At 37.6% G+C, this 101,186-nt stretch overlaps 1 protein-coding gene across 4 annotated transcripts; it reads right to left on the bottom strand.

Moving 5' to 3' along the window:
• Positions 1-15,036: 15,036 nt before the first annotated feature.
• LOC149794183 (heat shock 70 kDa protein 12A-like) lies at positions 15,037-64,377 on the bottom strand. Of its 4 annotated transcripts, none has more exons than XM_089968285.1 (6): positions 64,264-64,377; positions 26,518-26,543; positions 25,841-26,134; positions 20,379-20,600; positions 19,912-20,062; positions 15,037-18,569 (listed from the first exon to the last, which is right to left on the bottom strand). In XM_089968285.1, the coding sequence occupies exons 2-6, from the start codon at positions 26,518-26,520 to the stop codon at positions 17,485-17,487; spliced, it is 1,755 nt and encodes a 584-aa protein (XP_089824411.1). In that variant the 5' UTR covers positions 26,521-26,543; positions 64,264-64,377; the 3' UTR covers positions 15,037-17,484. The 4 variants fall into 4 exon arrangements, with proteins under 4 accessions (XP_089824411.1, XP_089824413.1, XP_089824412.1 ...); XM_089968287.1 differs by lacking the exon at positions 64,264-64,377 and adding an exon at positions 60,098-60,218; XM_089968286.1 differs by lacking the exon at positions 64,264-64,377 and adding an exon at positions 49,607-49,983 and having other exon boundaries at positions 26,518-32,664.
• Positions 64,378-101,186: the final 36,809 nt, after the last annotated feature.

The following is a 101,186-nucleotide window of genomic DNA, read 5'->3' as shown; positions in this document are numbered from 1 at the left end:
TATTATCGCAAAAATATATGTACATGTACAAAAACAAAATTACATGATTATACTATAAAATTACATACATACTCCAATTTATCTTCGTTGATGGAATGATATCAGATACTGAGTTAACAGAAATGATTCAGATTTACAACGAGGCAATGACTTTGTCAGAAACTACGTCCTATTTCGAAAATAATAATAAAAATGTCAACGTCAAAAGAATCACTACAACTGATTGTCGTTAATACAACTCCGTCAAAAAACATGATGACATCAGCAAGCTCAACCAATCCTGAATTTAGCGTCAACTTTCCAACTGCGATCCCAGCTAAAGAAATCGCACTAGCACAATTACGAGTACATCACAGCTGACGAAATATAACATCAAAATCACTTGGTGGGTTACAGACAAATAATTCTCAGGTATTTTCGTATACAAAAAAAAGATGCAACTCCCGATTGACAAGTTGTTTGTATTCCCACCAGCAGTTATCAGAGTCAATAAATCTACGATGAATTCCAGGGCAGAATTAAATATATTATAAGAAAAAAAATCCAAAATGGCTATCACTGTGCATTTACCAACATTATCAGCCGGGATATAAATAAATTTGTTAGATTATGCCGTGCATATATATTCTTCATCGATCCGAAGTGTATTAGGATAGCCAGAAATACCACCTGCTTATCAAGGACCACCAAAACCACAGCGCGATGAATTCTTCACAGATATAAAATATTTTTGAAGCTTCCAGAATATCGAGAAAAATATCCATGGAGAACTAGTTATCGTTTTACGGCTTCTGATGGTGAATTACGTCCTGAAATAATGGGATAATTATATACCCATGATGATAAAATGAATCCGATCGTGGATGAAAAATCTATCGAATCGTTTACCGACCCCGTTAATTCCGAGTTTAGACAATCAATCAACAAACTACGAAATTTGCTTTCCAGCGTTATACAGCACTACAATGATGATATAAAATAACTGATCATTGAAACGATACATCTAAATCAGGTTATATCAAACCTTAATTATATCAATAAAGCTATCATTTTGAATATGATTCGCCTCAGTAATGAATTCGTTGATCATTATACAAAAGCCCGTACAACAACCCTTAAACAGTTGTTTCTCAGTTATTATAAAATAAACAAAACAGAATTACCTTTATTTAAATTACCAACATTTAACGCCGACGAGCTAAAAAAAAAAGCCATTCAACGATCTCATAGATGAATACTCCCCACAAATTATCGCGTCATGGAAAAAAACAGCCCCTTCTCCAAATATTCTCAAGTATAACAATGATGTATATGGTGGAGGTCGTCATATTTCATCGGGTGTTGTTAATATAACATCAAAGATCGCAGTTAATCTTGTATGTGATATCATTGACGGCAGTTATCAAGTTGATCTTGAAAATTCCAGTCAAGCTCAACAGGGATATATTTTATATACATTTACACCTCAAGTGCGTCCTGGAGTTTTAATTGTAAGTGAACATATTTCAAATTTACTTTTGCAACAAGAAGTTTTGAATATAAATCTGTATGTAAGATAATTAAGATCTTTACGTAGAGTCGAAGTTGGCGTTTTACAAATAATTATTCCTGAATTAATCAAGGGGCATTATATAATGTATCAACACGCGAGAGTTTTTGTAAAAAACAACAACGAGATACTCAAAAGTGCCGACAGAACAGTATTAGCACTATCCGCCCTTGACAAAATCAAGGCAGAACAATTTAGTTTTAATATAATTATTGATGAATAAGGCGATGAAGAATTTTTATTAACGCAGGGACAGTTAAATGAACTGCAGCGAGATGATATTATTACTATTATATGTGATAGAGATCAGATTCTAAATTATGCCCAATCTTGCATTGAATTTGATCAGCCAAAATAATTCTGATTCTGATAAAATTAAATAATATAATCTGAATAAATATCACAATCTGAATATCAGATTTGCTGGGGTAATCAAAATAATGAAAATCAGGCTGAGAACAGAAAAAATAAGAAATTTAATGATAATAATAATAATAATAATAATAATAATAATAATAATAATAATAATAATAATGATAATAATAATAATGATAATAATAATAATAATAATAATAATAATTTCACCATTGATTTTGTCAAGGAACAAATAAATATCTTATGAAACAATTTATTTCTTTACGGATTCTTGTGAATATTTCATAATTTGCTAAATAATATTCAAAATAATTATAATCAGTCAGATTTCATAATTAACTGGGAAAAATAGTCCTAGACATAATTAAAATCAGTGAGATTTGATAATTTAATGGGGTAAATGTTACTCAAAATAATAATTGTAGGACTGATTTCATAATTTGTTGGGGTAAATGCTACTCGAAATGACGAAAATCCTACTGAAAACAGAAAATTACACAATAATAATAATTACTAAGAATATTTCTGAATAAAAATAAATATTGAATCAATGAAAATAAATCTGAATAAGAATAAATATTATTATCAGAATAAATATTGAATGTGTTATTATTTGGTTTTAGCACTTTTGCAATAAATATGACTTTGTGGTTGTTTTCATTTTCAGAATCCGTTACCCCACACAAAGCTGAAATCCTCGCTTTTGCCATAACTTTAACTTCACAATCCCCTTTAGTGTAGTTTTCACTACTTACACTTTCACAATTCCCTTTAGTGACGTTTCGACTACTTTCACTTTCACGATCACTTGTGACTTTCTCATTGTTTTCATTTTCACTTTACAATGAATCGTTTCACGACCAGACATAATCTTTCTCAACTGTCTTACGCGTGGATTCACAATCTTTTTTGTTTTGTATTCGTGAGATAATTCTGATCTAATTTCTTCAATCGCGCCTGCGAGCGATACGAATTTTTCAACTACTCTATCTTTGACTGTCGCCAAGGATTGAAACATAGATTGTTGACACAGCTTAATGAATCGATATTCTGCTGTAATGTATATCTATCTTCTAATTTTCGTTGTCGTTAAGATTCAGAATCACAAATAATTTTGTCAGGATTGAGTTCATCAGATATTTTTATACCGTCATGTTGTAATTTTTCAATTACAGAAATAATGGCATTAATATTTTCAAAATTCATTATATAATAAATATATATTTAAAATAAAAAATATCTACAATAAAATAAATATCTGCACAACACATCTACCATGAGAAATCCTAGATTGCCAAGAGACATTCTAGCAAGTAAAGAGGGCGATATATTTAGAATCTTAGATCTAAGAACGACACACGCCGAGTAAGTTTCCATTGTCCTCAAAATGGAACAGAGTGTGAGAAAATCACGTATTATACGCGTGCCATGCATAAATTAATATTGATCGGTGCATATCCTTTTGCCACTTTTTTCCCGGACCCGATTACAAATTGGGGCTTTGTGAACCCATAGATTACCAAATGATATTCTAGGAAGTCCGGAGGGAGATATATATAAAATCTTAGCTCAAATCTTAGCTCAAAGGACCGCACAGTATTTATATCAAGCTATGTACAACATTAAATACAATTGCCGTTCTAAGGAAGCATATTTCAGCATTATATATAATCTTAATTAAGGACGGTACAATGCATACAAGGGGTCTTCTCTACATTATATATTAATGAAAAGTTGCGATTATCACCCACCATCGACAAGTTTGTCAATCATGGGATTACAACGCCAGACCTCGAGTATGAGATTCCAAAATTCTAGCACTGCACCACTGCTGATATATGTTTCAGAAATTATTATGAAGTTACCTATACTGGATTGCTACAGATCATTATACTGAGTAAATCATAATTGTTTTAAACTGCAGTGTGGATTATTTTCGATTTCCAATATACACCGTATAAAATAATCTCACATATATTTATGTCGAGTTAAGATGCATGTTAGTACACAGCTCATACCGAGAGATCTAAAATAACTCAGCTGTACTGTACACAGAAACGGGGCGGGTGGTGTACAGTTAATAATAATGTGAACTATTACAAAGTTACGTTACTCCACTAACAGCTACTTGCACACAGACATTTAAGTTACTGAATGACGCTGAAGCCATTGCGCAGTAACAAGCGGGGTAACTACTTAATTACTCTATCAAAAAGAGCTTTGCTTGACAGACTTATATCCTTTCCGGAGATTTTGCATCTAACACAAACCGGAGACACTGAAACTTTTGTCTTCATATTTCTTTGAAAACGCCGATCTGGTAATATTATCTGCGACATATTGTACAGAACGTAATGAAGTATCAAAATATTTTTTCAATTGCATTCATTGATTGACATTATTTCTTCACCAGTCTCTACATTCACAGATTTAACAACCCTAGAAATTAACAGTGTTTACCAGTACCACCAAATTTGCTATTTTGACTTTGTGTAACTGCTCGTAAATAGCCCAAGGAATAATCGAGTTTCCTGCCGTTAATATGATCAGTCACAATTCCATTTTTGATAAATCCGTGAAAATACTCGTACATGTATTTACAACAAAGATGTTTTATTCCCCCGGTACTGAATATGAGATACCCAGTATTAATGATATAACTGACTGTTTTTTTAATCGACAGTGTCTGATGATACCATCACAAGATGCTTCATAATATTTGATAATTTCATTCTGTTCCATTTTAATATTATTTGTCTAAATAATTATTTTGAAAATCTGGCAAGATAGTCTTCAGCGCTATTTATGACCTTGTCATTACCGGAGTTATATTTTATATCATAATATCGTTTTAGCTCTCTGTACTTTTTTACCGCCATATTGCACACATAACTGCGTTTATCCTCTAACCCCAAAACCACACTTCAAACACGGTTTTGGTCCTAGACTCACTCTACGTTCGCTTTGTATGTGAAGTCCACAGAATTCATTTACGCAAGCTTTGTTACAAGGAACTGAAGAACCTTTCGTTAGCCACGTATAGTTATTCTGCTTGAATCATTATGTATATAAGTATACTTCAATTTAAATATATATTTGTCTTAATTATAATATAGAGGAGTTTGAGAGATTATATATAATTGAACCTTCTAAAGCTGTATTCGATCTTGACAGAAGAACCCCTGACTTGCCGAAGCGAGCTCTGGTTGATGCGACGGAAACTCTGATTTTCGCGGTGATGGTGCATCTCATGTGTGGTCAATATTCAGTATTATACGTGACACCGAAAGTGCTGTCGATGCTACAATGAATGACCAACGAGCAGCGACGATTATTAATTGTCTCGACAATCAAAGATATTTTGTAGAGTAAAGTTTACAGCGGAGCTAGACGATCATTGGATTATTCGTGACAAACGTGATCCTGTCCGTCTTCACACTGGAAATATTACGTTAAAAATAAATTTCAAACCAGGAATGTTGACTGGTATTGACAAACCGTATTATGAACAAGCGTATCCTGTGACTGCAGTTATTTATGCAATATATCCGCTGAATAATAAACTTAGCGTTGATGATCTCAAAACTATGAAATCTTTGACGCTGAATTGTGTTGCTGAACGAGTTACACAATATTTCACAAACGTGATACGTTGAAACGTTTTAATGGATCTAAGACGTAAAGCAATAAATGAGTGGTCACAAATAATGAAAGATACCGGATCGCCCATAAAAGACGTCGCTGAACTGGGAAAGAAATTACAATTCCCAATAACACTAAAAACAATAACGGGTAGGTTTTTTTGCGAATCGAAATATAAATGGAAAGGAGCTCCGATGAACATTATTGATCATTATGCGCATGTGTGGACATCGGCGGTGACAATATTTGTCCCGAGATCGAACTGTTAAGTTCCATAACGGTGATATGTTCGATTTTATCGAAAATATAAGTAAAAGCTATGATGTGCATGTGTGGCTGTTTAAAAGTTCCGATGATGGAAACTATGATCAATTTGTACGACCTAATGAATATATTTATCGTACAGAATCTCCACGATGAAATGAAAAATATTGCTCAGAGATATTCATCGCTGGAAAAGACCCATGAAGATATTGAACAATTACTGAATAATTGTGTTAACCGTTCCGTCAGTTGCTGCTCATTTTGCTCAGAAGGAAAATTCATGATAACCATCATGACTGGAATTTCTTGAGGAAATACAACGCAGTTAAGGGGAATAAGGACACGGTGGATTTATAGGCTGCTGCATTTGTATGCGAAAATATGAACGAGTTTTTCGAATGGAATACTGCACGACCTTGGGAGTGCAGTATATCCATCCGACTAAACGAGTTCATATTTTCCCATACAAATGAAATAACCTTTTCATTATATGCTAAACAAATTTATTCTACCTAATGCTTAATTATATTCACAAAATACACTACACGAAACAAAGTAACTGAATGTATGCCGCATTAAAAACTAAATACACAAGCGCATATGCATCATTACACAACAACAACATTATTACTACGCACATACCTCCGCCAAGATAAATTTAAACTTGGTCGCGGGCTCGACATAACTGTCGAAAGAAAATGGAGTGTCTAGTTAAAATTGAAATTTGGAGTCTCATTATAAATAAATGTGGATTGCAACAACTTTCCCATTTGATCTCGAACGAATAGATTTTGGTATTTTTTTCCTTTCGATTCTATGAAATTTCGTGATTATGGACTGGATTTATATGTGACAATTCAACATGAAATACATGGGTTTGAAGAACCGAGAGAGAAGCGTGTTGACATCTGCAAATGTGTTTCTGTTTCTGTCATTGAATGTTTAAAATCATAATGTAGGAAAAATATGAAGTCTTTCAATTTCAATTATCAAAACGACGCTATGGAATTTAATGCTTTTTTCATTTAGAGTGCAGCAGGAGGATGTAATTGCCCTTATCATCGAAATTACAGTACAATTTCGAAATGTGTAATCAAGAATGAGAACCTATGACATGGCTCATGTAATTCGGATTTGTTTGTTTACAACAGAAAGTATTATTTTTATGCAGGTGAATGCATCATGTGTATGTGCACGGGTGTTCGGTATCGGGTAATATTGAACAATTCTGACAATGTAAAGTTAACGGAGAAAAAAATGAGCATGTAATAATGTGAAATACCAGATACGATTAACATATTCCAAAGATTATTATCTGTGATGAAATATGTACAGTGTCGCTGAAGACATTAAAAATATTTTTGATCGGTTGTTGACAAAGAATACTGCAGTGACAATGTGTGCTAATCATGGTCAACCGCCACCTTTTGTTGGATTGTCTCCACTTGAATGGCTAAAAAAGTTCGTAGATTATTATAAGGAAATAACTGATGATCATAGAGCGCTTGATCCAGAATTAAGAAATCTTAAGAAATTAATCAGACTACAACCAAATAAAATTCAGTGTGAAAGAATGCGTTAGATGATTTCAGAAACACATATGATTAATATTTTTGATAGTTGCAAGTACAAAGATAGGCCGTGATACACTTCATCAACAATTCTTTCTGTTACATCAAGAAAATGTTTCAAATCTATCTGTACCATTGTGTAATCGCCCAGCAGATACTCGACTGCAAAACATCGACGTTGAAATTCCAGATTTCGGTAGTAAACAAATTCTTGTATTAAATGATATTGTTTTAGTTCTGTAAGTGTTGTTGAGAGCGCGTTAACGATGAGCAAAACTACATGGAAGTCCATATATACTATAATGATTCATTTGTCACAAGGATCAACTATTTCGGATACAAATATTGGGATTGTTGATGATCGTATCGAATGATCAAATTTAGTTTATTTCGCAGTGTCTCCAGTCGGAAGAATATCTCAGATGCGAAGGGTTATCGTAGACGTCACAGAAAATAATAATCAAACTGCTAGCAATGGCGACGATGTAATAAGAAAAATATAGCTAGTTATAAACAATGTGACAAAAAAGCGCGACTTTGATCTCGACCCTGAATTTATCATGACATTGAAACAACAACATAATAATGATTGTGCGAGCCGCAACACAGTAATGTTGTGGTATTATTCAAATAATAATCCAAGACTGTTTACCGTAGATAGACTTAATAGTAGTCTTGGTCACACATGCGAAAATGTAATGCTGATCTGTCTTGAATGGAATCGACGTCGAGGAGCCAGTTCACAAAAGTGAAGACGGTGGTAATTGTGTGTCTTCGGGAATTATTTGCAACTTTTCACGTACAAATCCACCTTGAGGAGCAATTGAATTTATTCTATATAGTGCAGGTCTACCCGTGGATCTTACCACGCTGCAAATTGTATGTGTGGTCACACTCCAAATAGGATCAGTAGCCCTTTTTTTCCACCTTCAAGTTCACCAGGTTCATATAAATATCTTACAGTCACATTACCTAGTGTTGGTTGTTTTGAGAAGGAATCATGTCATTGTATTGTTATATGTTTCTGTGATTGCATTGGGAAGTTTCATAGAAATTGCACGAGTAATAGCATTATTTAATGCGGCTATTACACTTGGTAGTTTTGCAACCCATTCACGAGATCTCTTGTCTTTCTGAATTATTTCTTTCGCAGACTGGTATCCAAATAACCCACCAGCAAATGTTCAGTTAAATCGTTCAACAATTGCCTGAAATTGCGGTATGTCCTCGTCTCATTTAGACGTTATGGTTTTTCATCAGAGATGATACTGCACCAAGAAATTCCTTGCCAGAATCAACATATAGCAACTGTGGCCATCGCAGAACGCCACGTTGATAAATTCGTTCAAATGAGACGCAACTGCAGTTGCTGCTTTGGTTGATAGTGGTTCTGCTTGTTTATATATACTTACAACTTCAACGACAGTTAACGCCTATTTTTATGTGCGTGATTGATGTCCACGTGTTTTAATAGTATCGTGTGGTTGTGAAGTGTCGAATTTTAAATTGCAGTGAACTTTGAAGTTGAATGCATTTAGCATTAAAATTCTATCGCATTTATGCCAGAAAAAGTCTTTGTCAAGGGTCACTTCGACATTTCTTCGTTCATCTCCCCCATGTCAGTGTAAAATTCAAAGGAGCAGCATTCCACCTCAGTGGAATTGTCCGGGGTATCTTAACAGGGTCCTTTCAAAGTAAACATTTGAACTACCAACCCTAACCGCTTGGTAGGAAAATTTGTCCATTTATAATTTTATCAAAGAGAAATTGTCACGCACGGTCGTTCACAGATTATGAGCTGTCAAAACCTGATGTAAGGAATTATTTCTTTGGGAAAAATTAGGGACCGCTGCCTACGATTCGGCAGAATAAATTATGGCATACACTTTAGAGCGATCAAACTTTAAAGTGACGACCTTAGTCTGAAAATTTCCTGGAAGGAGGAAGTATAGTCGGTTCCGGGGAGGCATAAAGAGATTAGTGCTTTCCTCTTTAAACAAGGAAGGGACCAGGTGGCCATCTTGTAAAATGAAAGACAGGTTTAGTGCATGGACGCACAAGTTCTGAAAGAGAACAGCAATAAGGAACAGCTTGCTGAGAGAGAGACGAGACAGTCTGGAGAAAGAAGTCAGAGGAAAAGAAGGACGAAGACAGAATAAAAGGACCAGGAAGTCCATCAAGGGGAAAAGCAAAGGGCTTAGGAAGGATCAAATAGGATACGTTGATATGCGGTGAAGAGAGGAAGGTGATGCAAATCAATCGTGAACATTGCGCTCTTGTCACCTTTCGTGATGATGATGATGAAATATATCCGAATTGGACACACCTGGTAAATTATATTGACATAATCTAACTTGAATTTGAATTGCCGTTATTAATTTGTTCTGATTAAGTTTGTTATTTTCTTGTCAAAGGGGCCCATATTGTTTATTTCTCAGCCAAATCAAATTAACCACCCACTTACTAAGAGGGCGACATTACAGTGGTAAAAACAAAATATCTGCTAGATGAAGCTCATTTAGAGCGCTGACATCAAAATGTGTATACTGAATATGTTTAGGTGGTGGAGAATAAATTTGCCATATTAGCTGTCGTGTTAACCAGTTTGCAGCAACAGAACGTGTAACATGTGCTGTAGCAGCACGTTTGCTAATCGCTGCTCTACCCCTCTAATATCCTCCTGGTTTATAATAAATCGATTCAATAATAATAATAATAATAATAATAATAATAATAATAATAATAATCCATTGATTAATCATCACCGGCCCCCAATACTAGTTTACCTTTCATCGCGGATTTTACTAGGAAGCTAGCAAGGTTTTCTCTGAGAGACTTTTTTATAATGAAATTTAACGAGTGAATTAACATGACATCTGCAATATGTCTTTGTTGTAAATCCTTATTTTTATACGCTACATCATGAACATGGTAAACTTGTTCAACATCATTTACTGGAAACTCTCCAGGTCTTGGTTGATCTCGTTCGTCAAGTCTAATAACAGGTCGGGTTCCAGGAATACAATAATTATATCCAGGAATATATTTTTCTCCTGGGTATTTAGCCCATGGAGCTCCTGATAATTTTCCCAGTGAAGCAGTGATATCACCACCTGTTTTCCTTGACTTGTCAAGGGAGATAAATTTGTATTTGTCTGTACCACATTTCACACAATTACCTGTAAGTGCACGCTTTTTAATTTTTGTTATTATTGTTGTTAATCTACTTGTGGGAGTGGGTGCTCTGCATCGAACACAATATAAATGCATATTATTTATTATATTTGCACAACATAGATGTCATTGATTTTTCAGCGACGCGGAAACAAGAGCCAGCCAAACATCATCCAGCGCTACCAAATTATATCAAATCAATTATCACAGGTCCATCTGGGTCTGGTAAGACGCAACTATTGTTTAATTTGATAATGAGATGGCTCAGATGGGATAAATTGTATTTAGTGGCACCATCCGTAGATAATCAGCAATGCTACGGTGTGCTTAAAGATTTTAATGAAAACGCAAAGTTGTTGGACGATGATGGTAATGATATTATTTATTTTATCACCGATATTGATGAAGCCCCATCCGTAGATGACCTGGAAGGATTTATTAATAATCTCGTAGTATACGATGATGTGATGCTGGACAAACAATCAAATCCAGCTCGGATATTTTCTCGAGGCAGACACAAAAACACCGATGGTATATATGTTACTCAGCGATATACACAAATACATAAAGTGCTCAGAGATAACTGCAATATTTTAGCTGTGTTTAATGGAGTCGATAAACATGCTCCGAAAACTTTTCACCAGACTTGGTGTTCAGGCGATATGGATATGATTAAGTTCAAAAACTTCTTTTTACGTGCTCAAGCTACCCAACACGGATTTATCACAATAAATTTACATCATCATCGGTCGCGATAACGTGTAGCTCTTGATAAATGTTTTGGTTAAGAAATGGCAGCAGGGAGGACGCGACCACAATGAGTGTCCGACGGGTAAACAAACACATACACAAATTTGAAAACACAAGCGACAAAGATAAAGTATCAAAATGAGCTAACCCAATTAGAGAAAATCTCGGTCGGTTACTGTCTTCTGTTTGACGTTTTTGACCTTGTATTTTCATTTTTCGTAGGAAGCTTTATTTTAGCAAATGTACCCTTCTAAAAATGGTATGTTCACCCTCCCTGCTGCTGCCTGCATACCTGCAACTTGTCCGGAAATGTTCAATTTATTCAAAGCCCCAAATTCACTAGTTTGAAAAATCTGCCCCTAGATAGTGTAGCCCTTGTCTCTCTACCTGTGTGAATGTGTGTACGTTGTATAAAAAAAGTCCGTTTCAGAACGCTAACTAATAATGTAATCGTTTATTATTTAGTATGGCATGAAAAATGAGATAACACACAACAGAGGATTGCAAATTAACACTCTAGATAGTTGGTCTGCCCAGCAAATGCTAGCGCAAAGGCCTTATTTTACCACACTACCTTAGAACAAAAAGAATGCGTCATTCGTTATGAGCAATTTCATTACCTGCACATATTTTCTTACCGTGTTCGCTTCGAATCTACTTCCGTGGCTCTTCACAAAGTGATAATAATTGGACGTGCATTTCTGCGCTTAACCATTAGACGCTTTTCTAAAAAAAATAATTACACCCGAACAATTGTACGATTGGTGAAAATTGTGTCAGTCTTATTGCAATGTACGTTAGAGAATGTGTGGTTGTCCTATTTTGTGAAAACTTTACCTCGACGTTTTCAAAAAAAAAAGAAGAAAAGAATCATTTTAGTCGACTCAAGTGATATTTTACCGAAACGATAATTTTCCAATGAATGTGATTTTCTAATAAGTATGATAGAAACTTCTTAAGGAAAATATTCCATAACGAAATGCAAGTGTCTTCATATTTTTAAAAGTAAGAATAACATATTCTCCCACCCCCCGTCGTAACGACAATGCTACGTTTCACAAACACACACATACACACACACAATGTTTCTTATAAAATGACTTATATTGAAATCCTAATGTTGTATGTTCCCGTTTTATGATGCTTCTCTCTCTCTCTCTCTCTCTCTCTCAAAACACTCGTTTCCTCGTTTCCAGAATGGAGTACCGTCACTCACACTTAATCCAGTAACAAGTGTGTGTGTTTTATGTTGACAGCCCCAACTTAAAAATCCTTGCCCATTCCTATTTAACCAATAAACTCATAGACTTTCTCATGTTAACTTTCCCCTTGTTGCTGTAGAGGCTCTTCCATGTTAAATTTCCTCTTGTCGCTCAAGTGCATCTCCCATATTAAAATCCCCTTTACACTCAAATGTATTTCCCATATTAAATTCCCCTTTACACTCAAGTGTATCTCCTATATTAAAATCCCCTTTACACTCAAGTGTATTTCCCATGTTAAATTGCCCTTGACGAAGGTATCTTGTATAAACATGTAGCACTTTTAGTTCATAATATATCCAGTGACCCATCAATATTATCTATGTATACAACCGGCTTTTGCTTCTTAAGCATTTTTCTGTAAGTCTTTACAAAAATTAATATTGTTATAGTAGTTGGAGCCATTACAAATTAAAAATGTGTCAGGATTCATTCAAATGATCTGAGATTTTATTTTAGTATCTAACATTCAACTTCAAAAACATGTCCAACGACCAAAAAATGAGCAGCAATCACTAGAGATTATATAGGCGAACATTTTGCCCTTTCCCCCTTCACATAACGTAGAATAGCTAACGTACAACCGAATTAACTAAGGCACAGAGTTACATAGGAACAATGTCTTACCAAAACTTTAGTATTTTCGAAGTTTTTATTACCTTTGTAACAAAGGAAAAAGAGGGCCAGGACAAAGATCCATAGCTCTGTCCTTGTTTGTTATAGAAAGGCTTGAAATTCATGTATGTAAATGCTGATAAAGCCGACAACGTTTTGGTTCCCTATGTGTTCCCTATGTGATAGCGATAGAAATAAGAACACATTATTGCTATATCTCATTAAGGAAAATACTACAATGGCAATACTCGCGTTGCTTTGTCTAAACTTTGCTAAAGACGATATCTCTACTGTTAAATTAAGTTTGCTGCCACTTTGTCCTACATAATGCCACTATGCCCTACATAATGCCATTATGTCCTACATGATGCCAGTATGTCCTACATAATGCCACTTTGTCCTACATAATTCCACCATGTCCTACATAATGCCAGTATATCCTACATAATGCCGCTATGTCCTACATACTGCCACTATGTCCTACATAATGCCACTGTGTCCTACATGATGGAACTATGTCTTACATAATGCCAGTATATCCTACATAATGCCAGTATATCCAACATAATGCCAGTATATCCTACATAATGCCAATATGTCCTACATGATACCAGTATGTCCTACATAATGCCACTATGTCCTACATAATGCCAGTATATCCTACAAAATGCCACTATGTCCTACATACTGCCACTATGTCCTACATAATGCCACTATGTCCTACATGATGGAACTATGTCTTACATAATGCCAGGATATCCTACATAATGCCACTATGTCCTACATGATGCCACTATGTCATACATACTGCCACAATAGCCTACATGATGCCAATATGTCCTACATGTCACTATGTCCTACATGTCACTATGTCCTACATAATGCAAATATGTCCTACATAATGTCAATATGTCCTACATAATTGTCCTTGTAATTATTACAAGTCTTGAGAACAAGATACATATTTTTAATGTAGACCCATACTACTTTATTGATTGTTCAAACTGTCTTAGACATACGTATGGGCATCTGTGCGTTTACGCAGACAAAATTGCTTATGTTGATAGATAGTTCGTGAAATTATTTGTCAGAGATTACTAAATGTCTTCCTGTTGAACATTCATGTCTAGATAGAAAATCACCTTTTCGAATTTGACATAGGTGTCAGAAAGCTGTGCACTATAGGTATTTTCGGTTAATGCAGGCTTCATGAACTTTAAAATAACCGCCTGAATACATATGCAGAAAAAGCGCAAAGAACAGGATGACAGTGAATGTTCGTCCCATATACCATCAACAATCGAAATTGCTGGATAGATACAATAGCAAAGCCGCGCTAGATTCTTTTTTAGTAACAAAGATCATCATGACTTTTCAGAGTTTACGACAGTGGCTAAATTAAACAAAACTGCTTCCAATTGCATTTTTTTTGTACACTGCAAACAGCGAAATGAAAAGTATTTTAATCCTACACTCTACTAATACATATAGTAAATACAATTTATTTGAAACGTCGTTTCATGCATAGATTAAAGAAGGAGTACAAATGTCTAAAACACTAATCCTTTATCCGTTTTACATGATGTCGAAGAAAACATTATGATAATGCAATTGCTTAAAATTTAGCCTTTTCGATGGCTGTCATTAATGTAAATACAGCACTGTGAGAATTGTTGTAAATCATGCCCTTGCAACTTCTGGAGGATCTAGGTTACATTGACCATGCCTTCATATGCAGGTGTTGGTCATTTTTTCGGAATATACAATTTTCATTCCTTTTTATTGTAACAAGATAACCGGGTGGGATATTTCGGATTAACAACAGAACACGTAATGACGACACATATATATGATTTAATGTGGCGATTTATATGAATAGTGGATTATGAAGATGTGTGCGTATTTATAATCCAAATATTGGATCTATTTAACATAAAAAACGCACAGTTTCAAAGATGGAAAAAATATACAAATAAATTTATTTCAGTAACCCTAAAATACAGGATAAATGATTTCACAAATGATTCAATAATGGAAAGATGAATATAGTTCACTCAAATAGTAAACAATGTAAGTGTTTACACATAGTAAAACAATGTATTCGCTCAGGTAGCGAAATTATGTCACTAAACAAGAACGGATATACAATCTATCCTTCCAGTCCTGAATAATACCTTGGGTCTTACTAACCCAAAATTAGCATACAGCTAAAAATACATGTGTGGAGATGCACTCCGTCACCCGTGCACCATATCCGCTCCACAGCTCCTCCGAATCAATTTCACAACCAATATAGACTCCGGACCCTCGGAATATTATGATCACTTGAAACATTAGACCCTCCGGACACTTGAAATATTAGACCCTCCGGACCCCCTGGTCCTTTGACGGCTCTACAGCTGGGTCACCTTAGTCCCTCTGGACACTCCGGACGCTAGACATTAGACGCTCCGGCACCTTAAACGCTCCGGACACACGGACGTTTCTACCCTCTGACAACACCGGACACCCCGGATATTCCTACCATCAAAACCTCACACTCAGCTGAAAATATACCCGATACAGTGTACTACACTTGATATAGACATAACGTAAGGACGTTATACATGGTAAGTTAAAAAGATTATATTATAATGGCAATTACAAAACAGACGTTCAATAGTAAACCTAACCCTGCTTGATAAGACAATAGTAAACAATTCTTTTAAAAAATGTAGCTTTACATTACCAATATAAATCCTGCACTACGTCGCAACAAGAATGAAAAATGCACGCGTTATGGTATGTAAAGAAAACTATAACAAACATGCAAAGGCAAATATGGTAATACACTAGTTATCACTTAAAACCCAAAACATTACCTACCCCTACAGCTGGAGTTGTGCGAATCCTTTTAGCAGGCCGCTTGCTGACAAAACCATTAGTATTGTAAAGGTCCTTTACATGTAGTAACATATTTATACCTTTAGAATTTTCGTTATTCTTTATCAAAGGCACCTTGCACGTGTGGCACAGGACGAATCGTACTCACGATTTCGAAATACATAGACCATATTATAATCACCCTCCGGTATCGTTGTACAGAGAAAAGAAACGAAACCCGAGTACATGTATTTAATTAACAACATTTTTTTGTACACTGCAAACAGCGAAATGAAAAGTATTTTAATCCTACACTCTACTAATACATATAGTAAATACAATTTATTTGAAACGTCGTTTCATGCATAGATTAAAGAAGGAGTACAAATGTCTAAAACACTAATCCTTTATCTGTTTTACATGATGTCGAAGAAAACATATTATGATAATGCAATTGCTTAAAATTTAGCCTTTTCGATGGCTGTCATTAATGTAAATACAGCACTGTGAGAATTGTTGTAAATCATGCCCTTGCAACTTCTGGAGGATCTAGGTTACATTGACCATGCCTTCATATGCAGGTGTTGGTCATTTTTTCGGAATATACAATTTTCATTCCTTTTTATAAATATGATATCCATGTCTTCGTACGTGTTATTGCAGACGGCATAATCAAAGTTTTCGTAATACAAAGTCAAACACACTTTTGCCAAATCAAGTAGATTTCCAAAAGGCCATCCTCTGCGTATTTCTATACTTTACAATGAAGTACTGAACATTTTATAGATACAGTTTAAATTTCTCTTATAATGCCAAGCAACACAAAATTTTCCCTTTATTTTTTCTTAGCTAACGTCTGCTAAGAAAGATTTTTACAAAAATGTACACGATGAAAAATGTGTCACTCATAGTGTTTTGTACAAATAATTCAAATAAGAATTAACCATTCAAATGTACAAAAATAAATATTTTTAACACAGTTGTCTTTCTGAAATATGGCAAACGTTTAAAGTCCTATATATAATGCGGATACATTTTCTCAATACTATTTATACATACAGTTCATATACTTACACACATTTTCGTTATTCAATATATAGTTAATTGCAGTATTTCATGTATCGGGGAAATAACTTTACACAAAGTGAATTGCGTGTTAAAAGGAACTCTGTTCAAAGTCACTAAAATCAAAGGATAAATGAGACAACACACACACACACACACACACACGCATATATACAGTCTTTAGCACTTCTATTTGAAACTAATGATACAATGTCTGTCCACAATTTTTTTTTTTTTTTTTTTGGGGGGGGTACATGTGATAAAAATAACAGCTCTCACGTTTGGCATCAACTTCTAACTGCCTCTTCATTAATAATTACACTACAGAAGAATAGGATTAATACAGCAGCCTAACTTAATCTAGACAATTCAAAGAGCAAGTTGTTTCTCGTCCTGTACTCTTCTCAAGCGCTTTTACGTGTATTTCCGTGTCACCAAACGATAGGCTGATAATAAATGCTCTGTCCTCAAAAAGTACGTTGGTATCAACATCTACTCTCATCTCTCCTACTTTAAAACATCCTGCATCGGTTACATATTTCGGGTTTTCCTTCAGGGTAGCATATAACTGCACCGTAAAGCTAGTTGCTTTGGAGTCTGGAGAATGATATCCACTCTGGAAACTTTCATCACATTGTAGTGACTGTCCTATTTCAACATGCTTAGTAAACAGATTGTCACATTTTACATTCCCATCATCATCGACGATTTTGTATTTCTCATCGTGCTCGCCTTCGATAAAATCCATTCTAGATGACACACCGTAGGAATATTTGGCAATACGTTCTGATATGGCACTAGTATCGTGGCCGAACACAACGGCTCCTTTCAAGACAACCATCCCAGCCTCATGCGGAACAACGATCTTTTTCTTTATAAATTCCTTCTGAATTGCATGATGAAGTATCTTTGACTCGGAGAACCCGCCAACCAACAGAATATGTGAGACGTCCCTCAATGCAGGCTTGGAGAACAACATCTTCACATGATCAACAATGCTTCGAGTTGCTTCTTCAAAAAAACTTCTCATCATTCTTGCGTCGACTTTTAATTTGTCCCTTGAAAGAGTGATTTGTTCTGAACGTGTTTTTTGTTTTATGGCTGCTTGAAGATCTTCACCCGTTTCCTCTTCAAATATTTCCTTCAAGGCCAAAGGAAATCTGATAACAACTTTTGAATGATCCGCCCCTGAATCATTTGAATCTGTTAATGGATCAATCTTTCTTTTCTTTATTTCAAACTCTCTATTAATGTCGAGGTAATCCTCCATGTGCTTGTTAACAAATTTTTGAAATACAGGATTACCCACGATGCTAATGAGGAACTGCCGGTATGCTTCGTCAACCTTTGTCCCACCCCATGCGCCTCCGCTCGCTTTATGAATTTCCTTCAGTCCTCCTCCTTCGATAACCTGGTGAACAGTGATATCCACAGTCCCACCTGTAAATCCAACATAAAAGTATGGCAAAACCAGTTCTATGTAGATAGGTTGCTAAGTATGTAAGTAGGTACAATGTATAAAAGAAACGAATGAAAGTAAAAAGATTGAAACAATTATAAAAAGCAAAATCAAGACCAGTGAATAGAAACTTAGAAAGGAAAAAAGTACTGGTCAGTAAGTGATGGACTTATGCATGGCTTACAAACACACACACACACACACACACACATTCATTCATACATACATACATAGATACATACATACATACATACATACAGTGATTGACTGATAGGGTTAAATTCTCTTTTGGACTTAACAATACGGTTGTATCATCTGATCATGTGGAACAAATTCCAAATCAAAATGTGGATTAAATAAAATTATAATATTCAAACAACAATATATCACAGTGCCTGTAGTTTAGATATTCAGTTCAGTTTCTAATAAATGAATAATTTAAAACAGTAAATCAGATAATGTTGTCAAGCACTAAAGTATATGAATATTTCATACGTTAAATGCTTAGCATAATACAATGACAATGATCGCCATAAAGTTATGTATCTACTTTTTACATCTGAACATATACGACGCTACTGGAGAAACTTAATAAAAGATGTGTCATTTCATACGAATCTAGGTCTTACAATATGCAACAGAACGAAAGTGAAACCAACAATTTAATAAAAAGTCAACAAAAAAATGTATTTCCCTAAAACAATCTTAAAAATTAAAAAGACTGAAGGTATTATGAACTAAATTCCAAATAATCTTAAATGTCCTATTACAATATCCAAGAATATAGAATGTTCCGAATGAACTCCAATAGTCTTGAATATCCTGATGTACCAGTAGGTTTGAATGTACTGTTAAGACAATTGTCCTGATACATCAATTATACGATCCAGAATGACGTTTTGAACGAATTCACAAGAAATCCAATTAATGATTTAAGGAAGAAATTCTTCTCGAATGTTTTTCTGATTGCAGTAATACAAATGTAAATACAATAGATTCACAAAGACTGGTCTAAAACAGGAATGCTTAACTACTCTCTATTTATTCAGATCCCCACTTGACTTACGGCGCAATAAACTTTTACGGAATTCCTATGGAAAATGTCACTAACTCGCAAATACGGCTAGACCTGGAACTCAAATTATAATAAGTATCTTGTTTATCACTTGCAGAAATGGCCAAATTTGGCAGAAACGTCACCCACGACCCTCAATCACGGACAAAAGTCAAGCACACTATATAATTAAATGTACATAACACTTTCATAAAGAGAGTATACATTAAAAATCTTAACAAAAGAACTGAAATATAATAAATCCTTACCTCCAGCATCAATGACCATGTATGTTGATCCAGCTTTCATCTTAGATATATCTATTCCCCCTATCATTCTATTCATCGGCAAATGACGACAAAACAAGGAAGCCGTCTCCGGTTCGAGAGCGAGCTTCAATCTTTCAGTGCTCAATCCAGCCTGCAGGTTAAACAAAATCAGATCACATGTACAGTCGGTCATCTTGTTTGACTTTCAATTTTTATTCTTGATGCACACTTACAATTTGGCTCTTGCGTATTGATATTAAAATGTGGAGATGTTCTTGTTTTTACTTTAAATGCATAAAATACGATCGAGAATAGATAATGGCGATCTGATTTTTCCTTATGAGCCTAAATTTAACTTGTGTTTTTATTAGTGCTTCCTAGAAGCAATTGTATCGTCAAATACATCATAAGCTTTGTCACGATAAATGGAGTTGTGAACATGCCCCAACAACAGAAAGATAGCATACCTCCACCGCTGCCTCTCTCATGAATTGTTTTGCGGAATCATTCCATATGGCGGGAACTGTCAATATCCACATGATGTCCTCAGGCTGCACTATTCCCGCAACACGAGTGGCACACTCTTTCAACAAGTCGTCCTTCAGGTACTTGATTACCATAGAAAAAACGGTCTTTGCAGAAAGTTCTTTTCCTGTTGCATCTTCTATAGTCAGTCCACGCTCCAGACCCTAAGATTGATAAAATGTGTATTTAACACAAACACAAAGACATACATACATACATACATACATACATACATACATACATACAACATACATAGATACACACACACACGCATGCATGCATACAGACATACATACATATTGGTTAATTCAACATCATGTATAGAAAGAATAGGATAATAACTTAAATTGAATATAATTATTTTTCAAACCAGTAATCACATAAAACAGTATCATACAAATATTTATGGCTCTTCAAATTAGAAACCTTTGTGTAAAACGATCACAAATAATGTCTCTAAAGCAGTTACTGTTTGCATGTTTATAAAATTATATTTCTTCACTGTTATATACTTACAGCAACCCATTTCGCCACAAAATTCTACTAAATTCGCCACGGTGCAAATGCCGTTATCAGAAAATATGTCGGTATGGCAAAGATATGTGTACGCGAATAGTTCACTAGGTACAAGAGACCGATAATGCATTGATGGTAGTCTTTGAGTAATATTTATAAATAAGTAAACAGTTAAGTAAACTTTCAATGAATAAATTAGATCCTGATTTTTTCATAAAGACGATATATCATCATATTGTCTACAAATCACATTTTAACATGCATGTAGGTAGGTAGGTAAACAAGCAGAAACAAAACAAAAGTTTAATCTGTATATCCCTATCAAATACATATGAGGGGAGGGCAAGGGCAATTGAAAATCTTGGCATCTTATTACAAACGGCTGGAAATGATTAATATAATAATTTATCCAAACAAAATATGATTAAAAAATTGTAACTTCTCATTTATTTTATTTTTGGCAATGAATTATGGGAATGAATAGCTTTGGCTTCAATAATGCGCTATCGTTATCATTAAATACACATCACCGCGCGCTTGTAAAGAGTTCTACTTAATCGGGACTATTCTTAGCACCGAATGAACACTGGATACATAGTTCATAGTATTACATAATATTAAAGTAAAGAGCATTATGCATGAAATGATCAACAACAGACTAAAGAATGGCTTGTAAAACATTTCGTTGCCCTCCTAATATATTTCATGTTGAGTTTTGGGTGACAGCTTGGAATAACGGGCCACTTTGGAATCTTGAGTTGTTCCGCTCTTTCAGCGCACGAATCGGCATGAAGAACGTTAACTGGGGGAGTTTCAATATACTTCGCAGTGATTAATATATTGTGATTGGACTGCAAATACATATGTTACTCGAAAATGTATAAATACCGTACTAAGTATCCATGATTAAAAACCTGAAAAACGCTTACATTTTCTGTACCAATTCGAAGGCGACGATGTCAAACTTGAAATACGTGGTAATAGGACTTATTAAATTGAATTAGGTGCAAGTGTATTTTTTATATCGAATGTGTAGCTTTCTTAAAACAAACAGGGGCGCAGAGTGGCCGAGAAGTCTAAAGCGCTCACCGTTATGGATCACTGCCATCTCACCTTTGTCTGCGTGAGTTCGAGTCTCAGACTCGGCTAACGTTGGTACGTGAGAAAGCCTGCCAGTAGATTCTCGTGGGTCGGTGGTTCTCCCCGGGGTTTTCCAGGGTTCTTCCTCCACCAACTATACTGGCCGCCATGTATAGCCTATCTTGTGCTGAAAATGGCGATAAACCCTACAACAACTTTATTATAAAACATAGGTTACAAAGCAATTTAAACCTCTATAGAATGTACATGGAAGTTTTGTTTTAATTAAACTCTGAGCAAATAATTCTCTGGTTGTTGTTGTTGGGTTTAACGCCATTTTTCAGCACACGATAGGCTATACATGGCGGCCAGTATTAATGGTGGAGGAAGAACCCGGGAAACCCCGGAAAGAACCACCGACCCATGAGAAGCTACTGGCAAGCTTTCTCGCATACTAACATTGGCTGAATCCGTGACTCGAACCGGCGCAGACAGAGGTGAGATGGTATTGATCCGTAACAGAGAGCGCTTTAGACCACTCGGCCACTCGGAGCCCCACAATTCGTTGTACCAACTCTACTAAAATGTTTCCGGATTAACTACTTACGCTCATGTAGTTTACAAAGAAACCAGGTTATATGCCATTAATCCAAGCATATATAATCAGCATGGATCATTCAGTTTTGATCAAAGTTGGTTGGAATGTTTGTTACGATATGATGTGCCAGAATTGTGTTTCGAGTGAATCCCTATCAGCGGAGTGGTTTCTATAGCAACCATGTGGAACCTTGCAAATGATAACTATATCCCATCTCGTACTGTTATTGTTATTAGTATACCACTTGAAATGCGTCCACATGACACTTATCCCCTTGCTAATATGTTTTTGAATTGCAAATATAAAAGAAAAACAAGACCATGACTTAAGTATAAGTTTGTAGCAAAACGATAAAAATCAAACTTGACCTAAAGTTTAAGAATTTAAACCTCATACCAATTTTGTTTCAATCCTTAAAGAACTTCTACCTCAAAAACGGAAACTGAAACTTTACCCACGTATTCTTAACGTAAGGTATCTAACAAATGTAAATATATCAATCCATGGAGTCTTTACTATGTCAAAACACAGACCATAAATCAATAAAATTTGCAAGAAAACAGGAAAGCTTCAAATTCGCCAAGCTATTCATGATAAAAACCTTCATTCCAAGTATATTTGCAGTCCGTGAAGACCATGAAACAAAAGCGAAAGGAACAGAGCTAAGTCATACAATGACCATAACCCCGCAGTGTTTTGTTCGAAAACTTTGCAAAGTAAACTTGACCAAGGTATTCTGAATATAAAGCCAGGCGCCAAGCCTTGAATTCATTTCGTGCATTCAAAAGGTACTAAGCCTAAACGAACTGTATGGGACGTAATATGACTGGACGGAGAACGACGATATATTCTCCTATTAGATATGGCGGACACATAACGAAATGTCTTATCACATTGAACCAAATGTGCTAGGTAGCGTTCTATCATGAACACCTTTCATAATCATGCATAAGACACAAATGTACTATCTATATGTAGTTCAACTGAAGTAAACATATACAGTTAATCAACAATTCAAATACCACCAATATTCAACCAAATAACTGGAAAGTGTCCTATTATCAGTGTTTAGCAATTCAAGGTACATGACGTTTTAGACAACTGTTTGTCAGGTGAGCCATATCAGACCCATTTTGGGTTCATCTTTTCTATTTCTTTCAAATAAAGACAGAACTAACTTGTATCATATTAATTTTAAATTTGTATGAAACAAATAAAGATATAATGTCTATTCTATCCATAATATTGTTGATTAAGCTCTACAAACTTGTTCATTAAAACGTTTTTCTTCAAAACTTCCGTTTTCTCAAGTTTTCCCAAATTAAATTGCAATGTGAGCAAAAGGTTTAGCAAGATTTTGAATTAGAGGATTTTAATTACCCCCAAAGTGAATGTTATTTTTGTGTTGTTTTTTTATTTTTTATATATTTTTTTATATGTAGCCTTATATATCACAATAAATTCATAAATAAATTTAAAAGAAATAAAATAAATAGTTATGTCTATTTACATCTCGTTGTATTTTCACATCCTTATACATTAAGACTGTTTAAAAACATAAACTTATCCTCCCTTAAGACAACCGTCATAAGTTATGAAAGATACACTGCTCATGGCAATTAGTTGCCGACTATTGCTTAAGATTTCTTTCCCTACAATATTTGTCATTACCAATTATAAATACACAGGAAATTTAATTCTTTTTTAAGGTCATTGGAAGTAGAACCCACCTTCTGACTATGCTACCCTCCGTTAGATTATATGTTAATAACACAAATGCTGATGTTTTAAAACAAAACTAGTTGTAAGATATTTTCATAGCGTGTTGGTAAATATACAAATGTTAAATAATGTGGAGATTTACAAATATAATATTTTGTTCCAGTGAAGTTTTAATGTGTACTAAAGCCAAGCAGTTTAACAGATATTTTCATGCTTTCTATTTTATGCCAGGGTATCGTAAATAATGTATGCGATATCTCAGTTTAAAAGAAGATCTTGTAGAATTTTGGACCATCTCAGCGTTACACCCGACAGTTATTTCTCACAGTATATTATATTTCTTATGCTATCATTCTATCCTAATGATATGTTGAACCAAAAGACTATATATTCCGATTGGTTTTTCATCATAAATTGCATGCTTTATGTTTGAGTAAACATATAAATAGACCTATGTATGTATGTATGTTAAACGGCACGTAAGGACAATAATGGTTATACGGTGCTGAATAAACGTTAAGTTCTAAAAATGTAACCTTAAAGAATTGCAACAAACTTTTTAAACATCTGTATAAAATGAAACTAGAGCAGAATATGTAGGTATTACCATCACGGTCATTATGCATGATATGATCATCAGCCAATAGACTGAAGGGCAAAAAATGCAAGTTCAGTTTTCGATGTGGTCGAACCTGGAATATGTACCAACCGACCCGCTAAGCTGATATCATTTTTTTTTCTTGCCACCATTACTTTGTACACGTGAGTGGTGAGCTGATATGTAGTGTGTGACGAAACGCCATCTTTGTATAGCATCCATTTGCCATATGAAACGAAATTATATTCGACCAGAAAACTGTCATTTTCATGTGCCTAAAGATTGCTGATCGAAATAGCTTTATTAAATTCACCTTATGCCGCTAAGATGAAAAAATAATAATAGTAGTACTAGTAGCAGCAATAATAATACAAATGGAAACATACCTAATGGCCTAGTGAAAAAAAGCAAAAGCGAAAATGAATAGCATCAGCTGGAGAGACAGGGAAAACCATTTTATTAAAGAAAAAAAGCGTTGCTTACAGGTTTGTGGGGACAATATAATAACAGTCCGTTGTCGATAATTGAGGTTATTAACCCGCTTATTGAAAGCACAGTTTAGCCAGTTGTGGAGATAATGATGTGAGATGATAGTACACGAATGGATCCGGCTGTTTTAAATTGTGGGCTTTTATTACGCAAGATGTTCTTAAGCATCAAAATTGCAAGTTACGATTGAATACAGGCTTTTAAATTGTAAAAGACCTTTCTACAAGTAATTCATACAAAGTGTGTTCAGCAAGCAATAATACACGTAAATATAACGATAAAGGCTTTGTTAAGTTCAAACGTGCGCCCTCAGACTCTTCCCTCATGTCATGGCAAACATTTGAATTGGACAAATCATTTTTGTGTAGATGAAATTTGCAAACAAGTATTTAATAACTTACAATTTTGTCCATGAGAAGCATTTTAAACCTCCGGAAATAAAACCACTTCTTGTGCTCCCCAGTTTCAGCAAGTTCAGCGTACCTGTCCTCAGCCTCATAACCAAAAGCTTTGAATGTATTTCCGTCTGGCTCTATTAGAACCGTTGTGGGGGCTTTCTCTGACACGAGCCGTCCACCCGACCAGACTTTTGCAGATATTTGTGTTGGGTCCTTTTTGAATTGATGCTCAAAGCTGTATGCCCATCCAGAGTAAGTCGTTCCAAAGTCTATTGCTGCGACCAACATTGGGGAACCCTTTAGCAATATAAAGCAGTTCTTATGAAATCTAAACTTTTTATAGTATAAGTAAATGTATAAATGAACGTATTCTATTCTTTCAACCGAACTGCCAATTTACATACCCACACTCCTATATACGTTATTACCTGCGTACGTACGTACAAATAAAAATGCATATACACATATGTATGCACATAATCTTTTTTAATCTAACTGAAAAATGCAACAACTTATAAAGATTATATGCTTTGAATTGAACCATTTAAGTAAAGATTCATTTTCATAAAGTATGGATTGCCTTGAAACAGAAAACTTTATTGAATCATATTCATGTAGTTAAATTGCAAATGATGATTGGCAACAAAAGACGAAAACAATAGATGTAAGAGGTTACTTACCATTTTATGAATTTCGTTAAAAACTCCTGTAACAGATTAATGAGATTAACAAAATCAGCCATAAGTATTTGTGTGGAATACAGAATTACCAAACTAAGGATCATAATCTGAAGCCAGACACGAGACTTTGACGACTTTCTGCCCACAACAAATTTTGACCCATCGGATTATAGTTTCGTATTCTGCAAAAAGCATATGATTGTTGTTTTTTTCTTTCGCATCCTTCTTTTGACTATTATATTTCAATTCATTTGTCAACTGCTGAAAACTACAGCTGTAATGTAATTTTGGTTTGTCATCTTTGATGACAAGATGATTTTAATTTCCTGTCATCAGGTGCGTTCTAGCTCGAAAATTCATCCCACACAGTATTCTCACGCGGGCAAAATGTGTCTCACGTGAATAGGAATATGCTATAAAGCGCAGCTAAACAATAAAGTAGACTCCATGTCCATTAAACTCTTGACCAGATACGAGTCCCTCGAACGGATGCACGCTTTAATGGCAAAACAGAATTTCCGGGAATGTTTACTAACTGCTGAGGGCTGAAACTATATCTGATATTGCTTAGAAATAACAAGATATTCAAATTAGCATGTGGCAGCCATATTGGACTAAGATCGACGCCATTTTCAGCTTGGACCATCTAGGCAAAATTAGATCTGTTGTGAGAAACCCCCGTGTAAGAGTAGATATGTTCTCTAAATGCAAATCTAAACTATTTTCAGAGTTGATATCACCACAGGACAATGCTGTGTCACTATCGAATTTTCTCACAATGAAAATTTCAATATCTCACCATGTAATATATAACAGTAAGGCATTTCCACATTTCCATAATTTTTATCTGAATATTATGAAAGACACACATATAAACCCTATTAAATGAGAGACAGCCAGGCGCATGGCGATTGCTTAGAACCGTTTAGAAAAGTATACAAGGGCTAGAGTTACTTTCTTGTGTCTACCTAACTGAAAGCGAGTGTGGCATTCTCAAATACGGCATATACAAGTAGAATGAAACACAAGTTGTACACATCTGAGATATTATGAACACCTTGCTCTCTGCTTAGTTACCCTAGGTTAATATGATATCTGGGGCAGATCATCATGACTTGGCTATTGAGTTGGTCCCGTGATTGCTAATCACTATGCCTACTTCTAGTTATCTTGTCGGACATTTTAGTGTGCATCCATGCTCCTCTGCAAATAATGTCTGTAAGTTATAAAAATACAACTTACACAAGGGTGTATGCTTGGACATCGACTTGTCTGAATATCTCTATATGCGATATAACGAAACAGAAAATTATTTTTTATTGTAGCTCTGCATCTGTTAATTATGAAAAGTGATATTGGAATTGCTATGAAAAGATTTTACCTGTTTCTATAGTGACCATGAGAATAAATTTAACCTCTGCAACTCACTCACTAGTTCAATAGTTTCACGATTAAATAATGACGTCACGTTGAGATATGATCAACTATTTTTCTTAGTTTGACACAGAAGTATCTTTAAACTTTTATTAAACTTTCTGCTTTACTAAGAAGTAAAATATTCATCTCACCTACTACCGCACAAACGAAATATAAAATATAAAAAGATCGACATATCGCAGTTGGTGCAACTACCTGCACTACTAGCATACAAGATTTAATTATATTCATAACCTTGAGTTATCAGTGCAAGGTGATCTCCTAAAGTTTTAGAACCTCAGTGAGTGGTTTTCTACAACAGGGGTAATGATACATTACTCATCTTGTCTGCATTGTTAGTATTGCAAATAATCAATAAGTAAGAGATTAGGAGTTTAGCAGATTCTAATGACATTATATGTCTAGTGTCATGAGCACATATACAACTAACTCAATATCAAAAAAGACCTGTCTGAATACTACAAGAATGATCTTTAGCCACAGTTGGATGGTACTGATGTGTTAATACATACATCAAAGTAGCCTGCATATGCAGTTTTAATTTAGCAGTTAACTTCTTTGTTCATCATATAAGACAGTCAACAAATAAAAAACGTTGAAACGAAAATTTAATCCCAGTTTAATTCAATATAATTTCAGCTTTTTATGTAAATGCAACAGACAAAGTAAGGTATTCTGTCAGATCTGCTAGTTGAGCATCTCAGTCCTACAGCAATCTACATATATCGTGCATAAACTGGTCTTGCAGAAAGTCGTCTAGGGCAAGAGTCTCCCTCTCTCTCTCTCTCTCTCTCTCTGTAGCAATAAGAGCAGCACCTGCTCATTTCGGTTAGGAGATAATATATTAACTTAATAACGATTCAAACACTTAGATCATGCTTTGATAACTATTACACTACTAGACATTTCTATGGAAACAGTACAAAACTTTTGCACACAATTCTCTTTAAACAAAAGCAAACAGCGTCGTGCAGGGTTAGTCCATGCGATGTTTTGAAAAAATATTTTATTCTACTTCAGAAAATTTTGTGCGTTAATGCTGTCTTTTTTCGTCTTTTCTTCCGATAATGTATGGGTATCTCTCTCTCTCTCTCTCTCTCTCTCTCTCTCTCGTTGATGCACGTTCTGCATTTATAGTATACGCAATGGGTGTAGAAAACATCAAGAGGGAAAACAGATTTTCTAATACAACGTCACATGACTTTCAGATTAGTAGAATGATCCAGATACCATCACACCAGGAAGGCTGCATCATCCCTGCTTGGTTTCGGGTTCCCCTTATCAAAAACAAAGAATTCGAAAAAACACACGCACGCACAGATACCGAAAAAATAAGCGACGCAAACATTTAAAATACTTCCTACCTCTTTTATGCAGATATGCACATATGCAAAGTGTACCTTTCTAAATATGTGTGTGTGACTGTGTGTGTGTGTGTGTGTGTGTGTGTTTGTGTGTGTGTTTGATTTGGATTTTTAACGTGGCTTTTACACTTTTTCAGTCATATCGCTAGGATGTTTTCAGTATGACAGTTTTTATTGATATCTAGCACTAGGACATCATCTCGCCGACATGTAGCATCATTTCCCACCCAGTCACATTATCCTGACACCAGGCTGACCCATCCTAACACTAAGCTCTTAATGTTGAGCGCCAAGCGAGACATCAGTCTTCGGTTGGAAGTGAATGATAAACAGAAATTTCATTGATTCAGTAATCGCGCATTCACAGACGTAAAAGATTGATAGAAAAAATGGAATACGTTACTTGTAACCGTGTGTTTGTGTTTATGTGTTCATTGGTTGTCCTCCTTGTTTAAATATCTTTGTAATTATTTGTCTTTTATGAAAAAACACGTAGGTCCCTAATGATCTCAAACTATTTCTACACCTCTCCACCAAACGTTTACAGTGTCTAATACATTTCATTTGGTATGTACCTTTGATATGCCACGAGATGAACAACTGCTTCATTTAAACGAAACGATTCTTGTCAAGTTTCCTTTCAATGAAAACTTTATACTACGAGAGTTATATTGAAGATGCATACCTTGCAAATATTTTGTGTATACCCCATACATATACATACGTATGTGTTTCTAACGAAGTTAAGGCTGACTACAAGAATCTGCGCATAGTCGGAAGAAGTGAACTCTTGCCATCTTTGCCCAGTGTTTCCACTAAAAAATGTAGTTCTGAGGCTTTTGCAGCTATCGACAGTTCTCTTTGGAAATTGATACGTTGCTCTTTATTCTTTCTTGAGCTCTGTTTTCATCCATAGTAATTAAATAAAAGATACACTTGTGATTTAAATATAAAGTTGGTTAAATGGAGAAAGGAGAGCACCACAACATTGCATGAGAAACTTCTCGAACAGAGTACGCTAATCCATCCAACAGCCGGAGAGTATATTGAAACAATTGGGTAATATAGACTAAGCGATATGGTGAACCAACGCGATGTAATAAAAACATTAAAAAAATTATTTACAGTTGGTCTTTGTTATTATTTTGCTTTACATACCATTGCTACATATAATAAGATTATTTTTATCTTCTATGTCTCTCCTTCGTACGGTTTGTCTGTCTATTTAACCATCATGCGTCCAGATACATTGTCGCCTGCCACAAAATGACTATCCGGAGCGAGCTTCTTGAACGCATTTCTGCCCGTAGCTTGCGACGATGGGTTACAAATAGCATGCTGCTTGAGCTGCCAATAAAGCCATATGCATGTGTATATGTGTGTGTGTGAGTGTATTCTTTTTCTGTAGATTATATTTAAAATTTCTTTAAATAAAGCGAGGGTGTGTGGATAACCATAACATTATGTATGGATGGCCTAATATTATTTTTTATTGTACATCACTCTGGTTTATTGTTGTCTTTGTTGATCGATTATGCTGTCAATTCTACCATTACAGATTCAGAAGACAGTCAAAAAGTGATCTGTATCAAAAGCATATTTATCTTGACTTTAATAAATGTATAGTGAACACGTGAAAAAACCGGAGTCGAAGGAAATCTAATGGCCGCTATCAGACAATATCTTATCACGGATTGAGTGTGAAGATAAATTGGACAGAAGACTATGTACCCGGGGCTAAATTTTGTGACATATCAATAACAAAACACTCAAATGTTCAACTTATATGATGGCTAGAACGCAAAGAATGAAACACAAGCGAAAATAAATTTGAACTGATTCAGATTTCATGATTTCCTTTGATCGTCTGTTTTTTTCAACGAATACCGTCTTTATTCAAAATTTCAAATAAGTATGCTAAAATACTTCAGGTGAATAGCTACGTAGATGTGCCAAGGAGTTTATAAAGTAAATTTTCTTGAAGAAATATCACCGTGTCATTGTGCAGAGAAAATGTGAAGGGTTAATATTTGTAATCGTTCCGGGTGAGTGGGGTACCACAATATGTCAATGCAATGTGATTATAATCCTATTTCGTGTTCTGTAAAGTTAGACAGATTCGGGATATTTAAATAAAGAACAATTTGCATTTGCATAAATACTTGTTTAGATAGTGGATTTACACAGAATATCGATTTGGTAAAAGTGAATTTCTGTTTCATGTTAGATGCAAGGACACCAATGACAGTGATCAAAGTTCTGAAATCAACGAATTGATAAAGTAATTGCTATGACATGAAACAAAAGTTGTCTGCAGTGTCTAGTGTCAAGGGACGTTCTATACCACCAGTTACAAGATGTAAATATTTTCCAAGTAGACATATACCAGTAAACTTCAATTATGGACATATTTACCAGTAGTTGGTGTAACAGTGACACTGACAGTGATGATGATACATTAGAAAATAAAACTGTAAAACCATAGCGAAAGGGTTTCACTATGTATTCACAAATTGTTGGACAATGTTTTCCATTATTGTAACTATCTCAATGTCACTGTCGATATATTTATGACGTCACAGCAGTGCACTGTTCATGTAACAGTATCGTGTATGAGTGGTGTTGTCACGTACACTTAGAAGTAGCTACTTTGGTGGTGTATTACATATATTGGTTAAACATTATAAAATGCATGGACATGAACTACTTTCATGTACAGGTAAACCACGTGCATGGAAACAATAAAAGAAAAGATGGATAAATCCATGGAATATATACGATGTGTCCTTCCCTAGTTACAAAGAGAAAAAGCAAGTATTAGGCTTTGATCTAAAACTATGATCAGATTTTGCCAGAGAAGATCTATAGATAGACATGCCATAAATGTGGAACATTTTACCTTAGTTCCAAGTATTCAATAGAAAATCAAAGGAAAGATATTCTCCACAGCTAAGTGTTAAGAACATTTAATAAAATAACGCAGTAGTAACGTGACAATCAATACTATTTCTATGACAAATTTCCTTTGACAACTTTGCGGTCCAAGTCAGATACATGGGTGTCTCATGAATATCAGTTCAACAGTTATATTAGCAAAATAACTTGGTAAAATGTAAACAATGCACCTGTCCAGAAATTGATAAATTACAATATCTACATATATGTAGGGCTTTTAAAACATTTGTACAAATGTCATTTATGTAATGTATCAAAATGTTCCAAACTGTATCCCCACATAACATACCTGATGCTGTTTCAGATGGATTCAATTCTAAGAAACACTTAAAATATGCCTGTTTTAAAATTGAAGATCGTCTAATTTTGGACTTAAATCATCAACATTCTGCTTGGATAGTAGTTAAGTGGGGCACTATACGTACAATGGAAATTAGCATTACGGAGACCCCTGGGTGAATATACGTACAATGGAAATTTAACATGGCGAAAAATCGTGGGTTAATATACGTACAAGGGGAATTAACATGGGAAAAAATTGTGGGCCGATATACGTACAAGGGGAATTTAACATGGGAATAGAGTTTGGGGGTTGTTTAGGGATAAAGGGGAATTGAATATGGGATTTTTTTTTTTAATTTTTTTTAAAAAAGGGGTAGGCAATGGAAAGGCTATCTCTTTTCGAGAAATATGGCTGGCCCTGAAAAGGGCCTTTGGGTTTTTTCTTCTTCTTCTTCTTCTTTTAACTTCTTAACTTTTTCCACCATCCTCTTATTTTGTCCATCATTCCTTTCTTCTTTTTCTTTTCTGCTTCTGGTATCCAGTCCGGGTGACCCATGGCTCGGAACTTGGCCTGTATTTTCATCCAGTTGTTATTCAGTTGGTCGAATTCTAATTTCTTCTTCTTATTCTGTTCTTCCTTTCTTTCTTTAGTCCACCTTTCCTTTATGTTTTCTACTTCTTGGGTCATCACTTGTTTCATTATTTCTTCTCCTTTCTTCAACCTGTTCAGTCCCCTCTTCATATATGACAACTCCGTCCAATACACTATATCTTCTAGGAAGCACCGGACTTGGATGACATAATCCAGTGGTTCCTTCAAACTCCCCACTCTTACATAAGGTGGGTCAATAAATCCTCTTGATTTGTTGACTTCATCTTCTATCATTCCTTCTATTATATGTCTGGCGGCCTTTATACGTTCGACTTGACTGGTTACCAAGTGTTCCTTATCTTCATACTCCCATTCCTTTTGTATCCTTTCTATAGCATATTCTGCATCTATTATCCAGAAATAGATATGCCTCAATTGATTAAATAAATCAGTCACTTGTCTAGATTATTCTTTGTAGAATGGTTGGAACGACGAATACTGTGGGTTCTTATACGAAAAGCGCGGACGTGAAGGAAAACATCCCCTACTTTTTCATTTCATATAATAAAACCCAAACTATACTTTCCACATACACTAAGAAACAATTAACAAAATCCATAATCTACTATCCACACAATCTTACGTGAGCGCTTACAAAACCCTAACTATACTCTCCACATACGCTAAGAAACAATAAACAAAATCCATAATCTACTATCCACACAATCGTACGTGAGCGCTTACAAAACCCTAACTATACTCTCCACATACGCTAAGAAACAATAAACAAAATCCATAATCTACTATCCACACAATCGTACGTGAGCGCTTACAGAACCCTAACTATACTCTTCACCTACGCTAAGAAACAATAAAGAAACCCATAATCTACTATTCACACAAACATACCTTAGCTCTTACAAGCACCAACACACAAACACATACCCTCACACTATCTTAAAAAAGAGTTAGTGTTTATATTCACACTACTCTACCTACACATTGGCAAATCGATGGTTATTTCTTTTCTAGAGTATTGGGTAGCCCTGAAAAGGGCTGTTTTTTTGTTTGGAACTTCATGGACACCTGGTTAATGGTGGCACCTTCCAGGCCTGGCGCCGCATACACATCTTATCCCCCAGTTACTTTTTACCCTTTTGGGGGAGAGAGCAGAGGCAGGATATGTCGCTTCAGAATCCCAATTTTCGCTCTCTGGGATTCTGAAATTTCTTCTTCTTCTCTCCTTTTCCTCCTCCTCCTCTTCTTTGTATCTTCTCTCCTCCTCTTTGTATCTTCTTTCCTCTTCTTCTTCTTTATATCTTCTCTCCTCCTCTTCTTTTTTTCTTCTTTCCTCCTCCTCTCTTATCCTTCCCTCCTCCACAATGGCTTCCGCGGCCAGTTCATTTAATATGCGCCTGGCATATTCCAGATGCACATGAAGTTTCAACAGTTTCTTCAGTCTCGTGTTCATTTTTGGTGTTGATCAATCAACAAGGGTAGCTGGACTGCCGAACGAGTTTCAATTTATAGTGAAAGCGCGGACGTGAAGGAAAACATCCCCTAAAAACATAAAATTGATCTTACCTACATCATGACCAAAAAACAACAACGCGCGGACCTAAAAGAAACACTCACTCACTTTTTATGCTACCCATCACTATTTTAAAATTTTTTATAAATCACTTCAATAGACTATCCACATACGCAAAGCAATCCAATCTAACCCCAAATTTACACCTCAAACACCAAAAAAAGACATCATTTTAATCTACTATCCATACCAACTTACTTAACCACTTACAAACACAAACACACAAACACATACCCTCACATTTTTTTAAAAAAGAGTTAGTGTTTATTTTCACACTACTCTACCTACACACATTGGCAAATCGATTGTTATTTCTTTTCTAGAGTATTGGGTAGCCCTGAAAAGGGCTGGGTTTTTTTTGTTTGCTATGGGATTCTTTTTAGTTTCTAAGAATGCGATGTCCTCTGAGGATAGACTTTCTGGCGATAGGTCTGCTTCTTCGGAAAGAGAAGAAGAACTCTTTGGTGTCGATACGACAATCGACAAAGCCTCTGTCAGCTTCAGGTTGCTGCTGCTGCTCTTGTTGTTGTTGCTGCTGTCTCTGAAGTCTGTACTTCTCTGTCCATTCTTCTTTTTCCCTGTTCATTTCTTCTCTGAAGAGCTCTTCTATCAGGTCTTCAGTGATTTTTAACATTCTCACATTCTCTATTTCTTCTGGCTTCGGTATCAGACTGTGTCTGACCCTATGCAAATTCACGTAGGCTTCGTTGAGCTTAGCTAGTTTGGAGCACATCTTCGTAGGAGGATGAGTCGACAATGGATGGTTAGACTGGAAACAACCCGGGTCTTAAAGTCAAAGCGCGGACGTGAAGGAAAACATCCCCCACACGGTTTTTGAGTCGCAACGTTTAGTGAGTGTCATGAGAGGGATAGTAAGAAATGAAAGAGCATCAATCCAACATTCTTATAGCTAAACAAAAGACAAAGGCATTTTTTTCAAAACACAACATTTTTTTATTCAAAAATCACTTAACACTAAACAACAACTCTAACATTTTTAACAATAATCCAACAATATAACATCAAACAATTTTTTCAAAACACAACATTTTTTATTCAAAAATCACTTAACACTAAACAACAACAACTCTAACATTTTTTAACAATAATTCAACACTAAAAGTTTCTCCACTAGGTAAAGAGGGATAACAGTCTTCCCTGGTTTCTAGTAATCTAGGATGACTTCTCTCAAACTGTTGATTTCTATGGTATTATCGAATTCTGCATACAGGATGACGTTCACCGTTTCATTAGGGTCTCGGTCTTTAAACTGAATTTCCACACGAATCTGGCCGGATTTTATAGGGTGGAAATGTCCCTCGTCGCTGCCTTGGTCTGGAGTGAAATCGAAAGCCCACAAAGCGTAGCCTCCTGCATAATCCTCGTACGTAATACCGTGACTGGTATTGGTTCCTAACTGTCCGGTGGCTTCGTACAGGGACAAGTACGATCTCAAGTAATTCTTCTTGGTAAAGTCAGGTTCGAAAGGTCGGGTACACAAGGTCTTGCCATCGCGACTGACTTCGATTTTGGACACGCCAAAGTGTTGAAAGTAGAAAGGATTTTTTTCGGCAGCTCCGTTGAAGGCTGTATTCTCGACGATACCAACGATCAAACGTTTGGGTAACTGTCCTTGGAACAGATGATCTTCGATCATGGATCGCTGTCCCTTGGGAATGGTGAAGGTTTTCACTTCCACGCGTCGTATGGGATACTTGGCAGTCGTTCTGCTCAACGTCTGACTGATGTCGTTTCCCACTTTAGGTAACACTTCCACACGGCGTACGTAGAGTCTGGCTTCTAGGATTTTGGTTTTGTAACCGTCACTATCAGCCATCAAATGGAAAGCGGCACTGCTACGATTCAGTCTCAGGCGGACATCCACCCCGTTCAGCAAATACTTTTCTTGCAACCACATGTCCAAATGCAAACGATCCATCAGTTCTAAACTTGTGTCGACTCCCGTGATTCTCTTTCTTCGTTCTACAAATCCATCATTGTTGTCTTTCTTTTCATCAGTTTCCAAAATTTCAAATTTGGTAGGTTCGTCAGCTTCCCATACCACACAGGCATTGAGATGAGTCTTCTTGGCATCTATTCCGTACGTCAAGAGATTTTCCAGGTAGGCACGATAAGGGTAAGTATCCATGCTGCTACTGACCAGTTTGTTATTCAAGTACAAGTCCACTCCACTGAACAAGGAATGTATGAAATTGTTGACGGGAGCTACTGCTTCATCGTCTATAGCACCTCCAGTCTTATCTAGAATTTTGACTTTCAGGTACAAGTAACTGCTATTCAGATCGATGTAATCTTCGGGCTGTCCTTTGATTTCAAACTCGATGGGAGCGGAATCGGTCAGTGTGGAGACGGGGTGAAATTACACCCACTGGGATTCTTGCATCGTCATCATCGTGGGGGGCATGGCAAACAGGTCCAGTTCCGTCTTGGAACAAGCGCAAGATTCTCGGTGCATCATTTTTTTGTCTCTTTTCTCAATAATCGAAAACGTCTAAGTCTCGAACGGTTCTTCTTTTCTTGGCCTTTCTCGCTTGAAGTCTGGTGAAAGGGTGTTTTCTTCGTCGTCTCTTTCTGCCTTGTCCTTGCAGAATGCCTGACTCGGTAGCGTGCACGGCATTTATAGGTGTTTCTTGTTGGTCTAAAATGTCTTTGCCCGTTTGCAGCAAGACATTTTTGCCTGCCCTCATGAAGGCTTCTTTAGGGTTTTGTTTGTCGATGATGACATTTTGGAGAAATTCTTTGCCTTGCGTCAGTGCCGCATCTTTCAAGGCGTGCAATCCGCGTGTCACCATCGGTTTCAACACCGGGGCCACCGAACGAAAGGCCGATTTTAACATATCTCCTAAGCCGTGTCCTCGCTGTCGAGCAACCCCTCGGTACACTGGATACATGACTTAAGAGTCGTGAGAGAACCGTTTTCGAAAATGGAGTTTCACCGTGACTTTTCCTTTGGTGAATGGAATATTTTGTCCCAAATCTCCCTTTATAGCAATGTTGACCGTGTCCAAATACGACTTGCTGACCGGCAAATAGTGAGGATGGACAAATTCGCGGTGGACGTGGTAAGTGTTTCCACCTTCCTCGTCAGCGTTCGTGGCAGAATCTACTTTGAAAGGAATGACACGCAGTAACGGTACGGAGGTGTGTCCCACCACGTTGTACTCCACCACATCGGAATACACGAACATCAAATTCAGTCCTTGGTTCAGTTCTACCGGGGCACGAAATAACTTGCTAAAAGACTCGTTGTCGTAAACGATGGGTAATTCGTTTTTCTTGATCATGGTCTTTCTCATGTCCATGTCTCCGCCCAACATGTCAAACAATTCAGGACAAAATAAAATGGACAGGATTTTACTTCGTTCAAATTTCATCAAGAAGCGACGAGCTGGTTTGTGGTACTCCAGGGTGACATTTTTGTTGACATGCTCCAAAGCTTTCAGAAACACGACATTAAACCTGGAGGTTATGGTGCTGACCAAATGTTGACCACTAAAATAATAGCCTGGGGAAATGAACAAGTGATAGGTGGTGTACTTTTGTGTACGGGTTTTCTTGTCATATTTGACATTGCTATCCATCCACTGTTGCATTTGCTCGTCATGAACTTCCACATCAAAAAAAATTTTGATTGGGAAGGACATTGAGGACTTGGGTCGGGTGAATCATTTCTACTAAAGCCACTTCCCAATGGGCTTCGTGATCTAACTGGATGGCCTGAGGTAATTTGGCCGTGTAACAGCACAACGTGTTGTTGGGAAACACCTCCATGGAACTGTCACTGGGTAAAGTTAAGTAAAATTGGTTTTGGTGACTCATAATTCCAGAGTTCTGTGGCTGTCCGAGGGGATATTACTGGACGTCAGAGGCGTGTCTCCGTCTAAAATGGGGTTCTGGTTGTGATTGAAGTGGTGACTGGCACTGGCACTGGACACAAGGTTCCCGGGGTTCCCGTTCGAGGTGAATTTCAGGGAGGGATTAGGAAGCAGGTAACCGATGCAACTGCTCAATAAAATGGTCCACAATTGTTTGTCTCCTTGTTGCAAACTCAAATTGGCGATGGCTGCCCCGATGACACAATACACCACGAAGATTTGGCAGAAAAAGACGATTTGCGTTTTAGGCACACGTTCTCCACACCACACCCACAAGGGTTGTTTTTGTAAATCTTGCACAGAAGAACTAGGTGAAGGAGGAGTGGTCGACGTAGCTGCGTCTGCTGTGTGAAAGGGCATGATGGTCACTTCTTTTTATAGTCGATGACTTGCGAAGCGTCGATCCAAGAATCAAAACTGGGTGGATATCCTTTCCAACGTACTTTGACTTCTTTGACACGTCGTTTGCCCACTTTACGGGTTCTGCGTTCGAGAAAGCTTTCGATGTCGTACACGTCGTCTTCTTTTTTGGTGACACGTTGTAACTCGGGCAAATAAAACGTTCCTTTGAGCACTTCTCCGTTCATGTCTTCCAATTTATAGACGGCAGGATGACGGCCATGCACTCGTCCAGTGACGCGAAACAATTCGGTAGTCCAGTTAGGTAAGTAACCTTTGTCAAAAGTGCGTTTGGTTTTGCCAATGCGCACCCAATCTCCTACGGCCAACTCTCCACTTTTCTTGGGGACAGCCCTCGTCGGGGACGTACCAAACAGACGCTCAAACACCAACACTTCGTTGTCGGGAGTCACTTCTTGCGGGGTACGTCCGATGCTTCGATGGTAAGATTGGTTGTACGCTTGCACCAGGTGCGGTAAGATGTCGATGTACTTCAGAGTGTGGTGATGCGTAAAATATTTCCACATGCGTTCTTTCAAAGTGCGTTGAAAACGTTCCACGATGCTGGCTTTGGTTTCGGGATTCTCGGTGGTAAAAAAATGAATGTCACGTTTCTTTAATTCTTTTGGAACGCTTGGTTCAGAAATTCGGTGCCTTTGTCCGTTTGCCATCGGAGAGGGTGACGACCGCTTTGTTTCAACACCCGTTGCAGGGCTCGCACTAACTCGCTGCTCGATTTGGAAGTCAAGGGTACGACCCAAGCAAATTTGGAAAAGACGTCGATGACACAAAACAAATATTTGTAGCCACGATTGTAGCTGGCCAAATGAGAGACATCGGCTAAATCGGCTTGCCTTTGATAATCGATGCCTTCCACTCGGGTGCGACTTCTGGCAAACTTGCGTCGAATGGGTTTGTGTAAAGTGTAGGTAGCTTGTTCTTGTAACCATCGTTGCACTTGAGGTAAACGGAGACTTTTCAGTCGCGTTTTGGCAGCACGATACAATTTTTGAACTCCTGCGTAACCTGCAGGATGGGAGGGATCGTAGTAAATGCTGGCTAAGACTTTTTCCATTTTTTTGTGTTGGTTGGTGTGTTAATAAGGCACCCACTCTTGGAGGATGCTACTCTTTTTCTCTTGGGGTATTTTCTTGGATTGCAATGCTTTGCGTGTGCGACCGGCAATAGGTGTTGAAGAGGAGGAGGATGTCTGAGCGGGGGATATCGGTTCTTGTTTCACTTCTGTCTTCACTTCTGTCTTCACTTTCTTTTTCTCTTGTGATGAAGAAGGGGTGGCCATCATCTTTTTAATCCATCCAATTCTGGAGGTAGGTGGTGTTGTTAACTTGCGTACTTTTTCTGGTGGAGTTTGAAACCCTTCTTCTTCTTCTTCTTTTCCTTTTTCTGTCTTGGTCACTGGTACTGGTACTGGTACTGGTGATGGTGCTGGACTTTTCATCAAGGTCTTAAAATCTTTCAGAGTGGGTAGAGCTGTTTCGTCTAAAGCTTTCTGGTGAAAGAGTTGCAGTCGTTGCAAGAGTTGACCGTACTTTTGCGATTTTTCTGTTTCGGACAAATCTTGGCGATCCATCAAGGACTGCAATTCGTGTTGTAACTGGGACATCTCGCTCAAATGGGGATTGGGAGGTAAATGCGGGGTGCGTTGTTCTTGCCACCGATGGTATTCCATCCATCGTTTGTAAGGCACTAAAGCTAGTTTTCGTCCTTCCATGGGGTTGTCAGGGGTCGATTCTGAGATCTTGGGACTTCCAAGGGCCTTTTTATCTTGCCGCCCACCAGTCCTCCCAAAATGGTTCTCAAGACTCCTTTCAGTATGGGGCCTAACAAGAGAGGCAAAATACCTCCACGTTGGACCAACATCTTCTCTTTATGACGAATGGGAATTTTCTTTTGAACCATTTGGCGAAGAACGTGACGACGTTTGCCTAAGCATTGTTTCTGGTGTTTGGACAAAGGGATCGTGCCTTTCAAAACGTTCAAACAACATTCGCACACGGTATCGATGACCTCTTCGGAGGCTGTTTGAATGAGTTTTTTTCGTAGGGGTGGAGAAGCTTTGGACAGGACAGATAACATGTCCCCATGTTTGGCTAAACGTGGTGGCAGTCCTTTCCTTTTCTTTCCTTGGGGTTTTCTGGAGGGTGACATCTTTGAGTCTTCAGGAGCACCAAAAAAACACTGATACCCTACTCGGTCACAGGCCTTTTTTATACTGGAACGCGTCGCCACTGATTGTCTTTACGTCGTATCAGTTTGAGGACAGGCATGACACGTCGTGCAGGGGTACGCAACGGACTAAATCGAGCCAGTTCTTGCTTGGACAAATCCAGTAAACTTTGTAACATGCCCGATCTTTCATGGACTTTGATTTTGGGAGAAGGTACTTTGTGAGCAGCAGCCACTGCCACTAAATTGGAGGGTCCTGCCACTGGGGAAGTTCTTTTTGGGGTCATCAACGGAGAAGTTCTTGGTGTGATCAACGTCTCCAAGTACTCTTCAGTTCCTGGTGTCATCAACGGAGAAGTGGACAAACGTGACGATGCCGGAGACGCAGTCACTGCCGTGGCAGATCGTGGTTTGCGAGTGTAAGGTTGCGTCCTGGCCGAAGTGCCTCTCTTGCGACTAGTTTTCTTCTGTGGACTTTTCTTTTTCTGGGGACTTTTTCTCTGTTCCTTTTTCTGGGGGCTTCTTTTCTTTTTCCGGGGTGGTGGTGTCTGGTCAGAGGAGGGTCCTGCCACTGGAGAAGTTCTCCTTGGGGACCTGGTCTTTTTCTTTCTCTGGGCTTCGTTGGACTTTTGTCTTGGGGATAACTTTGGGGGCATTAGGATCCCATCTTAAGAGAGAGCGAATGATGACCCCTCCTAGAGTACCGCTCCCTCCAGGTTTCAAAATGATTTGTTTTTTGGTTTGAGTGTCGATGCGGGGATCGGCCAGTTGGACCAAAGCGACTTTGTTTCGATCGAAAAAGCGTTTGGTTTGATGAGGAATCTGAATGATTCCTTGGAGTAGTTGACGTACCGTCACCGTGAACCATCGTAAGACTTCTTTGAGACTAGCTTCTAAGACACGAGCTCGTGTTTGTGGATTTTTTTCTCGACTGATGCCATACAAGGCACGAATCAATTTGACGGGAAGATGTGACTGAAGGGACGTCATGTTCACACTGTGTGTGAGACAGACGAAAAGGGTCTGAGGTTTTTATAGATTTTTTTATGGGGAGTGAAATGAAGTCGAGGACGGAGACGTGTACAGGACAGGCCCTCCGTCTTGGCACCAGTGGTGAAACAAGTGGGTACGAAATCGCAAATCCTCGGGAGTCGTAGGTTTCAAATGGACGAGTAAATAGGCGTGTGGCGTTTGAGTGGCATCGTCGTACGCCTGAGTCAACCAAGGCGTTCCTAACTGTTTGGCTAAGACTTGCACTTGCGATTTATCTCGAGGGCTTTTAAACAAGACCACGTAATGCGCATTGAGACTGATGGTGCGATGGGCTTTACTTTGTTGAAACAAATTTTGGGTGATGTAAACGACACTGGCATTACGGTGATGCCCTTTGCGCGTAAACCACAGTTTAATTTCTTCTTCGTCTTCTCCTAACATGTCGTCGAAAATGACCAAATGGGCTTGACGGGAGTCAGAGACGATGCCGTCGTCTTCTTTAGGAATGCCTTCCACAAACACGATGGAATCTCCTTGACTTTCTCGCAAGAGGCTGTACGCCGATTGCCACTCTTTGTAACACCACACGATCCGTTGAGGTGGTCGATCGATCAAATGATGTTTATGTTCGATCAAACGTTTGACGAATTCGGTTTTGCCTGAACCGCTAGGTCCAGCAATGAGCATGTTAAAGGGATGGCGAAGATACAAAGCCTCCCAACTGGCACGATCTAAGTGTTCGTCGATGACTTTGACAGTAGAGGAAGAGGGAGCAGAGACAGCAGAGGTAGCCATGGTGTGAGAAATGTCACTTGTGACACGAAAACAAACAAGACAAGAGTTTATATACTTTTTCAGAACACGTTTATTGAATGTTTCAAACATGAATACGAAAGACAAAAATACATAAAAGCCAAAGGCTTAAGTACAAGAATAAAAGGCACATGATAACCATGAACGTGGAATAAACACAAGTGTCTGTACAACATGTTTTGGGTAAAGTTCTAACCAGTTCTATAGTAGGGGGTAAGGTCACACAAGTGTCCTCCCGATAGGGTTTTTCAGGCCTGTCCACGACAGTCCCGTCCTGGGTGACGGGTTCTTCTGGCACCGTCACTAACACGGGTTGAAAAGTAACTTTTTTCCTTGAATAACTCTCGTGCATACTGGGCCACCTCTTGAATGAACAATGAACTATCGATCTTGCCTAGGGTTCCTTTTTATATACAGACCAATACCGACGTGACCGTACGGTAAGGTGAAGTGATTGGGAAGTCGCACTCGCTTCTGGTATACAATTTGATAGACTTTTTCCAAGGGTCGACTGACGATGTGGTGAGTGGGTAAACGTACAATCTTGTTCGGTTGATAGGTGGTCACTTTAAAGTTTCCATCCTCTCCCGATTGCAAGGCTTCTTTCAATACCCCAAAGTTGACCACTTGACTGGTACGATGATTCAGAGTCAGTCCTTTCACATTGCACGTCGTGTGCACTTCTCCTTGTTTGTCCCGGTATTCGTAGCCGTAATTTTTGGGACCACCACTGACGAAACTTAGAATCTTGTCGTCGGGATGCTCGTCTGTCCAGGCTCCTACACGGTCTCCTTCGATGTCAGGGTGCTGTTCAATCGGGTGATGGATGTAAATGCAACTGTCCGTGTCAAAGTACAGGACGCGTTCTTCTAACAGTTCTAAAGCTTCGTACAATTTTAAGCGAGCATGAGCTGTCACGTAAGCCGCAATGATGACATTTCCAAAAGGGTCGTCTTGTACAAAGTCCAGATCTTCTACGTAATTTACCAAGATCAAATCCTCTCGAACGACGTCCACGTGTTTCATGTATTTGGTTTTGTCGTGAATCATCTGGAAGTAGCGGGAAGGTTCTGTCAAATACTCCGTCTTGGGTAAACACGGGCGTTGTGCCATTTTACCCCACAAGCAATTTAACATCACTTTGGCAAACGATCGCCTGCCTTCGTTTTTTTCGATGTGGTCTAGAGAGATGCCTTCTTGTGCGTAGTATTTCTCTTTGAATTGTATTTGGTCTTCGGGAGTGTGACACCAGGAAGGATAGCCGCTGGCTTCTTGTTTCAGTTTCAAAAAGGCATCCACGTAGTCGGCGAAAATGCCTTTCTGAGTAGGGTCACCCTTGTGGTACTGTTGTGTCTTGGGAAAGTGGCAAATTTCGTACACTTCTAACAGTTGGTATCCCATGTCCAGAGCTTTGAACAATTCCACGCTGACCCAGGTTCCCGTCAAGGCACGTTCTTCCTGGCTGTGATGGCAAGGTTGGTCCTGGTTGCACGTTTCGGCACAAGTACGGCACAAGGGAAACATCAGTTTGCCTTGACAATGGTGAGGTAAGACGGGATGGTATAGGTTCGTGGGAGGCAAAACTTTACACTTGATCAAGCCTTCGTATTGTCGAATGTTTTTCAGGTCGATGTGTTCCGTCAACAATTGCGGGTGCCCTACAGGAAAGCGACAATATTTGCACACGTAGGGATACAGCGAACACACGTCCAAGTATTTGATTTCTTCTCCTTTCTCTTCGTCGGCTTGGTACAGCAAACAGGTGGCATTGGTCCTTCCTCCGTACAAACTATCCCTCGGGTTCAGCGGGTCCATGAACTGGTAACTTTCCACGAGGCGTTTAAACTCGGGATCGGTTTTCAAACGGTGATCGTACTCGTGTTCCCACATTTCCACCACTTGGTATCCTTGCTGTTCTAACTTTAGGCGTCGCTGACAAGTGTCCTGGTACAAGTCTTCCATGGTTCGTTGCAAAAACTGATTTTTAGTGTCACGGTCAGGGTAACAGACGGGACATCCGTGAAATAAGCAACCGTTAAACTCGTACACGATCTTGGGGTTTTCTAAGTCCCAGCCATCGACCGAATACGTTCCGATGGTCTTTTCGCCTCCTCCGTTGCGGGCATGCTGAATCCACTTGTCTTCCTTGTCGCACAAGTAATGTAACCAACGTAGGGCTTTGACCGAGTATTGACGTTTGACATAGTGGGTCGTTTGAGGACTGATGACAGCCACGGTGTTTTCAGGCATGAATCGTTGGCGGTACACTAAGGAACACGCTTTGGCAATGGTGCAAGCTTCTTTCAAAGGATCGACCCCTCCGTGTTCCATGAACAGTTCTCGAAATTTTCCACAGCAACGTCGTAAAATGTCCACGTCGGAACGACAATACTTTAACATTTCTTCCTGAAAGTCGAAGGGGTCAGAGGCATGAGCCTGGTACCAAGCGTAGAAAGCTTCTCGTTGTTCGGTACGCATGTTGTCGGGGTCGTAATAGTGAGCCTCAGGCAAATGGGGTAGAACGGCGTGTTGATTGGCTTCCGTATTGAAAAAGTGTGGAAAGTACCCTTTAGCCATTTCTGTCATTCCAAACGTTTTAGGCATTCGACTCAAAGGCATGGCCAAGTAACTCATCGAATCTTTAAACTGCACTTGTCCCACTTGCATGAAAATGATTTTGGCTCCGTTCAAAATCACTTTAGGACGTTCGGTGCCATGTTCCGTATAGTACCTCAAAAGAAACTGTCCATCGTATCCGGAGAAATTGTCAGCCATCACCGTGGCATGACGATGACAATCTCAGTAACGTTCGATGTCCTCTTGGTTCCACGTCTTGTCGATGGGGTCTAAGACCCATCGGGTAAAATCGGCTAACGTGTTTGGTCCCCGAAAGATTTTTTCACGCCCTCCGGGAATCTTGCTGCAGTGAGGGCAATGACTGAAGATAGGTTCTTGAATGCACTTCTCGCACGCTCGATGAGCCACGCAGAAATTAGGGATGTGAATGCCAGTCTCTTGCATGCATTCGAAATCGAAAAAGATGAAATTGCCTTTCTTCTTGTGACCGTCCTCTTTCTCTGGTGGGGGTTGGTATTTTTGCACGTAACATTCGTGTTCCAAGTCCACGATGTGGTGACAAATGTGACATTTTTTCTTTCCTCGACATACGTGTGCCTTGGCATTGTTGGTAAGTATGCCTTGTCCACACGTAGGGCACAATCTCAGGAGTTGCCAAGCACATTTCTTCTGTGAACCTTGTGTTTTCAAATGTTGCTGGTAACAGGCAGGGCTGACAAACGTGCGCAGACAAGTTGAACAAGGCACTGGTTCTTCGCTCAGACAGAGTGGAGAGGCCAAACATCCTGGGCATTTCAATCCACAATGCTTGTATTGCTCTCGATTGTTATAAAAATAATCACATTTCTCACAATAATAACTGTATCCCAGGAATCCGGTGATACTGGTAATGGTATCGAAATGGTCATCGTGATAATAAAGGTGAATGTATTTTCCGTCCTTAAAATCCTGGCCTCGAAACAACAGAGACCCGCGCATTTCTTGAGGGTACACTTTCAAGGTGTAGCGTGGAGCTAGGGCATCTTGCAATTTTTGCATCTCAGGAATGCCACAGGGTGTGTCTTTGGACAGGCCAGCTTGTTGCAACAGGAGTTCTGCTTCGTTTCGTTGTTTGGCTCGATCGGATCGTTGAATAGTGTTCCAGGTTCTTTTCCATTCTGTCGTGTCGTTCTTGTTGGCATAGGTTCGTCCCACCACGATGGCACGGGCTAAACACATCTGGTCATGAGGATTGTGAATTTGGACAAGACTACGCTTAATGCTGCGAAGCTCGTTCACCAATAACATCTTTTTGCGTCCTGTCCCTTGAGGAAGAGAGACGTGAGCCATTTTCAGTGTGGCTTTACCATCGGTGATGTCAAACTGGTCATTAGATTGTTGTACGTGTTGAATATTGTCCATGACTTTGGAAAGGGTTAGTTCTGCAGGTCTGCTAAACTCGATCCAAACAGGGGATTTCAAACCGTCGTGATCTATGGATAGTGTCAAGCGATCGTCTTCTTTGGGTTGACATTGTCGCTTGAGTGCGGTGAGCAAAGAATCCCACATCTCGGTGATAAACCCTTCTGCTTTCTCCAATGGTACGTCGGCCTTGAAATCTTTAAACTTCACCGTGTAGGTGTAAGCCGTGGTTCTAAATTTTCTAGAGGAGCGCTTTTCCGTCTCTCGAATGGAATAGTACTTTTCAGGGTTGACTAAGGGTGGTGAACTTGGTTTAGAGGGTTCGGATTCTGGTTCACTCATGTCCTATTCAAAATCACTGGCATGAATTTGTGCCAAGATTTCAGCCCTGGAACGAGGCGATAGATCACGTTTCTGCCTCTTACTTTCTTCTTCTTTTTCTTTCTTCTCGAATGAATGGGATCGTTTCATCTTGAGTGCAAAACGTCAAATGACTCAAGTTTAAACACCATAGACTAATTTATAGTCTTGGCAAACCAGCGTATATAAAAAGGGTGTGTCTTGTCCTTTCACTATTCATTTCACTCTCAAACCGAGGAGAACGATGGAAGAGACTACCCAGATGGAACGTTTCGTCAGAGCTTTGCGAGGGGTCATTAGAAAATTCTCTTCAGACCAGCCGACGGACTACTCTCCTTCCTTTCGAGATAAGAGTCAGGATACTTGCTATATCTGTCAGAAGAAAGGGCATTGGTCTTCAGAGTGTCCAGACCGTCAAAAAAGAAAAAAAAAACAGGGGCTAAAAAAGACAAAAGTCAAGATACCTGTTATTATTGTAAAGAAAAAGGACATTGGTCTCCAGATTGCCCAAAAAAGAAACAAGAGGAGTCAGAAGAAAAGAAGGATTCTTCAGAAGAAGAGAGGGATTCTTCGGAAGAAGAGAGGGATTCTTCGAAAGAAGAGAGGGATTCTTCAGAGGAAGAAAGAAGACAATTCTATTTAAAAGAAGCAAAGAAACAGGAGAAGAAAAGAAGAAGGGAAGAAAATGAGGAAAAAACGGTGAAGAAATTCAAAAAACAGAGAGACTAAACAAGGAGGAAGAAGAAGTCAATGAACTTTTAATTAAAGTGTTGTGTTGTGAATTGGATTGTAAAAAATGGATAAAAGAATACATGAATGATATAAGGTAAGTGTCTTTGAGTTTTGATTTTAAAATAAGAAGCTACACTCACGCACTCATACACAGACACGTACTATAAGGGTAAAATGGGTGGGGGTTATTTTTGAGTTATTGGCAAATTGAAATTGTATTTCTTTTCGAGAAATGTGGGTGGCCCTGAAAAGGGCCTTTTTATTTTGGTGTAGGGGTGAGTTTAACCAATCAACTTTAACTGCCTTAAGCCTTTGCCACGGCCAAGGCCTACTTCTGATGATTGGGTTGAAATCACTAATGGTGGTACGACAGGCTTAGTCACAGGGTTGGCGTGTTTAGCTCGGGAAAGTCGTATTCTCTTCGGTCGTGATAAAGAAGTCTGATACATTTGTTTCAGACTTCTTAACTCCGCTAAAATGTCCAACAGTACCGTAGCCGTTTGATTTTCACCCTCTTGTTTCTTTGCTGCTACTTCTTCTTGCTGTTGTTGCTGTTGTTTTTTTCTTACCTCTTCTTGTTGCTGTTGCTGTTGCTGTAGGAGAAAAGCTTGTTCCGCTTCCTTTTGTCGTTGCATAAATTTCTCCAATTCTTCTTTCTGTCTCTGTCTAAAATTCTCCACTTGCGGTAATGAAGAAGGTAACGAAGGTACCGGAACAAATTCTTGCGAGGTAAGAAAATCCACAAAATCCCAATGTACCTCTTCTGAAAGTAAGTCCGGGTTCCCTTGGGCAGTCTCCCCTGCTGGTGCACCCCAATGGATCGTTTTCTGAGTTTCCGTCATGTTGAATCACTGTCGCATAGATTGACTGCACACAAGCGCTAACGAATCTATATAGACCACGTGACGTCACAGACTGCTCTCTTCGGATTGGATGCGAGCTGACTGAATTTTGTAACGCGTGTTCGGATTGGTGAATGAATTCAATCCGTTTCAATCCTTCCTGTACCTATAAATAAGCGCAGTTCACTGCATTGATTCACTTGTTCTCGTCGCTTCAAGATGTGGACCGATGTGCAATCTTCTACGCTTGTGTCTTCCATGATGTTCCGGACGGACATGCTCATGTATGTCCGATCCAAGTGGACCGTTGTCCACAGGACAAACACCAGCCTGTGGATACGTAGGATCTACGTTGAAAGACAAGGATGCCTGAAAAGAGTGCTGATTTACGGACCAACAGTGAGACGTAGCCTAAGGACAAGAAGAAGACCAATGCGGTACCATTTATGTTAATGAATGAATGATCCCTAAACAACCCCCAAACTCTATTCCCATGTTAAATTCCCCTTGTACGTATATCGGCCCACAATTTTTTCCCATGTTAATTCCCCTTGTACGTATATTAACCCACGATTTTTCGCCATGTTAAATTTCCATTGTACGTATATTCACCCAGGGGTCTCCGTAATGCTAATTTCCATTGTACGTATAGTGCCCCACTTAACTACTTTGGATACAATTCCAGTTGTTGATAACAGGCTTGATATTGTGTGATTTTATTATTTGGTCTCCTTTTGGAATCAACGTGGAAGGATTCGCCGTGATTAAATAATAATCAATGAACATGTCGAGAACGCCGAGTCATACCAAAGACTTATAAAAATGGTGCTAACCACTGCCACGCTGTGCGCTCAACCTTAAGAGGTTAGTGTTAGGACTGGTCGGTCTGATGTCAGGATGATGTGACTGGTTGGGACATCATGCTACATATCTGCTGCTTGATACCCAAGTACTAAACATCACTATAAACTACCAAAATGAGGACATTGTAGCGATATGACTGAATTTTTTAAAAGCTACATTAAAAATCAAAATCACACAAACACACACACACACACACACACAAACACACGCACACACAAACAAACTCAGTTCTTTCTCTTTTGCACTTGGGACAGAACGTGAAAAAGTTCATGGAGGTTTCGATCCAACCGCATGAACAAAAAGGAGTGTCAGCAAGTTGAACACGGTAAAAATCAGCTTTATATTGAAATTACATTGTGTCGTAATCTAGTATAGATAATATCCAGTGTTCGATTAATAATACTAGGCATTTTGCTCGATACAAATTTTGGACATATACGCTTTTTCAAAGCACTGTAAGATATACTACAGTGATTATCCTGTTCGATATTGCGTCACAAAGACACTGTTAAAGGCATAAAAGATGATTTGGTAAAATTTAACCCGAAACTGCAAATGACCATTTTGTGTGAACCTCGAAGGTTCTAATTTGTTTGTTCGGAGACAGGAGTAATTCAAAGATATAGTCTAAAGTTTAAATCATTTTAATGTTGCAGAGTGTTAGTAATTTTTTTCTTTTTCTTCTGGACTGCAGACTTTCCCACCATTTCAAAATAGAGAGATTGCCTGCTAGTATAATTTGGAAGTCTAGTAACTATTCTTGCCGCTTAAAACTGTAGTTTTTCCAAATTTTCTGAATCGATCAATGAGCATCAGTCCCAGACTACTCTGGCATATTTCAAGATAGGCCAGATATAAGTTATATACAGTTTTGATAAAATTTGTCTACTTAGTTTATGTTTTTGTTTTCTAGATTAGATATTTGACATGATGCTGTTTTAAACTAATATCATTGTGACAAGTCCATTTGGTATTTGATAAACGTAATAATCATAGATGGCGATGAGAATCTTCATATTTAAGTTCAGTATTATCAAAAACAAGTTCAGGATTGTTTGTTCCATTTTTGTTCGTGAAAAACACAGCCACTGTCTTTTTTGAATTAAAACTTTAAGAGCCATTTCTTCGACCAGTTATACAATTTTATTAGGTCATGATTCATGACAAGCTCTATTTCAGCCCAATAGGGGGATAAATAATGCAGAGATGAGTCATTAACAAAAAGACGAGCGAGAGAGCTCGTATCATCGACAGTATCGTTTACACAGATTAAAAGCACACCATCATTTATAATCATTTCCCGTGAATACATATCATGCAAAACCATCGCTTGTTTTCTACTACTTAAATAACTTTCAAACCATTTGATCAGATTACATGAAACTCCGTATTACTTCAATTTAAATAATAGCACTCTGTGCCAGACCCGATCGAAAGCATTTGATAGATCACAAAATACAAGAATTTTGGAATTGTTCTAATAAACTGCAAATACTAAGATACATTTCAATAAGTTTAAAAACAGTGGAGTGACTAGGAAGGAATCCTGATTAATACTAATAAAAAAGACGTATTATATGAAAGTAATTATATATGTGTTTAAAAATGTATCTTTCAAAGATTTTTGCGACACGGCTAAGTAGGGAGATTGTTTCACTAGAGCATAAAATTGGGAATTCCTCCGCTATACTTTCTAAGTAATCACGTTTTGTCAAATTCTCCTAATATTTATTTGAAGTAAAGAAATTTCATTAACCTCGAAAGTTCCCGGGTTTGTTTCAAAGTCCCCACAAAGAGTTAATAAGAGTGAAATCATTAAAATGAATGTAATATTCTAGATAAATTGCCAATGCAATAATTGCATTTGATTGCTTATAAAACATGCTTTCAGATGTATTTATGATGTTGACTTTCATGGATTTTCCGCAAAACATCGAACGATTGTTGAATACCCCGATGGAGATTCTACACTGTAATATGGAGTTATCCATTATTATTGGGGATTTTGTGATGTGGTAACTGTTCACCATGACGGTATTCTATGTGTCTTGATCGTACAACTTCAAAGCTACGCTGGCCTGGCTTTTTTGTTTCGTTTCGTGCCAATTCAAACTCAAGTTTTCAAATATAACATTTTGAAACTCAGTGTCAGAGACTAATAATTTCGTCAAGACTGCATCGCATATGGAGTGTGTAATATGAAACAGCTATATAAATCCAATTACTTTGACATAGGCGTGCAACGATATACTAGTAATATACATGTATGTTGCGGTTGGCTGTTTTGGCAAAACATACTTCAGGACGGTTTTCTGTATCCTAAATTATGACGCGTAGCTAATCGTACTGTATTCCTTTTATAATTAGCAAAATAACACTCGTCTTCACAAACTGATGAATGAAATATTTGCCAACCTTTTGCAAAACACCTCTAGCAGACAGTGAAGCTAGCAAAATGTTATTCTAAAACGTACCATCGGTAGCATACGTAGCAATTTGTTAGTGAGTGCATTCAATTCCTTTTAGAGCTCATCCAGACCCACACACAATGAACCTACGACATAATATTCATTGCAGTTAGAAGGCAGACAAACTCTAACCTATTACATTTCCAGACAGATAGATTAGTCCTGGGAAACCGTTGAACCAATCTTTAGGCATTACATTTTTTCCGGTATATTTCAACATAGCGTCATATTGATAAATTTCTACTGACTCCAATTTTCCATTCCCATGTCAAATTAACAGCTGGATACTATAAGCGTTTTAACCTGTTGAACATCGACGCTCGATTGCCGTCTTATACTACTCATGGTATCGTAAATAGAGTAAACGAACAGATTTATTACGAAAATGTTATCAGATAAAAAAAACACTAATGTTTACCAATAATGAAAGAATGAAAGATGTAAGCAAAAATATACGACGTATAGAAAGAAAGACTAACTATTTAAAGATACATTTTGTCACGGAATTGTATAAATCCTTTTATTTATACCACAGTTTTACTATTTGAGTAAAACACATCATTCTTTCGTTGTGTTGTTGTTGTTGTGGGGTTTAACGCCATTTTACAGCACACGATAGGCTATGTATGGCGGCCAGTATTAATGGTGGAGGAAGAACCCGGAAAACCCCGGGAAGAACCACCGACCCACAAGAAGCTAGTGGCAAGCTTTCTCACATATCTACATTAGCCGAATACTAGACTCGAACCCACGCAGACAGACGTGAGATGGCGCTTTAGACCCCTCGACCACTCCAGGCCCTGTCTTTCGTTGTGAAATCACTGTGAATCATTCAACCCTTGTCCTTGTACGATGTAAGGTCATTTATTTGTATTTTCATTAATTAGTTCGCGCGGATTATGTTAATTTATACAATATTTGGATATTATGTACACATGCATTAATCATAATTATTTTCTCATTCAAGTCATTTATCATTAAGCATTGTATTTGTGTCACCATTAGAAGGGTTCTATTGTAAATACGAAATCCACCCGGTTATCTTGTTACACATTTGTACATAATTATCATCCTGCCGTAAGTATGACCAAGTCTTTAAATGTATACAGTTTCTTGAGAATGTATTAGGTTTAATATTCATGTGATGAGTATAATTTAGTGTTATATTCTTATATGGTCATATTGCTTTACACACTCGCAGTGTTACTGCAGTGAAAACAAATCACTCTTGAAAGGCTTACTGCACAACGTACTGAATTACGGTGGCGCTTTACAGTTTGGTATTTTGCATGGGGTTAGAATTTTAAAGAACAAGAATATCCCCTGGTTTCCTCACTGTTTATAATGGCATGTAAAAAAATACCTTGGATATGTTAAGTATAGTTCAAAGAGCCTTTATTTTTTCTTTTTTTTGGTGTATGATCGATAGTTTTAATACAAGTTATAGATTATACAGCTGGGCTTAACATCAGATAATGCCCGCTCAACTTGATCATTTTCACTTCCTGGACTTCAGAGGTAACTTGTAAAAACAAGAGCCGATAACGTTTTATTTCTCTCACATTTTATACATTTGGTAATTCATTCATTGCACTTTCAGACGCTGTATTGTCTAGTCCGGCAAAATTCATTTTCCATGTTTTAATAACTGCCAGCGATAGTGTACGTTGACTAATTCAGTCCGAATTTTTGAGTACAAGGGAGCAGTAGTTTTACATGGCTGTGTGCTTAGATCATGTACAACTTCTCCAAGCACAATATCCAATGAAACATTCAGCCACAACACATCCAAGTAACATATAGGTATACTAACATTTTCTCCATTGTGTATGTTGCAAATGTAAACCAGTTCACCATACATCTGCTACTATTTCCGAAGTTCATAATATCTATAGAGTGCCCCCTAAATACAGAATTAGTCTTTCAAGAGCAACCTATTTGCGTGAAGGAGCGCCGTATCATGTATTGTCATTGCCATAAGCACAACATGGTAATACAGAAATCATGTAAAAATAAACATGTCTTATCATTGTTAATCTATATCCAGATTCACATAATATGCAAAAATTTGCAGTAAGTTTATGCTTTGCTGACACATAACGCATTGTTGTTGGGGTATCGTTTTCGAAGCAGATATGGTTTCCCCCCTCACAAAATCAACAGCCTGACCTCAGTGGGGGAAAAGCCATGCGAGCCACACAAAAAAGCAAAGTAAATTATATTATATATCCAATAATCGTAAAAACAATGTCACTGATCATTATTTTTTTCAACGTTTTACCACTCTTTTCTGTCAGTTTGGGATGGAAAGAAACGAGAGAGCTGGTGTTATTTAACATTATTAAAAACCAGATGATCTTGAGTTACTGTCGTGGTCCACTTGTGGGAGATTACGATTAAGGATCATTAATGTTTAGAAGATGGCTATTATCATGTTCAATAGTTTCCGACACGGGTCTCTCTCTCTCTCTCTCTCTCTCTCTCTCTCTCCTATCTTCTTCTTGGAACATGGTGTGTTTAATTGTTCAGTACTGTTTGGAATAAGCGGTATAGATGATCATCACCATCTAAATGGGCATGGCACATTAAAAGAAAAGCTTGCAATTCGCTAATGAAAGAAAAAGCAGTAAAATGGTGACTTCCTTTCGTAAAATGTTTTATGTCTGTTTGAATTATACGTGTATTTCTATCAAGTGACATGCGATGATGACGACCATCATCCAGACTTTATGCTGTAGTAGCTGTCTGAGCACATGTAGGGATTTTTTAGCATTATTCTCATTCTTACTCATAATTGAGTAATTAGATTGTATCAAACTTTTGCGCTAACTGAACCTCTTCTAATGGGATTTTGATTACAACGCCTCTTGGATATTATGTATATAACAGAAAGAAAAAGTGGAAGAAAACACGTCAAGCCAATGTCGAGAAATTCTCGGCTAGATAAAGTTAGTCGAGCACAACACATGACGAAAGACTTTATATTACGTTTACATCTGAGCTAATACGTCTCCTATTTATACAGTTTTTACACCGACCCATCCCTAAATTTGGAGTATCAACCATTTGCATTTAGCTCTCCATTTTAAGGATTTCATAGATTTAAGTCATCACTTCATTGATTTGGGGAAGTTGGTGTACTCAGCCCGACTAATTAGCCAATTGCTAGGAAAAAGCATCACAAATTGCAGTTATGATGAAATTCTAGGGTGGATGGTTTATTTTATAGTGAGTTGAGGTAAGAGGTATTGAGATAATCTATGCTAAAGGTGGGGTTTTCATATCTGGTACCGAAAAAGCGCCACTTATTTCGCTGATTCCTCTCAAAGACATTCGTTAGGACATCCTTCGTGGGTAGACTCTAATATATATATATATATATGTGTGTGTGTGTGTGTGTGTGTGTGTGTGTGTGTGTGTCTGTGTTATGTGTGTGTCTTTGCTATGTGTGTGTCTGTGTGTCTGTGTGTGTGTCGCAGACTTGGTTGCAGAGTCGTATACTGTGTCGCTGACTGTGTCGCAGAGTCACCGAATGGGTCCGAGTGAGTCGTAGAATCGTCGACTGTGTTGCTGACTGTGTTGCAGAGTCGCCGACTGGGTCGCACATTTGGTCGCAGAGTCGCCGACTGTGTCGATGACTATGTTGCAGAGTCACCGACAGGTTTGTCAGCATGATCGCAGAGTCACCGACTGGGTCTAAATGCTTGGTCGCAGAGTCGCCGAATGGGTCCCAGAGTCAACCATTGTGTCGCTAACTTGGTCGCAGAATCGCCGACTGGGACCCGAATGAGTCGCAGATTTGTCGACTGTGTCGCTGACTTGGTCGCAGTCGCCGGCAGTGTAATTGACTGTGTTCTCGTCAAGGTCGTGGTTGAGCATCGTTACTAGATCAAGATCGACACACAGAGAGACGAACAGTGCGAAATGATGAGACAAAAGATATTATCAGTTAAAATGTGCATTGTCGCAAGATTTCCGCGATTCTTGGACGAGCCTGGTAGCGCCTGTATCCTGGTGCAAGAAAGTCCTTGTCAATACACTTTTTAAATTCACTAGCATCGCCTTTCTCTGTTCGGCGATTTACGACCAAATGTGCTTGCTCCGGTGGGTGTTTGTACTGCTTCACTTGAAAGGGGACGTCTTTACATAATACCGCAGCATAACACACGTCCATTGCAGCAACAGTTGTTACGCATATATATCCTGGCCGAATCACGTGACCCAAACTAAAACGCTAGAAGGCACTACAAAGCCCGCCAATATTTAAACATAAACGCTAATGAAACTAAAATTAACTTATATGAAACGAAAATTACTTCGGGCATCGCCTCTATGACCTCAATATAGAATGTTAAAGAAGAGTAAATGTCAGAACTCTTTAAGAGGGTACGTAATATCCAAATTTTACACGTAAGATATAATATTCTTACGGCATGTGTGATCTTAACGTCTTTATCTAGCCGAGAAAATCTCGAAATCGGCTCTATGAATTTTCTTTCAACTTTTCCTCCTGTTGTAAGCGATACCGGGTTATTTATCGCCGAAGAAGCGTTGAAATTAAATCGTTTTAGAAGAGGTTCAAATAGTAAAAATATTGAAACAATCGATCGACATTGTGCATGTTTGCAAGCCTAGTAAGCATAGGAAACCCCTAATTTCGCTGATTCTTGTCGACATAATTCGTCAGGACGTTCTTCGTCGGTCGCCTCCATTCAACAGAAATAACATTTTAAGGAAGTGTTCATTTCAACGAGGGAACGTAATGTCCCAACTGTATACGTAATATATAATCTTCTTCCGGAAGCAATGTATCTAAACCCGTTATGCAGCCAAACGTTTCTCGGAATCGGATCGACTAATTTTTTTAAACATTTTCATACTGTTGGAACACACACAAATCTAGATACCGCCGACGAAGCGTTGAAAACAAAATCATCTAAGTAGTGGTCAAATTAAAAATGATTGATCCACTAGATCCTCACTGTGCTTTTATCATACCCAGTACCCATAGGGTACCCCTTATTTCCCTGATTTTTACAGACGAAATTCGTCAGAACGGTCTTCGCGGGTCGACCCTATCTCCGGGAGATAAAATGTCAAAAAAGGATCCAAGTCAAAGCTCTTTCAAGAGGATACGTAATGTCTCAACTGTATATGTAAGATATTCATTACAGCATGCAGTGTACCCAAACCCCTTGAACTAGCCCAAAATTTCTCTAAATCGGCTCGACGAAATTAATTAACAATTTTCCTAATGTTGGAACATATACAAATCTAGATACCGCCGAAAAGGCGATGAATCAAGATCCTCTAAATATGTGCCATATTAGAATAAATATTGATGCAATCGATCCTAATTGTACGAGTTTTTCATACCCAGTAACCATAGGGTGTCCCTTCGCGGGTCGATTCTATCCCCTGACATAAATTCTCAAAGATAAGTACATGTCAAAACTCTTTTAAGACGGTACGTAATAGCTATGGTATAATCTCCGTACAACCTGTTCTGTACTGAAACCCCTCTATATAGCAGCGAGTTTCTCCAAATCGGTTCGACGAATTTTCTTCAAACTTCCCTGCTGCTGGAACAGATCCCTAGCTAGATACTTTCCAGGAGGCGTTTAAATAAAAACCCTCTAAGTCTGTGTTGAATTACTACAAATTATATTTTATTATTGCTCAAAACGATCTATATTATGCATGTATTTCATACCCGCTATTCTAAGGATCCGTTTATTTGGATGATTCCTCTACTTGACATCCGTCAGGACTTGCTTCCTAGATCAAACAGAGATGAAATGTCAATGAAGAGTCCATGTCGAAACTCTTTAAGGAGGGGAGGTAATGTCCCAGCATTATACGTAAGATATAATCTTCTTACGGCGTGTGTTCGGTCCGAACCCCTTTATCTAGCCGCGAATTTCTCGAAATCGGTGAGACAAATATTGTTTGAAATTTTTCCTATTGCTAGGACGGGTCCCTCATTAGATACTATTGAAGAAACCTCCAAATCAGTTTTGTGATCCGGAGTACAATTAGTACAAATGATTGATGTATTAACATTTTCGTATTTTTCATACCCGACACCCATAGTCCGACCTTATGCCCTAGGGCTAAAATATCAAAGAAGGGTCCATGTAAAAACCGAATATAGAGGGGACGTAATGGTCCAAATTGAAACGTAAGATATATTCTTACAGCATGTGTAGAGCTCTAAATGCTTTATCTAGCCGCGATTTTCTAGAAATAGGCTGGAAAAAGTTTCTTCTAATGTTTCCTTATGTTTCCTTATGTTAGAAAGGATCTCTATTTTCGTAATGTCCAAGAGACGTTGAAATCAAAATCCGCTAAGTAGGAGTACAATTAGTACAACCTATTGATATAATCTATTAATATTTGCTTATTTTTCATACCCTGTACCCATAGCTCGCCACTTATTTCGCTTATTACTGTCGACAAAGTTCGACTGGTCTTCCTTCGTGGGTAGAATCTATACACTAGAGATGCAATATCAAAGAATGTTCTACGTCAAAACTCTAGAATGGGTGGACGCATTGGTCAAAATGTAAACGTAAGGTATAATCTTCTAACGGCATGTATTATTCACCTAGCCGTTGATATCTCGAAATCCGCTCAAGTAATCTTTATGAAAGTTTTCCTATTACTTGGACGAGTACCTATTTAGATACTGTCCAAGAGACGCTGAAATCAAAATCCTCTAAAGCACGAGTACAAATTATTGAAACGATATATTAACATGTTCGTGTTGTTCATATACGACACTCACTGAGCGCACTTTATATCGCTGTTTCTTCTCGACAAAATTCGTCAGGTCTTCATTCTTTGGTGAACTTTATCCTCAAGAGATAACATATCACACGAACTCCTGTGTCTAGCCACGAAATCTTGAAATCGGCTCGAAGACTTTTCTTCAAACAGTTTATACTGTTAGATCGGGTCTTGATTTAGATATTGTACAAGAGACGTTGAAATCAAAATCCTCTAAATATGTGTACAATTATTAGACTATTGATACAATCAATTAACTTTTGCGTTTTTTTCATACCCGGGTCGTATAGCCTACTCCCACTTATATCGCAGACTCCTCTCGTCGAAATTCGTCAGGACTTCCTTCGTAGATGTGCTCTAGAATATAATATGAGTCCATGTCAAAACTCTAAAGAGGGGGCGTAATGGCCCAAAAGTGTTTATAAGATATAATCTTCTTACGATATGTGTTGTTACCGACCTCCTTCGTCTAGCTGCGAAGTTCTCTAAATGGGCTCGACAAATTTTCTTCAAATTTTTCGTACTGTATGAACGGGTCTCTCACTAGATAATATCAACGAGGCGTTGCAATCAAAATCATCTAAGCAGAAACGCAATTAGTACAAACTATTGATAATATATATTAACAATGGAGGTTGTTTCATACCCAGTAACCATAGGACGCCCTTATTTCCATGTTTCTTCTCGACAAAATTCGTCAGCACTTCCATCATGGATGGACTCTATCACCTATATATAACATATCGAAGAAAGGGCCTGTGTCAAAGCTCTCAAGAATGGAAGCAATAACCCAGCTGAAAACGTCAGATATCATCTTCATACGGTGTGTATTGTATTCGACCTCCTTCATCCACTCGCGAATTTCTCGAAATTGGCTCGAAGAAATTTCTTCCAATTTTTACTACTTTTAGAACGGATCACTAATTAGACGCTGTTCAGGAGCAGCTGAAATCAAAATCCTCCAAGTTGGAATACAATTAGTAAAAATAATAGATACCATGTATTACTATTTGCGTGTTTTTTATAACCGGTACTTACCATTCGCCAATTATTTCGTTCCTATCTCTTGACGAATTCGTCAGGACTCCCTTTGTGGATGGACTTTATCCCATAGAAATCAAATATCAAAGAAAGGTCTATGTCAAAATCTTAAGAGGGGACGTAATGACCCAACAATATATGTAAGATCGCACCTTCTGATGGCAAGCGTTGTACTCGACTATCTAGCCAAAAATTTCTCAAAACCGGCTAGAAAAATTTTCTTAAAACTTTTCCTACTGTTGAAATGGGTCCCCGTTTAAATACCGACCAAGCCACGTTGAAATCAAAATCATCTAAGTTGGAGTACTCTTAGTACAAACTAGTGATACAATCTATTAACATTTGCGAGTATTTCATACACGGGACATATAGGGGGCGCCTTATTGCGCTGTTTCCTCTCAACGAAATACGTCAGGACTTACGTCGTTGGTAGGCGCAATCCCCTAGAAGTAAACATCAAACCTCAGTTAAAATGGTACGTAATGGCCCATATCTAAACGCAAGATATAAATTTACAGCATGTGTACTGCTCGATTTCCTTTATCTAGCCGCTAGTTTCTCGAAATTAGCTCATAGAATTTTCTTCAAACCTTGATTAATGTTAGAACCGGTCCCTAATTATATAATGTCTGAGAGATGTTGAAATAAAAATCCTCTAAGTTGGATAATAATCAGTACAAACAAGTGATGTAATCTATTAACATTTGCGTGGTTTTCAAACCCGCTACCCATATTTGGTCGTTTCCTCTTGACGATATTCGTGAGGACCTCCATCTGGTTAGGTATAATGTCATCTTCTGACGGCATGTGTTGTACTCGATCATTTTTCTCCAATTGCGAATTTCTCGAAATTAGCTAGAAGAAGTTTCTTTACACCTTTCATACAGTAAGAACGGGTCCCTATTTAGATACTGTACAAGAGACGTTGAAATCTAAATCCTTTAAGTCGGAGTACAATCAGTATAAACTAGTGATACAATCTATTAACTTTGGCGTGTTTTCATATCCGGTACCCATAGGGCTCCCCTTATTTCGTTGTTTTCTTTCAACGAAATTCATCAGGACTTCCTTTGTGGGTGGTCTCCATCCCCGAGATATAAAATATCAAAGAAGTGACTATGTCAAAACTCAATGTAAAGGTGACGTGGTGTCCCAAATGTAACGTAAGATATAATCTTATGGCATGTGTTGTACTCGATCTCCATTATCTACTCAAATTTAGCACGACCAATCCTTATCTGTATTTTCCTGCTGTTAGAACAGGTCCCTAGCTAAATGATGTCCAAAAGGCGTTTAAAAAAAGTCCTCTAAGTGGAGGTTCCATTAGTGCAAACTATTGATACAATCTATGAATATTTGAGTGTTCTTCACACCCGGTACCCATCTGATACCTCTTATTTCACTCTTACCACACGACAAAATTCGTCAGGACTTATATCTGTGGATGTGTTCTATCCCCTAGAGATAAAATATTAAAGAAGGGTCCATAACGAAACTCTAAAGAAGGGACGTAATGGTCCAACTGTACAACGGTATATGTTGTACTCGACCTCCTTTCTCTAGCAGCGAATTTCTCGAAATCAGCTCTGCTGTTAGAATGGGGCTATATTTAGATACTCTTTGAGAGGCTATGAAATAAGAATCCTCTAAGAAAGGGGTCAATTAGTACCAACTATTGATGCATTATATTAACAGTTGCGTGTTGTTCATCCCCGGCACCCATCTGGCGTACCTTATTCCCCTGTTTCCTCTCGACGAAATTCGTCATGACTTCTTTCTTGGATAGACTCAATCTTCCTTCAGATAAAATGTCAAAGAAGGGTCTTTGTCAAACTATATAAAGAAAGGACTCAATGGCCCAAATATATACGTAAAATACAATTTCATACGGAATGTGTTATACCCGACCGTCTGTATATGACCGCGACTTTCTCGGAATCAATTCGACGCATTTATTTTTTAATTTTTTTATACTTTTAGCACGGGTGCCTAACCAGCGTTGAAATCAAAATCCTCTAATCAGAGGTTCAATTAGTACAAACTCTTGATTCAGTCTATTAATCTATGCGTGTTTTTCGTACCAGATACCCATCGGACGCCTCTTATATTGCGGTTTGCTATCGACGAAATTTGTCAGGACTTCCTTCGAGAGTTGACTCTATCCCCTAGAGATAAAATATCAAAAAAGTTTCGATGTCAAAACTGTTTAAAGATATAATGTTCTTACGGCACGTATCTTTCTCGACCTCCATCTAACCGTAGATTTCTCGAAATCGCCTCGACGAATTTTCTTAAAAACTTTTTCTACTGTTAGACCGTGTAACTAGTTAGATAATATGCAAGAGACGTTGAAATCAAAATCCTCTTAGCAGGTGTTCAATTAATACAAACTGTCGATACAATCTATTAACATTTGCGTGTTGCTGTTGTTTTTGTTGGTTTTTCAGGTGGAAGGGGGTTAATAACAGGTACCCATAGGACGTCCCTTATTTCGCTGTTTCCTTTCGACGAAATTCGTCAGGACATTTTTCGTGGATAGACCTCTATGCCCTAGAAATAAAATGTCAAAGAAGGATCTATATTATAATCTTACATCATGTGTCGTACGAGACCTTTGCCATCTAGCTGATTTCTCAAAATCGGCTCAACGAAATTCCTCAGGAATTCTTTCGTGACTATACTATCCTCTAGAGATAACATATCAAGAATGGTCCTTCTCAAATCTCTTTAGAGGTGATACTTAACGACCAAACTGTATAAGTAAGATGTAATCTTCTTGCAGCATGTGCTTTACCCGCCCTCCACTCACCTTTATGTAATCCCGATTTCTGCAAATCAGTTACAATTATGCTAAGTTCCCCAGTTCCAAGGACTTCAAGACAATAGTCAAAGTCAGCTGAAGGCTTCTTAAACTCGTAAATACGCCACATAATTCTCCTTTAAGGACATGACGACCACATAAGAGAAATCTCCAATTTCACACTTGTACGTTTTTTTGTGGTTTCCCGTTTACTTGCGTCATTAGTAAGCTTTTCGAACCCAAATACTAATACATAACGCCATGCATCACAAGACACGACCCAAATGCCTAACACAACTAATTAATCCTATATCAAATTACTAAACACGTATTCCTATCAATATCCTAAACCATTCCTAGATATAGTCCCTGATCTGTCTATATTCAGCTTTATATAACACTCGCATTTCTCGTCCGGTTAGGATTACACCAATGCATGCCCTAAAGAGCTTTCATCCGCGTTAACTAAGTCGTAACCAATTACATTCTGAATTAGGAATAAAAAAACACTCTGTGTGAATAAGAAATAAGTCTTCAAATGTATGTGAAAATATTTGAATCTGGAATAAGTAACTGGGTACTTATTCCTTTTTTAATCGGTAACTGGTTACTTATTCCTTATTGAATCGGGAATAAGGAATAAGTAGCCAACTTGATTTCGCTCTTTCATAATAAATGCACTTTCATATATTTATGATGACAATCTTCATAAACAAGTTTACAGGCTCGCAGTCACCTTGTGTGCATGTCGTGACTCTGATAAACACAACACCGCAAATATACTGATAGTGTGTCAGCCATTTATAAATGCTACATACTTATATTAGGGAAATATGTTTGCTATGGAAGAAAAAAAAAACAGGCTTGAACTTGAAATCAGACCCAAGATTGTAAGCTTTTCGATTTTATTTTAACTTGACGTGTCCCACACTACTTATCAAAACGTCCCTATGATATTGTTTATTTGCATAATACGAAATCTGTTTGTCCTGCTGTATGCCCGATACTTAAGATCATGTTATGATATGCAAACCCGTCGTCGTGTGAACCGGTTCTTATTGTTGGGACACGTTGCGGGAATATACACATACAAGTGAAACAAAATGATGGTTATTGGTTTTCGAAATAGAAACTGTGAATGTTGTTATCATAAGTGTCGCAAAGACTTTTAAAATACATCCAATCTTCTCAAACTAAGAAGGGACAATCCATATATTACAGAGGACTTTAGATCTTATTACACGCAAGTAAATCATAAAGGTGACCCGTTTTATGTAAACAAAAACAAGGCGAGATATATCTTTTCTGTAATGAAGAAATTATACATCAACTTGGCCATTTCAAGAAGATAAGAATAGCATACCTTTCCCACGAATTATCTGCACTTGATATGCACTCAAATCAGATGGACCGAACTAAAATTGTACTCAAGTTTGATTTCCACTGACAAGCTTCGTTACCGGTTTAAAAATGGCTGCCCAGCACCATGGGAGTAAACAGGGAAGTGTTTTACACGCAATGTAATTCGATTGCCTAAGAAGGTGTGGTAAATAAACCTGGTTTGCGTGTATATATTACATTTACAGGCACATAGTAATTGGGCCTTTTTTAGCATGCTAGAATAAGGGTCTTTTTTAGCATGCTAGAATAAGTGTGTTGATCTCTTATCTGTGTTACAATTTACGAAGCTAAGTACACTATAGGTTGTAAGGCATTGCAGAAACTCAAATTAGGTGCAACAGTGTGCACATTAACGTTCATGTAAGTATAGCAAGAATATGGTCAAGATTGCTACTTATTAAAAAATTATATATATAAAGTGAAACATTTTTACACAAACCTTACATTATTGTGCACTAAATCTCATATAGTCCTAAACGTTCTATCGCAGGTCCAAATGTGTGAGATTCCATACAGCTTTTTGACAGGATTCACTATTATTCAAAATTAATGTTTTTCTCCAAGAATATTATCGAGCACTTTATATTTCCAGTCAAAAATAATTTTGAAGAAATAAATCCACCCAAATTAAAAGCTTGACACAACAATTAGACTGATTCTGATTCACATGTTAAGTCAAGTCTGAATAGTTCTTAGGTGAAGGTTACACATCCCACTACTTGAGGTCGCAATTACCATTTGATGGGAATACTTTGCCAATACATGGGAAATTTCCACTCTGGAAGTTTTTGAGGTCACAATCAAGACTGTATCTGTAACTCAAATTGAAGTAAAGATGTTTTCAATTAATATTGATCACGCTCATTGCTCCAGTAGTGAGGTATTCAATGTTTAGAATGCAATACTTTCCTCATTTAAACCAACTTTCGGGTTTGAAACCTAATTGTCCCTTTACTTTATGTAATCAAAATGAATGAAAAAAGATTTTAACAAGAACCAAATTTACAATTTCCGATAGGACTGTGAATAGCTTTAATAGCTGCAGTACAACATTGTCTAGACAATGCGCTGTGATGTGAAAGGGGTACAAACCCATCAATACATATTTCCTGTAGTCAATCTTACCTCCGTTTTAAATTTAAAAGTGTCTTTGTGTATGGTATTTATAGCATATGTATAATGTGTACTCTGTTTCCGTTTAAAGCGGTTCTACTGCATACATTTTCAAAAACAAAATAAGTTTTCTTTCAGTTTTCTTTGTTTAATATGAAGTGTCAGCAAATTTTGAAATTAAGCTTATATTCAATTATAAAAAGGTAAAAAACACGTATAAAGAAGTGCAGAATGAGACTTGTGTAATCGTTTTTCCTGGACTACAATTAGAGCTATAGTAATCTCTCTCTCTCTCTCTCTCTCTCTCTCTCTCTTAGAATAAAATAATGAAAGGATTAGCCCACTATTTGCTTATTTATATGGCACACAAATATATTAATTCGAAATTTACATACAGTGCAAGTTTAATGCTTTAACGTTTTATCTTATAGGTAAGACAAATAGCTCCACAGATGCCCAAAGTAAATACTATATATCTCCGGCACAATGACATAATAATAAAAATGGAAATATATTTGAACAGGTCGTCATTCTTGACTCCGTTCCAATTTGAAGGTATGGAATTAGATAATATCGGTTAGTCAATGAAATGACTTACAATGAGTGACGCATTGTTTTATTTTAAAGCATTGTGGCAAAATAATGACTATGCGTTTTAACACTGCAGGGTAGACAGACTAGAGTGTGAATGTTCAATACTTTGTTGTGTGCTTTACAATTTTTTTCTTTCCACCCTGAATTCTGAACTGCCACATTACTGGTTCGCATTTTGCAACGGACAAAAACATTTCTCACTGAGACATGTCTCAGATACACAGGGGAGGGAGAGAAGGGCTACACTATTTAGTGAATATATATATATATAGATATATATATATATATATATATATATATATATATATATATATATATATATATATATATATATATATATATATATATATATATATATATATGTAAAGTGAGCCATAGTTTTTCTTATAAATTATATTTGTTTACCTCATGGTAATTCTCGGATGCGGGAGGTCGTGGGTTTGACCCCCGGCCGAGTCATACCAAAGACTTACAAAAATGGTACTAACAGCTGCCTCGCTTGGCGCTTAGCATTAAGACGTGAGTGTTAGGACTGGTCGGCCTGGTGTCAGAATAATGTGACTGGGTGGGACATTATGCAACATGTCTGCGGCACGATCCTCCAGTGCTAGACATCACTATAAACTGCCACATTGCAGACATCGTAGCGATATGACTGTAAAAGTCACACACAGAAGGATGTGGAAAGACAGGGGTGTATGAATCTCAAGAGAGTTGTACCGTACGGTCCCGCTGTGAGACGAAATTTGAGGATAAGAAGATCATTGAGATGCAGTTAGCAAACTGCCAACGGCCCTTCTAATGGCCATTTCAATCTCTAGAAAAGATACTAATCATTTTGCCAAAATTTATTTGTGTGGGTGGGTGGGTGTGGGTGTGGGTGTGTGTGAGAGAGAGAGAGAAAATTTATTTGTGTGTGTGAGAGAGAGAGAGAGAGACAGAGACAGAGACAGAGACAGACAGAGACAGAGACAGATAAAGAGAGACGGATAGTATTTTTGTTTTATTTCATCCCCTTCTCTTAAACTCTAAGTTTACTGAAGTAGTTCTAAATAAATTATGTATGGGGTGTTGGATCGTATAGATGGTGTGGTGGATATTATTTTGCTGGATTTCATCCCTTTCTCTTAACACTACAAGACGATTTGGATGGTGGGTGCTGGATGGTATAGATAGTGTGATTGATAGTATATTTAAAGCTAACACAAAAGATTTTAGACAGAATGTTTATGGTGTGCTGGATGGTATAGGTGGCATGTGAGAGTATTGTTAGATCTTATCTCCTTGTTTTAAACTTTAAGCTAACACAAGACGTTTTAGATAGTGTGTATGGATTGTTGCGTGTTTAGACTCTTACAAAACGTAACAAGAAAAATGTGAAAACAACAAGCTTTGTAAAAGTTAACAAATAATTTATTTCCCCAGAAAAACATGGTAAAAATTACTAAAAGAACTTACGGTTTTACAAATCAAATCTAAAAGAGTAATCCACGAATTAAAAAATAGACGTCCTAGTAATTAATGAAACTGAATTCGAATCCCGATGAAATCATAAATGTAAGGTCATGACGTATGCAGGGTCGTACTGATGTATCAACAGTTCTTTGTTGAATCACAGAATATAATATTCCAGTGTAAATGTTGATAAATACAAAAGTTTAAACTCTTACTGGTTCTCTATCAAGGTCAGGAACTAGGTTAGCATTAGATACAATGTCTCTATAAAGTTGTTTATGTCACAAATAAAAATAATCAGCCAGAATTGAAGTCTATTCCAGTCAATAAAGTTACATTACCATAGCAAGTAATGGAATATAAAAAAAATAAAACTAAGAACCAAACAATTAATTATAGCAAATATAAATTAAATCAAATATACATAAAAGAATTGTTGGATAATATGTTTGTGAGATTTCATTTCCTTCTCGTAGACTCTAAGTTAACACATGACGCTTTGGATGGTGTGTGGGTTGGGTGTTGGATGGTATAGATGGTGGTGTGATGGATATTACTCTTTTGTTAGAGTTCATCCCCTTCTCTTAAACTCTATATTAGAGAAATGTTGTGACTTTAAACACCATTAAACGTGTATGTAAAGTATAAAATATCTAGTGTCTTCGATGTAAGTATAAAGACAGAGCAGGTGTGTTGCAACGTTTACTGGATTTATCCAAACAACTAATGTTTGTGACAATGACTTGCTTTACGTCGCATATTCCAAAGTCGAAATGTCTACAAGATAATAGAAAGCTATGTGACGTTAGTTTTGAAACTTGCACACAATCTCCACAAACCTATGCCACGAGAGAAAGCTTCATCCGATTTTATAATTTTCCATTGCACGAGCAGCAGGAAGGGTGAACAGACCATTTTTAGAAGGGCCCATTTGCTAAAAAAAGCTTCCAACGAAAAATGAAAATACAAGGCCAATAATGTCAAACCAAAGTAAATGGGATGGCACTAAAGAAAACATCAGGTCACGGAAAAAAACTTCCAAAAAAAGGGAAAGGGTCTAAGACTACTAGGAACTCCTCACTCGTGGTACGGTCAAGGTTTGAGACTACCTGGGATACTTCGTTAGACGCAAACCATCTCCTTCCTATGTCGAATTTTGATTTAATTCCTGTTGCTAAGCGATTAAATATAAAAAACTTCAGAGATGATATTATGCGTGACCAATTACCAAAACAACCAAACCGTGTTGAAACCGGTATCATTAATCTCGATGAAAGTTCTGGGAAAAGTACTCATTGGGTTGCATATGCGATTGACCCTTGCGGAATTGTTTATTTCGATTCGCATGGACTGGCACCACCAAAATAATTTTTTATATTTGTCAGCAAAGTGCAAAACACTCCGCCGACCTGGTATTCAACATTACCAACACAGACAATAACTGATCCGCCAATATGTGGCCGTGAAGTAATTGTTGTACTCGACGCTGTGTCAAAACCTTCCGATGCGCCTCATAAGGTTGTGCATACGTACATAAGGTCTATTTCAGATAATAACTAATCATATAATGGTTGATATTTATGGAAGATCTTCTATCAAAGACAAGAAGAAAAAGATGACATTGATTTGTCGAATTACGCTATTAGAGATGATCTTCCTCATCTTATAAACCTCTCTGGAGTTGACCGAGATGAAGTTGTTGTTATTTTTCAGGATGCAAATGGTGTTTTAAAGACGAGTAATATTAAGTGGGTCGACTTCAATTTAAATATATATTTGTCTTAATTATAATATGGAGGAGTTTTGATAAATTATATACAATCGAACCTTCTAAACCTAGATTCGATCTTGACAGAAGAACCCCTGACTTGCCGAAGCGAGGTATGGTTGATCCGACGAAACTTCTGATTAAAAGTAATCGTGGCGCCAAGGAAGAATTTCGCGGTGATGGTGCATGTCATGTGTGGTCAACATTCAGAATTATACGTGACACCGAATGTGCTATCGATGTTATAATGAATGACCAACGAGGTGCGACAATTATTGTGTCGACAATCAAAGATATTTTTATAGAGTAAAGTTTATTGCGGAGCTAGACGGTACTTCGTTATCCTTGACAAACGTGACCCTTTCCGTCTTTACACTGGATGTATTGTTACGTTAAATAAATATTCCAAACCAGGAATGTTGACTGGTATTGACAAACCGTAATATGAACAAGTGTATCCTGTGACTGCAGTTATTTATGCAATATATCCGCTGAATAATAAACTTAGCGTTGATGATCTCAAAACTATGAAATTTTCGACGCTGAATTGTGTTGCTGAACGATTTACAGAACTTTTTACAAATGCGATACGTGGAAACGTTTTAACGGATCGAAGACGTAAAGAAATAAATGAGTGGTCAGAAACGTTTAAAGATACCGGCTCGCCCATAAAACACGTCGCTGAACTGGGAAAGAAATTAAAATTCCCAATAGAAGTAAAAACAATAACCGGAGAGGTTTTGTACGAATCAAAATATAGATCGAAAGGAGCTCCGATATACAGTATTGATCATTATGCGCATGCGTGGACATCGGCGGTGACAATATTTCCACGAGATCGAACTCTTAAGTTCTATAACGGTGATCCTGTATCCGTGTGACTGTTTAAAAGTTCCGATGATGGAAACTATGATCAATTTGTACGACCTAATGGATATACATAATCTCTCCATGAAGAAATGAAATATCTTGTGTTGAAAGATACCCATGACGATACTGAACAATTACTGAGTAATTGTTTTACCTTTCCATCAGTTGCTGCTCATTTTGCTCAGAAGGAAAATTCATGGTAACCAACACGTTAGGAATTTCTTGACGAAATACAACGCAGTTGTGTGGAATACGGATACGGTGGATTGTGGAATACCAGATACGATTAACATATTCCAAAGACTATTATCTAGGATGAAGTATGTACAGTGTCGCTGAAGACATTAAAAATATTTCTTGTTCGGTTGTTGACAAAGAATACTGCGGTGATAATGTGTGGTAATCATGGTTAACCGCCAACTTTTGTTGGAGCGTCTCCACTTGAATGGCTAAAATAATGTTCGTAGGTTTTTATGAGGAAATAACTGATTATCATAGAGTGCTTGATCCAAAATTAAGAAAGCTTAAAAAATTAATCAGGCTACAACCAAATAAAATTAAGTGTGAAAGAATGCGTTAGATGATTTGAGAAACACATATGATTGATTTTTTTGATAGTTGCAAGTAGAAGGATAGGTCGTGATACACTTCAGCAACAGTTATTGCTGTTACATCAATAAAAAGTGTCAAATCTATCTGTACTATTTTGTTATCGCCCAGCAGATACTCGACGGCAAAACATCAACGTTGAAATTCCAGGTTGTGGTAGTAAACAAATTCTTGTATTAAATGATATTGTTTTAGTTCCTGTAAGTATTGTTGAGAGTGCATTAACGATGGACAAAACTTCATGGACGCTAGGATATGCATTAACGATTCATTCGTCACAAGAATTAATTATTTCGGATACAGATATTTGGATTGTTGATGATCGTATTGAATTGTCAAATTTAGTTTATCTCGCAGTGTCTTGAGTCATAAGAATATCTCAACTGCGAAGGGTTATCTTAGACTTCACAGAAAATAATAATCAAACTGATAGCAATGGCGGCGATGTAATAAGAAAAATATAGCTAGGTATTAACAATATGACAAAAAAGCGCGACTTTGATCTCGACCCTGGATTTATCATGGCATTGAAACAATAACAGAATGATCATTGTGCGAGCTGCAACACAGTAATGTTGTGGTATTATTCAAATAATAATCCAAGACTGTTTACCGTAAATAGACGTAATAATAGTCTTGGTCACACACGCGAAAATATGATCCTGACCTGTCTTTAATGGAATCAACAACGAGGAGCCAGTTCACAAAAGTGAAGACGGTGGTAATTGTGTGTCTTCAGTAATTACTTGTAACTATTCACGTATAAATCCACGTTGAGGAGCAGTTGAATCTAGTCTATATATTGCAGGTCGACCCGTGGTTCTTACCACGCTGGAAATTTTATGTGTGGTCACACTCCAAATAGCATTAGTTACTCTTTTTCTACCACCTTCAAGTTCATCAGGTTCATATAAATATCTTACAGTCAATTACCTAGTTTTGGTTGTTTCGAGAAGGAATCATGTTATTGTATTGGTATATGTTTTGTCTGATTGCATTGGTATGCTTCATAGAAATTGTTTGAGTCATTTCATTATTTAACGCGGCTATTACATTTGGTAGTCTTGCAACCCATTCACGAGATATCTTGTCTTTCTGGATTGTTTCCTTCGCAGACTGGTATCCAAATAACCGCTCAGCAAGTGTTCAATTAAATCGTTCAACAATTGCCTGAATTGCGGTATGTCCTCATCTGATTTAGACGTTATGGTTTTTCATCATAGATGATACTGCACCACGAACTTCCTTGCCAGGATCAGCCTCTAGCAACTGTGGCCATCGCAGAACTTCAGTTGCTGATTTAGTTGATAGTGGTTCTGCTTCTTTATATCTACTTGCAACGTCAACAACACTTATTTGTATGCGCGTAATTGACGTCTACGTGTTTTAATAGCATTGTGTGGTTGTGAAGTGTCGAATTTTAAACTGCAGTGAACTTTAAAGTTGAATGCATTGAGCATTAAAATTTTATCGCATTTAAGCCAGAAAAAGTCTTTTTGAAGGGTCACTTCGACCTTGCTTTGTTCATCTCCTCCATGTCAATGTAAACGGCAAAGAGACAGCATTCAGACTCAGTGGAATTGACCTGGGTATATTAACACAGTCCTTAGAAAGTAAACATTTGAGCTGCCAACCCTAACCGCTTGGTAGGAACCTATGTCCACTTATCATTTTATCAAAGGGAAATTGTTACGCACGGTCGTTCACAGATTCTGAGCTGTCTAAACCTGATGTAAGGAAGAATTTCTTCGGAAAAAAATGAAGGACCGCTGCCTACGATTGGGCAGAATAAATTAAGGCGTAAGCTTTAGAGCAATCAAATCTAAAGTGACGACCTTAGTCGAAATTCTTTAGTCTGAAAGATTCCTGGAAGGAGGAAGTATCGTCGGCTCCGGGGAGGCATTAAGAGATTGGTGCCTTCCTCGGTAAACAAGGAAGGGACCAGGTGGTCGTCTTGTAAAATGAAAGACAGGTTTTGGTGAAAGATAAGAGAGAGACGAGACAGTCTTGAGACAGAAGTCCGAGGGAAAGAAGGACGAGGTCAGTATGAAAGAACCAGGAAGTCCATGAAGGGGCAAAGCAAGGTGTTTCGGAAGGATGAACTAGGAGATGTTGATATACGGTCAAGAGATAAAGGTGATACAAATCAATCGTGAACATTGCGCTCTTTTCACCTCTCGTTATGATGATGATGATGAAATAAATCCAAATTGGACATACCTGTTAAATTATATTGATATAATCAAACTTGAATTGGAATTGTCGTTATTAATTTGTTCTGATTAAATTTGTTATTTTCGTGTCAAAGGGGGCTCATACTGTTTTATTTCTCCCAGTATTCTCGCTCAGTTCTCTGTTGAAATCATATTCTTTCTTTCACTCCCGCCGGGCTATAATATCGAGGGAGGTCATCCTCTAGATAACGCCAGCCAAATCCAATTAACCACTCTCTTACTAAGAGGGCGACGATAAAGTGGTAAAAACAAAATATCTGCTAGATGAACCTCATTTGGAGAGCTGACATCAAAATGTGTATACAGTATTTGTTTAGGTGGTCGAAGATAAATTTGCCATATTACCTGTTGTGTTAACCAGTTTGCAGCAACACAACGTGTGACATGTGCTGCATCAGCACGTTTACTAATTGCTGCTCTACCCCTCCAATGTCCTCTTGGGTTATAATAAGTTGATTCCATAATAATAATAATAATAATAACAATCGGTTGATTAATTACCGGCTCTCAATACTAGTTTACCTTTCATCGCGGATTTCCTAGGAAGCTAGCAAGTTTTTCTCTGAGAGATTGTTTTTAAATGGAATTTAACGAGTGAATTAACTTGACATCTGCAATATGTCGTTGTTGTAAATCAAGTCGGGTTTCAGGAACACAATAATTATATCCAGGAATATATTTTTCTCCGGGGTATTTAGCCCATGGACCTCCTGATAATTTCCCCGGTGAAGCAGCGATATTACCAGCTGTTCTCTTTGACTTGTCAAGGGAGATACATTTTTATTTGCCAGTACCACATTGTAACTGTAAGTGAACGCTTTCTATTTTTATTTATTATTGTTGCTAATCCACATGTGGGAGTGGGTGCTCTGCATCGACTACAATATAAATTTATATTATTTATTATATTTGTATAACATGGATGTCATTGATTTTTTCATCGACGCGGAAACAATAGACAGTCAAACATCATCCAGCACTACCAAATTCTATCAGAGCAATTATTATAGGTCCATCTGGGTCGGGTAAGACGCAAATATTGTTTAATTTGATAATGAGATGGCTCAAATGGGATAAATCGTATTTAGTGGCACCTTGCATAAATGATCAGCGATGCTACGATGTGCTTAAAGATTTTAATGAAAACGCAAAATTGTTGGACGATGATGGTAATGATATTATTTATTTTATCACCGATATCGATGAAGCCCTATCCGTAGATGACCTCGATGGATTTATTAATAATCTCGTAGAATACGATGATGTGAAGCTGGACAAACAATCAAATCCATCTCGGATATTTTCTCGAGTCAGACACAAAACACCTATGTTATATATGTTACTCAGCGATATGCACAAATACCTAAAGTACTCAGAGATAACTGCAATATTTTAGTTGTGTTTAATGGAGTCGACAAACATGCTCCGAGAAATTTTCATCAGACTTGGTGTTCAGGCGATATGGATATGATTAAGTTCAAACACTTCTTTTTATGCGCGCAAGCTACCCCACACGGATTTATCACGATAAATTTACATGATCCTCGGTCGCGATAACGTGTAGCTCTTCATAAAATTTTTGGTTAAGAAACAGCAGCAGGGCGGACGCGACCACAATGAGTTTCCGACGGGTAAACAAACACACATACAAATTTGAAAACACGAGCGACAAAGATAAAGTAACAAAATGAGCTAACCCAATTAGAGAAAATCTCGGTCGGTTAGAGGCTTCGGTTTGACGTTATTGACCTTGTATTCTGAATTTTTGTATCAAGCTTTATTTTAGTAAATGTGCCCTTCTAAAAATGGTATGTTCACCCTCCCTCCTGCTGCACGCATACCTGCAACTTGACCGGAAATTTTCACTTTATTCAAAGCCCCAAATTCACTAGTTTGAAAACTCAGCCCCTAGATAATGTAGCCCTTGTCTCTCTATCTGTGTGAATGTGTGTATGTTGTATAAAAAAAATGTCCGTTTCAGAACGCGAACTAATAATGTAACCGTTTAGTATTTAGTATGGCACGAAAAATGGGATAACACACAACAGAGGATTGCAAATTAACACTCTAGATAGTTGGTCTGTCCAGCAAATGCTAGCGCATAGGCCTTATTTTACCACACTACCTTAGAACAAAAGAATGCGTCACTCGTTATGAGCAATTTCATTTCTTAACGTGTTCGCTTCGAATCTACTTCCGTGGCTCTTCACAAAGTGACAATATCGGACGTGCATTTCTGCGCTTAACCATTAGACGCTTTACAAAAACAAAACAAAAATAATACCCGAACAATTGTACGATTGGTGAAAATTGTGTCAATCTTATTGCAATGTACGTTAGAGAATGTTAAGTTGTACTATTTTGTGAAAACGTTACCTAGACGTTTTCAAAAAAATAATGATTTTAGTCGACTCTAGTGATATTTTACCGAAACGATATTTTTTCCAATGAATGTGATTTTCTAATAAGCATCATGTATGTTTGGAAACTTCTTACGGAAAATATTCCATGGCGAAATGTAAGTATCGTCACATTTTTAACAGTAGGAATAACATATTCTCTTATTCTCTCCCCCAACCCCCGTCGTAATGACGATTCTGCGTTTCACTAATACACACACACAGGGCCGTGCAGAGGTCGAGATACCCGATCAATTTGCTCGGGGCCCCCACACGCAGCCAAACACGGCAAATTCTGCCGGAAGAGAGCTTGCGTTTTGTTTTGTTTTTGTTCTTTTTTTTAAAAAAAAAAAGAGAACCAGCTATAACATGCACTACAACACGAAGTAACTAATGACAATGTGATACAGGGAAAAAAGGAAGTGGGATGACGGGTTGAATCATCCTGCTATATAGTTTCTACCGGTAATGCGACTCACTTGACTGACGTGAGTTTTATATGACTTAGTCAGTTAGTCACTTTCTCTTGGTCTGAAACGTCAGTCGTCCGGCATATATTTTGCATGAAAAGGATCTGTGAGCAGTGATCTGCCGATGTCTTCCAAATTGAAAATGATTCACGTGTACCGTATTTAAAAACGGAAATATGAATATACTGCTAAGAAATGAGTGCTCTGGTTGAAGATTCAGCAGTACTACAGTAGTACTCAGCAAGTACTGCATTTCAGTACGTTACTTTTCTAGTTGGAAGATATACCCCTGAAGTCGTCAAAGCATTGGATTGTACGTGAAAAGAATTGAAATGAAACGCACATATCCATCAGATGTGTCAAAGCTTAAAATCAGCAAAGCTAAAAAAGCAGCTCTGCAAAAAGGGTTGCAAACCTAATTTGATGTTGGAATTACGACCACTCCCAAGACCTCAGATGCCCCTTCCAGTAGTTCTTCAACTCAGAAAGAAGATGACCCTGACATCCAATCTTTTGTTGCAGCAGTTATAGAGTTTAGAAGCTGATACCACTGGTCATGCCTTAGGAAGTTCAGCAAAAAGCCAAAGTGCAGGTTACATATGTTACTGGTAACATGCTGACAGTGACAGTACAAATACAAAAGGACAGTCAGATCACTGAAATTGGTGAGAGTGATAATACTTCTGCGACGCCAACTGGAGTAGTTTTGTTGCAGCCATTTGACATTGGGGAATTGGAAACTGAAACATTCTTACCCACTCAGCTGGAAAATTTTGTCAAGGCTGGTCACATTTCCTTTCCACTGGAGCTGCCCAAAGATATTGGAAATCACATATTTCCAATGTCTGTTTTGAAAGGTAAAATGCCAAATGGGGAACCATTTTCGAGAGATTGGCTTGTATTTAGCCGAGCAAAGATGGCACTGTTTTGTTAGCCATGTCGATTATTTTCACCTGAAAGTCAGGTTCAGCGCTTGACTTCATCACTCGCAATGACGGAAGGATAGGGACCTGGAAAGGAATAGAAGAATCTTATCAACCGTATTCCTGAGCATGAGCATTCAAAAGCCCATAAACAGTGCTACATTCAATGGCGTGAATTATAAGTTCGAGTGAAGAATGATCGGTCAATTGACTATTTTCTGGATTGCCAAATCCTCACCAAAGCAGCTACATGGAGAAAATTTCTAGAAAGAATCTTCGAAGTGTTTCTGTTTCTTGGTGAACGCGGATTGGTTTTTCGCGTAAAATCAGACATTACTGGAGATCCTCATAATGGAAGTTTCTTAAAATTGCTAGAACTGATTTCGCATTATGATCCAATTCTCAAGGAACATGTGATGAAAGTTAAACGGTCACAGGAAAAGGGTCAAAGGCTTCAAGCGCATTACCTCTCAAATCGTTCTCAAAATGAATTCATTGGACTTTGTGCTGCTGAAGTTCGGAGACAGATAGTAGAAGAGTGTGAAGCTGCAAAGTATTTTTCAATTACGGTTGATGCCACCCCTGATGTGAGTCATACTGAAGAAACTACTTTTGTCATACGATACGTACATGAATAACTTGGAAAATTTTCCATCGAAGAGCGGTTTTTGATCGTTGCAGATTGTGCAAAAAAGACTGGATCTGATACTGCAAGATTAGTCCTGGAGACTTTGGAAACTTTAAAAATTCGCTTTGAGGACTGCCGTGGCTATGGCTGTGACAATGGGGCCAACATGTCAGAAAAGTACAAAGGTATTCAAGCAATTTTCTTAAAGAAGAACCCACGCCCCGAGTGACCGAGTGGCCGAGTGGTCTAAAGCGCTCTAAGTTATAGATCACTGCCATCACACCTCTGTCTGCGTGGGTTCGAGTCTAGGATTCGTCCAATGTGCGTATGTGAGAAAGCTTGCCAGTAGCTTCTCGTGGGTCGGTGGTTCTTCCCGGTGTTTTCCAGGGTAGCAGCAGAGAGGGTGAACAGACCATAGAATTCCGACAAACAAATAAAACAAACAAATAAATCATCTCGTAGAAAGGTCAAGATTTTACAAATGAACTTTCCTTGAGATGTTTATTTTTGCAATGACCGATTGTACTAATAAAACCTCAGTTCGAAATAGTATCTGAAAAAATAAAGTACTCTACGTGTTTATTTATTTCTTGTTTATTTTTTTGACGACCAACGTTGGTAGGTACCCTCTCTGCTGCTTCCCCTGTTACCCAAATATTTTATCAATACCCACACGATATCTTGTTCTTGGATCATGTAAATTTATTGTTATAAATCCATGCGGAGTAGCTTGCGCTCGTGAGAAGAAATTTTTGAATTTAATTATATCCATGTCACCACCACACCAGGTTTGATGAATATTTCGCAACGTGTGTGTGTCTACGCCATTAAACACATCTAAAATGTTGCAGTTGTCTCTGATCACTTTTGGTATTTGTGTATATCGTTGAGTAACATAGATCACGTCTGTATTTTTGTGTCTACCTCGGGAAAATATTCTGGCTGGATTTGATTGTTTATCTAGCATCACATCGTCGTATACAACTAAATTATTAATAAATCCGTCTATGGAATCTACGGATGGTGCTTCATCAATATCGGTTATAAACTCTATAACATCATTATCTTCATCCAGTAATCGCGCGTTTTCATTGAAATCTTTAAGTACATCATAACATCGTTGATCATCAACGGATGGTGCTACTAAATACAACTTATCCCATTTCAACCATCTCATTATCAGATTAAGTAATAATTGCGTCTTACCCGATCCAGATGGTCCTATGATAATCATTCTGATGGAGTTCGGTAGCGCAGGATGGTGCTTAACTGGCTCTCGTTGCCGAGTTGCTGAGAAATCAATTATATCCATATATGTTATAACATGAATTTATATTGTTTACGCTGTAGAGTTAAAACTCCAACTATTGATTTAGCTACAGTTGCAACAAAAAACAAAAAAATAGCGTACGGTGGAAAATGTTCTATGTGCTGTAGAAAGAAATTTTCATTTTTACCTAATAAGCGCGGTGGTGATATTGCTAATTTGATGTCAAAGTTTCCAGGTGCTCCATGGGCTAAATACAGCGGAGAAAAACATCTACCAGGATATAATTATTGCGGTCCTGGTACCAGACTTGATATCAGGCTCGATAATCAAGATCAACCAAAACCAGGCGAGGAACCAATAAACGCTATTGATCGAGCTTGTCATGCTCATGATGTAGCTTATAAAAGTCAAAATCTACAAGATAGGCATATTGCAGATGTAAAATTAATTCATTCATTAAATTCTATAAAAAATAAAAATATTAGAGAATCATTAGCTAATTGGTTAGTAAGATCCTCGATGAAAGGTAAATTAGCGATTGGGGCTGGTAATTAATAATGGAATCAATTTATTATTCACCGAGAGGATACTGGAGAGGCAAAGCAGCAATTGGTAAACTCGCTGATGCAGCGGCGGTTAAACATTCTACTGCTAGCGCGTGGTTGTCCAGGCAGGCAATATGGCAAATTTATCTACCACGTCCTAAACAAATTCAGTACTCGTATTTCGATGTCAGTGTTCCTAATGAAGTTCATCAAGCTGATATTCTGTTTTTACCGCATGATACTGTGCGTGGAAAAACGTACAAATACGCGCTAACCGTAGTTGATGTTGCAAGTAGATATAAAGAAGCAGAGCCGCTATCAGCGAAAACATCATCTGAAGTAGCCGATGCGTTTGAACGAATTTATCAACGAGGTGGTGGACCACAAGGTGGTCTGCGATGGGCACAGCTACTACAGGTTGATCCTGGCAAGGAATTTCTTGGTCCAGTATCATCGTTGATGAAACAACATAATACCAAAATACGACGAGGTCATACTGCAATTCATCGTGATCAAGCAATTGTTGAGCGATTTAATCGAACACTTGCTGAGCGGTTATTTGGATATCAATACGCGAGGGAATTTATTCAGGATAAAAGATCTCGCGAATGGGTGGCAAGATTACCAATCGTGATAGCTGCATTAAATAATGAGATCACACGAACAACCAACATGAAACCCATTAGCGCGGTCACAAAAAAAAATATACCAACACAACGGAAAGATGCTGGAAAACAAAAAATATTAGGTGATGTCACAATCAGATATTTATATGAGCCTGGTGAACTTGAAGGTGGTAAAGCGAGAGCAACTGATCCTATTTGGAGTGTTACCACACACAAAATATCTACCGTGACAAGATCCACTGGAAGAAATGTAGGCGTTTCCAGACCTGCAATCTACAGATTAGATTCGGCCGCTCCTCAACGTGGATTTACACGTGAACAACTACAAATAATTCCCGCGGATACACAACTACCACCGCGATCACTTCGGTGATTTCGATCACTTAACTAGCACCCAAGGCGCTAGCGCCTCTACGTCGATTGCACTCAAGACAGGTCAACATGGTATTTTCTCGTGTATGACCGCGACTATTATCTTTTCTATCTACGGTAAATTGTCTTGAATCATTACTCGAATACCGCCATAACATTATACAATTACAACATGCGCAATGATTGTTCTGCTGCTGTTTTAACTCAATAATAAATTCAACATCAAGATCAAAGTCACGTTTATTTTTTTTGTCAGATTGTTTGTATCCGATTAATTTTTTCTTATTATATCATCATCGATGATGTTAAATTTATCAACGATTTCAGGAATTATAATTCTACGTAATTGAGATATATTTCTGACCCTCGATACCGCCAAATAAACTAAATTTGACCACTCGATGCGATCGTCTACAATCCAGACTCGTGTATCAGAAATAGTTAATCCCTGAGACGAGTGGATTGTCATGGCGTATCCCAACACCCATGGAGATTTGTCAGCGCGTAATGCATCTTCAACCACACTGATATCAACGGCGACAATATCATTTAATACGAGAATCTGTTTCCTTGACTCTGTCAAGGGTCCTGGAATATCAACATTAATATTCTGTTTTCGTGTATCTGATGGTCTATAACATAACGGAACGGGTAATTCTGAATATTGTTCTTTATGTAGTTGAAATAACTGTTGTTGTAAAGCGTCTCTGATTATTTTTCTACTTGCTACGATCAAATCGGTGGGTCTCCATGAGTTCAAAAAATCACTCATTGATGTCTCTGAGATCACTCCACGTATTATTTCACACTGAATTTTGTTTGATTGTAATCTGATTAATTTTTTAAACTCCTTCAAATTTGCATCAAGAGCTCTATGATCATCATCTATTTCCTCGTAATAATCAACGAAATTTTTAACCAATCATGTGGAGATGGTCCAACAAAAGGCGGCGGTTGACCATGATCGCCACACATTATTATGGCGGTATTTTTCGTCAACAACCAATCAAGAAACATTTTTAATGTATCCAATGACACCGTGCATATCTCATCCCAAATAATTATTTTAGGTATATATTTTTCTCCCATCCGTTCAGGAGTCCATGTATCTCCGCGCCATCGGAAGAAACTATGATACGTGCACGATTGTACTTGCCGCTGTTTCATCTCACGTGCAAGTCTATGTGTGGGTGTCAGCACGATTATATCTGAATTTCTAAAAACATTAATCGTTCGAGTTGTTTTGCCGCATCCACCAGGTCCATTGAGATATACTGTCTTATATCTCGTTATTGGATCACTCAACGATGGTGCCTTCGACATTTCTGATATTTTATTACCCTCACGATAAAAATCTCTCACTGGAGCATCTGCTGATTCTACATAATTGTGGAATAGTTCCTTTTTTATTCTCCACGAACCCCATCGTTCATCATTACTTGTAAATTTCATAACAGATTCTAAATATTTACTTGAAATATAAAACGAGTCCGTTGCGACTCTGACTGCGGTCTCAGGAAATCTATTAATCATCGATAATAAATTTATAGAAACATAAGCCAACATGGAAGATCTTAGATGAGTATATTGCGGGGATACGTCATTTATGTAACTAACGATCGTACCTAATTTTGTTCCGTCGGATAAATAAACACTCTCTCGATTTACAAACGTATTTTTCGCCGTTGTATCAGCGATTATAAAATCGTACTCGGCATCATCTAGAATTAATCGTGCGTGATGTCTTTTATAATCATATGCACCACCTTGAGTAAATTTACCTATAATTTTTCTACCGAGATCTTTTGCGGTTTTGAGTTTATTAGGAATATCATCCTTAAACTCGCTGATAACTTCAGAATCTGACATGGGCAACCAAACTTTGGTCTGTGCATGATATGATATAATTGCCTCACTGACCACCAACGATGTCAGTATCATACAATCTAGCATATATCGTAACAAAACTATAGGTGCCCAACGTTTTTCACAAAAATGTCTACCAAACCAAACATAACAAATCTTGTGAAGATTTTCGTTAAACTCGAATGATTCAATACAGGCGAATCCAGTCAGATCAAAATCAGGTAATGGTCCATTAATTGCCACTCGCGTCATCTCGTTTGTAGGGTGACCAAATCTTTCAAAGTACGTAGAACAATCTCCGTATCCCAGAAAACTTCCTGGATAACATGCAACCATATCAACCGAAATAACATCATTGTAATTGTATTTGGTATTCCATAATCCGCCATGTCCATATTCGACGCAACTTGCGCGTACGTCCTCGAGTAAATCAAATCGTGTTGGTTTCCATGAATTTCGTTCTCTGGCGAAATGAGCCGCAACAGATGGAACGGTAAAACAATTAGTTAGTAATTTGTCAGTATTTTCCGCGTGCTTGCACTGTAAAAACGTCGCAAGATTTTTCATCTCGTCATGGAGGGATTCTGTGCGATATATTTCACCGTTCGGTTTGACAAACTGATCAAATTCACCCTCCTCATTACTTTTAAATAACCATACCGATACAGGATCGGTTTTACTTATTTCGTTGATAAAATCAAACATACTATCTGCCCCAGAATTATCTGCCACAGAATTATCTGCCACAGAATTATCTGTGGGGTAAAATCTAACAGTTCGATCACGTGGAAATATTGTTACTGCGTTAGTCCATGCGTGCGCGTTATGATCGATAATATTTATTGGAGCTCCCTTCGATTTATATTTCGACTGGTACAGTACTTCTCCCGTTATTGTCGCCACAGTTATTGGAAATTTTAATATTTTTCCTAACTCAGCAACATCTTTTATTGTAGCACCGGTATCCTTAACTGAATCAGCCCACGAGTTTATTTTTTCACGCCTTAAATCAGTTAATCCATTTCCACGCATCGCGTTTGTAAAGTGTTCTATTACTCGTTCAGCTACACAATTTAACCTTGAAAATTTCATCGGCGCTAGTTTATCAACGTTAGGTTTTTTATTTATCTCATAGATTCCATAAATAACTGCTGTTACAGGATATGCTCGCTCATAATACGGTTTGTCAATACCTGTCAGTAGACCCGGTCTGGAATTTTTACTTAATATGATAGTTTTATTATTACCAAGGACAGGATCATATTTGTCACGGATAATCCAACTATCTGTTTCTGTTAATACAATAAATTTTACTCTGAAGAAATATTTTTGATTGCCCTCGTATTCAGCGATGTAGTTAATGATAGTTGCCGCTCGTTTGTCATTCATTGTAGCGTCCTTGACAGTGTTGCGTATAATCTTGAACGTTGACCATGTATGAGATGCACCATCCGTGTAAAATTCTTTCTTGGCGTCGTGAATTTTCGAGATCAAACTTTTATTTTTCGGATCAACCAGATCTCGCACTGGCAAGTCAGAAGATAATCTGTCAAGGTTGAATTTATATTTAACAGGCCTAGTTTGGGATAATCTCTCAAACTCGTTCATATAATTAAAACAAATATTTAAATAAAGAAAATTATATATATATATGTACAATGTCCCAATGCAGATGGTTGATGATCGGCTCAGTAAATCGATGCAACAAATCCTGTAGAAAGGAATTTTGTTGGATGCACTCACAAAACATACGACGAGGAAGTCTAGGACCAATACCATGTCTACGGTGTGGTATTGGAGTGCGAGGAAAGACAGAATTATGTGGGAAGTGCGGCGGGAAACGGTTCAGAGAGCTTAAAAGATATTATGACAAAAAAAATAATAGCGGAGAAAACGCTATAAAATCCGTGAGGGATTATATATCAAGATTTCAGACAAACAATGATTTAAACATATAATATTATTATAATGGAGCAAAATATATTTGTCCCACATCCTGTCATAACAAACTATGAATCAAATATTAATGGTATCATTAGACACTGCAAGTTGAAGAAACAAGTTGGTTATATTACTAATGTTGGTTATCTAATGTTCACATGCGGGGGGGAAAAGAAACATTATCTGTGTCATAGATTTACGTATGAATGTTTCTTCGGAGTGATCAATGATGGTCTTGTTATTGATCATATTGACGGGGACACTCAAAACAATAATTTATCCAATTTACAAGCTATCTCTCACAGCGAGAATAATACACGCAGTAATACAGGAAGATGTAAGACAATCGGAAAGAGGGCGGTAATTTCCTCAAACATAGAAACTGGCAAAGAAATTATGTTTCGTTCAATATCTTCTGCTGCGAAATATTTTGATATTCACCCGCATTCAGTACAAAAAGTAGCAGAAAATATGTATAAAACCACTTTCTCGAAAAAATATAAGCAGAAAATTATCTTTAAGTATCAATAACTATCATCACCACATTATTAACTATCATCACCACATTATTAACTATCATCACCACATTGAATTAATTTTTTTAATTTATGTCACAGTAGGTCCTCCATACACTACTGAATTTTTGATTATATAAGGGGAGATTACTTTGTAATATATAGTTTTCTTCGTAGATGGTTGGTTTTTTATGATAGTAATTAGTCAGTTTAACTAATTACATCGTAACTAATTACTCGTAGAAGTATTATTTATGTTTTTTAAATATTTCCCCATCATACAACATTACGAGAGATCATGATAATGTTATTGATCCGTAGGAAGCTGTGTGTGAAACAGAAACCGTTTGTCATTGTAATCGACCTGCAGTTGTGTGTTCATGCCACTGTTATTATTGATTCTCAGTCTGCTTAGGAAACCCGCTACAAATACAGAAACTGTTGTTATTGATTCTCAGTCTACTTGGGAAACCCGCTACAAATACAGAAACTATTATTCAGAAACTGTTATAAATACAGAAACTGTTATTATTCAGAAACCGCTACAAATACAGAAACTGTTATCATTCAGAAACCGCTACAAATACAGAAACTGTTATTATTCAGAAACCGCTACAAATACAGAAACTGTTATTATTCAGAAACCGCTACAAATACAGAAACTGTTAAATACAGAAACTGTTATTATTCAGAAACCGCTGTTTAGTGTAAATATTGGTTCCTTAGCTATATAGCTAGCTATATAGCTAGCTATATAGCTAGCTATATATTAACTTCCGAAACATATGTTCGTAACAATGTTTGATAGCTCGATCAGTATGGTATTGGACTGTGACGCTCGCGGTCCAGGATCGAATCCCCATGGCTGACAATTTGTCGGTAGTGCGCATAATTGCGATTTTTATAATAGTGGGGGGAACCGCAAACCCCCCCCCCCCGCTCAGCAAAATTCCCAACCACAATATTGACTTGTGGTTGATACATATTTTCGTATCACCCACTGGATTAATTATTGTGGGTGGGATTTTGCTGAGCGTACATGTTTGTACTGTCCTTAGTTAGTGCCGTTTCATTCATAATCTGAGCTCGCTAATACACTCGATAGGGGCTCTTCATTCATTGTATATAACCATTTCATTGTATATATGTTATATGTATATCCTCTAAACTTGGTAGATTGCGGTGGCAAGCTACGAGTTTAATGAGGATTGTGCTGTCCTTGTGCCGTCCTTAGTTAGTTATATGTTATATGTATATCCTCTAAACTTGGTAGATTGCGGTGGCAAGCTACGAGTTTAATGAGACTGTGCTGTCCTTGTGCCGTCCTTAGTTAGTTATATGTATATCCTCTAAACTTGGTAGATTGCGGTGGCAAGCTACGAGTTTAATGAGGATTGTGCTGTCCTTAGTTAGTTATATGTATATCCTCTAAGCTTGGTAGATTGCGGTGGCAAGCTACGAGTTTAATGAGGACTGTGCTGTCCTTAGTTAGTTATATGTTATATGTATATCCTCTAAACTTGGTAGATTGCGGTGGCAAGCTACGAGTTTAATGAGGATTGTGCTGTCCTTGTGCCGTCCTTAGTTAGTTATATGTTATATGTATATCCTCTAAACTTGGTAGGTTGCGGTGGCAAGCTACGAGTTTAATGAGGATTGTGCTGTCCTCCCTCTTGGGCCTCTAGACCGTTGTTTGGCGGGTTAGGGGCTCTCGTAGAGGGAATATTTGCCTAATGAACTTGGTAGATTGCGGTGGCAAGCTACGAGTTCATGGTTGTGCTGTCCCTGAAACATCCCGACGAACTCGCTAATACACTCGATAGGTGTTCTAGGGATATTTTTTTTTATTTTAAAGATTTATATATTATATAATGAACCATGAAAATATCAATGATGTAATTGTCGCTATTAAAAAATTGAAAAAAGATGGAATTAATATATCTGATGAACTTAATCCTGAAAAAATAGTTTCTGACTTTGAGATTTTACAAGAACGTAAAACCATGGGGACACACACACTATCATCTGAATACAGGCTCATGAAACGGATTCAATCGGCAATGTTTCAGTCGCTAGCTACCGTAGAAGATGATCATGTGAAGGAGTTCGTTCCTCTTTCTACCGCCGTAGAAAGAATTAAGTCGTTATTATCCCACGAGTATGAGGCAAAGAAAACGATTAGTACTCGTATAAGACTATTAAGAAAAATAATGTTAGATCGTGAAACGATCCAAGGTAACCTCGTTACTGGTGAAACGATCCAGAGTAACCTTGTTACTGGTGAAACGATCCAGAGTAACCTCATTACTGGTGATAATGAAAATGAAAGTTTTGGTAACTGGGGTCCATGTCAACGCTGACCACGTGTATTGGTAGTCAAAATCAAGAAAGTTCTAACCTTGTCAAATTGTTCCTAATAAATTTTATTTATTATAAATTTTATTTATTATAAATTAATTTTATTTATTAATAATATTATTTTTACTGAGGATTTATTTTTTTTTACTAAAATCAAGAAAAATGCACGAATTACTTGATTCTGACGGGGTAGTTGGTAGTCAAAATCAAAGAAAAATGCACGAATTACTTGATTTCTGACGGGGTAGTTGGTAGTCAAAATCAGGAAAATTGAGCAATTTCGTTGTATTTTAGTAAAAAAAAAAAAAAATCTCAGTAAAAATAATATTATTAATAAATAAAATTAATTTATAATAAATAAAATTTATTAGGAACAATTTGACAAGGTTAGAACTTTCTTATTTCTGACGGGGTAGTTGGTAGTCAAAATCAAGTAGTTCGTGCATTTTTATGTTTCTGAGGGGGTAGTTGGTAGTCAAAATCAAGTAGTTCGTGCATTTTTATGTTTCTGAGGGGGTAGTTGGTAGTCAAAATCAAGTAGTTCGTGCATTTTTATGTTTCTGAGGGGGTAGTTGGTAGTCAAAATCAAGTAATTTGTACAATTTCAGTAAAAATCAGGAAAATTAATAAATATTATTTTTTTTGTGATAGAAATTTTAATTTTACTTTCATCGACTAGCTTTTTTAGTTGCCTAGGCCGATTAATTTGTACCAAACACAAATTTGTGCCAGTAATAATAAAATATTTTTTTATTTATTTTTTTAAGTTGATCGAATTTGATTCTGATCTCTGTTACAAATGTTCTTCTAACTGTTAAGAAATCCTCGCGTGTAAAAACCCTCCATTACATGAAGATCTACGACGGAAGTCCTTAGACAGAAATCCTTACGACGGAAGTCCTTAGGACAGAAATCCTTAAGATTTCACATACAGATTTATTACAAGCTCTTCTTCACGTATGTCAATCAAGCGATTAAGGTGGTCTGTGAGTTTAAAATTGATTCGCGTTAACATATTATTGTGACACCGCAGATACACAGGATTAGTTGGTTCTTGCACGATTAAATTTCCAGGGGGAACTTGTGGTGTGAACGTGTACAGGATGTATCCTTGTTGAGCCTGATTTGATCTTCCGAGATCTATTTGATAGCTGCCATCGATTACGTCACAAACCAGATTGACCGCGACCGTCGGTGTTATATTAACGATTCCCGGGGATACGTGTCTTCCGCCGCCATGTGGATCATTATCATATCTGAGAACAGTTGGAGGTGGTGCTAGTTTTTTCCATGCATCGAGTATTTTAGGGAAGTTTTCGTCGATAAGATCGTTTAATAATTTTACTAGTTCTCCAGCATCAATCCCCGGTATTACAAATGTTGGTAATTGTTATTCAGTTATTTTGTAATGATTGAGAAACCATGGTTTAGCTTTATAATTATCAATAATTTCATCACCGTATTTAACCATGTTCACAATGATAGTTTTATTAGCGTATCTAATATCTGATATGACCTGATTTAGATGTTTTATCGTCTCAATGATTTTTTGTTTTACGTCATCGCTGTAGCTATCAGTAAAGAAATTTCGTAGTTTGTTGATTGATTGTTTAAATTCAAAAATAACAGGATCAGAATATGATTTAATAAATTCTTCATCAACGAGTGGATATGCTCTAGTACCTGAATGAACATTACGTGTATTACTTATTATTCTAAGAATGTTTTCACCATCAGGAGCACTTGTAAAAATGGAAAGAGGCCTCCCAGCCCACGGATATTTACCTCTATATTCAGGAACTGTCATATATTTTCTTTCATCTGTGATAAAATCAGCCCGAGTTGGTTCTGGTGGTATCGGTGTTATCGGTGGTGATATTTCAGGCCATCCTAGCACGGATCTGATTGAAGATTGATAAATATCAACGGCATAATCAGGCGAGTTTATTTCAATAGTCGAGGACAACGTCGGCTCATGAACATTAATTGATATTTTTGATTCTTTTCCTGTTATTGATTTTATTCTACGCGCAAATTCCTCACTGATCTCTTCAATCTCGTAACTGCCGGTTGGTATTCCAACAACAACCCAGTCAGGTGTTCCATCGGGTTTGTTCTTGTTAGTAAATACAAGCGAATTATTTGCTGGTGTACCATTAAATGATTTTGATCTGATATTTGGCCAGCTGTAATATACTCGTAATTGTGCTAGTGCTATTTCTTTTACTGGAATTGCAGTAGGAAAATTAACACTAAATTCAGGATTAGTTGAACTTACCGAGATCATCGTTATCTTTGGCGGAGTTGTGTTGGTCACGATCTGCTGGAGTAATTCTGTCATTATTGATACTTGTATCTTTAATACCTTCATCGTATATTTTGGTTATCATTGAAAATTCGAAATCAGATATAATTCCATCACTGAGACTCGCTGATAACAACGAGGATAATTTCGAGTATGCTACCGTCGCTGTATGTAATTTTATTTTGTAATCGGATAATTTTTCGTTCGTACAAGTACATATTTTTTTTGTGATGATACCAAGCACACCTGCAATAGTTGTTGCTGCTGAAATACAGATAGTTACAGCTACTGGTGCCATCGTTGTCAACGCTGATAATATTACACCGGTTCCAGCAACAACAGCGGATACTGAATAAACAATCACATCAACGATAACCAATCGTCGTCGATATTTTTTTACTTTTACTGTATATTGATCGACTTGATCTTTTAGCGCCGCCTGCCATTCACGTGCTTGATTGTATCTGTATTGTGCACCGTCCATATATATTTTTATACAGTAACCAATTGAGGTGTTTCAGCTACAAATTCCAAACACCACCAGAAGGATGTTGCGGTTAATTTCTTATCAGCTGCTTCCAGAATAAATATTTCTTCGGTTCCGCTATTTAATACAACAGATACAACCCCGGAAAACCTGTCTGTGGAATGACGCCATGGAAACGTTGTAAATATTTCAAATTTTGCAGCACTAAACACAGACAGCCTGTACACGCCAGTGACTGTTGCAGTATATTTGATGGTATTATTTTGCTGCGACCATGTTGCAAATCCCGATGATACCGTGCATACGATGTTTGTGATATGCCCGGGAGTTATTGCAGCTGGAATTTTAATCAAATTTGTTTTGTTGACAATCTCAGGAATTCCCGCTACGATGTTTTGCTGTCTTTGTTTGATCGTGTCTAGGTCAGTTTTGATATCAACGAGTTTTATATCAGCGACCAACGGATTACCAAAAAAATCTTCTGCGGTTTCATTAATTTTTCTAAAATTTCTGCGAAGATTTGTGAACGCGTTTACGTGAACATCATATTCGGCCCGTAGCGTGGATAGTTTTCCATCCACGTTGTCGACGTATAGTTAGTTTGCGACGTCGTTGTCAGATTTTGGAGCTGTTACAGCTACTATTTTGTTCCCGTTCATGCTAAGTTCACCTGTCATTGTGTCACCGGTGTTTCTTACACGATTAGCAACACTTTTTGCAATTTCATCTCTGATGGTTTTAAGTGACATACTTGAATCTCTGATTCTACCACCGTCAGTAAACACGGGAATATTATCTGCAACTGCACCAAGTACTCGCCGGACTATATCATTCCATTTGATATTGCTGGTTTTTAGTTTACCATATCGATCTTGAAAAATAACAACTTCATCTGGGTCAACTCCAGCCAGGTTCATAATATCAGCGAGGTCATCTTTAGTCGCATACTTCGACAGATCAACGTCGGATTTTATTTTCTTACTAGTAGAAGATCTTCCGTAAATGTCAACCATTATAATAAGATCCGTTGTTTAAAACGCCTTACGCGCAACAAATCGGTTGCTTGTATAATCGTGCACGACTTTATGTGGCGGCCTGGATGATTTTGATATAGCGTCGAGTACATTAATTACTTCACGGCCGCATATTGGCGGATCTGTCATTGTTTGTGTGGGTAGCGTTGAATACCAAACTTTGTAACCAGAGGTTGTTGCGTGGAGTGGTGCGACATACTTGATAAATTCAACAGGTGGAGCTAACCCGTACGAATCAAAATAAACAATTCCACGCGGGTCAACCGCGTATGATACCCAATGAGTACCAGGTCCGGAACGTTTGTCAAGATTAATAATACCTGTTTCTAGTTTGTTTGGTTGTTTCGGTAATTGATCTCGCATAAAAACACCTCTAAAGGCGGATATTTTTAATTTTTTAGCAGCATCAAGTAAATCAAAATTTGATGCTGGAACGTCTAACGAAATGACCCTGGAAGCCTTAGGCCTCTCCCCCAACGAGATCCCGGTAATCTTAGACCGCGTCCCTTTTTTTTGTTATATCGTCCACCAGTAACTTTTTCGAAAATTTTTTTACCCGCCGCTCCAGCAACACCTCCAGCAGCACCTAACGCAACTGCTTTTGCTACGGCTGGAGCAGCCGCAGCTAGTAATGCCGGAATGGCCGCAAGAAATGGGAATATACCACCCGTTTTAACCATGTCTTTGATGGCGCTCGGGGAGAGATGGAATTGAACTCCAGTTTTTGATTCTAGGGCTTTATTGAAATGTTTAATCTGATTATTTGTCAACGATAATTTGTTTGGACCACCACTAATATGATCTCGTTTTAGTGATATTTTAGTTCCGCATTTGTTGGCGGTTTTTGATTGAAGCTTTTTTACCTGACCCGGGGTCAGAGTAACATTAACATGACTATACGACATTTTTATATAAAATATATTTTTCTAAATAACACGATTAAAGATTTTCCACCGGTGCATCAACGACCCTCATTCGACCACTACCACCTTCAAGTAACATGGCCTTGTCGCTAAGTATGACCGCGATCGCTCTGTAGAAGCCGGGAACAATTGGTGGACCGGGTATATCAGGAGGAGGGTTAGTAACATGAGCTCGAAAGTGTATATCAACAACAGATTGTTTGGATAAATCAAGATGTTCTAGTGAAAAATAATAAATCGGATATAGACCTGTAAAATCTAGTTGTGATATTTGCAACCCGGTATCTATATTTTGATCACGTCCCATGAATGACATTAAACGATGATATGCGCGCGCTACATGATTTTGAACAAAATTTAGTTGTATATCCTCGGCTGGTTCTTGATGTCCATTTATCCGTAAGGAAACTTCATTAACTCCAAGGTTGTCAAATATCATATGTGAACGTTCTTGATTATTCGTCCGAGCATTATCTTGTAGTGCAATAAAAATATGTCGTGGTGCAGAAACACCCTGTTGTGATGCTATATGCCATGTAAATAAACCATTAATATTGCTTTGAGCAGCATCTGTGGTTACTGTTAACCATGATAGCAATGATTTACCGCCTTGATCCATAAAAGATAGTAATTTTTGTTCCTCAGTAATAGATGGAGTCATTACTGGCATCCACAATGAAAGTTTTGATATATTTACTTTACCCTCAGCAACACCAGCACCTCGCCAGATTGCATCATTATCATCACCTTTTCTTACGAGCACAATTGTGTGTTTAGCTCCAAAGATGACTTTTCTAACATTTCTGCAGAATCCAAAGATGTGAGATAATGGAATTGCACATGAAAAATTTCTATCACCTCCTGACAGCGCTGCTTGGCGTGTTGCAAATCCTAAGTTGAAAGTCGCGCTATCACCTTTTACAATATCAAAAGCAGCAGCTGGTCTGGCTGCGTGTTCAAAGTCAACTGGTTGTGGATCAGATGCAGTATCTTGCGGTGTCCGTATTTTAGCATACCTGATATGATCAGCGTTGTCGGTGATATCCTTGGCAAACATCATTGTTGGACCAGCTGATCTTGTAAAGTCGTCAGAATATCTCGCCAGACCAATTATTGTTGTAGCAACGTCGACATCATTCTGAACTGATTCAATATTTTTTCCATCAATCATATATGTGGCGCCACTAAATAATGCCATGATCCCGTTGTTGACAAAACCAACACGCAAATTAGCAGCATATGGCGTATTAGCTACAACATTCGTTACAAGTCTACCTTCTACTTCAATAAACGCCTCAGCGGGCAAGAAATATCTACTTGTATCATGAACCTGTAATTCGATTCTTCCCCGCTGATTTGGTAGTCTTGCGTCATAAGAATAAAATTGATAATCACGTACCGACTCGTACTTAAGGACAGGTGCCTCCATATCAAATGCTGGGTCTGATTCGCGCCTGAACATTTTTATTATAGTTACCATTTTTCCAAATGATGATCATCGTCGACGAAGACCACTTCCTGCTATTAAATTTGCTGTTATATTTTTTTTCTGCTTCTTCAGATATCGCCGCTAGTTTTTGATTTGCAGCCTGATTTATTATTTTACTTACGTCTGCGGGCATCACCTCAGTACTTGCCAGTTTCACCGGTGGTTGTTGTTTTCGTCGCAATAATCGTGCTAGTCTTTCTTTGATCGCCGAGAACGCCTTACCAGCAACATTGACAATTGCACCAGGAGCTTTATCACGAACAATATCAATAGCCTTCATCGATAATTGTTTTGCAACAGGTGCTACTTTGGGAGCTATCCTCGTGAATAATCCCCGAATGACATCACCAAGTCCATCTCCGTAAATAACACTATAGATTGGTAATCGTGAGTTTACCGCTCTAACCTGTGTGGGTTTACGATGATTATCATGCACAATCATCTTATTTTATTTACCATTTATCTAACAACTAGTCATCAACGAGCTCATCAATAAGTTCTCGGTAAACGCCAATATCCATGATACCACCTTGAAATAGTCGCCGACAAATATCAGCTGCTTCATTGGTTATTTCTGGTGAATTATTTCCAGCTCGTTTTCCTCCTATGAGAACTTCTAACCGTGACACGTCATTGATGATATTATCAGGACATAAACCACGTCCTGTTTTAGGTTCATCTTGGGGTGGTGGTTGCATTACCGGAGTAGGTACTTCAGTGGTGTCCGGGGGTGATCCAGATGGTGAATCTGTCGGTGTAAATGTCATTTTCGGTGCAGAAATTTTACGTAAAGGTGAAGGAATTTTCTTCGAGGAGGGTGATTTAAGTGACTCTTTAGCCTTTTTAATTTCCGACATCAACCTTTGCTGTGGCGAAGAAGATTGTTGTTGTTGTTCTATTTGTTGCAGAGGTGGAGGAAGCTGATACTGGAAGGACTCTCCTTGTTTTGGTTGTTCCCGTCTCTCTCTATAAAGTCTTTTTACTTCTTCTTTAAGTCTTTTAAATTCTTGACCTCTAGCTTGTTTTTTATTGTAATATACGCGATATATCCATTTAATGAAATTATCATCATTTGTTTTTTCATGACCGGGTTTTAAAATACTAGATTTATTAGATATATTTTTTGATATCATCTCAGGTAATCTCTCTCTTTCAATATTTCTAATTTCCTCAACAACTCCTTCGTTAAATCTTGCAATTAATCTTAAGCTTTCTTCTGCTGATTTGGGTTCAGATGCAAGTTTTTTTCTCACATCGGCGACTTCAGCACGAAGTTCTCCAATACCTTCAAGTATTTCCTCACCAACAGGTGGAGGTTGAGCTGCAGCTATTTCCCCGGCTATGCCAGTTGGAAGGTCTCGTAAAATCTTCTTTGCCTGTTTAGTTCTTCTTGCTATTTTTTCAGCCTGCGCCGCAGTTTGTTTTGATACCGGAAGAAGATCTTCTTTGATGACAGTTGTAACTTGTTCAGTAGCCGCAGTGACGGGCTTAAACAGTTTTTTAGTGTCTTCTTCAAACTCAACTTTTGCTTCTTGCTGCGCTTGCAGATTTTTTCTAAATGAGTCTCTGACAGGAAGAAATTTTTTAATTGTTTCTAATCGTTCTCGAGCTGTTCTTGCAGTATGAGATTCTGGATGTATCATTTTATTATAACATAATAATTTAATTAATATCAGCAGAAGAGGAGCAGCAGAGAGGGTACCTACCAACGTTGGTCGTCAAAAAAATAAACAAGAAATAAATAAACACGTAGAGTACTTTATTTTTTCAGATACTATTTCGAACTGAGGTTTTATTAGTACAATCGGTCATTGCAAAAATAAACATCTCAAGGAAAGTTCATTTGTAAAATCTTGACCTTTCTACGAGATGATTTATTTGTTTGTTTTATTTGTTTTGTCGGAATTCTATGGTCTGTTCACCCTCTCTGCTGCTAGGGTTCTTCCTCCACCATTAATACTGGCCGCCATGAATACCATCTCGTGCGCAGAAAAATGGTGTTAAACCCAACAACAACAACAACAACTTTCTATATTCTCACCATGTGGCTGTCATTCATTGAATTTGTGTGGACTGATGCTGCCTTAAGCGGCACAGATGATGAGACCTTCTTTGGAATTGTACAAACTGTGTATACCATCTTCTTTGCTAGTCCACAACGCTGAGAAATATTACAAAAGAAGCTGCATCGTGTGTACTACTGTAGTACTGCTGAATCTTCAACCAGAGCACTCATTTCTTAGCCGTATATTCATATTTCCGTTTTTAAATACGGTACACGTGTCTCTGCATGGGCAATCTGGGACGCGATGGACTGAGAGACTTGATAGCATTCGCCCCTTCTCTAATCACTTGTGTGGAATCATTGCCTCTTTGGAAGACGTTCAGAGCTTGGATCTGACTGCAAAAACACGAACTGATGTGAAAGGTGCCATAAAATATATGATCTCCTTCAAATGTGTTCTCATGACAAGCCTTTAATGAAAGTCCTCACATTGATTGATCGCTGCAACCAGGTCATTGAGGCAAGAAAGGCTACTATTGATGCTGAGGTGTAAAATATTGAGGCATTGATCAGTCACCTCAAATCTGTTTGGGATGACTGGCCAACAATTTTGAAAGAAGCTAAAACAGTGGCAATGTCTGCAAAAATCAGTTCTGAATTTCCAATTCATCGGAAAGTGAAGCGTAAACATTTTGCTGGAGAACAAGTTGAAGGCGATAAACATAACATAGATTCAACGGAAATGGAATCAGAAGAGGAAACCTTTCTGAGAACTGTTTTTGTATCACATTATTGATTCAGTTATTGGTGGACATAAGTTCGTTTCACAGCCATTCAAAAAATCTTGGCTACATTCTCTTTCTTGTGGTAGTATCAAAAACAGTCTGACGATGAAATTAAGAGTGCCTGTTCTGATTTTGCGAAGAAATATTCGTGTGACGTAACTGAAACCGAACTGTCTGAAGAATTGCTTCATATGAAACAAATTCATGCAGCAAATTTTGGTGAGAAACCTCTTTCTCTATTTGACTTGTTGAACACGATTTCAAAATTGAAGCCTGGTGAACTATTCAGAAAAGCAGTGATAGCGCTGCTTATTTTCTCTTCTATACCAGTAACAGTTGCTTCTAGTGAGCGTTCTTTCAGATAATTGAAACTCATCAAGAATTTCTTGCGCTCAACTATGTTGTTGTTGTTGTTGTTGTTGTGGGGTTTAACGCCATTTTTCAGCATGGCGGTCAGTATTAATGGTGGAGGAAGAAAAGAACCCGGGAAAACCCCGGGAAGAATCACCGATCCACGAGAAGTTACTGGCAAGCTTTCTTACATACCCACATTGGCCGAATTCTAGACTCGATCCCACGCAAATAGAGGTGAGATGGCAGTGATCCGTAACGGAGAGCGCTTTAGGCTACTCGGGGCCCCCGTTCAGCTATGGGACAAGAATGAACTAGTGATCTTGCCCTTTTGAGTATTGGGCGTGAATTATCGCGAAAACTTGATTTCCATGATATCATTGAGGAATTTGCAGAAACAAGTGCAAGAAAAATGACCTTGTAACAAAGGAAAGCTGGACTTCTTATAATCGGCTATTTTTTTTTTAATTTATTTTGTTTTGGGGGGAGGAATCTGAATGATGCTCGGGGCCCGCAAATCCTCTGCACGGCCCTGCACACACACGCACTATGTTTCTTATAAAATGACTTATATTGCAATCCTAATGGTATCTGTTCCCGTTTTATGATACCTCTCTCACTCTCACTCTCTCTCTCTCTCTCAAAAAAAAAAAAACAACAAAAAAACAAAAAACAACAAAAAAAACAACACTAGTTTCCAGACTGGAGTACCGTCACAGACACTCACTCAATCCAGTAAACAAGTGTGTGTGTGTGTGTGTGTGTGTGTGTGTGTGTGTGTGTTTTATGTTGGCAACCCCAACTTAAAATCCTTACCCATTCCTATTTAACAAATAAACCCATAGACTCTCCCATGTTAAGTTTCCTCTTGTTGCTGTAGAGGCTCTCCCATGTTAACTTTCCCCTTGTTGCTGTAGAGGCTCTCCCATGTTAAATTTCCTCTTGTCGCTCAAGCGTATCTCCCATATTAAAATCCCGTTGACACTCATGGTAAACAAAAGGAATCATTCAGTATAGCATTTCCTGCATACGTATCAAGTGCCTATTTTGGGTCACAAGTGTCATTTCCATGTTGAACCCATTGACATATTTAACATAGGATTTCCCGTTTAGGTCTGAAATTTTTTTTTTAAATCTCAACTGGCCGATATTACTACTTATGCGGTATTGTTCATTTAAACCAGGTCCATTAAAGACCTTTACGCCTTTAAAAAAAAAAAGGTAAATAGTTTTGTTTTTCATTTTTTTAAATAAGAATCTAGATTTTAATCCTGTAAATTTGCCTGTGCCTGAATTGATTCCCTCCTTGGCAGTTCCATTGTCTGCCTAACTGGAAAACACTAACTCAGAGAGAGAGAGAGTGTGTGTGTTGACCTAGCAGTAAATGAATAGACATAATTTAACTTGTTCAAGGAACCGGATATGCTATATGAAAGAGTTATATATATATATATATATATATATATATATATATATATATATATATATATATGATTATCTAATCACTTCGCTATTCCGACTTTTATCTCCTTATAATACCACTCCTGTTGGCTGTTGGTTAGAGCGTCCGCCTCGGATGCAGAAGGTCGAGGGTTTGAACCCCGGCCGAGTCATACCAAAGACTTATATTAAAAAAAGATACTAACAGCTACCTCGCTAAGCTCTCAGGATTAAGAGGGTGGTGTTAGGACTGGTCGGCCTGGTATCAGGATAATCTGAATGGGTGGGACATTATATATATATATATATATATATATATATATATATATATATATATATATATATATATATATATATATATATATATATATATATATATATATATATATATTTGTATGTGTAAGTTCCTATTAAAAAGGCTCCATCAGTGAGTAAGAAACGTAAGTGTAAGTGGCTGTGTTTTTGTAATGTCTCTTGAATTTGTCTTAAGAATCAAAAACAACTTGAAAAAATCGGCACTGTTGTCAGGTAAGTTCAATTTAACATCACTGGACTGTCATATAACACCAAAACTGTTCTATATAGTAAAGAAAATGAGAAAGAATGTAGGTTACTGTTTGCAATTTGGTAGCTAGAGCAAGAGGGTAAATATCAGATAATTAGAATATTGCATATTTAGAAAAATAGCATAGCTTGTTCTGTTTTAAAATTTCGTTATGAGCAAAACTGAACTTGAAATTGTTCTTTCAGCACCTATTATTTTCTGAAGATTCTACACCCGTCGATAGTGTGTGAATTTTATGCACCATTCTTACTCTTCTTGTTCTGAACACCAAGTTGTGTTGTATGTGTTATATCTTAGCGTGTTATATCTTAGCGTAATATCAACTAAATGAAATAGTGAAATATCAAATAAATAGGTTCCAGAGACAAAGGTATCTTGTATAAACATGTAGCACTTTTAGTTCGTAATATATCCAGTGACCCATTATTATCTATGTAAACAACCCGCTTTTGCTTCTTAACCATTTTTCTGTAAGTCTCTACAAAAATTAATATTGTTATAGTAGTTGGAACCATTACAAATTAAAAATATGGCAGGATTTATTCAATTGATTGAAGATTTGATTTTAGCATCTAGCATACAACTTCAAAAACATGTCCGACGAACAAAAAATGGGCGGCAATCATTAGAGATTATATAGGCAAACATTCTGCCCTTTTACCCTTCACATAACGTGGAATAGCTAACGTACAACCGAATTAACTAAGGCACAGAATTACATAGGAACAATGTCTTACCAAAACTTTAGTAACTTCAAAGTTTTTATTACCCTTGTAACAAAGAAAGAAGAGGGTCAGGACAAAAATCCATAGCTCTGTCCTAGTTTGTTATAGAAAGGCTTGAAATTCATGTATGCAAATGCTGATGAAGCTAGCAACGTTTTGGTTCCCTCTGTGTTAGTGATAGAAACGAGTACAAATTATTGCTATATCTCATTAATGAAAATACTACAATGACAATAGCCACGTTACTTTGTCTAAACTTTGCTATAGACGATATCTCTACTTTGTCCTACATAATGCCACTATGTCCTACGTGATGCCAGTATGTCCTACATGCTACCACTATGCCATATATACCGCCACTATGTCCTACATACTGCTACTATATCCTACATACTCCACAATGGCCTACATAATGCCAATATGTCCTACATACTGTCACTGTGTCCTACATGCGCCATTATGTCCTACATACTACCACTATGCCCTACACGCTACCACTATGCCAAACATACTGCCACTATGTCCGACATAATGCCAATATGTCCTACATAATGCCAATATGTCCTATATACTACCACTTTCTCTTACATGATGCCACTATGTCCTACATATTACCATTATATCCAACAGAATGCCACTATGTCCTACAAAATGCCACTATGTCCTACATGATTACACTATATCCTTCATATTACCATTATGTCCAACATAATGCCACTATGTCCTAAAAAATGCTACTATGTCCTACATGCTGTCACCTAAGTATCGCATGGCTAGATATAAAGTATGGCAATGGAAGCTTTGACATGTGTTTATTATGGTCGAGTTGTTCTCGATCCTGACCGATTTGAAAGGTTAATCTGTCAATGAGGGTGTCAACAATAATAATCATGACGAATTTCACAATGAGTACGTCTTTGATAATTCAACGAAGACATACAAAACAATGAGAAATTAGGATTTTAAAGAATATTGACAATGCTGTGGTTGTAGAGGCCAGACATGACTGTTGCATTTTGTTCGTTTGCTTTATCTTGTTATCATGTTCGTTTGTGAATTTATGCATCTGTCAAAAGTGGATTAATGTTCCATTTTATGAATTAAATTGCTGTGTTGTGAATTTAATATTGTGCGATTCAATGTACCCATTGATCAAGTCTTCTTTCTATTCCAGATTGTCTTGATGTTGTAATATTGCTTTCACGTTGCCATTGAGGGCGACTGCATGTGCTAACGCTGTCTATTGATGGTCTTCATTCAAAAGGATAACTCTTTCTAAAGAAGGATAACTCTTTCGTCGTTCATCAGGTATACCTAAACCCTTTAGCTAAATCTTTTATTGCTACTATATATATAGTAGCAATAAAAGATTTAGCTAAAGGGTTATATATATATATATATATATATATATATATATATATATATATATATATATATATATATATATATATATATATATATATATATTCCATACCCTGCATCTGACCTGATTCTTTTTCAAGAGTGTACGGTCTTTAAGCATAAATAAAACAAAGCACTAGGTATATACACTGGCTTGGAATTATTTTTAGTTTTACCGGTATGTGTTCCACCTAGTTCATAATATTGCAAGTGTATGTATTGACTGAGTCTGTCCCAATTCTGTAGCCATAAGCAGTATATATTGTCCACCCTACTTGTGTGTATGCAAATGGCCACGGATGGATGAATCAGTGCAAAGACAGAGTAAGCAATAAACAGACAGAATGACGAAATGATAGATAACAATGATAACACAGAATGATTGAGATGTATAAAGGATCAAAAGCAAATCACGACTTAAGCTTTATTAGCTATCATGGTGGAGAGATGGGAAGTTTGCTACAACAGCATGTTGTAAAACATGTATCTGAAAACGTTGTTAGATTTTAATTCCTTTACTCTGTACAGCAATATATTTTCTTGCCGAATACCTGTCCTTGTAATTATTACAAGTCTTGAAAACATGATACATATTTTTAATCTAGACCAATACTACTGTATTGATTGTTCAAACTGTCTTAGACATACATATGGGCATCTGTGCGTTTAAAGAGATAAAATTGCTTATGTTGATAGATAGTTTCTGAGATTATTTGTCAGAGATTACTAAATGTCTTCCTGTTGAACATTCATGTCTATATAGAAAATCACCTTTTCGAATTTGACATGTGTGTCAGAAAGTTGTACACTATAGGTATT

Source organism: Sinohyriopsis cumingii, chromosome 8, assembly GCF_028554795.1.
Source record: "Sinohyriopsis cumingii isolate HCF-2022 chromosome 8, ASM2855479v2, whole genome shotgun sequence".
Taxonomy (NCBI): domain Eukaryota; kingdom Metazoa; phylum Mollusca; class Bivalvia; order Unionida; family Unionidae; genus Sinohyriopsis; species Sinohyriopsis cumingii.
The sequence above is the reverse complement of the archived record's forward strand: the minus strand, read 5'-3'. Positions and strand labels throughout refer to the sequence as shown.

Bases quoted from the DNA above. Each gene is read 5' to 3' on its own strand.
- LOC149794183 (XM_089968285.1), bottom strand. The intron at 20,601-25,840 runs GTAAGTTATTAA...TATCAATCTTAG, and splicing joins TGCTTCTCATGGACAAAATT to GGTCTGGAGCGTGGACTGAC. The intron at 18,570-19,911 runs GTAAGGATTTAT...TTGGATTTACAG, and splicing joins CATGGTCATTGATGCTGGAG to GTGGGACTGTGGATATCACT.